Source organism: Nycticebus coucang, chromosome 21, assembly GCF_027406575.1.
Source record: "Nycticebus coucang isolate mNycCou1 chromosome 21, mNycCou1.pri, whole genome shotgun sequence".
Taxonomy (NCBI): Eukaryota; Metazoa; Chordata; class Mammalia; order Primates; family Lorisidae; genus Nycticebus; species Nycticebus coucang.
In genome coordinates, this window is record NC_069800.1 from 55,678,521 (window position 1) to 55,810,911 (window position 132,391).

At 45.7% G+C, this 132,391-nt stretch overlaps 2 protein-coding genes and 2 pseudogenes across 4 annotated transcripts; 1 reads left to right on the plus strand and 3 right to left on the minus strand.

Annotated features, from left to right (window-relative positions):
- Window positions 1-14,960: 14,960 nt before the first annotated feature.
- Window positions 14,961-95,125, plus strand: SLC9A8 (solute carrier family 9 member A8). Of its 3 annotated transcripts, none has more exons than XM_053574282.1 (16): window positions 14,961-15,164; window positions 16,913-17,094; window positions 27,611-27,691; window positions 35,769-35,827; window positions 43,386-43,469; window positions 48,953-49,054; window positions 50,143-50,177; window positions 56,301-56,444; window positions 63,865-64,003; window positions 66,098-66,203; window positions 72,233-72,349; window positions 77,814-77,896; window positions 81,745-81,856; window positions 85,947-86,167; window positions 88,834-88,980; window positions 89,849-95,125. In XM_053574282.1, exons 1-16 carry the CDS (start codon window positions 15,139-15,141, stop codon window positions 89,954-89,956), a joined length of 1,746 nt encoding a protein of 581 aa, XP_053430257.1. In that variant the 5' UTR covers window positions 14,961-15,138; the 3' UTR covers window positions 89,957-95,125. The 3 variants fall into 3 exon arrangements, with proteins under 3 accessions (XP_053430257.1, XP_053430258.1, XP_053430259.1); XM_053574283.1 differs by having other exon boundaries at window positions 15,059-15,164; window positions 16,916-17,094; XM_053574284.1 differs by lacking the exon at window positions 16,913-17,094 and having other exon boundaries at window positions 15,108-15,164.
- Window positions 25,769-25,947, minus strand: LOC128574418 (uncharacterized; annotated as a pseudogene).
- LOC128573832 (40S ribosomal protein S2-like) lies at window positions 75,155-76,245 on the minus strand (annotated as a pseudogene).
- Window positions 95,126-101,471: 6,346 nt separating the features above from the next.
- On the minus strand, window positions 101,472-114,043 carry SPATA2 (spermatogenesis associated 2). Its single transcript, XM_053574285.1, has 4 exons — window positions 113,694-114,043; window positions 108,797-108,895; window positions 105,793-106,226; window positions 101,472-104,842 (listed from the first exon to the last, which is right to left on the minus strand). The coding sequence occupies exons 3-4, from the start codon at window positions 106,126-106,128 to the stop codon at window positions 103,616-103,618; spliced, it is 1,563 nt and encodes a 520-aa protein (XP_053430260.1). The 5' UTR covers window positions 106,129-106,226; window positions 108,797-108,895; window positions 113,694-114,043; the 3' UTR covers window positions 101,472-103,615.
- Between the last annotated feature and the right edge of the window lie 18,348 nt (window positions 114,044-132,391).

Genomic DNA, 132,391 nt, shown 5'->3' on the forward strand with positions numbered 1-132,391 from the left:
TCACTGGTCACAGAGTTCATGCATTTCAATTGCCAAATAGCAGTACATGAGAATTTTTGTTTCCTCACTTCCTTACCAATGAGAATAATGTCACCACTCCATATGACACTTATTATGTGCCAGCCAGGTACCTTTCTAAACATCTGATGTGGAATAACTCATTTAACCTCCCAAGAAACTTTGAGACGAGGAGTATCATCATCCCCACCAAACAGATGGAGAAATGAAGAAACAGAGAGATGAAATAACTAGCAAGGTCACCTAGTTAGGAATGGCAGAGCATAGCATGAACCCAGAGAGGCCAGTTCCAGCGCCTGGGCTGTTAATCAGTCTTCTGTTCTTTGTTATTTTCTGGTTTTTGAATTGCTACCAGCCCATGGCTGTGAAATGTCTTTAAGTGTTTTAACTTGCATTGCCTGGTCAAGAGGGACCTTGAGGCTTTTTCCATCCATTTGTTGGCCAAGCAGGCATCCTCTTCAGGAAAATGCCTCTTTATAGACTTGGCTGCCCTTGAATTTCTAATCTTCAAAGCGAATGCTCTTGGAGGCCAGGACTTGGGGCAGAGCCTGGCACAGAGCGGGCACTTGTTGAAAACATACCAAACTGACTGGCAGTGTCTCTCTGTCTCTCACCCTCCCTTCCACCCAGAAGTCTTATGGCCTATGCCTGTGCTGGGCACATGCAGTGACTCCCTGGCCCCAGATTCATTTCCCCCTTTGTGATCTGACCTCATCTTCCCCAGGCTCCCCATCCCTGTTTCTCTGTCCCTTCAGTTGGCCAAGCTCGTTCCCCCCTTAGGACTTTTGCACATGTAGTTCCCTCTGTCTAGAACGTTCTCCCGATGGGGGCTCCAACTCATTTTTCAGGTCTCAGCTCAAATGCCACCTCCTCAGAGAGGCTTTCCTGATCACCCTATTTAAGGAAACAGAGGCATGAAGAGACGTGAAATGTTTGAATTGTGTGATCTGATTATGTGCCTATATTTCCAATTCTTTTTTTTTTTTTTTTTTGAGACAGAGTCTTACTCAGTTGCCCTGGGATCAGAATTGAGTGTCTTGGCATCATAGCTCATAGCAACCTCAAACTCTTGGGCTCAAGTGATTCTCTTGCCTAAGCTTCCTGAGTAGCTGAGACTACAGGTGGCCCCCTCAACACCTGGCTATTTTTTTATTTTCTGTAGAGACAAAGTTTCAATTTATCGCCCTTGGTAGAGTGCGGTGGCATCACACAGCTCGCAGCAGCCTCCAGCTCTTGGGCTTAGGTGATTCTCTTGCCTCAGCCTCCCGCAGCTGGGACCACAGGTGCCCACCACAACGCCCAGCTATTTTTTTTTTTTGCTTCAGTTTGGCTGGGGCCGGGTTTGAACCTGCCACCCTCGGTATATGGGGCCAGCGCCCCACCCACTGAGCCACAGGCGCCACCCTACCAGACTATTTTTAGAGACAGGGTCTCACTCTTGCTCAGGCTGGTCTCTAACCCTGAGCTCAAGCAATCTGCCCATCTTAGCCTCCCAGAGTGCTGGGATTACAGGTGTGAACCACCTCTTCTGGCCTATATTTCAATTCTTTCTAAAATGGCGATTTCCTATGTGATTTTGTTTTTTAAACCCAAATTTAACATTAATTAAGAGCCAACCCTGAGAAAGTACAAATGAGTTTTGTTTTGTTTTTTTTTTTGCTTTAAATGGTTCATACTACTATCTACTTATTACCCTTTTTTTTGTTTTATTTATTTATTTATTTATTTATTTTTTTACCGTAAAGTCATAGCTGTGTACATTAGTGCAATCAAGGGGTACAATGTGCTGGTTTCATATACAATCTGAAATATTCTCATCAAACTGTTCAACGTAGCCTTCAAGGCTACAAATGAGTTTTGGGGGCTGTGTTTCCTAATCCTCTGGGGTCAGAATCAGATCCTAGCATTGTGGGACCTCCAGGATTTCTGACATCCCCTTACCCCGACTTCCTGGCCCTCCCCTCCCATCTGATGACTATCTGCTGTCTGCTCTAAATCAGAAGCCTGAAAGCAGAAAGCCAGGATCCAGGAGCCCTCTCTGGTTAACAGCCTCCCCGCCCCCACAGATGTTTCTCATCTGCAAAACAGGATGATAAAAGACTTCACTGGGATTCAGCATCAAGGGGCTTAAAAACATTTGGTGAAGGGAAGGCTATTGCTCTGTGAGAACCATCCTGTGTGGTGAGTTTGGAGTTAGATGAACTCTGGATCAAAGCCTGGCTCACTGTGTGACCTCAGGCAATTCACTTAATCTCTCTGAGCCTTGATCTCGCTGTTTGTGAAATAAGAATAATAAAAATACCTACTAATGCTTTAGAATGTCTTTTGCTAGAAAGAAGGTAATACGACCCAAATGTGCTTAACCAGGAACAGGAGATCCATTGCGGGACATTTCTAGGACTGACTATTGGCACATCCAGCAGCCCAGTGATGTCATCAGGGACCAGAGTCTTTCTATCCGTCTGTCCACAGTGTTGGTTCAATCCTCAGGCTGATGGAATCCTCATGATCACAGGATGACCGCCAGGAGCCATTGGGGCCATCGGCATTCTCTTTCATGTCCAGTGGGGAAATAGATTCACTTCCAGACCATTTCCGAGAAGGGTGAGAAAGAACTTTCCAAGATTCTTCTGGCAAACTTCCCCCACATCTCATTGGCCAAGGGTGGGTTTTATTCCTAAACAAGTCTCTGGCAAGGGGATGCAAGTCTCATGACTGGCTTACAATATTCACACTTTATTTATTGTCTGAAAAAGGTTTACAATAAACCTTTTTCTGAGGGTAGTTTTGATTTGCATTTTTTTGATGACTAGGGACCATGAGCATTTTTTCATGTTTGTTAGCCATTCGTCTGTCTTCTGTAGAGAAGGTTCTATTCGTGTCACTTGCCCAGTGATATATGGGACTGTTGGGTCTTTTTTTGTTGATCAATTTGAGTTCTCTATAGATCTTAGTTATCAAGCTTTTGTCCAATTCATGATATGCAAATATCCTTTTCCATTCTGAAAGTTGTTTGCTTTGGTTGTTTCCTTAGCTGTGCAGAAGCTTTTTAGTTTAATTAAGTCCCATTTGTTTATTTTTAAAAAAATCTTTGACTTTTATTTATTTATTTGCAGTTTTTGGCTGGGGGTGGGTTTGAACCCACCACCTCTGACATATGGGGCCTGCGCCCTATTTCTTTGAGCCACAGGCGCCACCCTCCATTTGTTTATTTATTTATTTATTTTATTTATTTATTTATTTTTGTAGAGACAGAGTCTCACTGTACCGCCCTCGGTAGAGTGCCGTGGCGTTACACGGCTCACAGCAACCTCTAACTCTTGGGCTTACGCGATTCTCTTGCCTCAGCCTCCCGAGCAGCTGGGACTACAGGCGCCCGCCACAACGCCCAGCTATTTTTTTGTTGCAGTTTGGCTGGGGCTGGGTTTGAACCCGCCACCCTCGGCATATGGGGCTGGCGCCCTACTCACTGAGCCACAGGCACCGCCCCATTTGTTTATTTTTATTGTTGTTGCAATTGCCATATTTTAATATCCGCATCTAATATTAATTATTACTTATTGATAATTAACTAATATTAATGTTTAATATTTAATATCTACTTTACTTTAATATTTACTTTATTTCTGGTTAAAAATATGGATTTTGGTGGCATCTAACCACAGTTGTCTTACCAGTAATAATTTCTATTTTCTTTTTTTTAGAGACAGAGTCTCACTTTGTTGCCCACGGTAGAGTGCTGTGGCATCACAGCTCACAGCAACCTCCAGCTCTTGGACTTAGGTGATTCTCTTGCCTCAGCCTCCCAAATAGCTGCCCGCAACAATGCCCAGCTATTTTTGTTGTTGTTGTTGTTGTAATTTGACCGGGGCCAGGTTTGAACCCGCCACCCTTGGTATATGGGGCCAGCGCCCTACTCACTGAGCCACAGGTGACGCCCCATTTCTCTCTATTTTCTAATAGGTGAAAATTATAAAAACCCCAATTGTCTATTAACATAAGAATAAATTAGATGCTAAAAACAATGACTCATATCTGTGAATATTAACTTGAGCAGAGGCCTCTGCTCTGTCTTGACAATGTAGTATGGTCATTAAGGTCATAGGCCTCAAAGCCAGATTGCTTGTGTCTGAATCCAAGGTTGGCCATCTACAGCTGTGTGATTTTGGGTAAATCACTTAACCTTTCTGTGTCTCAGTTTCCACATCTATAAAATGGGCTTAAGAATGGTATCTCTCACAAGACTACTGTGAGCATAAAATGGATTAATACACAGAGAGCAACTAGTATATGTTAAGTACTAAATAAATCTTAGGTATTTCTTTTTTTTTTTTTTTTTTTTTTTAGAGACAGAGTCTCACTTTATCACCCTTGGTAGAGTGCCATGACATCACAGCTCACAGCAACCTCCAACTCCTGGGTTTAGGTGATTCTCTTGCCTCAGCCTCCCCAGTAGAGCTGGGTCTACAGGCACCTGCCACAACGCCTGGCTATTTTTTTTTGTTGTTGTTGTTGTTGCAGCTTGGCCGAGGCTGGGTTTGAACCCACCACCATGGGTATATGGGGCCGGCGCCCTGCTCACTGAGCCACAGGCGCTGCCCAATCTTAGGTATTTCTGTTAATAAAAAGATAGCACAAATTCACTTTGGAGTTTAAAGATACCTCCCTCCATTTAAAAACATCTATGAAATTGTTTAGATAATGCTCTAAAATTATGACTGTTTTTTACTCTCTTCTTCACACTTTATTGTCTGAAAAAGGTTTACAGTAATTAGCCAATACTACTTTTTTTTTTTTTTGTAGAGACAGAGTCTCACTTTATGGCCCTCAGTAGAGTGCCGTGGCATCACACAGCTCACAGCAACCTCCAACTCCTGGACTTAAGCGATTCTCTTGCCTCAGCCTCCCAAGTAGCTGGGACTACAGGCGCCTGCCACAATGCCCGGCTATTTTTTGGTTGCAGTTTGGCCGGGGCCGGGTTTGAACCCGCCACCCTCAGTATATGGGGCTGGCGCCTTACCGACTGAGCCACAGGCGCCGCCCATCCAATACTACTTTTATAATCAGAGAATTTTAAGTACTTCCCTTGGTGGAAGGCTTAATAAACAACCCGGCCCTCCAGGGTTGAAGCAATGCCTGAGTTACCTTCCTGCCCCAGTCCCTAGTCTTTCTTTGTATGTTTGAGGACTATTTTTGCCTGGGAAATTCTTGTTTGAGCACAAAGTCAAGTCTTCTCCCTGTGAATCAGAATGAACCTGTACAAGGCTGGGTGGGTCCTCCTTCCCCCTTCCCTGTTCCGTGTTTTGGGGAGGAGGAACTGACTCGCCCATCTCTTGGTTGCTTTGGCCATTTATCTTACCCCAGTTGTTCAACAGGGTTTGAAAAACAAACATGATCCAGACAATCAATAGATTTCCATGCACTCATCGCAAAGATCCGTATTATAGGCCAGATGCTGTGGCTGGAGCCTGTAATCCCAGCACTCTGGCAGGCTGTGATGGTGCGAGACTCCATCTCTACTAACAGTAGAATAATTAGCCTGGTGTAGTGGCGCACACCTGTAGTCCTAGCTACTCAGGAAGCTGAGGCAAGAAGCTCAAGCCCAAAAGTTTGCTATGAGCTATGATAATGCCACGACACTACCCAGGGCGACAGAGCGAGACTCTGTCTCAAAAAAACCCAAAAAACAAAAAAACCCCAGAAATATAAAAATACCCATAGCTTTAACTTCCTGTATTTAAATAAATATGGCAAACAGGCATACCTCTAGTCTATGAAAGATGACTGGCAGTTACTGAGCGTTGCTAGCCATAGGCACAGTGTCAAAGGGCTTTACTTACATTTTTTGCTTCTAGTTTCTCCTGCCTACCCTAGGGCAGAAACTCCAGGTCCCAGGCTGCCCTTGGACTTACCTTTCTCTTTATCCCTTTAAAAAAGATCTGATTTTTTTCTTATTTAAAACCATATGTCGGGCAGCGCCTGTGGCTCAGTCCATAAGGCGCCGGCCCCATATACCGAGGGTGGCAGGTTCAAACCCGGCCCCAGCTGAGCTGCAAACCAAAAAATAGCTGGGTGTTGTGGCGGGTGCCTGTAGTCCCAGCTACTCGGGAGGCTGAGGCAAGAGAATCACTTCAGCCCAGGAGTTGGAGGTTGCTGTGAGCTGTGTGAGGCCACGGCATTCTACCAAGGGCGATAAAGTGACACTCTGTCTCTACAAAAAAAAAGAAAAAAAAAATATGTCATTTTGTAGGAAAAAATGATAAAAAATACAAATAATCACAATTAAAAAAAATCCATGATCCACTATGCAAAGATGATTATCAAAACAACATTTTAATTTATGGCATTTCTTCTTTTTTTTTTTTGCAGTTTTTAGCTGGGGCTGGGTTTGAACCCACCACCTCCGGCATACGGGGCTGGCGCCCTACCCCTTTGAGCCACAGGTGCCGCCCCAATTTATGGCATTTCTATCCTTTTTATTTTGGGGTTTGGAATTTATTTGTATCAAGGTCATAAATGCACAGAAATTGATGAGTCAAATTTCCTAAAAATGGAAATCTTCACTTCACTCCCTCCTTTCAGCTTTGGGTTATTTCTGAAGTCCCCTTAGCCAAGAGGGAGTCCATTCAATCCGCTGGAGAAAGGAGGGTATTTAATATTTTATTTTATTTCACACTTATTATATCTTCCGCTCCACTAGCCCCCCCCCATTTCGATTTTACTTTCAGAGGCACTGGGTGCCACCAATTCCCGAGCCTTCAGAATTTGGGGGAGTAAATCACGTCGGTTTTGGCTTTCCCCAGTGTTGGCCAAAGATTCAGTTTTCCTACCTTCTATCCTACAAAATTATCTGAGTATTGGCTCAGCACCTGTGGCTCAAGAGGGCACCAGCCACATACACTTGATGCTGGCGGGTTGGAATCCAGCCTGGACTCCCAAACAACAATGATGGCTGCAACCAAAAAATAGCTGGACATGGTGGCGGGCACCTGTGGTCCCAGCTACTTGGGAGGCGGAGGCAGGAGAATTGCGTCAGCTCGGAAGTTGGAGGTTGCTGTGAGCCCAGAAGTTGAAGATTGCCGTGAGCTGTGATGCCACAGCACTCTACCCAAGGTGACAGCTTGAGGCTCTGTCTCAAAAAAAAAAAAGTCATCTGAGTATTGTCTCTTTTCCTATTCTCCAGGATTGGAAATAGGAGCATCCTGGAGAACAGGAAGGGGTTTATTGTTTAAAGGCATAAACAATTATTGTCAATCTGGTGGGGCTTATGGGTACACCAAAACTAGAAGCACATATTTGTTCTGCCATCTTTCCCCCCAAATTTCACTGACTAATCTTAAAATGGTACTCTCCACCTCTGCTGAAATTCCACTTCCTCTTCCCCTGAAGGACTTGCCTGACTCACCTCTCCTTTCCCCATGCCGACAATGGGAACTGCCACACGGTAAGCACAGGGATATTTATGAACAGGATCATCCTCAGTGGTAGTACCAAATGTGATCACCCTGAGAAAATTCTTGAAGGGAGTGTCCTAGTTTGCTTTGCCCAGATACAAAAGTGGAGAATTAAGACAGGGAAGTGAAAGAAGTCAATATAGGTGTGTTGTCAAGCAGGTCACCACTGTGGGCAGTTGGAGCTTAATTCCACTGGGGAGTTCCAGGAAACAGTTTAGACCATGCACCCCCGCCCCCTATTCCAACTGAGGGTGGGGGAGAAAGGGGTATTTATCCTCCAGTTGGCTTGTGCTGCACTTACAGGAAGCCTGTCTTAGCCCAATTTTGCTGTTATAATAGAATGACTGAGACAGTAATTTATAAAGAAATTTATTTTTTCATAGTTCTTGAAGCTGGGAAGTCCAAAATTGAGAGGCCCCTGTCTAGCAAGGGCCTTCTCATTGTGTTATCCCATGATGGAAGAACAAAGAAAGAGTGAGAGAGGCAAAGGAGAACACAACGCATCCTTTTATAAGGAGCTCACTCTCAAGATGAGCCCACTCCCACTGTAATGGCATTAACCCATTCATGAGGTCAGAGCCCTCATAGCCTAATCGCCTCTTAAAGGTCTCTCCTCTTAATATTGTTTCCCCAGCGATTACATTTCCAACATGCTTTTAGGGGGACATTCAAATCATACATAGCAAGCCCTTAGGCAGAGTGTCATAGGTATTAGCAGTAGGACCTTGCAAGAGTTATGAGCAGGTGCTAGAGTCTGCTATGGTGGTGGAGAGGTAAATAGAAATTCAGATTCCCAGCCCTGCATTTGAGATCCAGTAGGTCTGTGGAGGGACTGGAATCTGTATTTTTTTACAAAGTCCCTCAAGTATACCTGACTCCACTGAATTCTACAAGCCCAACTTTTTCTTTCTTTCTTTTTTTCTTTCTGAGACAGAGCCTCAAGCTGTCACCCTGGGTAGAGTCTGTGGCATCACAGCTCACAGCAATCTCCAACTCCTGGGCTCAAGCAATTCTCCCGTCTCAGCCTCCCAAGTAGCTGGGACTACAGGCACCCACCACAATGCCCGGCTATTTTTTAGTTGCAGGCGTCATTGTTGTTTGGCAGGCCTGGGCTGGATTTGAACCCACCAGCTCAGGTGTATGTGGCTGGCACCTTAGCTGCTTGAGCCACTTTTTTTTTTTTTTTGAGATGGAGTCTCACTTTGTCATCCTCGGTAGAGTGCCATGGCGTCATAACTCCCAACAACCTCAAACTCCTGGGCTCAAGTGATTCTTTTGCCTCAGCCTCCCTAGTAGCTGGGACTACAGGTGCCCGCCACAATGCCTGGTTATTTGTGTGTGTGTGTGTGTGTGTGTTTAGCAGGCCTGAGCCAGGTTCAACCCACCAGCCCCACAGCATGTGGCCAGCGCCCTAACCACTGAGCTACATGCGCCCCCACCAACTTTTTCATTTCTGCCTAGAAATTCTACTATCCGTTATCTGCTAAGTGGCCAGGGCTAGATTAATACCATAGGCATTAAGGAAATCATGCCCAATTCTCTCCCATGTGTAAATCAATATGAAAGAATACTAAATGGCAAAAATAATGAAAGGAAGTCTAAAAGATCTTATTTTTCCTATGATGTAGCAGGTAGGATAATGACCCCCGAAAGATGTCCACGTGCTAATCACTGAATATGTTACACGGCAAGGACGGATTGAGGTTGCAGATGGAATCAGGCTACTAATCAGCTGACTTTGAGATGAGGAGATTATTCTAATTATCTAGATGATTAAGTGGATCCAACAGTAATCACAAGGGTCCTTATAAAGCAAAGAGGCAGGCAAGAGAGTCAGGAATGCAGGCAGCCTGTAGAAGCTGGAACAGGCAAGAGAAGGATTTTCTCATAGGGCTTCCAGAAGGAATGCAGTGCTGCCAACATCTTGATCTTGATTCTAGCGCAGTGATGCTTCTAACCTACAGAACTAGAAGTAATAAATTTGTGTTGTTTTAGGCCATACATCTTTTTTTTTTTTGAGACAGAGTCTCATTCTCTTGCCTCAGTACAGTGCCATGGCGTCATAGCTCACAGCAACCTCAAACTACTGGGTTCAAGTGATCCTCTTGCCTCAGCCTCCCAAGTAGCTGGGGCTACAGGCACCCACCACAATGCCTGCCTGTTTTTAGAGACAGGGTCTCGTTCTTGCTCAGGCTGGTCTCAAACTCTTGAGCTCAGGCAATCCACCCACCTTAGCCTCCCAGAGTGCTAGGATTACAGGTGTGAGCCACCCCGCCTGGCCCCATACATCTCTCTCTTTTTTTTTTTTTGAGACAGAGCTTCAAGCTGTCATCCTGGGTAGAGTGCCATGGCATCACAGCTCACAGCAACCTCCAACTCCTGGGCTCAAGTGATTCTCCTGCCTCCACCTCCCAAGTAGCTGGGAATTTTTTGGTTGCAGCCGTCATTGTTGTTTGGCGAGACCAGGCTGGATTCGAACCCACCAGCTCAGGTGTATGTGGCTGGCGCCTTAGCCACTTGAGCCATAGGCGCCGAGCCAACATCTCTTAATACATATTCCCTACTCTGATTGAAACCTGACTGATATACATGGTGATCATTTTCATTCTCTATTTAATAAAAGTATGAAATATCCTGAGATTTAAAAAAAGTCTGAAATATTACATTCTTTTTTTTTTTTTTTTTGGCCGGGGCTGGGTTTGAACCCACCACCTCTGGCATATGGGACCAGCGCCCTACTCCTTGAGCCACAGGCGCCACCCAGTATTACATTCTTTTAAAAGTTTTAGTTCATGCCCATTTTACTGACAGCTTTAGCATTTTCTCTGAGCTCTGGGAAAACAGTGGTAAATAAGACTTCAAGTTTCCATAAAACTGGGCTAAAAGAAGTACTTGCCTCATAGGGTTACTATAAGGATTCAGTAAGTAACTGAACAGAATGCACTTGGAATAATGCCGAGTATAAAGTAAGTGTTCAAGAAACAGAAGAAGAAATAAAGGACTCAAGAAAGAGACAAGATCCTTGCTTTCAGGGAGCTCATATGCTAAATATGAATGGGTGATAAACTCAGGGAAGAAGGAAAGAAGAAAGGAAAGGAGGGAGGAGAGGAAGAGGGAAAAAATAAATGAAAGTGACAAGCGCCTCAGATGTCTCTTACTTATGTTTAAGACTTTATATTGCATTGGCAACCAGTGGGCCAAATCCAGTCTGCCACCTGTTTTCATATGGCCCATGAGCTAAGAATAGTTTTACATTTTTAAATGGTTGAACGTAATCCAAAGAAGAGTAATATTTCATGATGTGTGAAAATAATATGAAGCTGGGAGGGCTGCAAGGGCCTGTAGTCCCAGCTACTCAGGAAGCCGAGGAGGGAGGATCGTTTGAGCACAGGAGTTCAAGGTTGCCGTGTATTATGATTGGGCTTGTGAATAGCCACTGTACTCTACCCTTGGCCACCAGGTTAAACCTTCTCTGTAAACAAGAACAGAACAAAACAGAACAGAACAGAACCTGAAATTCTAATTTCCTGTCTATAGAGTTTTACTGGCACACAGCTATGCTTCTTTGTATTGGCTCTGCTGCTTTGCACACTGCAGAGTTGTGTTGTTGCTACACAGATCCTAAGGCCCACGGAATCTTATCTGACTCTTTACAGGAAAAGGTTGCCCTGGCTCAGCACCAGTAGCACAGTACTTATGGCACCAGCCACATACAACGAAGCTGGCGGGTTAGAACCCAGCCTGGGCCAGCTAAACAACAATGACAATTGCAACAAAAAATAGCTGGGCCTTGGCGGCGCCTGTGGCTCAGTGAGTAGGGCGCCGGCCCCATATGCTGAGGGTGGTGGGTTCAAACCCAGCCCCGGCCAAACTGCAACCAAAAAATAGCCGGGCGTTGTGGCGGGCGCCTGTAGTCCCAGCTGCTCGGGAGGCTGAGGCAAGAGAATCGCGTAAGCCCAAGAGTTAGAGGTTGCTGTGAGCCGTGTGACGCCACGGCACTCTACCTGAGGGCGGTACAGTGAGACTCTGTCTCTACAAAAAAAAAAAAATAGCTGGGCCTTGTGGCAGGCACCTGTAGTCCCAGCTACTTGGGAGGCTGAGGCAAGAGAATCACTTAAGCCCAAGTGTTTGAGATTGCTGGGAGCTGTGACATCACAGTACGCTACTGAGGGCGACATAGTGAGACTCTATCTTTTTTTTGTAGAGACAGAGTCTCACTTTATGGCCCTCGGCAGAGTGCCGTGGCGTCACACAGCTCACAGCAACCTCCAACTCTTGGGTCCAAGCGATTCTCCTGCCTCAGACTCCCGAGCAGCTGGGACTACAGGGGCCCGCCACAATGCCCGGCTATTTTCTGGTTGCAGTTTGGCCGGGGCCGGATTTCAACCCGCCACCCTCGGTATATGGGGCCGGCGCCCTACCGACTGAGCCACAGGCGCCGCCCGAGACTCTATCTTTAAAAAAAAAAAAAAAAGAAAGAAAGAAAAAGAAAAAGGTTGCCCATCCGTGTTTTAGACAGCATGGTTGGGGGGCTTCCCTAAGGAGGTGACATTTAAGCTGAGACCTGAATATAAAGAAGGAGGAAGGCTGGAGGTAGGAAGGCAGAGATGCCCAGGCAGAGGCAACAGAGAACAAAGGCAGGAGCTTTTTTTCTAATCCTTCTAAAAAGAGGCTCTGTCTGAAGATGTGATTGGGGTCCTGACACTCTAAGAGTGCAGCAGCCTCTCAGGATCACAGAACCTACAGGTCCTGAGCAGGGCTCGGGCGCCGGGACTGCCTGGCTCCAGAACTTGCTGTGCTTTATGCTGGCCCCTTCTCAGCTTGGCACACCATAAGCACCGAGGAACTACATGTTCAGTGACTTTATTTACTTTCTTGGACAATGACTGGGAATTTTAGATTCACTCTCAGGAACAGGTGAGAAGAACCAGACTCACCCAGGGGCCTGAGAGCAAATGTTCTCTAGAAACCCCAGAGGAGGCCAAGGCGGGAGCCCCATGTCCAACACAAAGTCCTCACCTGACCTTGATGGGAGAATTGTGGGAAAGGCAGTGGGCAGGACACAGGTAGAGAGGCATAGCCCTCTGTGAATCTAGCCAGGGGAGATTGCTTTACTGGTAAAGTGTTAACAAGTATGGCCAGAGAGAACGCAGATCTCAGGAGAGGAGGCCATTAGCTCCCTTTTAGAGCCAGAGAGGCAAAGGCAGTGGAGAGCAACAGCTCTTCTGGTGAAAAACAGAGACACTGTTTGAATCGTTTCCTAGTTGTGTGGCTGCAGGTAGGTGGGTTGACTTCTTTGTGTTTCAGTCTGTGGATAATGACAGCATCTGCCTCAAAGATATGTGAGGAATTAAGGAAATGATAACCCAATACCACATTTCCAGGAAGGACACGATAAACATTGGCAGATCCTAATGACATTCTCTCAGTTAGCTTTGACAGCAGTCCTAAGAGGTCTTAGAGGGTGAAGAATTTAAAAGTTTGAGCCAGGGCTTGGCGCCTGTGGCTCAAGCTGCTAAGGCGCCAGCCACATACACCTGAACTGGCGAGTTCGAATCCAGCCCGGATCCGCCAAACAACAATGACGATTGCAACCAAAAAATAGCCAGGCGTTGTGGCGGGCGCCTGTGGTCCCAGCTACTTGGGGAGGCTGAGGCAGAGAATCGCTTAAGCCCAAGAGTTGGAAGTTGCTGTGAGCTGTGATGCCACAGTACTCTACCCAGGGCGACAGTTTGAGGCTCTGTCTCAAAAAAACAAAACAAAACCAGGGCGGTGCCTGTGGCTCAAGGAGTACGGTGCCAGTCCCATATGCCGGAGGTGGCGGGTTCAAACCCAGAAATCACACACACACACAAAAAAAAAAAACAGTTTGAGCCAGATCTCTTCTTCACCCAATTTTTCAGAGCCAAAGCTATGACATCATCTGTGACCCTTCTCTTGCATGCCATAATCCAGCAGCAAATCCTATTTTTAATAAGCACCGAGTCCAACCCTTCCTTTTACTTCTATGACATTACCTGCATCCAACTGCCACCAGCTCTTGCCTAGATTATTGCAAAGACCTCCTAGCTGGTCTTGGGGCTTTCATCATCACACTCCCACCCCCAGACAACTCTCCACAAGTAACAGAGCTTACGTCGCTCCTCAATCCAAAACCTTTCTATGAACACCCAGCATGAACAAACTCATTTAGTTATTTATGCGGTGACTTTTTTATTATTGAGTGACTACTATGTGCCAGGTGCCATTCTCGGCATTGCAGATAAAATGGAGAACAATTCAAAAATCTCTGCATTTATGGAGTTTCCATTCTCATGGAGGGAGTAGGCAACAAACAAATATATTGTCATGTGCCATGTGGAAAAATAACTCAGAGAAGGTTGGGGTCTTGGATTTTAAGTAGGGTGGTGAAGGAGGCCTGGACACACAAGGTAAAGTTAAACAGAAGCCTGAAAGTGGGAGAAAGATGGGAGCCAAAGTGCTACCTATGAACAGAATATTCTAGATAAAAAAACGACAAATGTAAAGGTGGAAGGGTGCCTGATGTGTTTGGGGCACAACAGGAAGCCACTGTAACTTTGTTGGAAAGTGTGTTGTGGGAAAGGGGAAGGCTCTTCATTCAGACAAGGAAAGTGGACAGGGGCGGCGCCTGTGGCTCAAGGAGTAGGGCGCCGGTCCCATATGCCAGAGGTGGTGGGTTCAAACCCAGCCCCGGCCAAAAAAAAAAAAAAAAAACTGGACAGGAGTGAATCCTGCAGGTTCTCCAGGAGACTGGAAGCCACTGGAGGTTCTGAGCAGAGATGTGACCGGAATTCTAAAGGATCACACATGCTGGGTGTAGAAGACCATCAGGAACAAGGGCAGAGTCGTTTCAACTACTCAGGTGAGATACAGGGGCTTGGATCAGGAAGGCAGATAGCAGCAGAGGAGGTCTGTCAGACCCAAAGGCCTTTCAGTAGGGTGCCGGTTCTCCTGGTGGGGTCCCACCTAGCCCTCCAAACTCACCTTGTTCCCTCTGGTATCCCCACTGCTTGGCACATAGAAGACATCTATTAAGTAGTCCTTGAATCAATCAATGAGCAAATTACAAGAGGAATGATCTATCCCTGGGTCACCATTTATTTTAACCTAGGTATAGTCAGATCTCCGTAAATGTTTACAGATGGAATATTGAACAATCTTGCAAAGTCCATGCGATTATTCCTTTCTACAACTGAAGGAAGTAAGGCTCAGACTGAGGAAGTGTCCCCCTTGGGTCCCTCTGCACAGCAGAGCATCCGTCCTTCCCAAGCGAAGTCCAGGGAACTGGGTACGGGGCACTTTTCCTCAGTGTGAGTCACAGTGACCTCACAGGACTTTTCCCCAAAACGTTCCCGCCCTATGGTGGGGAAAACCCAGAATCTCTTGGGGCCAAGGTGGTCAAGTGACTAAAGCCGGACACACATGCTAGCAGAGCCCCGGGGGTGGAGGTGGGTGCTCCCACGCGCTTCCTCCCACCCCGGAGCCAGAGAGACTCAGGGACAGAGACCCGCCCCCGCGCGGGCGTGGCCCCGCCCCCCGATCTCCCGGTGGCCCGCGCGCCCGCCCCTCCAGCGGAAGCCGGAAGCAAAAGCGGGCTCTGCTAGCCCCGCGGCTTCGAACTCGGTGGTCTTGGAGGCTCCGCAGGATGGGGGAGAAAATGGCGGAAGAGGAGTGAGTGGGCTTTTCCGGGGCGGCGGAGGCGGCGGGGCTGGGCCCCGGCGGGTGACAGCGAGCGCCTCAGGCCGCCCTCCGACCCCGGAAGGCGGAGCTCCTAGTGCCAGTTGGCCGGGACTGAGAGTGCCTGTGCCTATGTGGAGGGCGGGATGGGCGGGATGGACGGGCCTGGGCCCAGGCAGGCCCTTTATTCTCCTAAAGGTCGTTCCCCTCGTACTGGGGCTCGGCAGTCCAGCGCAGGACCCAAAAGAAGTCTTGCGGAAACTGCAGCCTATATTTCATTGTGTCAGTCTTCGGTCATTGGTCATCTGATGGTTACTGAGCGCTTCCCCGCCTATTCCAGGATGTCGCCCGCCCCCTCCTTACCCACCAGCCAGTTGCCTCCTGCTTTGTAACGATCAGTTTTCATGTCTCTCCATTACATTTCATTTAACTTTGGTCCATATATTCAATCCCAGGCCCTTAACACATGATAGCAAAGGGGGCCAGCCAGGATCTGCCCTCAGGGAGCTTCCATTCCAGTGGGAAAAGTAGACCGTAAATAGACTGGTTTCGGATTGTGCTCTGAAGGCGATGGAATAGTGTTAGAGTGGGGAAGGCAACTCAGGAAAAAGTGACAGTTGAAATTTGAATGACAAAGAGGGCCAGGAACCGTATAACGTCAAAAGGCCTGAATCTGGAAAGGGTTTAGTGCTTTTGAGTGACGAAAAGGCAGTATTGCTGTAGTAAGCTTGCGGTCTGTGTGTGTCCCCAAGGCACTCTGGGCAAAGTCAAGTGTTATGTCTCTTTCCATTTCACTGGAATCAGTATTTACAAGGAACCTTTTGGTTGATACTGGGCTCCCTCACCTGGTAACATTACTTGGCCAGGTTGAGGGGGAGGGGGTCATTTCATGTAGTCACCTTATTTATTGAGCATCTGCCTTGTCCCACACACTAAACTGGGCATCAGCAACACAAAGCAATAGAGATGGTGTAGTTCAGTGATTGGGTTTGAAGCTTGGTTCTGCCACTGACTTGAGATGTTAGCCAAATTATGCATCCTTTCTGCACTTTGAATTGTTATAGGTTAAAAAACAGTAATAGTACCCACCTCCCGTATGTTAAGCTTGCTAAATAAGTGCTGCATTAACCTAGTCCCTGCAGTGAAGCAGTATTCAATAAATATTAACTGTTAGAATCATAGTTACAATTATGAGGAGAGAGCTGTGGGAAGGAAGCTGTAAGGTGGGGTATTACAGAGGAGATAATATTCAAACCTTTTGAAATTTGAGGAGGATTTTGTAGGATGGGGCATTCTGACCCGATCAACAATTGGGCAAATTCCAGTGATTTCTGGACTTGAGAAAATAATCCAAGGGAAAGAATGTAAATGGAAAAATAAAGGTGCTAAGTAAACAGTGGTGGGCCCTGGAATATGATGACACTTCAATTTTCTTTCCTTTCAATCTCCTTTCAATTTTCTTTCCTTTCAAGTGCCAGAAAACAGGCAATATATTGTTTCTACACCAGCTCTGATTTCCTCTTGTTCTTGTTTTCTAAGTGGCTGTATTCAGGAGCATCAGAGGCCACTGGTAGCCCTGTGCTGTGCAGGCAGTGATTTTCTTAATCAGTTTCCCTCTGAGGCCTGCCTTTCAGTTGCTAGACTTGTGAATCCCATAAAGCTCTTTGCCAGCTTCTCTTTCTGGTTTGTGGTGTATATATTGATACTCTGATATATCTAATTCCGCTTTTTGTGTCCTCCAGTAGGTTTCCCAATACAACTCAGGAGGGTTTCAATGTCACCCTCCATACCACCCTGGTTGTCACCACAAAATTGGTGCTCCCGACCCCTGCCAAGCCCATCCTCCCAGTGCAGACAGGGGAGCAGGCTCAGCAAGAGGAGCAGTCAAGCGGCATGACCATCTTCTTCAGCCTCCTTGTCCTAGGTGAATATGAGAAGCTGCTGGCTGCCATCCTCTGCCATCTCGAGTGTCTGTGTGTGCCTGTGTGGTTAACTCCTTGGCTTTGTCTGTCTTCCTCCTCATTTGGTTTTCACTTCATGAGATTTTTTTTTTTTTTCTTTTTTGTGGTTTTTGGCCGGGGCTGGGTTTGAACCCGCCACCTCCAGCATATGGGACAGGCGCCCTACTCCTTGAACCACAGGCGCCACCCTTGGTTTTCACTTCAAACACTGAGGGAAAATGGTCAGATCATAACATCCCAGCAGAGTACTCCCTTCTCTTTGTAAAATCATGGAGCTTGGCAATTCTGGAAGGTCCCTTAATGTAATATCTTAGGCACCTTTGAAAGAAAGAATTAAAGAATTTTTGTCAGAGAAAGAGTCTTGATCCGGTGGATCAAGATTAGTGGATTTCAAATTCTTATAGAAGGGAGTATGTGTGTGTGTAGGTGGTGGTGGTGGTGGTCCAGTAAGAGGGTGTCCAACCTCCTGATGCTAGCTTCAACCAGAGCAGGTTTTTTGTTTTTTGTTTTTTTTTTAAAGACAGAGTCTCAAGCTGTTGCTCTGGGTAGAATGCCATGGTGTCATAGCTCACAGCAACTTCCAGCTCTTGGGCTCAAGTGATCCTCTTGCCTCAGTTTTTCTATTTTTAGTAGAGACAGGGTCTCACTTTTTGCTTAGGCTGGTCTGGAACTCCTGAGCTCAAGCTATCCACCCTCCTCCGCCTTCCAGAGTTCCAGGATTACGGGTGTGAGCTACCGCGCCCTACCAAATTTTTTTTTTTTTTAATTTAAGATAAGGTCTTACTCTGTTGCGTAGGATGGAATGTGGCCTTTGCTATCATGCCCAGCTAATTCTTCTATTATTTTTATAGAGCTAGGGTCTCGCTCTTGGTCAATCTGGTTTGGAGCTCCTGGCCTCAAGCAATCCTCCTACCTCAGCCTCAGTGCTGGGATTAGAGGCGTGAGCCACTGTGCCTGGCCTGGAGCAGCATTTTGTCTATTATATTTATTAGGCTTGCATGTAAAATTTTATTTAATTAAAGGTTTTGCTGCTGAGTAAAAGAGCAGAAACTCATTACCCAGTTCTGTTCACTCTCTATCCTTCTCCTTAACTGTGGTCATGAATTTTGCCATATCTGTGTATCATCTGTACTGTGATTATGTATTAATGATATTTTTACTTAAATAGATTAACTCTTAAAATCTCATTTTATTCACTCTAATGGGGGAGGCAGTTTAGACCTAGAGAGGTCACGTGATTGACATACCTAGTAGTGGGAGACTAGAGAGAGATACCCAGGTTTCCAAAACGTATCAATCAAGAGGTTAGATAATAGACAAAAACTGAAGTGCTTCCCAGAGGCAGTAGACAGTAGACAACTGTTTTAGACAAAAGAAATCCAGTTGGAACTACACAACAACTTTTGATTAGCTGCCTAAGGAGGAAATAGCTTAAGAGTTTGACCTAAGTCCAAACAAACTCTTGTTTGAAGGTGAAGTTGGGATGTTTACATTTTCTGCTTTTATTTAATGATAACAAAGTCATATTTCATATGAGATTAGGCCTTTTCAGAAGGTTGAAAGGAACTGGTTTTTATTATTTCTCTGATGTCTGTTAGGACTGTTCTTTGAGGAAAAAAATAACTTCTTTCACCTTTATATTCAGACTATGGTAAGTGGTTAAAGACTTAATATAGTGATTTTGTTTGAAATCCTAGGATACATCCTTGCCTTTCATAGAGTTTTAGAAACCTTTAAACTGAAATGTTGAAAAAGTACACTAATCAGAGGTGTATTAAATCCCATATAGATTTAATATATCCTGGTAATGTTTTACTCTATAATACAGTTGAACTCTATTTCTGGAGTATTACTTCAGTGATCAAGGATTCTTTTTTGCTTTTCTTTCTTTTTCTTTTGTTATAGTAGTTGAACACAAAGAAGAAAAGCAGTTTTTGATTAAGTAATCTTTAGTAGCTGAAGTCTTTCCTTCAGGGTTGGGGCATATTATTAGTCTGTTTATGTTGTTGTCAGCTTGGTATGTTAAAGAATGTAAAAGGCAGGCCTGGAAAAAGCTTTTGTGATCAACCTTTTAAAGGAAGGTTGGAAAGTATTGTAAGTAAGACTTTCAAAGTAACTTTCAGATTGTGGAGCATTTAAGATTAAGATTAGCTGTGTGCCAAAGACCACAAAGTAGGTTTGTATAATGTGCTTTTTAAACCAGACAGAATCCTGCCCAGTGTTAATATCTCTTTGGGGCCAAAAAAAGCTGAACTGTATTTAATAGCTCTGTGTATTTCTCTTGGATTGTCTTCTCTTCAAACAGTTTACAAACCTAGACTCTGGAGAGTTACACTAATGTTAGGTGGGTTTCGTTTTTAGCTAATCAAGATTCTTTTTTTTTTTTTTTTTTTGGCTGGGGCCAGGTTTGAACCTGCCACCTCCGGTATATGGGGCTGGCGCCCTACTCCTTTGAGCCACAGGCACAGCCCATCAAGATTATATTTTATCTTTTTTTGAGACAGAGTCTCAGTCACCATTGGTAGAGTGCTGTGGCATCATTGCTCACAGTAACCTCAAACTCTTGGGCTCAAGTGATCCTCTTGTCTCAGCCTCCTGGGTAGCTGGGACTACAGGCACCTGCCACAACTCTCAGGTATTTTTTTAGAGATGGGGCTTTCACTTTTGCTCAGGCTGGTTTCAAACTTCTGAGTTCAAGCAGTCTACCTGCCTTGGCCTCCCAGAGTGCTGGGATTATAGGTGTGAGCCACCTCACCTGGCCACTAATCAAATTCTTAATAGTTTATGAGTTGGTGTCTCTTCTTATACGGGGTCAGCATGCATTAGCAGAATGCAATGATTTTTTTATAAGTAAATTTTGAGGAATTTTTTTCTCTGTTCTTGTATGTTGTCATTTATTTCTGATTAGATGTCCAAACAATGTAAATCTAATAAAATAAAATAAAAATTACTATTAATAGGTAACTTGCTAGCTCCTAAGAATATAAACTATAGTGAGTTGACAGAAATTAGTCCATAGTTGGCTCAGCGCCTGTGGCTCAAGCTGCTAAGGCGCCAGCCACATACACCTGAGCTGGTAGGTTCCAATCCAGCTCTGCCCGCCAAACAACAATGATGGCTACAACCAAAAAATAGCCAGGCATTGTGGTGGGTGCCTATAATCCCAGCTGCTTGGGATTAGGAGGCAGGAGAATCACTGGAGCCCAGGAGTTGGAGGTTGCTGTGAGCTGTGATGCTACAGCACTCTCTACCCAGTGTGACAAATTGAGGCTCTGTCTCAAGAAAAAAAAAAGAAAGAAAGAAATTAGTCCATAGTTTGTTTCAGACCTCAGGAACTCTTGACCTGGAGCTTTTTTTTTTCTGGCCAGAGTCTTGCTCTTGTCCGGGCTAGAGCACAGTGGCATCATCATAAGACACACTGCAGCCTCTAGCTCCTGGGCTCAGGTGATCCTCCTGCTTCAGCTTCCTGAGTACCTGGGACTACAGAAACTTGCCACCATGCCTGGTTAATTTTTATTTTTATTTATTTATTTATTTATTTTGTTGCCCTCGGTAGAGTGCTATGGTGTCACAGCTCACAGCAGCCTCCAGCCCCTGAACTTAGGCGATTCTTTTGCCTCAGCCTCCTGAGTAGCTGGGACTACAGGAGTCTGCCACAACGCCTGGCTATTTTTTGTTGCAGTTTGGCTGAGGCCGGGTTTGAATCCGCCACCCTCAGTATATGAGGCCAGTGCCCTACTCACTGAGCCGCAGGTGGCCGCCCAAGTTTTAAATTTTTTTTTTTTTTTTTTTTTTGTAGAGACAGAGTCTCACTTTATGGCCCTCCGTAGGGTGCCATGGCCTCACCCAGCTCACAGCAACCTCTAACTCCTGGGCCCAAGTGATTCTCTTGCCTCAGCCTCCCAAGTAGCTGGGACTACAGGCACCCGCCACAACGCCCGGCTATTTTTTGGTTGCAGTTTGGCCGGGGCTGGGTTTGAACCCGCCACCTTTGGTATATGGGGCCGGCGCCCTACCGACTGAGCTACAGGCGCCGCCCAGTTTTAAATATTTTTGTAGCGATAGTCTTGCTGTGTTGCACAGGTTGGTCTTGAATTCCTGGGCTCAAGTGATTCTTGAGTGATCATCCCAACTTGACCTCCCAAAGGCTGGGATTACAGGCATGAGCCACTGTTCCTGGCCCTGACCTGGAACTTATTTGATACTTTTATTTACTATTTTAGTTAATTCAAGTGAAATTGTAACTTTTGTGTCTTGTAAGCATTTCACAGGATTACAGTATGTTCCCCTTTGTGGAAAAGGGGTGCCAACACTTGCCTAGTTACTTTTCAAGCTTGAAATCAATTGACTTGCATTTAACCCTTACTAATCTTTGGTTCCACAAAAAATAATTGTTGTTATTGTTATTGACTTATATTAGAGTTAACACTATTATTTCACACATAATTTTATAGACCATTAAGCTTAATAGAGTTACTAAAATTGATATGTCTGTGTTTAATATCTTTTTTTGGGGGGGGATACTGAGTCTCATTGTGTCACCCTGGGTACAGTACCATGGCATCACAGCTCACAGCAACCTCAAACTGCTGGGCTTAAGCGATTCTCTTGCCTCAGCCTCCCAAGTAGCTGGGACTACAGGCACCCATGACAACACCCGGCTGTTTTTTGGTTGTAGTTGTCATTGTTGTTTGGCAGGCCTGGGCTGGATTTGAACCCGCCAGCTCCGGTGTATGTGGCTGGCTCCCTAGCCATTGAGCTACAAGTGCTGAACCTTAATATCTTTTATTTTCTTCTTCTTTTTTTTTTTTTTTTGTTTGAGACAGAGTCTCACTATGTCACCCTGGGTAGAGTGCTGTGGCATCACAGCTCACAGAAACCTCAAACTCTTGGGTTTAAGCGCTTTTCTTACCTCAGCCTCCTTAGTAGCTGGGACTACAGGTGCCCACCACAATGCCTGGCTATTTTTTGGTTGCAGTTGTGATTGTTGTTTAACTGGCCTGGGCTGGGTTCGAACCTGCCACCCTCAGTTCATGTGGCTGGCGGCATAACCACTGAGCTATGGGTGCCGAGCCTGCCTCATTGCTCTTACTGTAGGAAGATGCACATAGCAAAAGTTACCATTTTAACCATTTTGAAGTGTACAACTCAGCGGCATTTAGCACATTCACAGTGTTGTGCAACCCATTGCCCCTATCCACTATCACCCCCAGAAGGAAAGCATCAAAAGCAGTCATGTCCTCAATGACCTTGAACTGTAAAATAACAACAACAAAAAGCAATTACTCATTACCCTCCCTCCAGTCCCCAGCCATTAAGTCACCTCTATCTTGCATTGCATTCTGTTTCTAAGAATTTGCCTATTTAGAAATTTCATCAAAATGAAATCATATAATATGTGGCCTTTTGTGTCTGGCTTCTTACACTTCCCATTATGTCTTCAAGGTTCATTCCTGTTATAGTATGTGTTAGAATTATACTCCTTTTGTGGCTGAATAATATCCCACATGGACATACCACATTAGGTTTATTCATTCATCAGTTAGTGGACATTTGGGTTGTTTCCACCTTTTGGCTATTGTGAATTCCTGGTGCTACAAATATTTTGTGCATAGGTTTATTTTATTTTTTTGTAGAGACAGAGTCTCACTTTATTGCCCTTGGTAGAGTGTCGTGGCATCACAGCTCACAGTAACCTCCAGCTCCTGGGCTTAGGTGATTCTCTTGCCTCAGCCTACCCAGTAGCTGGGACTACCGGCACCTGCCACAACACCCGGCTATTTTTTGTTGCAGTTTGGCTGGGGCCGGGTTTGAACCCGCCACCCTTGGTATATGGGGTTGGCGCCTTACTCACTGAGCCACAGGTGCTGCCCGGTTTGTTTTTTTTAGAGACTCAATGGTAGAGTGCTGTGGCATCACACCGCTCACAGCAACCTCCAATTCCTGGGTTTAGGTAATTCTCTTGCCTCAGCCTTCTGAGTCACTGGAACTACAAGTGCCCACCACAACGCCTGGCTATTTTTTTGTTGCCGTTTGGTTGGGGCTGGGTTTGAACCCGCCACCCTTGGTATATGGGGCTGGCGTCCTACCCACTGAGCCACAGGTGCTGCCCGGTTTGTTTTTTTTTAAGAGTCTCACTTTATGAGACTCTATGGTAGAGTGCTGTGGCATCACACCACTCACAGCAACTTCCAATTCCTGGGTTTAGGTGATTCTCTTGCCTCAGCCTCCTGAGTCACTGGGACTACAAGTGCCCACCATAAGGTTGGCAATTTTTTTGTTGCCCTTTGGTTGGGGCTGGGTTTGAACCCGCCACCCTTGGTATATGGGGCTGGCGTCCTACCCACTGAGTCACAGGTGCCGTCCTTTGTGTACAGGTTTTTGTGTGGATAAATATTTCTATTTCTCTGAGATGTATACCTAGGAGTGGAATTGCTAGATTAAATATTACTTTATGTTTAATTTTCTCAAGAACTGCTAAACTGTTTTCTGTAGAGGCTGCACCATTTTATAAGAGTTCTGTTTTCTCCATATCCTTGTTAACACTATGTTTTGTTTTTTTAGCCATGTTGGTGGGTATGAAGTTGTATCTCATTGTATTTTGTTTTGTTTTGCTTTTTAAGACAGAGTTTCATGGCTTGGTGCCTGTAGCTCAGTGGTTAGGGCACTGGGCACATGCACTGGGGCTGGTGGATTCGAACCTGGCCCAGGCCTGGTGAACAACAACAACAAAATAGCTGGGCTTTGTGGCAGGCACCTACAGTCCCAGCTACTTGGGAGAATTGCTTAAGCCCAAGAGTTTGAGGTTGCTGTGAGTTGTGACACCACGGCACTCTACCAAGGTGATGTAGTGAGGCTCTGTCTCAAAAATAAATAAATAAATAAATAAATAAATAAAGACAGAGTCTCACTTTGTTGCCAAAAAGATAGAGTCTCACTTCGTCACCCTGGGTAGAATGCCATGGTGTCATAGCACACAGCAACCTCAAACTCTTGGGCTCAGGTGATCCTTTTGCCTCAGCTTCCCAACTAGCCAGGACTATAGGCGCCCACCGCAACATTGGCTAGTTTTGTTTGTTTTGTTTTGTTTTGAGACAGAGTCTTACTAAGTTGCCCTGAGTGGAGTGCCATGGCGTTACAGCTCACAGCAACCTCAAACTCTTGGGCTCAGGTGATCCTTTTGCCTCAGCTTCCCAACTAGCCAGGACTACAGGCGCCCACCACAACATTGGCTAGTTTTGTTTGTTTTGTTTTGTTTTGAGACAGAGTCTCACTATGTTGCCCTGGGTGGAATGCCATGGTGTTACAGCTCACAGCAACCTCAAACTCTTGGACTCAAGCAATTCTCTGCCTCAGCCTCCCAAGTAACTAAGGCACCAAGTAACAGGTGCCTGCCACAAGCCCTGTTTTTGTCGTAGTTGTTGTTGTTTAGCAGGCCCTGACCAGGTTTGAACCTACCACCCTTGGTGTATGTGGCCAGTGCCATAACCACTGATCTACAGACACCAAGCCCAACCTTGGCTGGTTTTGCTATTTTTAGTAGAGACAGGGTCTCACTCTTGCTCAAGCTGGTCTTGAACCCATGAGCCCAGGCAAGCCACCTGCCTTGGCCTCCCAGGTGGGATTACAGGCATAAGCTAACTCACTCAGCTATCTCATTGTATTTTGACTTGTATTTCTTCAGTGATTATTGATATAGAGCATTTTTTCATTATTTATTGGTCATTTGTATATCTCTTTTGGAGAAATGTCTATTCAGATTCTATGCTTATTTTTGAATTATTTTGTTTATCTCTTTGTTGTTACACTTTAAGGATTATTTTTGTATCTCCAGATACTAGACCCTGATCAGATATATGATTTGCAAATATGTTCTTCCATTCTGGGGGTTGTCTTTTCAGACTTTATTCTTTTTTTTTTTTTGCAGTTTTGTCTGGGGCTGGGTTTGAACCCACCACCTCCGGCATATGGGGCCAGCACCCTACTACTTTGAGCCACAGGAGCTGCCCCAGACTTTATTCTTTTTAATGCTCTTCACCTGACATTGATGAACTTTATATTTAACTCTTCCTATTAATGGACAGCTTTCTCTTTTGCTCTTAAAGCTACAAATAGTTGTTTATGTATGAGAATCAACTTTTTACATTAATTTTTAAAAAATTTAGTTTGGTGCAAGGAAAGAGCACCAACTGGTTCAATTTCCTTGGTCTATTTTCTGTTCACTTACATGCTCATTTGCCTGCTTTTTTTTTGTTTGTTTTTTTCTAGGCATTGTGGCAGGTGTCTGTAGTCCCAGCTACTTGGGAGGCTGAGGCAAGAGAATCACTTAAGCCCAAGAGTTTGAGGTTGCTGTAAGCTGTGACACTACAGCATTCTACCGAGAGTGACAAAGTGAGACTGTCTCAAAAAAAAAAAAAAAAAGAGTTTAAGACCAGCCTGAGCAAGAGTGAGAAGAGTGAGACCCTGTCTCTAGGTGTTGTGGTGAGCACCTATAGTCATAGCTACTCGGGAGGGTGGGACAGAAGGATCCCTTGAGTCCAAGAGTTTGAGGTTGCTGTGAGCTCTGATGCCACAGGCACTCTACCCAGGATGACAAGAGTGAGACTCTGTCTCAAAAAAAAAATTAATTTTAGTACTATTAAATAGTACTATGATTGATGAGATAGTATATCACCCAGGTACTTAATAAAAGAAAGAGGCCTGCACATTGACATTTAAATTATGAATTACATTCAGGAATAATTTATATAAAAGTGTGCTGTTTGGGGGAGGGGAGGGTTCTACACTTGATCTTAGCCAAAAGGCTGAGAAGCAGTTGTGTGTGGGTGGGTGGGTGGGGGTGTTCCAGAAACACTTTCACATTCTCTCCTTTCACGAGGCACCCTGTGAGGAAAGCTGGCCATCATTCATATTTTGGAGGTTGGGGAATGAAGACAGCCACTGAGGTAGTGGCTGAGGTAGCGGTTAAGAGAACAGTCGGATTGTGACTCAGTGCTGCAGAACCTACAGGAGTGTGATGTCTCGATGCCTCCGTTTTCTCATCTATGATCAGTGCAACTAATGGTAGTAACAACTAGTTCATAGGGGTTAAATGGACAGCATTTGGGACATGCTTAGCCATCCAGCAGTGGGCACAGCAGAACACCTCTATACCCAGCTAGGGAGCACCACTCGTCTCATATCCAGATCTCTTTGATGTTCAGGTCACCAAGGTATTTACTTTCACACTCACTTCCTTCTGTGTTAAAAGAGAGCCATTCATACACGTGGTGACAAAGTACTTTGTGTCAACATAATCTTTTATAGTTCTAGTTACATAAAAGTGATTGATTTCATTGACTTCCTCCTCACCATTTAGACTAGAGTTTTTCAGTTGGTGATTACTTCAAAAAAGTTGAGGCGCCTGTGGCTCATATACCGAGGGTGGTGGGTTCAGAACCGGCCCTGGCTGAACTGCAACCAAAAAATAGCTGGGCGTTGTGGCGTGTGCCTGTAGTCCCAGCTACTCGGGAGGCTGAGGCAAGAGAATCACTTAAGCCCAGGAGTTGGAGGTTGCTGTGAGCTGTGTGATGCCATGGCACTCTACCGAGGGCCATAAAGTAAGACTCTGTCTCTACAAAAAAAAAAAAAAGGTGAGGCAATCTCAGAATCAGGAAAATTTGAATAATTTTAAATGGTTGTGTAAAATTTGAATAGCAATTGCTTTTTCAGTAACTGCTGGAAAATGAACTAGTTCAAGCATATGTAAACATATAGGGAAAATATAATAAACACTGAAAGTCTATCTCCAGGATGAAAAATAAGACATCACAAATATAACTGAAGGCTAGATAAGTGGCTCACACCTGTAATCCTAGCACTGGGGGAGACTAGTGGGGAAGTGATAGCTTGAGATCAGGAATTCAAGACCAGCCTGACCAAGAACAAGACCCCTTCTCTACTAAAAATAGAAAAAAATGGGCCAGGCTCGGTGGCTCATACCTATAATCCTACCACTCTGGGAGGCCAAGTCTGCTGGATTGCTTGAGCTTAGGAGTTCAAGACCAGCCTGAGAAAGAGTGAGACCTCATCCCTACAAAGTAGCTGTGTGAGCTATGATGCCATGGTACTCTATCAAGGGTAACAACGTGAAACTCTTGTCTCCAAAAATAAAAGTAAAAATAGAAAAATCTGCCTGGGTTTGGTGGTGAGGATCTGTAGTTTCATCTACTTGGGAGGTAGAGTCAGGAGGATTGCCTGAGCCCAGGAGTGTGAGGTTGTAGTGAGCTGTAACTATGGCCCTGTACTCTAGGTGGGACAACAGAGTAGACTGTAGACTGTGTCTCTAAATAAATAAATAAATCATACAACTGAAGTTCACTGTGTCACTGCCAATTGTCCACTTTCCTGACGGCCCCCAATAATAGCCAGTGCCTCGAACTTGGTGTTTATCATTCAAAACTGGGCTTTTCTTTAACAATGTCTTATTTTTTCTCACAGCTATTTGCATCATATTGGTGCATTTACTGATTCGATACAGATTACATTTCTTGCCAGAGAGCGTTGCTGTTGTTTCTTTAGGTAAGTACTTACTAGTGATCTCATAATAATAAAAGCAGAACAATAACTACCAGTTCTTGAGTGCCCCTTTAGTGCCAGGAACCTGCTGTAAGGATGTTATGATCCCATTTTACAGATGAGAACACTAAAGATGCCGAGAAGGGTAGTGACTCCTAAAAGTCAGGTAAAAGTCCATGTATATAGCTCGAAGGCACTTTGTGGGGCCTTCTACTTCTGGTACAGTTACCCTTGGGGCACACTGACCTCTGTCTGCTATGAGGTTCTGCTGACATCCAGTGCAACTAAGGCAAGTAATTGACACTTAATTCACAGAATCACTAAATTTTATAGGCGGAAGGGACTCGGACTTTATACTTGAGGAAGGAGAAATGGCTCACTTAATATCAGAGTCAGATCTAAAGTCTTCAGAGAACATCCTATTCTACCCCACTTAGATTTATATTTTTCTTTTGTTTGTTGTGGCAATTATCCGTTAAGATAATTAGCTTCTAGTTGGGGTGCTGGAGTCAGTGTAATAATAGGTGTGAATGCCCAAGCAAGTTCATTGAAGGGGTTAGCAAAAAAAAGAAGCAAGGATATTTCAGTAAGTATCAAATTCAAAGCTAAAATGTGGGTGGGATGCTTAAGACACAGTAAATAAAGTCTTACTAAATAAATCGGTCAAAGCTTTAATCAGTTTATTATAGTGTAGTTACTTTTGCTAGTTTCCATTTGCCTGTTTTAATTTTTTCCTGATGATCACTGATGCTTTTCAACAGCGGTTGTCAACCTGTGGGTTGTGACCCACAGGAACTGTATTAAAGGGCCACAGCATTAGGAAAGTTGAGAACCACTGCTTTACAAGTTAATTTTCTTTGCCTTGTAGATGTTGTTTAGTGATGTAGTAACTCTTTCCCAATACAGCTGTGGTTTAGGTTAGCTCTGGAAATGAACATCCAGACTCTGTTCCCTAGCCTTCCCTTTCCCCGTCACCATCTACATTCCTATGTTTCCCTGTACTTCATAGAACTACTCAGTGCCAGATTCTATCCTATGAATTTTCACACTGCCAACTCATTTCAGCCTCACAACCTCCTAGGTGATGCCTTGTTTTGAGTAGGCACTGCTGGATATTACTGATCTTCGGTACATAGTTGGAAACCAGTTTTACTCAGAGTTCCTGTTCACTTTTTAGTAGGTTCTTTAGCTAAATATCTTGGCAGATTCTAACAACCTTAACTAACAAGATAGTCTTAGAGCTCTAAGAATGGGAGGCTCGCTCATTAACATTCCTTTCTGCTGTTGGACATAAAAATAACCTACATATATCGGGAGGCTGAGGCAGGAGAATCGCTTAACCCCAGGGGTTGGAGGTTGCTGTGAGCTGTGTGAGGCCACGGCACTCTACCGAGGGCCATAAAGTGAGACTCTGTCTCTACAAAAAAAAAAAAAAAAACCTACATATAGCTAATACTCATTATTCTGGGACATTTAGTAAAGGCTTTGAAAAACCACTCCAGTGCATGGCCGTTCTTAGTTGGTGGAGCGATTTGTCTGGTTAATTCCGATAACGAACGAGACTCTGGCATGCTAACTAGTTACGCGACCCCCGAGCGGTCGGCGTCCCCCAACTTCTTAGAGGGACAAGTGGCGTTCAGCCACCCGAGATTGAGCAATAACAGGTCTGTGATGCCCTTAGATGTCCGGGGCTGCACGCGCGCTACACTGACTGGCTCAGCGTGTGCCTACCCTACGCCGGCAGGCGCGGGTAACCCGTTGAACCCCATTCGTGATGGGGATCGGGGATTGCAATTATTCCCCATGAACGAGGAATTCCCAGTAAGTGCGGGTCATAAGCTTGCGTTGATTAAGTCCCTGCCCTTTGTACACACCGCCCGTCGCTACTACCGATTGGATGGTTTAGTGAGGCCCTCGGATCGGCCCCGCCGGGGTCGGCCCACGGCCCTGGCGGAGCGCTGAGAAGACGGTCGAACTTGACTATCTAGAGGAAGTAAAAGTCGTAACAAGGTTTCCGTAGGTGAACCTGCGGAAGGATCATTAACGCTGACGGAGCCCGCGGGCCGGGTCTCGGCTTCGCGCGCGTCCCTTCTGCCTTGCTCTTTTTTTCCCCCCCGCCGTGCGGAGCGGGCGGGGCCGGTGCCGCGCCGGCCCCGCCGGCCGCGAGGGCGCGATCCCGCAGCGAGTCTCGGGGTGGTGGTGGGCGGGGAGGAGGCGGAAGGGCCGGTGGGAGGAGAAGGGGGGGGCGGTGGTGGACAAAAAAAAAAAAAGAAAAACCACTCCAAGGAATTTGAAGTTTCATGGTTTCTTAAGAATGAAAATTATAATTGGTGTGTATTTAGGTATTGTACACATGAAAATGACCTATTTGATTTCTTTCTTTCTTTTTTTTTTTTTGCGATAGAGCCTCAAGCTGTCTCCCTGGGTAGAGTGCTGTGGTATCACAGCTCACAGCAACCTCAAACTCCTGGAGTTAAGCAATTCTCCTGCCTCCGCCTCCCGAGTAGCTGGGACTTCAGGCGTCTGCCACAATGCCTAGCTATTTTTTGGTTGCATCTGTCATTGTTTGGCTGGCCAGGCTGGATTGGAACCTGCCAGCTCAGGTGTTATGTGGCTGGCGCCTTAGCTGCTTGAGCCACAGGCTTCGAGCCAAGCTATTTGATTTCTATTGTTAAGTTCTTCACTGTATCTTGAATGTTTGGGTAACTGCAGCTTACTGAACACCAGTGTTTTTATTAGGACTTACAGCCTAATACAAGCTCAGTACCCTTGGTTGCTTCCCCAAGAGTCATTTCCCTCTTTTTCCTAGGAAATAGAAACCTTATTTTGATCAGGTGTCTTGCCACAGTGCCCTCAATGAAGTCCTTCCAAGTTAAGGTTGTCCTTGCCATCATGTAATTGCGCTCTCTTTTGCCCATGATTGGTTGAGAAGGGTGGGGTGGTGTCTGGCCAGTGACACCAAGGGGAAGTGTGCTAGGGCAATGGGTCCCAGAAAATGTTTTCCTCTATGATAGAAACAAAAGAAATTTCTTCTTTCTCCTTTTGATGCTACTGGATGAGGTTGTGATGCTTGGTGCACTGATAGCTATCTTGCAACCACTAAGGCTGAAAGACAAAAGCTGGAATGCTAAAGATTGCCAAGGGGAACAATGGGAGGCCCAGATTCTTTTTTTTTTTTTCGTAGAAACAGAGTCTCACTGTACCGCCCTTGGGTAGAGTGCCGTGGTGTCACACGGCTCACAGCAACCTCCAACTCCTGGGCTTAGGCGATTCTCTTGCCTCAGCCTCCCGAGCAGCTGGGACTACAGGCGCCCGCCACAACGCCCGGCTATTTTTTTTGTTGCAGTTTGGCCGGGGCAGGGTCCGAACCCGCCACCCTCGGCATATGGGGCCGGCGCCCTACTTACTGAGCCACAGGCGCCGCCCCGGCCCAGATTCTTAATTGCATTAGGTTGAAGGGATGGTCCTGGAGCTGTCTTTCTCAGTGCTGCTTCTTATATAAGAAAATAAACATCTGTTGAAGGTAGTGCAAGCTTTGGCCTTAGCTGTATCAAGTCTCCTGGACTCAGTTCTTCTCCATTTCTCAACAGTGCTTCCCCTTTTCCTGGCTTCACTCTTAGGCAGGCTCTCCATGTGTGGTAAGCCCTTAGAGCAGCAGTTGCAGAGGGAAAGAGGCCCTCCTCTCTTTGGCGCCAGAAGTTGTAGCATGAACTCTGACCACGTGGCCTTGTCAGAATTGGGGATGGGTGGAATGGTGCTGGAGGCCAGCCAGAGTGTAGCCTGTACAGCCAGGTCTTGGGAGAGGTGATGGAAAATGACTCTTGCTTTTAATACTTAATTGATTGGAAAGCTGAGAGCACTTCCAGGGAAAGAGTGCTGGTTAGAGGACATTTGGTTAGAATTTGCAAATGCTAACAAAGCTATTGAAATAATTCTGTATTTCATAAAGCTATAGAATTGAAGGAAAACTTTTTTCTCCAGCAGGAGCAAAGTGTTGCAAAATATTGGGATATTCACTATTTCAAGAGTTTCCAACTTTTATGCCAAAAAAGAACCCAGGTGAAGCTGTGAGAGAAAGTAGGATTTTCATTCTTTTATTTTTATTTTTATTTTTTTTTTGCAGTTTTTTGGCCAGGGCTGGGTTTGAATCCACCACCTCCCGCATATGGGGCTGGTGGCCCTGAGTCACAGGCGCCACCCCTGGATTTTCATTCTTTTAAGGGGTAAATTTTCCCAGCCTTTCTCTTTTAGCTAGAAGTTGGGCGACAGTCATTTAGAGACATTATTGGCAAGGCTGGGCGTAGTGGCTCATACCTGTGATCTTAGCACTCTGGGAGTCTGAGGCGAGTGGATAGCTTGAGCTTAGGAGTTCAAGACCAGCCAGAGCAAAGAGAGATCCCCGTCTCTACTAAAAATAGCAGAAATAGCCCGTGTCGTGACAGGTACCCATAGTTCCAGCTGGGTACAATCCCTTCCAAACATCTATTCGGAAGGCTGAGGCAAGAGGATTGCTTGAGCCCAAGAGTTTGAGATTGCTCTGAGCTATGATGCCACGGCACTCCTATAAGAGCAACAAAATGAGACTCTGTCTCGTCCCCCAAAAAACATTCTTTTTTCTTTTGGCCAGTTAAACAACTACTATAAATATGAAAAATCCTACTTATTGGCAACTCCACTGTTTTTATCATGTTTTATTCTCTTCCAAACTATGTGTAGGCATATACATATGTATTAGATTATTATTTTTTTTTTTTTGAGACAGAGCCTCAAGCTGTCACCCTGGGTAGAGTGCCATGGCATCACAGCTCATAGCAACCTCTGACTCCTGGGCCCAAGCAATTTTCCTGTGTCCCAAGTACCCTGTTTCCTCGAAAATAAGACATCCTCCGAAAATAAGACCTACTTACAGGAAAGATAAGACGTCCCCTGAAAATAAGACCTAGCGCATCTTTGGGAGCACACCTTAAAATAAGACACTCTTATTTTCGGGGAAACAGGGTAGCTGGGACTACAGGTGCCTGCCACAATGCCTGGCTATTTTTTGGTTGCAGCTGTCATTGTTTGATGGGCCCAGGCTGGATTCGAACCCACCAGCTCAGGTGTATGTGGCTGGCACCTTAGCGGCTTGAGCCACAGGCACCGAGCCGCATTAGATGATTTTATGTCTAATTTAAGTTTATGTCGCTTTTTGTTATTTCTATTTATTAGTTAAGTTCACATATTTCTTTTTATGGTTGTTTATATATTTGGGGCTAAAATTTGTAAGGTATGAAAATGAAATGCGTGCAATTGTATTGTCCATTATCTTTTGTTGTGTGTATCAAAAACAGGACCCCACCCCCAATCACACATTATTTTAGAGTGAGAAAAGGCCAAATGGGATTAAGTAGAAGGCTGGAGATTTGACTTTGAAATGCCAAAGTTTAGCCTTAATGGTGCTGTTAGAAAAACCATGTTTCAGGGCAGTGCCTGTGGCTCGGTGGGTAAGGCACCGACCCCATATACAGAGGGTGGCAGGTTCAAACCCAGCCCTGGCCAAACTGCAACAAAAAATGCCAGGCGTTGTGGCAGGTGCCTGTAGTCCCAGCTACTTGGGAGGCTGAGGCAGGAGAATCGCTTAAGCCCAGGAGTTGGAGGTTGCTGTGAGCTGTGATGCCATAGTACTCTACCAAGGGTGACAAAGTGAGACTCTGTCTCAAAAAAAAAAAAAAAGTTTCAACTTGTAAGCTAGATTCAGTTGAATCCTTGAGTAAATAGAACACAAAGGGCTCCCTTGTCATAACCTTCTTAACCATGTTTGTGCTTTTAATTATATTAATTCCTTCTTGTTTTAAGAATAGTGCTTTTGGGCGGTACCTGTGGCTCAGTGGGTAGGGTGCCAGCCCCATATACCGAGGGTGATGGATTCGAACCTGGCCCTGCCAAACTGCAACAAAAAATAGCCGGGAATTGTGGCAGGCCCCTGTAGTCCCAGCTACTTGGGAGGCTGAAGCAGGAGAATCTCCTAAGCCTAGGAGTTGAAGATTGCTGTGAGCTGTGACGCCACGGCACTCTACAAAATGAGACTCTGTCTCTAAAAAAAAAAAAAAGAAGAAGAAGAGTGCTTTTGCCAGGCATGGTGGCTCATGCCAATAATTCCATCTACTAGGAAGGCTGAGGTGAGAGGATCCCTCAAGGCCAGGAGCTCAAGACCAACCTGGGCAGCATAGGAGTCTCTCCATCTCTTGCAAACAGACAAAACGAATAGTGTTCTTGACTGGGGGTGTGGTGGCTCACACCTGTAACCTTAGCACTCTGGGAGGCCAAAGTGGAAGGATCGCTTGAGTCCAGGAGTTTGAGCTGTGAGCTAGGCTGACACCATAGCATTCTAGCCTGGGTAATGGAGTAAGACTCTGTCGCAAAAAAGAAAACCAAAAACAGAATAATGCTCTTTTTGTCAGTAAAGCTTTTGAGTAGAAGATGATGAAAAAGATCACTCTTAAGTCACTGTAGTATCTGTGGAAAGACAAGAATGAAAAATAAAGTAAAAACAAAAAAGTCATTCAGTTCCTGAGTTATTAAATTAAAATAGTAAATTAATATTAAAGTAATTCGCTTTTTTTTTTTTTTTTTTTTGCAGTTTTTGGCCAGGGCCTGGGTTTGAACCCACCACTTCTGGCATATGGGGCTGGCGCCCTACTCCTTGAGCCACAGGTGCCGCCCCAGTAATTTGCTTTTTAACATTCTGTTGGATTCAGGGTGATACCTTTAAGTCTGAGTTTTTGTAAAAAAATAAAAAACTCATAAAGTTAAAATGACCTTACCTCCTCTGTCCCCTTCAAAGTACACTTCTCCCCACTCCAGTAGAAATGAGTGTTAGAGGGCGGCACCTGTGGCTCAGTCGGTAGGGCGCCGGCCCCATATACCCAGGGTGGCGGGTTCAAACCCAGCCCCCGCCAAACTGCAACCAAAAAATAGCCAGGTGTTGTGGCGGGCGCCTGTAGTCCCAGCTACTCGGGAGGCTGAGGCAAGAGAATCGCTTAAGCCCAGGAGTTGGAGGTTGCTGTGAGCTGTGTGAGGCCACGGCACCCTACCAAGGGCCATAAAGCGAGACTCTGTCTCTACAAAAAAAAAAAAAAAGAAATTAGTGTTAGAGCAGGTCCTTTGCCTGTTAAATTTTTACGTTCTGGTGTTGTCTCCTGTCCCATCCATAAGGTGTACTTCTTCAGGCTTCTTCTTGATGGGGAAAGCTCCTTCCTCAGTAGGAAAGGGAAGTCTGTATCTTGAAACATCTGTGGCCGTGGTCTGCCAACTTGCTATATGTCACCTCCTACCGGAGAGTGTGATTTGGTAGGTCTAGAGTTCTGCTTGGGCATCTGTATTTTATAAAAAGCCCCCATGGTGATTCTGACGAACCAACAGGAATAAGAGCTGTTTACCTAGTAAGTGGCAGAGCAATCACAAATTGTCCCTGTGCTGTTTCTTTGGGAATTATTTTTGGTAGGTGCTTTATGAGAGAATGATGAGCCTGTCAGCTTTGTAGAAACATCCCTGAACTTAGATGGTCTGTTTTCTTCCAGGAATTTCACAGAACTTTTACTTTGGGTTATTTTCGGCATTTTGGTTTTATCTCTTAACTAAATATTTGACGTAGAGCTGCCATTTGAGTATGAAAAAGCAATCATGGATTCTTTTTTGGAAATGGTAGGAATAAACAGTACAGGGCAAACTTGTGTAAACTCTCTGCCATCTCACACTCAGAATGGATAGATGTAGCAAAAACACCAGGCATTAAATCTTCCATGCCAACCATAGCATTCTTGGGTCTTGCTTTGTAGAGTAAGACCTTGCTTTTCTTCCTCTCAGATTTCTGTAGACTTCATTTTGGTATGTTTGCCTGAAATTCAAGTGTGGGAAACTCATATGACTTACAAAACTTCACACTAATTCCCATTCTTATGTTTTCAGATGTAAAAAAACAGAACTCTATAAAAATCATTTATAGGCATAATGAATAGTATTCAGTTTCTATACAATAATAAACCTGAGTGAACTTTCTCATATCTTAAATTTATGTTAAACTTTATGTTTTCTCTTTTAGGAATTCTCATGGGAGCAGTTATAAAAATTATAGAGTTTAAAAAACTGGCAAATTGGAAGGTAGGTTTGCTCAACTGTTGATTTTTATCATAAACACAATTTTTGATTGTTCCTTAATTTTAGTAACATTGATGGTTATGCTGGCTTTCTTTTTTTTTTTTTCTTTTGGTTTTTGGCCGGGGCTGGGTTTGAACCCGCCACCTCTGGCATATGGGACCAGCGCCCTACTCCTTGAGCCACAGGCGTCGCCCTATGCTGGCTTTCTTATCATTAATTGACTTTCAGTAGAGTTGTTTATATTCTCCCTTTAATTTTTTAACATTCTGGGCAGCGCCTGTGGCTCAAAGGAGTATGGCACCGGCCCCATATGCCGGAGGTGGCGGGTTCAAACCCAGCCCCGGCCAAAACCACAAAAAAAAAATTAGCATTCTAATGGATTCAGGGTGATATCTTTATGTCTGAGTTTTTGCAAAAAACATAAATTTCACACCGTTTCGAGTGAACATGGAAGCACTCAGTGGGATGTTCTGTTGTTATTTGCATTTTTTTTTTTTTTTTTGAGACAGAGCCTCAAGCTGTTGCCCTGGGTAGAGTGCTGTGGCATCATAGCTCATAGCAACCTCAAACTCCTGGGCTCAAGTGAGTCTCCTGTCTCCGCCTCCCAAGTAGCTGGGACTATAGGCACCCACCACAACGCCTGGCTATTTTTTGGTTGCAGCCGTCGTTGTTTGGCGGGCCCGGTCTGGATTCGAGCCCGCCAGCTCAGGTGTATGTGGCTGGTGTCTTAGCCGCTTGAGCCACAGGCGCCGAGCCATTATTTGCATTTTTATCATCCTAGACTAACCTACTTTATTAGATGGAGTTTAAACATTAAATAATGTTATTGCTCCCAATTTTATTCTGACAGCTGAGGATAATAAAATATATTTGTTCAGTGCTATGGAGCTTATAGTTTATATACTTCAGCTCATGTTGTGCTCATGACAATCATGTGAGGGAGATTGACCAGGTATTATCACCACCCATTTTTACAGATAAAGGAAGTCATACTCAGAGAGGTTGAGGCATATCTAATGTCAGAGCTGGAAAGAAAGTGGCTGAGTTGAGTCCTGGATATTCAGTATCTCTTTCATTGTACCATGCTGTCCTCAGTTTGCGGATGTACATACCCTTGTGTCTGCACAGTGGTTATTAGGGTGTGAGATCACTTTGGGGTGTGAGGACTAATTGAAATTTGAATTTCAGCTTCAACTTGAGCATTCATATTGAGTGGAATGTTACAAAATTCACTTTGCAGAGAGAAATAATGTTCATTTCAAAACAATAAAGAATTATATGGCTGTAATTTATCACATCGGAGCCCCTCTTAATTTGATACAGCTCCTAGGTGTTAGGAGGAATTTAGCTGTGACCCATATATTGTAAAATTTGCAAAACAAGACAAGCCTTATAGTCTGACCTCAAACACAGTATGAAACTGTTATAAATAATAGTCACGGGCTCAGCTTCTATAGCACAGTGGTTACGGCGCCAGCCACATACACCAAGGCTGGCAGGTTTGAACCCGGCACAGTCCAACTAAACAACAATGACAACTGCAACAAAAAAATAGCCAGGCATTGTGGTGGTGCCTGTAGTCCCAGCTACTTGGGAGGCTGAGGCAAGAGAATTGCTTAAGCCCAAGAGTTTGAGGTTGCTGTGAGCTGTGATGGCACAGCACTCTACTCAGGGCAACACAGTGAGACTCTTGTCTCAAAAAAAAAAGTCATGAAATATTCTGTGTATTTAAATGAATTCTCAAAATGTATAATGAGCTCCTAATATTGATAGAACTCCCTCAACTGAGGAGAGAATAGAGAGAGGGGCTGGGTAGGCCCTTAGGAAGCATAGTGCACGCGGTATCTGTGCCTTCCTTCAACTTCCTTAAATTTAGCCACATGGGGCAGAGTGTGGTGGCTCACGCCTGTAATCCCAGCACTGTGAGAGGCTGAGGCAGTTGGATTGCTTGAGCTCACAAGTTCCATACCAGCCTGAGCAAGAGTGAGACCCTGGGGCGGCGCCTGTGGCTCAGTGAGTAGGGCGCCGGCCCCATATGCCGAGGGTGGTGGGTTCAAGCCCAGCCCCGGCCAAACTGCAACAAAAAAATAGCCGGGCGTTGTGGCGGGCGCCTGTAGTCCCAGCTGCTCGGGAGGCTGAGGCAAGAGAATCGCGTAAGCCCAAGAGTTAGAGGTTGCTGTGAGCCGTGTGACGCCACGGCTCTCTACCGGAGGGCAGTACAGTGAGACTCTGTCTCTACAAAAAAAAAAAAAAAAAAAAGAGTGAGACCCTGTCTCTAAAAAATAGTGTTGTGGGCACCTATAGTCCCAGGTACTTGGGAGGCTGAGGCAAGAGGATTGCTTGAACCCAAGAGTTTGAGGTTGCTCTGACCTATAACATCACAACACTCTATAGGGGGCAAGAAAGTCAGACTGTATCTCAAACAAAAAAAAATTTAACCACCCTGAAAGTGGGTTCCTATAGGGCAGGGGCCACAGACTGGTCACAGACCCTCTCTCTATTCTAGGCTGGATGTGTACATATTTTGTTTGATTTAACTTAAAATCAATCAAAATTTGTATTGACTTTAAAACAATTAAAAATTGGGTGGTGCCTGTGACTCAAAGGAGTAGGGCGCCAGCCCCATATGCCGGAGGTGGTGGGTTCAAACCCAGCCCTGGCCAAAAACTGCAAAAAAAAAACACAATTAAAAATTGTTAGTTTGATTTTAAAATATTATATCTATCTATATAAAATTCTGTAAATTTTACATATAAATATGAACTTCTAGCTTCTCTTTAAAAAGCAGAAGCTCAGGCTGGGCACAGAGGCTCAAGCCTGTAATCCTAGCACTCTGGGAGGCCAAGGTAGTTGATTACTTGAGCTCAGGAGTTAAAGACTAGCCTGAGCCAAGAGCAAGACCCCCTCTCTATTAAAAATAGAAAAACTAGCGGGGCAGGATAGCAGCACCTGTAGTCCCAGCTACTTAGGAGGCTGAGGCAGGAGGATTGCTTGAGCCCAAGAGTTTAAGGTTGCTTTGAGCTATGATGACACCATGGCACTCTACCCAGGGCAACAGAGTGAGACTCTATCTCAAAAAAGAAAAAGTACACAAGCTCTTTTAGCCCAAGGCCCAACTGTGATAAGAGGCCCCAACCAGTGGCGACCCTCCCAGATCATGCGATATGGCCTGGAAGGAACCTTTTCTCGTGACCTTTGGTCTAAGTAGTGGGAGTAGGAGATGGAAGGTTATTAAAGGTGAGTGATGGATGTGATTCATTGCCTAAAAAGCCATGTAGGCAGCTAGTGCTTGACCTCAGAAAAAGGTAACCTTTCCAGCCGGGGATAGATAGAGCAGGTTTCTTGGAGGAGCAGGCATTTGTGGAAAGTAAAAGCAGGAAACAAGACCCCATCTGGAAACCAGATGTGCAGGGAGTAATGGGTGAAAAGAAAAATAGTGAAGTAATGTGATATTTTCTTTCCATGAAGATCTGTTTCCATACTGTCCTGCTGGGTCTGCTTTCTACCTGTATTGTCATATGCTGAATATTTTTCTTTATATCAACTTGTTTTTTTATTTATGTGCATTTTTAGCAGTGATTAAAAATATTTTATTATAAAACATACATAACAAAATTTACCATTTTGGCCACTATTAAGTGTGTGATTAAGTGGCATTAAATACATTCACGCTGTTGTATACCGATCACCATAATCTACTTACAAGACTTTTTCATCATCACAAGCAAAAACTCAGTACCCATTAAATAACAACTCCCTAACCTCTAGCCCTCAGTAACCTCTAATGTACTTTCTGTGAATTTGATTACTCTAGACCAGGCATCCTCAAACTTTTTAAACAGGGGACCATTTCACTGTCCCTCAGACTGTTGGAGGGCCGGACTACTTAAAAAACAACTATGAACAAATTCCTATACACACTGCACATATCTTATTTTGAAGTAAAAAAACAAAACGAGAACAAATACAATCACACCGCCTCATGTGGCCCGCGGGCTGCAGTTTGAGGACCCCTGCCGAGACACGTGTAAGTGGAAGTACGCAGTATTTGTCCTTGTATCTGACTCATTTTAATTGGCATAATGTTTTCAAGGTTCACTCATGTTACAGCATGTGTCAGAATTTCATTTCATTTACAATACTCATTTGTACATATATGCCACATTTTATTTATCCATCATTCATCTATTGTGGATGCTTTCCGTTGTTAGACCTTTTGGCTATTTTGAATAATGCTACTATAAATACTGGTATGTGATATACATTTATTTTAAAAGCAACACTATAATACTGTTTTTGTTTTTTTGTTTTGTTTTGTTTTTAGAGACAGAGTCTCATTTCATCACCCTCCATAGAGTGGCATGGCAACACAGCTCACAACCTCCAATTCCTGGGCTTAGGCGATTCTCTCAGCCTCCCGAGTAGCTGGGCCTACTCGGGAGGCTGAGGTAAGAGAATCACTTAAGCCTAATAGTTTGAGGTTGCTGGGAGCTGTGGTGCCACAGCACTCTACCCAGGGAGACAGCTTGAGACTCTGTTGCAAAAAAAAAAACCAAACAAACAAAAAAAAAAACTACGTCCCTTAAAGATTATGTCTGCATTCATACCCAAGGGTGCTATAACAAATTACCATTAACCGTGTGGCTTATTATAACAGAGATCGATTCCCTCAGTTCTGGAAGACAGCAGTCAAAATCAAACTCACACCAGGGTCAGGTTTCCTCCAAGGGCTCTGGAAAGGAATCTCTGCTAGACTCTTTCAGGTTTCACTGCTCCCCGGGCATTCCTTGGCTTGTGGCAGCATCATTTCTACCTGTCCACATCTTCACATGGCCTTCTCCACGAAAAGTGTACTTCTGTTGCATTTAGAGTCCACCCTCGTCCAGTGTGATTCTCATCTCGATACTTACCTTAATTATGTCTGAATATGAACTGGGGTGGGCTGGGTTGGGGTACACCATGCAACCCTACTATGGGTGGGTTCTCCCTTTGCAGGGGTTTAGTTTTCAAAACTCTAACGAAACTTCTAAAAGGATCTATATAGTGGTCCCTCTGCACAGATCCTGAGACTAGGTTGTCCCACAAAACATGGGGCGCAGCCCATTTCTTTCCACATAGTCCCAGTCTGAGTCATGAGCTTGTTGTGCATGCTGTTATTTTAAGACTTAATAAGGCATTTCAGAAGTCATCATTTGCTTCTATTCTCGGCCTTGTTTGAATGTTATTTTAGTCTTAATGGTAACAGCTGTACATTTATAAGGCATTCTTTTGAATAGGGATTTTGGTAAGAAACTGAACTGTCAAGATGGGGACATGGAAATGTTCACATGAAATCGGGGCTGCTTTTGCAGTTTTAAATAGACCATGTGTTACATGAAGCCATATTAGGCTTAAGGACCAGTATATATTTCTTCCAAATTCTGTCAGCAGCTAAAGAGATATGTTAATACAGAAAATGACATTCTCATTGTTTCATCCCCCCAAAGATGTCTGTATTCTAGGAGTACCTTTCACAGTGGCACTTCACATTCAAATCTGAAATCATGGTATAGATGTTTTTCTCTTACAAACTTCACTTTGAAATTTGAGCCCAGTGTTGGAGGTGGGGCCTAATGGGAGATGTTTGACTCCTAGGAGCAGCTCCCTCATGAACAGATTAATGCTGTCCCTTAGGAGTAAGTGCTCACTCTTATTAGTTCACTTGAGAGCTGGTTGTTAAAAATATCCGGACACCTCCCTGCCTTTTCCTCTCTCTCCTGCTACCTCTCTCACTGTGTTGTCTTTCCACCGTGAATGGAAGCAGCCTGAGGTCCTCACCAGATACCCAGTTTGGAACTTCAGCAGCCAGATCGTGAGCCAAACAAACCTTTTTCCCTTGTAAATTCCCCAGCATCAGATATTCCTTAATGGTAACATAAAACAGACTAAGATGGGCGGTGCCTGTGGCTCAGTGGGTAGCGCACTGGCCCCATATACTGAAGGTGGCAGGTTCGAACCTGGCCCCACCCAAACTGCAACAAAAAATAGCCGGGCATTGTGACAGGTGCCTGTAGTCCCAGCTCCTCGGGAGGCTGAGGCAAGAGAATCATCTAAGCCCAGGAATTGGAGGTTGCTGTGAGCTGTGACCCCATGGCACTTGACCGAGGGCGATAAAAAGAGACTCTGTCTCTTAAAAAAAAAAAAAAAAAAAAGACTAAGACACATGGTAAGGGGCTCTCTTTATAGCCACATCCCAATTTGCGAGGGTATCACAGTCAGACTTAGGAAAATGGCAGAGCTGTGACAAGTAGAAAAAGGGTAGAGCTATTTTAACCATGTGTATGGTTTACTTTTACTTTGAGAGGATTTTTTTTTTTTAGGGATTATTACTGTATAACCTTTTTTTTGGGTGGTATTCAGTGTGTGGACTTGTTTTTGAAGATGTCCTATCTGGGCTCGGCACCTGTGGCTCAAGCGGCTAAGGCGCCAGCCACATACACCTGAGCTGGTGGGTTTGAATCCAGCCCTGGCCTGCCAAACAACAATGATGGCTGCAACCAAAAAAATAGACGGGTGTTGTGGCGGGCACCTGTAGTCCCAGCTCCTTGGGAGGTAGAGGCAGGAGAATCGCTTGAGCCCCGGAGTTGGAGGTTGCTGTGAGCTGTGATGCCATGGCACTCTATCCAGGGCAACGGCTTGAGGCTCTGTCTCAAAAAAAAAAAAAGAAAGAAAGAAAATGTCCTATCCTGAATTGAAATTTTCTATATTAGAATCAATTTTCCTGGCTCTGTGCCTGTAGGTCAGGGGCTAGGGCGCCAGCCACATACACCAGAGCTGGCGGCTTTGAACCCAGCCAGGGCCTGCCAAACAACAACCAAAAAAAACAAAAAAATAGCCGGGTGTTGTGGCAGGCACCTGTAGTCTCAGCTACTTGGGAGGCTGAAACAAGAGAATCTCTTAAGCCTAAGAATTTGAGGTTGCTGAGAGCTGTGACACCTTGGCACTCTACTGAGGGAGACATAATGAGACTGTCTCAAAAAAGAAAAAAATGTCTTGTCAATGCAGTTTTATTTTGTGTATGTGTGCGTGTCTTTCCTTCTGCTTGGTTTTAGTCATTTAAATATTGTACAGCCAGGAGCGGTGGCTCATGCCTGTAATCCTAGTGCTCTGGGAGGCTAAGGCAGGTGCATAGCTTGAGCTCACAGGTTCTCTACTAAAAACAGAAAAAACTGAGGCCTTAAGAGGATCACTTGAGGGTGGCACCTGTGGCTCAAAAGAGTAGGGCGCTGGCCCCATATGCCAGAGGTGGTGGGTTCAAGCCCAGCCCTGGCCAAAAACTGAAAAAAAAAAAAAAGAGGATCACTTGAACCCGAGTTGGAGGTTGCTGCGAGCTATGATGCCACCGCACTTTACCCAGGGCGACCGCTTGAAACTCTGTCTTAATAAATAAATAAATAAATAAACCTTGTACCTTTCCCCTGGGCCAATCCCTGAGAGGATAACCATTTTGACTCTTCATTGATGAATTTATCTCTTAACTACGCAAATTCCATGTCTCTGAAAACCCAATTTTTATTTATAGGAAGAAGAAATGTTTCGTCCCAATATGTTTTTCCTCCTCTTGCTTCCACCTATTATCTTCGAGTCTGGATATTCATTACACAAGGTAAGACTCGGGGACTTACCTGCGTCTCTAATGCTTCTCTAATGTTTCTCAACGTTTGTCAGGTAAGTCGTTATAAGCCTCGGCGTTAGTTTGGTAGAAGTGGCTCTGTTCCTTCCTGGACCTGCACGGTAGAACTGGACGGCAGCGCCTGACTTTTGGAGCAGACGTGGTCCACTGGCTGCGTTAGTGGTTTGAGCATTTTGGCTGACTGACTTGGTGTTTTCCACAGAGGGCTGCTTTGCCTAGCAAGACAGCCAGAGTGATTTAAAGTGACACATGGAAAATGCATTGACTCCTCTTGTTGGACACAGACTGACACATGTTAAGAAGACAGACTATGGGCTCGACGCTCGTAGCACAGTGTTACAGCGCTAGCCACGTGCACCAAGGTTGGTGGGTTCCAACCCAGCTCCAGTCAGCTGAACAACAATGACAACTGCAACAAAAAATAGCCGGCGTTGAGGCGGGTGCCTGTAGTCCCAGCTACTTGGGAGGCTGAGGCAAGAGAATCATTAAAGCCCAAGAGTTTGAGCTTGCTGTGAGCTGTGGCAGCACGGCACTCCACCGAGGGTGACATAGTAAGACTCTGTCTCAAAAAAAGAAAGAGGACAGACTCTGTCCTGGAATGATAGGAAATGTGCCCTAGGCTATTTGCTTCTCAGCTCACCCTGTGGAGCCTCTCTCCTTCGTTGGGCCCATCCACCCTTCCCTGGGCCTCAGCCTCCATCCCTGGTCCCATTCCTCCTTCCCAGGCTGGAGCCCCATCCTTCCACATATGGCACATGTGATCCCACAGTTACTCCACCCATTCTTGGCCACCCTGGCTCTCTCGGTATCACTATGGTGTCACTCTGCCCATTTCTTGTTTTTTTTTTTTTTTTTTTTTTTTGATACAGAGTCCCACAATGTCTCCCTCAGTAGAGTGCTATTGCAGTTGTCGTTGTTTAGCTGGCCCTGGCCAGGTTTGAACCCACCAGCCTTGGTGCATGTGGCTGGCGCCGCAACCACTGTGCTAAGGGTACCAAGCCCCTCTGCCCACTTCTGTGCTTTGTCTTGGCCTTGCTGGCTTCTGCCCTCTGACCCCCCCACCCCATGTGACCCTTTCTGCCTCAGCAGGAGCTTCTCACTTTAAGCTTGTGTGTATGTACATGGGTTTTTTCCTTGTCCGTGAGTTTTCTTAAAATATAAATGTATTTAAGTGTTAAAATCAGGTGGTTCAACTTAAAATATTAGTAATACAACAGTTATTTTGTGACTGATTTAAAAAAAAATTGTGAAGGTTGGAAGAACAAAAGTTAGGCCAGCCATTGGGAGAGAGGAAAGAGCCTGGATGTCGAAGCCAGAGGCACAGGTCTGATCATGTGCTGCCCCCTACAGTTTCCTTTTTGGTAGAGTAGAAATTAGAAATAAAATCCACCAAAACCCCAAAAACCCTACCTCACAGGTTGCTTTGAGATTTACACTAGATGAAAAAATGTAGGCAAGGCACCTCCCACCATGCTAAATAAATGGAGCGTTGCTGTTTGTCACTACTACTGACATTCTTTGTTATTAATTAGATTAATACTGCTAATCATAATAATAATAACTGTTAAACATAAGAGTTAAATTTAGTTTTGATAAAAATATGCTTACTAAATCTTTCATTTTCTATCTGGATACTAAAACAAAAAATTCTAAGGTGTTAAATACAGATTTTTTTAATAAGTGATTATTTTTTATTGGGCACCTATCCAAAAAAAAGGTGAAAAAGATGCTTAACATAAAAGGTGAAAAAGATGCTAAGTTTTACATACTGTTACTGACATAACTGTTAAAAAGGAAACAAACAAAAATAAATTGAAGATCAATATCTTTTACTCTTTCATTTTGTAAACAAAATATTAAAAACTATGAGCAGATTATGAAAATATTTCAGAGCAGTGCTGAGGAAATTTATTTTGATATTGAATATATATTAGATCATGTAAAGTTTTTATTTTCTAATTTTTAGGGGAGGAGATATAAACTTGTTAAAAATTTGAGGAAAATAATAGTTTCTTAGAAAAACTAAGAAAAACCTTGGCTTGACAATTTCTGAGTGAAAGATGAGATTTTTTTTCTTTTTTAAATTAGTATGGATGCATAATATTGTATGTCTTTTTTTTTTTTTTTTGAGACAGAGTCTCACTATGTCACCCTCAGTGGAGTGCCATGGCTTCACAGCTCACAGCAACCTCAAATTCTTGGGCTTAAGTGATTCTCTTGCCTCAGCCTTCCAAGTAGCTGAGACTACAGAATAGTTATATGTCTTTATAGGGTACATGTAATGTTTTGATACAGACATACAATACGAATTTCTTTGAAGTGATATTTCAGCAGAAAATGTGGCAATTTATGAGAAAAAGATTGATGGGGATTAAAAATGCCAAATCAGAAGCTCTGGTCCACTTCCTGCCCTCCCCCAAGAAAGATAGAAAATCAACTTTGAATGTTTTATTTTAATGTTCCTGTATTTACTCATGTACATTTGGACTTGGAATACAAGTTTCAGTAAGATTATTATCAGTCGATGTGCCTTAAGTGTCAGCTACTGTAGATATATAAAGAATAGGATATTAGTTATGTCAGAGAGAAAGAAAGAAATTTGCTTTATATAGCAGATGGTAACTTATAATGTGGTAATTTGAATTTGGGTAAATTTGCAGTCCACATAATTTTTTTTTTTTTTTTTTGAGACAGAGTCTCACTTTGTCATCCCCGATAGAATGCCATGGCATCATAGCTCCACAGCAACCTCAAACTCTTGAGCTCAAGCAATTCTCTTGCTTCAGCCTCCCAAGTCTGAGACTACAAGTGCCCGCCACAACACCCGGCTATTTTTTTTAGAGACAAAAGGTCTTGCTCTGGCTCAGGCTGGTCTTGAACCTGTGAGCTCAGGCAATCCACCCGTCTCAACCTCCCAAGTGCTAGGATTATAGGCGTGAGCCACTGCGCCTGGCTAGGCACATAATTTATATCAGAATTAGATCCATGTAAACAGACTAAGACTGATTAATCTATTTTTAAATAACAAAATGAAGCAGCTATTTTGCAAAGAAGCTCATAGATGAAAGCCCTTTGTTTAGGAAAAACAAATCAGTGTGTAGGCCTTGAGTTATTTTAAAATTCTTTGTACACTAAAGATTGATATGCCAAACAAAGGAATTGAATGTCAGACTATAGGCAGCCAAATCAAAATTGCAAAGAAATTTCCTGAAGGAGAAAGGCTTATTAGAGCAGTCAGTGTTGAGCTGAGGATACTCTTTTGAAGTGAGCTTTAAAATAGCAGGTCCTGATGTCCCTGGCTTGGCAATTTCTTTCTTTCTTTTTTTTGGACACAGTGTCTCACTTCATCACCCTCGGTAGAGTGGTGTGGCGGCACAGCTCACAACCTCCAATTCCTAGGCTTAGGCAATTCTCTTGCCTCAGCCTCCCGAGGAGCTGGGACTACAGGTGCCCGCCACAACACCTGGCTGTTTATAGAGGCAAGGTCTCACTCTTGCTCAGGCTGGTCTCAAACCTGTGAGCTCAGGCAGTCCACCTGCCTCAGCCTCCCAGAGTGTTAGGATTACAGGTGTGAGCCACTGCACCCAGCCATCATTTGTTTAATCTTCTTACGACAAATATCTGTTCAGATCCTTTGCCCTTTTTTTTCTTTTTAATTGAGACAGAGTCTAAAGCTGTGGCCCTGGGTAGAGTGCCACAGTAATCGCCAACTCAGGCTCAAGCAATCCTCTTGCGTCAGTTTTTCTGTTTTTTTAGTAGAGACAGGGTGTCGCTTTTGCTCAGGCTGGTCTCAAACTTGTGAGCTCAGGCAATCCACCCACCTCTGGGATTATATGCGTGAGCCACCGCGCCTGGCCCCCTTTGCCCATTTTTTAATCAGATTAGTTAACTTTTTTTCCTATTGAGTTGTCGGAGCTCCTTATATATTCTGTGGCTTGTCTCATCACTTTATTGTTTCCCTTGTAGTATAAAAGCTTTTTAGTTTGATATGATCCCATTTAGAAAGATGGGATTCTTATCCACACCCACAATCAAGGATGATCAAAGCCTCTTGGTGGTGGTTCCTCAATGGAGTTCTAATTTATTAAGGTTCTACTTTTTTTTTTGAGACAGAGCCTTAAGCTATCGCCCTGGGTAGAGTGCTGTGGCATCACATCTCACAGCAACCTCCAGCTCCTGGGCTCAAGTGATTCTCCTGCCTCTGCCTTCCAAGTAGCTGGGACTGCAGGCGCCTGTCACACGCCCAGCTATTTTTTTGGTTGCACCCGTCATTGTTGTTTGGCGGGCCCGGGCTGGATTCGAACCCGCCAGCTCAGGTGTATGTGGCTGGCGCCTTAGCCGCTTGAGCCACAGGCGCCGAGCCTTTATTAACGTTCTAATTAACAGCTTAATTTCTTTAATTTTATGGAAATTTGAAAGATGTTACCCTACTGCTTGAACTTGGATATTTTCTCTTAAATGTTATGATATATAGATAGAAACATATTTTATCTGTCATATTTAATGATGGTGCTAATAGAGCGAAATAAAACTGTTGAAAAGACTTCGACAGCAAAATGGAGATTCTGATAGTATAACCTGTTATCTTGGTATTCTTTGTAATAATACACCTTTTCTTGATTAAAGGAAAACTATAATTGTATAGACTTTGGACTTTGAGCAGACACGAAGCACAGTTAATTTCTTCAGTGCGTGTTTGTCGAGCATTTGCCATCTGACAGGCGTGTGGCATTGCCTGGGCACAGGCGTGTGCTCATTGCCCCCACTGAGCTTGCAGCCTTGTGGGAAATACAGACATCTGTTAAATGGTTACATAAGTAAATGTGAAATTACAGCCACGTCAAGAGCTACAAGAGAGGATCATTGTGCATTGAGAGCATAGTCAAGGATCAGAGCTGGGCACTGGCTAAGGGATCAGGGAAGGCTTCCCTCAGGAAGAGTCTGAATGTCCTGAGATGTTAGGATCATTAAAGTACACCAAGCAAAGAGGGAGCACAAGCTGCTCAAAGCTGCCAGTGTGACTGGAACCAGGGAACCAAGGGGAGCCAGATGAGGTTAGAGGCCTTCCCATGGGTAGAACCAACTGGAGTGGGTGTCAGTTGCATTTTGAGGGGAAGTAGGGGTAGGGGGAAGACAGCACAATCAGATTCGTCCTTTGCAAAAATCATTCTGGAAGCATTTGGAGAGTGAAGGGAAAAGGGCCAAGAAGGGCTGAGGAGACTTGTGAGAAGCTTGCAGTGGTACAGGTGAGAGATTATGTGAGTGACAGGGACACCGAAGTAGGTGGGGGTGCAGGAAGACTCCCAGGTTTCCAGCTGGTCAAGCAAGACCCGTGGCAGTGCACTTTACCGGGCATCAAGCCTCTCCAAGGGTGGGTATGCGGGCCACACCTTCACATCTTCACCAACAGGACGGGCTTTTCTAATCAGTTCTTTGATTTCTACTCTTTCAAACAGGGTAACTTCTTTCAAAATATTGGTTCCATCACCCTGTTTGCTGTTTTTGGCACAGCCATCTCCGCTTTTGTAGTAGGTGGAGGAATTTATTTTCTGGGTCAGGTAAGAAAAACGTCTTTGAAAACCTTTGAAAATCGTATATTCTTGGAGCTAGTGCAGGGAGGTGGGGAAGGAACATCTGCTGGGGCCTGAGTTTCCCTTTGAGGGTAAAGGCCTCTGGGAAAGAAGGCCCAGCTGCACGTGGGGCACAGTAAAGGCGTGTTAGATGGTTTCTAAGTGCCCTCCAAGAATGTTGGTATCTGGAATTGAGTGAATCTTTTCCATAATCCCCAAAAGTATTTTTTCTTATTTCCAACCAATACTGTCTTAAATTGGAATACCTAAAAATAGAGTAGAGTATATGGCATCAAGACCTTCAGATTATAATGCTATCAGCTGTGTTAGGTAGGCTGAATCAGGATCAAACAGTTTCTTAATACAAATTTTCATTTTTAAATCAAGGATTCTGACTCTGTTCACTCAATTCTATCTACCTGTAGAATTATATACTCTGGATTTTCTCCCACTGCTAAACCACTTCCCACTGGCATCAACTGGGCGTTCTGCACTTTGGCCTTTAATTTGAATTAATGTAGACCAGACATCCCTGGGAAGGTGGTCTCTGTAGTTTTACATTGTGCATGTCCATGCATGTCACAGTTTTTGTCCTTTACTGCCAGTTGCAGAAAGTTTGCCTGTCCCACTTCTGCAAACTAAAGTAAAGGTCCGGCATCCGGACCACTGGACGTGTCTCTTACATGTGTCAGCTGCTTTCTTCTCTTGATAGCTAAAGCCCATTCCATCTGATTTTCACCTTTATTGCTGCTTCAGTAGCACTAGCATAAATCCATCATGGAACTTTGTTCATTGCTCAGCTTCTAGTAACAAATAGAAATAAACTCTAGAGAAGAAAACTGCCATTAATTGGGCTTGAAAAATGTAGCATTCTTTTCCATACTTCTGTTGTATGATGATGGAATGCATGCTTAAACTAGAACTTAGAGGAGTTTTCTTTATTTTTCAAGTGGTTCTGGGGCTGAAGATCAATGTCCTTATTAGTTTTAATGAAGCACTAATGGACATTTTAATCTTCTTGGCTGTTCTCCAGGGGTTTTTTTTGTGTCTGTGTGTTTGTGTGTTTTATTTTACAGGCTGATGTAATCTCTAAACTCAACATGACAGACAGGTAAATCCTTCATACTGTAACACCCATGTGACTGCTTTTCAGGCTGGGGAAAATTTTCTCCACATTGCTTCCTGGGTGTGGTACTTTGTTATTTCTTTCTCTCTCTCTCATATATATATTTTCTTTTGCTAAGGATTTCTGCTGTAGAATCTATTTTGAATTAATTTATGTCTCGGAAATGAATCAGAACTAGATTGAAGATTTTGAAGATCCTTAGTAAGAGCATTGTTGATTGAAATGATTGATTTAGTTTAAACTCTGGTCTCTTAACTCCCCTGTTATACTGCATACCCCCTGCACTATCGGCCTTTTGTCATTTCTAAGTCTTTTCAGTGGCCATAATAAAAACTGTCTTCTTGAGAGATTAGGAATGGGGAGAGGGAAGGGGGAACCTTTACTCTGAGATTCCCACCAAGTCAGAGATGGGCTTGGGGTGGGGGCAGAAGGCAGGGGGCCCAGGGCTGTATTTTGAGTACCCCCTCAATCTGCAGCTACTCCTGTGAGCCCGCTCTGGTGAGCTGCTGTCTAGGAGACCCACCCAGCAATTCTTACAACAGCTTAGTGAGAAGCTGCCTAGGCAGCTGCCTCTCAGAAAGAACTAGAGCTAGTGCTGAAAAAGTGCCTGAGCAGAGCGCAGCCTGGTTAGCCACACGGAGAATATGCAGCCTTACTCCATGTCTGTGTCCAGCATCAGTGCTTGGTTTGGTCTGGTGGCATGGCTGGGGAGCTGGGCAGTGCGGTCAGGTGGTGAGCCCCACCCAGGTCCTTGCCATGGGGCCAGAGATTTTTGGCTTTAGGAGCAATTTAGCAATTTGGGACTAGAATTTTAGACTCCTTTCCATGGGAAATGGGCCTCTGGCAATAAGTCTAATCCCATTCCCATCTCTACTCGCCACCCTCCCCCGCCTGGCACATAAATTTTAGAGCTTTTGTGGTAAGATAGTTTTGATACATAAAAGCCACATACCTCTTCATAGGAGCTAAAAATAAAGCAGAATGATGTAATGTGTTTTGCAGGTATTTGCAAGCAAAAAGAATGCCCTAAGCCCAGTTGACCCATAGGAAGGTGTCATAGCATTCAAACTGGTTTAGGAAGCAACTGGTTAGAGATACAGTCAATGTTGGATAGATGTTTGTGAATTGAATCAGAGGTTGGGGTGGTCAAGTGGAGAAGAAGGAAAAATTGCCCATAGACAAGCCACCTAAGGGTTGGGTAGGGTTTCTCTCTCCACATGCAGATGTTTTTTGTGGGCTGCTCTAGGGCGGCAAACCCACACAAACTGCAAGGCTTGGCAAAGCACTCAACAGGGAAGCCAGTCAGGTCTGAGTCTAGAAGTGGGACAGTGGCCAGCAGGAGAGCACACCCTGTCATAAGGGAACAGCTACATCTCAGCTCCACCTAATAATCGCCATGTAAAAATACAAGCACAGAATTACTAACGTTTAAAGTAATTTTTTTCAAAAGAGGCCAAGTTTCTAAAGTTTTGTAGGGATTTTCCAGTTTTTAAATGTTGGTAATTTACTCCATTTTTCTTTTTTTCTTTTTATTTTATTATTTATTTATTTATTTATTTATTTGCAGTTTTTGGCTGGGGTCAGGCTCGAACCCACCACCTCTGGTATATGGGGCCGGCGCCCTACTCCTTGAGCCACAGGTGCTGCCCTATTACTTTATTTTTTTTAGGGACAGAGTCTTACTTTGTCACCCTTGGTAGAGTGCTGTGGCATCACAGCTCACAGCAACCTTCAACTCTTGGGCTTAGGCAATTCTCTTGCCTCAGCCTCCCAAGTAGCTGGGACTACAGGTGTCCGCCACAACGCCCAGCTATTTTTTGTGGCAATTTGGTCGGGGCTGGGTTTGAACTTGCCACACTTGGTATATGGGGCTGGTGCCCCATTCACTGGATCACAGGTGAGCCAACTTACTCCATTTTTCAAAAATATCACGCAGGCTCAACATGAGCACCACAGGCCACCTTTTGCAATCTCTGTATTATCATAAAAATGGGCCAGGTATGATGGCTGCCTGTAATCCTAACACTCTGAGAGGCCAAGGTAGGTGGATTCCTTGAGCTCAGGAGTTCGAGACCAGCCTGAGCAAGAGCAAGACCTCGTCTCTAAAAATGTAGCTGGGCATTGTGGCATGTGCCTGCAGTCCCAGCTACTTGGGAGTCTTGAGGCAGGAGGATCGCTTGAACCCAAGAGTTTTGTTTTCTTTTTTAAGACAGAGCCTCAAGCTGTAGCCCTAGGTAGAGTGCTGTGGCATCAAAGCTTACAGCAACCTCCAACTCCTGGGCTCAAGCGATTCTCCTGCCTCTGCCTCCCAGGTAGCTGGGACTTACACGGGCACCCCCCACAATGCCCGGCTATTCTTTGGTTGCAGCCATCATTGTTGTTTGGTGGGCCCGGGCTGGATTTGAACCCACCAGCTCAGGTGTATGTGGCTGGCGCCTTAGCTGCTTGAGCCACAACTACCAAGCCTGAACCCAAGAGTTTAAGGTTGCTGTGAGCTCAGCTGAGGCCACAGCATACTAGTGTGGCCAACAGAGTACTCTGTCTGAAAGAAAGAGAAAAAGAAAATGTAAAAATGACTTTGTCGTATAGATTTTATTTTAGTGATATTTCTGCCAGAGAGATTTCACTCTTACGTACCTTGAATTGTTTCACTAGTCCAATCTATTTCATTTTTGTTTTGTTGATGTTGATATCTTTTGAGATGACAGAATAAAGAAAACACATTTTTAAGTTGCAATTCTGTCTTTCAGCCTTTCTTTCTTTCTTTTAGACAGAGTCTCACTATGTCACCCTCAGTAGAGTGCTGTAGCGTCACAGCTCACAGCAACCTCAAACTCTTGGGCTTAAGCGATTCTCTTGCCTCAGCCTCCTGAGTAGCTGGGACTACAGGCGCCCGCCACAATACCAGCTATTTTTTGTTGCAGTTGTCATTGTTGTTTAACTGGTCCAGGCTGGATTTGAACCCGCCACCCTCAGTTTATGTGGCTGGCGCCATAAACACTGTGCTACAGGTGCCAAGTCTATCTTTCAGCCTTTCAAAGAACTGACTGGGTCATGAAGGTATGGCCAGGTTAAGTAACTCCTTAGAGTTACTTAGATATAGACCTCTCAATTCAGTTTATATTTCAGAGATTTTATATTCACTGTCAGGAATACTCTGCCTCAATTTAGATTCCCAATGAAAGTTAAATATGTTATGTGATTTATACAAAGCATTTCTCCCCAACTTTTTATTTTGAAAAAAAAATTTTTTCTAGACAGAGTCTCACTATCTTGCCTTCTGTAGAGTGCGGTGATATCGCAGCTCATAGCAACTTCAAACTCTTTTTGGATAAAGCGATTCTTCTGCCTCAGCCTCCCAAGTAGCTAGGTCTTGGGAGGTGCCCACCACAACGCCCAGCAAGTTTTTGGCTTTAGTTGTCACTGCTGTTTGGCAGGCCCGGGCTGGGCTCGAACCTGCCACCTCTAGTGTATGTGGCTGGCGCCCTAGCTGCTCGAGCTACAGGTGTCAAGTCTATTTTGAAATTTTTCAAACATGCAGAAAGATATAGCCTTCCATAGTGAACACCTATATATCCACCACTGAGATGCTGTACTTACCCTTAACTATATTTGCCTTCACACATATCCTTCCATCTGTCCATCCCTCTCCCCATTCATAAGTTCACCTGCTAGCTCCTGCTATCTCATCTCTAGTTCAGGATGTCAGAAGATTGCAATGAAGGATATCAGCAAGGCCTCCTCTTTCGCTGCAGCTTAAACCCAATACAAAGTAGTTTAAGCAAAAAAGGGGGGGAAAGGAGATGTTTATTGGCTTATAGAACTGAAGCGTCCCCAGAATGATGGCTGCTGGCATGACAGCCTCTAGTGGCCACAATGTTGGGAATCTCTTCTCTAGCTGGGTCTCAGCTCAGCTCCCCCTTTAGAGGCTTCATCTACCCAACAAGGCACCACAAATGGTACCAGTCTCACATTACCCTCACTTCAGACATCTCTGCCTAAAGGGCCACCCTGTTCCCTAAGCTGGTAACATGCCTGGCAGTGACCCTCGTTGATCAAGTTCCGGCCCCATGCCCACGCCTAGAACTCCGTGTGGCTACAAGGTTTGAGAGTGGGAGGAGGTGTGGCTTTCCAGAGGAAATTCAGTGCTGTTACCAGGACCAAGCATGTGGGTACTGAGCAGAGAGAGCTGTGGCTGTCCACCCTCCTGTGCTGTGCATGGATGAAAGTGGAGAGAGCCCACTTCAGGATATGCTTTGCAGGCATCCTTCATCAGTCTTGGCCTCTTGTAATACTGTTGTGGTTGATGAGAGTGCGAATAAAAGAGAGACAAGACACTGTGTGTCTAGGCTGCAATTCCAGGACCTTAGGACCAGCCCTAACAAAATAGGGCCTCCCAGGTTGGCAGTTTTTTGGTGGCGCTACCTTCCTGTCTTACCTCTCCCCCACCCGCTTCCTGCCTGCCTTCTGCTAGGATCTCTGGGCCATGCTCAGTACAGATCCTGGGAACACACCCATGATGACAACACAGCATCCGCCCCCTTGGAGCCCACATTTATGAGATAATCTCTGTGAGGACAGGTGAAGTCCAGGAACTGAGGTCTATGGGAGACCATCTCAGCCTAGGCTCCCGAGGCCCTCCCAGATGAATTCACATTTATTACACTCACAGGGAGTTACCATGGAAACCAGAAGCCAAATTTCAGGTTTATAAAGAGAGCCATAACTGGCAAGGCAGCCAGGGGTTTCCTGTGGTCAGCACTCTCTCCCTGACCCTGGGGGAAGACATCATTCATCAAAGGCTACCTGGTGCCCTCTTCCCTCTCACACCTGAGGTGGGTGAGGTTGGGAAGCATAAGGCAAGTGGTCTCTGGTTTATGACTGGTACAGACTGTGCCCTAAGGGCTCCTTGTTTTTTCTGGTGTTGTAGAAGGGGACAGCCCCACCGATCTGTCTACACTAGAAAGAAAGCAGCGCCCAGCATAGCAGTTTGAGGGAATAGAAGCTTGCAAGAATAGCCAGGCCCCTCCTGGGAGCTGGGCCTACCACTCATCCCCCTACTAACACCCCTGCTGCCACAGGCATGTTCTTCCTGTTTCTCTGGCAGCCAGACTTGCTCCCACCTCAGGGCTTACTTGCTGTCACCTCTGCCCCCAGGTCTTGGCCTGGCTGGCTGGCTGCTGCTTGTCACCTAGGTTCTTGCACAAATGTGTCACCTCTTCAGAGGCTTTTCCTGACTCCCCAATCTGAGTATCCCACACACTCCCCCATCAGGTTACTCTTTTTCACATCACCCTGATTTATTTCCTGTGTCACAATGGTTGTTTTCTAAATTTGTCTTAGTCTGTGGATTTTGCTGTTCCCAGCGTCCTGCTGAGGGGTGCCGACTCCTGGCTGTACACTTGTTAACTGACCGACTGGGGCAGGTCACTTGATCTCATTGTCCCTCAGTTGCTTCTGTGTCCCTGGGGCAGTATTAGTCCTCTCCCATATAGTTGCTGTGTGCCGCATTGAGTTACTGTATGTGAAGTGCTTAGAACAGTGCCTGGGCTGTGGGAAAGGTGGCTCAATCTCCGTAGGTGCTGTCAGTGAGATCTGCTGGCCTGCCTAGGAGAGGCATCAGCACCAGCCCACACCACCATCCCCTGCAGCATGTTGGCGGTGCTGCTAGTTTTTGGCAGTTTCTTAGGTGTTACAAAGGCAGAGGCTGGTTGTAGATGGCACTCCAATGGCCTGGTGGCAAGGGGCAGAGTAGAGGTCAGACCTAGGAGCTCATGGATTGTTTGGCTCCAGCTGCTCTGACCAAGAGGGCTGAGCGGTGTGTAATGTATCCAAGGAAAAGACTTCCGTCCGTCACTGGTCAAAATAAGGTCTCAGTATTGACAGTGGAAACCCAGGCCAGTCCTAGTGACTTGTTTTAGAGAGGGCCTTTCACTACTCCTTTAGCAGAGAAGTGGGAAAAAGATACCATACCATCTGCTGTAGCTGCTTCCGCGCCAGCGTGTACTGTTGTGTTATGTTAAATACAGTCTTTGACTCTGATGCTTTGAATCATGGACCAAGTGTGCTACACACTTCAGAATCTCCCCACTTCCTTTTCTCTTCCAGTTTTGCATTTGGCTCCCTGATATCCGCTGTGGATCCCGTGGCCACTATTGCTATTTTCAACGCACTTCATGTGGACCCCGTGCTCAACATGCTAGTTTTTGGAGAAAGTATCCTCAATGACGCAGTCTCTATTGTCCTGACCAAGTAAGTGTGGAGAGAACAAACTGCTTTCTCTGGGTGACGGAATTAAAGATCCTTGTAACAAAAGGTCAGCTATTTCCACACAGCTGCGTGTACAGTCACTTGTTGTCTGGGTGGCTGGCCCACCTGTTGTCTTTCTTTCCCCACCACCGTTCCCCCTCTCCCCACCCCACCCCTATTTCTTTCTTATCCCTCTGCCCTGACAAGGCTTCATGTGCCACAGGAATATTGCCAGGGTCCACAGGTGATTAGGAGAAGAGAGTCCCCCCCACCTTTTTTTTTATTGTTAAATCATAGCTGTGTACGTTAGTGCAATCAAGGGGTACAATGTGCTGGAGTCCCCCTTTTTTGACCCATCTTTTAGTGGTGGTTTCTGAGCCCAGCTTCTCGTCAGCATCACTATGCTGTTTATTAAATGTGACCTTCCCGGGCCCCCCCCTCAGAGCTTGTGATTCATTTGGTCAGGGGTGAGTCCCGAGTTCCCCAGGTGATGATGAAGCAGTCATTGGGGGATCAGTGTTTGGGCAGCATCATTTGAGACAAAAGTGGTGGACACTTGCTGGTTCATGTCACCTTCGTTTTCACAGCTATAAAATAAGATAGTAATAATAATAGGTGTCCCGCCTTAAGATGCTATTATGTAAAAGCTACTTTGGAAACTGCAAATTTTTTCCAAATGTTTATTGGTATTACAGCCTTGGTTCTTGGGATCTGGGAAATTAAAGATGAATCATAAAATGTTTAGAAATCATTGGGGAAAGGAATCCATTTAAAATAATCTCAACAGCTTGGCACCCATAGCTCAGTGATTAGGGCGCCAGCCACATACACCGGAGCTGGTGGGTTCAAACCCAGCCCGGGCCTGCTAAATAACAATGACAACTACAACAAAAAAATTGATGGACATTGTGGCAGGCGCCTGTAGTCCCAGCTGCTTGGGAGGCTGAGGCAAGAGAATCCTTAAGCCCAAGAGTTTGAGGTTGCTGTGAGCTATGACGCCATAGCACTCTACTGAGGGTGACGTAGTGAGACTCTGTCTCAAAAAAATAAATAAATAGTAAATAATAAAAATACAATAAAATAGGGCAGCACGTGTGGCTCAATGGAATAGGGCACTGGCCCCATATGCTGGAGGTGGCGGGTTCAAACCCAGCCCTGGCCAAAAACTGCAAAAAAATAAATAAAATAATCTCAAATGGGCGGTGCTTGTGGCTCAGTGAGTAGGGCGCCGGTCCCATATGCCGGAGGTGGCAGGTTCAAACCCAGCCCCGGCCAAAAACCACAAAAAAAAAAAAAAAAAAATCTCAAATGCATTTATCTGATGCAGTTCTCTATGCCTGAACTCTGCATTTTATGATGGTCATTCACACATGTGGGCAAGAGACCCAAAGATTTTTGCCAAAACACAGAGAAGGCACAGACTACCAAAGCAGTTAGAGAAAGCCAGGAGCACCTTGTAGCCCCAACCACTCTAGAGACTGAGGCTGGACAATCACTTGAACCCAGGAGTTGGAGACGCACCTGGATAACGAGTATGAGACTCCTCCCCTCCAACACTAGAGAAACAGTTTTTGGAGAAAAGAACCCTGGATAGTGTATCAGAATGAACAAAGGGAATTTTAGAAGCCAATCTTATGTTCTGTTAGAGAATAGAATTTTCATTTATTTGAATACTGACTTATTTCTTTTGTTGTGGGATTTCTTGCTAAGTTTAACCACTCTGTGCTAGTTAGCATTTTTTTTTTTAGACAGTCTCATATTGTTGCCCTTGGTAGAATGCCATGGTGACGTAGCTTACAGCAACTTCAAACTTTTGGGCTTGAGCTATTCTCTTGCCTCAGCCTTCCAAGTAGCTGGGACTACAGGTGCCCACCACCACCCGGCTGTTTTTAGAGACGAGGTCTTGTTCTGGCTCAGGCTGGTCTTGAAACTGTGAGCTCAGGCAATCCACCTGCCTCAGCCTCCCAGAGTGCTGGGATAACAGGTGTGAGCCACCTCGCCCAGCAAAGTTTTATTAGAGATTATGTTCGGAAGGATTAGGTTTAAGGAGTGAACCGTTTAATAGGTATTATGTGACATGTGACATCAGTTAATGTGCCGTCCTTCTTCTACCCCTGCTTCTGGTTATTGTTTTACCATGTGTGCCCCATCTTATCCTTGTTTTTGCCTGGCATTTGCAGAAAAGCTTACCAAATACTGCCTGGTTGCAAGAGGTGCTCAACAGACCTTAGGAAAAAAGCAAACTTTAAAATATTTTTGGTATTCAAAAAGCAATACACATATTCTTCATAAAAAATTAAGAAACCACACAGGCAAGAAAGAAAGTAAGAAAAATCAGACTTATTGCTACATAAATAATTATGATTAATAATTTGGTGTAAGTATATGTCTATATTTTGTTTAAATGGGTTTATACCTCAAATATAGTGTTGTGATTTTTCCATTGAACAGAGTTGATAAAACAATCTTCTGTAACATCATTTATTGGTTACAGAGCATTCCTTTCTGTGGATTTATCATGATCTATTTAAGCAGTTCCCTTTTTCATGTTTCTCTTGGCAGAAATTTCTGTAGCTTTCTTAGAAAATTACCATACATCATACTGCAAGACCTTTAAACAATCTTATGGCAATATCTTTTCTTATTTAAGATCTATTCTGAAAGCTGCTTCGCTTTCTGGTTTTTACTTTTATCTTGTATCCTGGCTACACATATTGAACATTTGTGATAACAAAGTTTGCCCAACTTGAAGGTGACATCACAAGTTATTTTTATACGTTGGGAGTTAAACTCAATTGCTTTGTCTCTTATTTATTTAAAGAAAAAAAAATCTGTCGGAGGTAGGACCTTTTCTGAGCTTCTCTGGGTCCCTTTGCTACATAAAGGCCAGGGGTTAGGAGATATTTTCTATTTAAGAAGGTAAATGATGAAGTTATTGTAAATAGCCAAAGGTTCTTACTGAAAAAGTGCTTTTGAAGGCCAAGATCTCCTGGGATGACAGTTTCCACAGTTGCATCTGTGGATCACTTGCATGTCTAGTTTCCAGCCTCTTCTTTTGCCACAAGCCTACTCCTCTGAGCTACAGGCTGGCTTAGAATCAGCCTTACTGAGTTTCCTGACCAAGGTTGGTCACCTGCCATCAGCATTTGGTGTGGGACTTCTGTGTGCCATATGCTGCTCAGAGACCAGTTGCATTTGCTGAACTTGGGACATGGTGGGTGAAAGATAACAGAGAAGTGAACACAGTGCCTTGAGTATGAGGGGGCACAACAACCATGAGGGGTTTGAGGAGGCTTCTCAGATGAGATGCCGCTTGAGCTAGGCCTGGAAGGCCAGCAGGAATTTTCAAAAGAAGAAAGAGAGAAAAGGGGCATGGAGGGCTTGTTTTGTTTTTGTTTTTTGTTTTTTGTTTTTTTTTAATTGCAATTATATTTATTAATTAAATTGGAATTCTTTGGTATCCCTTTTTAATATAGGAGTTAAATATTTACTTTTTTTTTTTTTTTTTATTGTTGGGGTTTCATTGAGGGTACAATAAGCCAGGTTACACTGATTGCAATTGTTAGGTAAAGTCCCTCTTGCAATCATGTCTCGTTTGTTTTTGTTTTTGCTTAGTATTAGTATATTAAAAAAAAAAAAAAACCCACAACCCAGCTCCTTGGAGCTGTCATCACCTATCTTTGGTTATGAAGTAGAATCATTTTTTTTTTTTTTTTTTTTTTTTAGAGACAGAGTCTCACTTTATGGCCCTCGGTAGAGTGCCGTGGCCTCACACAGCTCACAGCAACCTCCACCTCCTGGGCTTACGCGATTCTCCTGCCTCAGCCTCCCAAGTAGCTGGGACTACAGGCGCCTGCCAAAACGCCCGGCTATTTTTTTGTTGCAGTTTGGCCGGGGCTGGGTTTGAACCCACCACCCTCTGTATATGGGGCCGGCACCCTGCTCACTGAGCCACAGGCGCCACCTGAATCATATTTTTTTAAGAGTTGTGCTTTATTGCCTCCATGCCTGTAGTTCAGTGGCTAGAGTGTCAGCCACATACACTGGGGCTGGTGGGTTCGAACTCAGCCCAGGCCTGCCAAACAACAATGACAACTACAACCGAAAAATAGCTGGGTGTTGTGGCAGGTGCCTGTAACCCCAAGCTAGTTGGGAGGCTGAGGCAAGAGAATCGCTTAAGCCCAAGAATTTAAGGTTGCTGTGAGCTGTAACGCCACAGCACTCTACTGAGGGTGACATAGTGAGACTCTGTCTCAAAAAAAAAAGAGAAAGTTGGGCGGCACCTGTGGCTCAGTGAGTAGGGCACCGGCCCCATATACCGAGGGTGGCGGGTTCAAACGCGGCCCCGGCCAAATTGCAACCAAAAAATAGCCGGGCGTTATGGCGGGCGCCTGTAGTCCCAGCTACTCGGGAGGCTGAGGCAAGAGAATCGCTTAAGCCCAGGAGCTGGAGGTTGCTGTGAGCTGTGTGATGCCACGGCACTCTACCGAGGGCCATAAAGTGAGACTCTGTCTCTACAAAAAAAATAAAAAAAAAAAAGAAAGTTATGGGGTCTTTTTATTTTTTTGAGACAGAGCCTCAAGCTGTCGCCCTGGGTAAAGTGCTGTGGCATCACAGCTCACAGCAACCTCCAACTCCTGGGCTCAAGCGATTCTCCTGCCTCTGCTTCCCAAGTAGCTGGGACTACAGGTGCCTGCCACGATGCCCAGCAATTTTTTGGTTGCAGCTGTCATTGTTGTTTGGCGGGACCAGGCTGGATTCGAACCCACTAGCTCAGGTGTATGTGGTTGGCATTTTGGCCACTTGAGCCACAGCAGCCGAGCCAAAGTTGTGTTTCATAAATAGTAATCTCCAAAGTGATCTGACACGTTTATCTTTGCAACTGAAAATGTTCATGAATTGCCCCTTTTTATTGGTGTTACCTTCATAAGCGCTAGAAAGCAAAATGTTTTCTGTTTCCTCATTAATTTTTAATTAAATCATGTTTTGCTTTGATTTGTTACTGTGACAGGGTTTTTTTTGTTTTGTTTTGTTTTGTAGAGACACAGTTTCACTTTATGGCCCTCGGTAGAGTGCCGTGGCCTCACACAGCTCACAGCAACCTCCAACTCCTGGGCTTAAGCGATTCTCTTGCCTCAGCCTCCCGAGCAGCTGGGACTACAGGCGCCCGCCACAACGCCCGGCTATTTTTTGGTTGTAATTTGGCTGGGGCCAGGTTTGAACCCGTCACCCTCGGTATATGGGGCCGGCGCCTTACCGACTGAGCCACGGGCGCCGCCCCAATGACAGGGTATTTTTAATCGAGGAAACTACTTGTTCTCTCCAGTACTGTTAAAGCTCATGAGATAGACCCCGGAACAGCACTGCCTTTTGTTCTTTAAGGTGTGAAACATGACCTTAGGCTGCGTGCGGTGGCTCACACCTATAATCCCAGCACCCTGGGAGGCAGAGGAGGGTGGATTGCTTGAGCTCAGGAGTTTGAGATCAGCCTGAGCAAGAGTGAGATCCCGTCTCTAAAAATAGCCAGGCAATGGCTCAGTGCCATAGCTCAGTGGTTAAGGCACTGGCCACATACATCAGGGTTGGTAGGTTCAAACCCAGCCCAGGCCAGCTAAAATAACAATGCCAATTGCAATAAAAAAATAGCCAGGCATTATGGTGGGCACCTGAGGTCCCAGCTACTTGGGAGGCTGAGGCAGGAAAATTGCTTAAGCCCAGGAGTTAGAAGTTGCTGTGAGCTGTGATGTCACAGCACTCTACCCAGGGCGACAAAGTGAACTCTGTCTCAAAAAGAAAAAAAAAAGTAGCTAGGTGATGTGGCAGGTGCCTGTAATTGCAGCTACTTGGGAGGCTGAGGCAAGAGAATTGTTGAGCCCAAGAGTTTGCGGTTCCCGTGAGTTATGACATCATGGCACTCTACCAAGGGTGACAGAGTAAGACTCTGTCTCAATAAAAAAAAAAAAATTAGTATCAATTCATGAAATGCTGATGAATGAGGCTAAATATTGCTCTTGACTAGTCTTTATTTAATTTACCAATTTATCAAAAATATATTGAGTATCTTGTGTGCTAGGATCTGCTTTAGGCTCTGGGCATGAACAAGATGGACACAGCTTGGACATGAAGCTTGATCTTCATGAAATAACAGACCGGGTTTCACATGCTGTGAAGGGGAAGTCAGGCACCACGAGAACCTAGAGATGGTCTGGTCTGTATGAAGGGCAGGGAGTTAGCTGAGGCCAGAGAAGGGTGAGAGATGACCTACTGGGAGGTACCAGTTCATCCCCATCCTGAACGAGGAGGAGATGAGGTCAGAGAGGTACTAGGGCAGGAGCCAGGTCATGCTAGGAAGACTGGTAGTCTTCCACCTAGTAACCCTGGAGGAGTTTCGAATGGGCTGATAATGTGATTAGATATGCATTTGAAAGAGATCATTTAGGCATCTGAGTATAGAACAGAATTGGTCTGTAGGAAGACCCAAGGATGTCTAAAGAGAGGTGAGTGAGGTCTATCCATGGGAGGACAGGGCTGCGCAGGAAGGAGAGAGGTGAATGGATGTGAGAGCAGGTTATTTCCTGAGAACGGCTCAAAGCTAAGGGCAGGAATTGAATTTAATGGCCTCTGACATTTTACTTTGCTCTATTACAGTGAGAGGAATTTCTTTCAATTCTTAATGCCTCCTAAATCCTCCCTCTAGGCCTAAAACCTCTGACATTTCTTCTTAGGGCGGCTCCATTCTGGTCTGACTTCTTGCCCTTGCCTTAGCCTCAGTTTCAGGTTCTAACGCAGGATTCCTGTGCTGACTAGGAGTGGACCCAGCCTGAGGTTGAAATGCCAGCACCTTCCTCAGCTGCTTCCCCGCCTCTGCCCCTGCCTGCTGCTCTCTCCTGGTCTGCCAGCCCCCACCACCTGCTCCCTGTGTTTTTGTCCTACTCATCTAGGTACCTGAGTGTTTCCACAATGTGCTCCACAGGCTTGGGCTCCCTGTCTCGCCTTTGCACACGCTGTTCCCTTGGGGTGCTTTCCCTCATTTCTTCGCCTGGGCCACTTGTCTTTGTCCTAGAGCTAAACCCAGCCCACATATTCTCAAGCACTTTTGTGGGCCTCCACCAGTCTGAGTTAGATTCCCAGTCTGTGTTTCTATAGCCCTCTGTCCTTCATCCAGATTGTCATCAGTTCTCATCTTGTTTTTCTCCCCATTAGCCTGGGGGAGCTCCTTGAGGGCAAGGACTCTGCTCTCACCCCTGAACCCCAGAAACTAAGGCAACACCTGGGACAAAGTAGGTGAACAAACCTGTGATTGCCAGTTGAACTATAGGATGAATGAGGGAATGAGCAGGAACTAAGTTTTAAGTTCTAAGTTAATTTCTAAGAACTTTGTGTATAACATTTTAACTTCTTTCTGTTTTCTTTTATTTCCTAGCACAGCTGAAGGTTTAACAAGAAAAAATATGTCAGATGTCAGTGGGTGGCAAACATTTTTACAAGCCCTTGACTACTTCCTCAAAATGTTCTTTGGCTCAGCAGCGCTCGGCACTCTCACTGGCTTAATTTCTGCATTAATATCCTTTTAATGTGATGAACACACAGGGCTGAGGGGATTATTCTCGATTATATCCATCTCTAGCCAATTTCTCCTGTTCCTCAGTGGGGCCAATTTTGGACTAAGGTTTTGTTCAAAGGAGCATTTCTGTGCTTAGTTTTGGTGTAAGAAACACTCCAATTTAAACTCAAGAATTTTTAAGTTTAACATGTGAAATTTAGGATGTCACTTTTCAAAGTATAAAAACCTAAACACAGTGGGATATCATAAATGATTTGGGGGGCTTCTCAGTTCCCAGAGTATGCTAGCCACATTCAGATGATTTTCATTTTCCACTGTCTCACTTTTCATATTCAGAAAATTGGAAATTAGTTTTCTTTGAAAATGTCAAATTGAGAAAATCTGTACCCCACTGAAAATGTTTTTTTGGAAGGATTAGAAAAGGGATTTTGAAAGCTTGCGTCATCTAAGTTATTTGCACTGATTTTGTTGTTTAACAACTGAGAAGCTTTCCAGCCAAAGAAGGAAAGAGGTTTGTTAAAGCCAGTGGCACCTTTATTGCCATAGAAAATGCATTACGTTTAAAATAGAAACAGACAACAGACCATTTCTGTGTGCGCCTAAGCCTACGTCTCAGGGAGAGAGGGCCACCTGGCCCTCCTCCACGAGCAGTTTGTTTCACAGATGGCCGGAAAAGACTCTTTTGCCTGGTTAAAAGTGTGTTTTTCTGCCATCTTGTTGAATTTTCCCATCAACTCCTTTGTCTAGAAGTCTAAAGGCTCTATTGAGTTGGCTGACATCTTCTCATATTGTACCAATAAACAGAATGGAAAAGAAAACTTTTTCCAGTTCAGTGATTTCCTCCATATTTATCCTTTTTTCTTTTTTTCTTCAAGAGATGGAGTCCTGGCTCAGTGCCTGTAGCTCAGTGGGTAGGGCACTGGCCCGGCCTATTAAACAACAATGACAACTGCAATCAAAAAATAGCCAGGCATTGTGGCGACACCTCTAGTCCCAGCTACTCAGGAGGCTGAGGCAAGAGAATCACTTAAGCCCAAGAGTTTGAGGTTGCTGTGAGCTGTGACGCATGGCACTCTACTGAGGGTGACGTAGTGAGACTCTGTCTCAAAAAAAAAAGAGAGATGGGGTCCTCTTTTGTTACCCAGTGTGGTCTCTAACTCCAGCCTTCCAAGTAGTTAGGACTATAGGTGTGTGCCACCACACCTGGATAATTTTTTTTAATATATATTTTAGAGACAGGGTCTCACTATGTCACCTAGGCTGGTCTTGAGCCCTCTGTCTCAAGCAGGCCTCCTGCCTCAGACTCCAAAGTAGCTGGGACTACATGCTCGAGCTACCACACTCAGCTATCATATTTATTTTTTTCTTTAAAAAAAAAAAGCATCTATTCTAATGAAATGGAGTAAATGGGTACTAAGAGCTCAATATTTGAATACATAGAGGACTCTCTTCTTTCACAAGGGCATGAGTCTAGATATCTCCACGAATAGGAAAGACTATTCTTCAATAGGGCATTGAACCACAGAGTTCTGGAAAGCAAGGTGGGAACCCTTTAGTGATCTCATCTGATGTTGACAGAGGAGGTCAGAGGGTGACAGTCTTAGGAGAGACCTGGCAGTGTGGGCTGTCCTGGGTCTGTCTGCAACCCCACTTTTGTCCCACGTCCCTGGCACATTCCCAGCCCTCTAAGCCACTGACTTAGGTTGATTTTAATTTTCTCCCACCATTTGTCTCTGGAATTTATGTTTCTTAGTCTTTTGTCAGATTCTTTTTCTTTTAACAGCAGTCTCCCTACAAAGACAAAGTTCTATCATGACAGCTTTCCAGTTTTGATCTTGGGATATTCCAAAATTTTTTGTTATCTGTTGTTTATATATATGGAAGGCAGCAGTTTTTGTTGTTATTATTGTTTTTTAAAATGCAGTCTTGCCACATTGCCCAGGCTGGCCTTGGAACTCCTGGGCTTAAGCGATCCTCCTGCCTCAGCCTCCCGAATAGCTTGGATGACAGGTGCATGCCACCATGCCTAGCAGGCCGCAGTTTTGTGACTTCAACTATTCCCTAACTCTTTTTCCTTGATGCTGTCATTTACGTGTTAAAGCATATTGACCTGAGGAAAACGCCCTCCCTGGAGTTTGGCATGATGATCATTTTTGCTTATCTGCCTTACGGACTTGCAGAAGGAATCTCACTCTCGGGTAAGTGACAAAGGAGTGGAAATGCTGTAATGATGGCACATCGTCCTACCTGGTAAAAGTTTTTGTTAGTTACATCACTTTCAGTCATAAGAGACAGTCACCAACCCAGAAAAGCTTAAGCTATAACGGGGATTTATTGACTCCCTAGAGATAAATCTGGATTTAGGCCTACCTGGATCCAGAAGCTAGTCTCATTGGTGTCATGGTCATGTTTTCTCTTTACTCACTTCCTCTCATTTATTTCCCATCATTCTTATGAAGCTCCCTCATAAATATGTAGCCAGTGGGAGGGAGGTTCCTGTTTTACTGATAAGAAAATAGAGGTTGAGAGAGATTAAATAAATTGCCCAAGGTCATAGCTGAATTGATGAAATAGCCATTAAAACGAGTTATCTTTGACTCAAGAAATGATGCTTAAAACCCCCTCCTCTAATGCACCTCCCTCCAAAACAGATGATCATAAAACCATGTACTAAGTTCTACACAGAAGGACGAGCATAGTGTAGCCGTGGCGTGATGTAGGAGCAGGGTTTTACTGAGTACACTTTACCTATGTTCAGAGTGTTCATGCTCCCACCACTCCTGTGGGGTAGGTACTAAGAGGTTAAGTCATTAGCTTAAGGCTGCACAGATAGTTAAGTGGCTGCAGTGAGATTCAAACCCAGCCCATTGAGCCTCAGAGCCTCCTCCCTGTTCCCCAGTGGAGGAGGGCATGCAGGTCCCAGTGGCAGACAGGGTCTGGAAGATGGGCTCACCACTCACTGGAAGGGGAATGGCCAGTCACAGAGTAGCAGTTTTGTTTTGTTTGTTTTTTTTTTTTTTGGCCAGGGCTGGGTTTGACCCCACAACCTCCGGCATATGGGGCTGGCGCCCTACCCTTTGAGCCACAGGCACTGCCCTAGAGTAGCAGTTCTTAGAGCGCTCACTTCCTTGAAATCAATCAGTAGGTGCTATTTGTGAGGCTTACTTAGTTGGTTTTTCTGCCTCCAAATTGAGGCTACGTCCCTAGTTTGTTAAATGTAAAGATGCTGACTTAGAAATGGAGGTCATAGCTCGGCGCCTGTGGCTCAAGCGGCTAAGGTGCCAGCCACATACATCTGAGCTGGCGGGTTTGAATCCAGCCCAGGCCCGCCAAACAACAATGACAACTACAACCAAAAAATAGCCAGGCTTTGTGGCAGGCACCTATAATCCTAGCTACTTGGGAGGCAGAGGCAGGAGAATCACTTGAGCCCAGGAGTTGGAGGTTGCTGTGAGCTGTGATGCGACAGCACTCTACCCAGGGCGACAGCTTGAGGCTCTGTCTCAAAAAAAAAAAAGAAAGAAAGAAATGGAGGTCACATACCAGGGAGCATGACTCACCCCTGTACCTGTATGAGGGGTGCAGCTGCGTGAGAAGGGCTCTGCCCCCTGCAGTTGACCCCATCCTTTGAGTGAAGGGTCTTCAGAGACTTGTTCTGGAAACGAGGCACATTGTGGAGGATATTTTGATCTCTGCCCACAGAATGGTTTTTCTTTTTTTATTAACTTTGTTGCGGTATAATTTACATACAATAAATGCCCCTATTCCAAATGTTTTCACAAATACAATACACTCAGGCTGGCTGCAGTGGCTCATGCCTGTAATCCTAGCACACTGGGAGGCTAAGGTGGGTGGATTGCCTGAGCTCATAGGTTCAGAGACCAGCCTAAACCAGAGAGAGACCCTGTCTCTAAAAATAGCTGGGCATTGTGGCGGCCCCCCATAGTCCCAGCTATTTGGGAATCTGAGGCAAGAGAATCGCTTGAACTTAAGAGTTGGAGGTTGCTGTGAGCTATGATGCCATAGCACTTTACCAAGGGGTACAGTACAAAGTGAGACTTTGTCTCAAAAAAGGAAAAAAAAAAGTTTAGACATCCTGATAGGTGGGTAGCAGTTGGATTCAAAGGACCTTGGTGTGGTTCTCTTCATATTCTACTTGGGGTTCTTCTTGCGTTTATGTGAGTTTATACTTTTTGTCGAATTTCAGTAAATTCTTACCTCTTTCTTTAAGCAATTTTTTCTGTCTCCTCTCCCATTCCCAGAGACACTCTAGTTAATCCAATTATGACAGTGTGCTATTGGCCCACAATATGCTTTGCCCCCTTTTTCAGTCTTTTTTTTCCTCCCGTATGTTTTATTTTGGTCAGTTTCTACTGCTGTGTCTTCAAGGCCACTGATCTTTTATTCTGCTGTGGAATCTCCTGTTAATCCCATCCGTTTTACTTCTCATTTTAGATACTTGTATAATTCATCTAAAGTTCCCTTTGGGTTATTTTTATATCTTCTCTCTCTCTTCATTATGTTCCTGTTTTTCTCTATATTCTTGAGCATATGAAACATATTTATAATAGCTATTTTCATGTTCTTCTTAGCTAATTCCTTCATCTCTGTCAATTCCAGGTCTGATTTATCAACTTTTTTTCTGCCCATGGATCACATTTTCCTGCTCTTTGCTATTAATTTTTTATTGGACGCCAGTCATTGTGAACTTTAGTTGTTGAACACAAGATTTTATTGTATTCCTTTATAGAGTTTTGGACTTTCCTTCCATCATGCATCTCAGTCTCTGAGAATCAGTTCAGACCTTTTTTGAGGCTTAGTTATAGTTAAATTCAGAGCAGGTCCAGAGGAGCAGTGCCCTAATTTAGGCAATGCCCTGCTGAGGCCTCTACCTCACACTTTACGTACTATGAGGTCATTCCATTCTGGCTGATGGGAACGCAAACTATTCCAAACTGTGTCAGCTTTGGGAATTGTTCGGCTTTTTTTAGTGGTTCTTTCCTCTGTCTCTTGGATTTTATTCCATACATGTGTAGACAGTCTGTGTCAGTCAAACATTTGCAGGGACTTTATTGTGGATCACCTGAGCTCTTTTTTTGTGTAGTTGCCTCATCTCAGTGAGACAGACCAGTTGGTGAAAAGTGGCTACCATGTTTGTTTCCCGTCTGGCTAGAATCATAGACCTATGCTGCCTTTTATCCAATGTCAGAAAACAGTTTTGTTTTATCTGTTATCAGATTTTCTAGTTATTTATATCAGGGCAGTGATTTGCGTAGCAACTCTTCCTCCATGGGCAAAGTGGAAATCTTCATGGGTAGAGTGCCCTGGCATCATAGCTCACAGTAACCTGAAACTCGAGCTCAAGCTATTCTTTTGCCTCAGCCTCACCAGTAGCTGGGGCTACGCGTACCTGCCACAACGCCCAGTTAGTCTTTCTATTTTTAGTAGAGATGGGGTCTCAGTCTTGCTCAGGCGATCCACCTGCCTCAGCCTCCAGAGTGCTGGGGCTACAAGCATGAGCCACCGCACCCAGCCTCTTCAGTGGTTTTTAATGATTTGGATGAACAGAATTCTCTTTCCCATAGCTTACTATTTGGAGTCACACATGGCTACTTTCTGAGCAGATCTTACCAAGGAGGAAGCAGAAAGGACTCTGGCCTCATTGGAGAACTGTGTAAACCTGGGGCAGTGGGGTGTTTTTTTTGTTTTATTTTTCTTGGAGATGAGGTTCGCTGTTTTGCCCAGGTTAGACTCAGATTCCTGGGCTCAAGCAATCCTCCCAGCTTAGCCCCATTGAGTTCCTGGGATTAAGATAGGCAACCAACCAGACTTGGTTTTGTTTGTTTTTAATCCCAAACCAGTTTACCAGGATAATTTTATCCAGGTATCTACCATAGTTCCCTCCCTTATCTTTTTTTTTTTTAAATGTGACTTTGTTAATATATATATATTTATATATATACATATACTTTTTTTTTTTTGCAGTTTTTGGCTGGGGCTGGGTTTGAACCTGTCACCTCTGGCATATGGGGCCGGCGCCCCACTCCTTTGAGCCACAGGCGCCACCCCCCTCCCTTATCTTTATTGAATGTTGGCACTTACGTAAACATTGCCTGTGAGTCATTTGGCTCCAGTGTAGCTATTTTTATTTCTGTTTTTCTAAATTGTTCCTCTACCCCCTTTGAGATTATCACTGAGTACCTATTGGCAAAGATGTATTTTATCCATCTGGAATTTCTGATTAAACCAAGAGAATGTTTTTCTGGTCTTTTCTTCAGAGTGGCAGTGTTTTCTGTTTATAGGGGTTTTGTTTCCTTAGGGACCTTGCTCCATGCACTGATGGGGCCAGACAGGGCAATGCAGGCTGGAAACAGGCCACCTGCCTCTGGATGAGGAGACTAGCTCTGTCTGCACTTTTGCCTTTAAGTTAGGGTGTCCAACCTGCCCACCGCTGGTCACATGCTGATTTTATGAGGACTTTTTTTTTTTTTTGCTCATCTGTGGTGTCAGAAAGTATACACAGACCTTTTTTGTGCTAATCAGCTTTCATTAGTGTTTGTATGTTAATGTGTGGCCCAAGGCAACTCTTATTCTTCTAACAAAAGGTTGGACAACCCTGTGTAGGGTATTGTGTATACAGTAAGCTCAGCAGTTGAAATGTCTGTAGTGTAATGCCATGATTTTCAGCTTTTGTAAATGGAAAGTTGGCCAATTAAGTCCTATTTCTACAAAATGGCAGAAGTGAGTTAAAATTTTGTTTATAAAGTTTGGCTTACAATTAGTATATTTTGGCTGCTTATTTGATGACTTTTTAAAAATACCAACTTCCTTACATGAAAGAGAGACTTACCTAGCTAGACAGGGATTTACTGAGAAGAAACCTGTATAATGTGACTTAGGGACAGAGGACAGATGTTGAGACTGAGATCCTGAGTAAGCAAAGAAAGTTTTAGTCTCTCATGGAGGGCTGAAAAGACACATTGCCTTTTTAAATAATTTCTTTGTAGTATAACAGTAATACATGAAAATTATGGGAAAGTTCAACATTAAGGAAAAGTATTTTAAAAGTTGATCAGAATCCACCCATTCTTCACTCCCAGATCCTTAGGCTCCCTTTCTGCACCTTCCCCACCAGAGGCTCACCTGCCCCCTTATATAGTCGTCTCTTAGCATCCACAGAGGATCAGCTGTAGAACCCTACATAGGTGCCTCATCCATGGGGGCTCAAGTCCTTCATATGAAATGGTGCAGGCAGCACCTGTGGCTCAGTGGGTAGGGTGCCAACCCCATATACTGAGGGTGGCAGGTTCAAACCTGGCCCCGGCCAAACTGCAACAAAAATAGCTGGGTGTTGTGGCAGGCACCTCTAGTCCCAGCTACTTGGGAGGCTGAGATAAGAGAATCACCTAAGCCCAGGAGTTGGAGGCTGCTGTGAGCTGTGACACCACTGCACTATACCGAGTGCAACAAAGTGAGACTCTGGGCTCAGCGCCTGTGGCTCAAGCGGCTAAGGTGCCAGCCTCATACACCTGAGCTGGCCGGTTCAAATCCAGCCCAGGCCCACCAAACAACAATGACGGCTGCAACCAAAAAATAGCCGGGCATTGTGGCGGGCGCCTATAGTCCCAGCTACTTGGGAGGTGGAGGCAGGAGAATCTCTTGGGCCCAAGAGTTGGAGGTTGCTGTGAGCTGTGATGCCATGGCACTCTACCCAGGGTGACAGCTTGAGGCTCTGTCTCAAAAAAAAAAAAAGTGAGATTCTGTCTCTATAAAAAAAAAAAAAAAAAGAAATGATGCAGTGTAATCAGCCCTCCATATCAGCAGGTTCTGCATCTGCAGATATGCGTGCAGCTCTGTCCCTAGACAATGATGCTCACACCATTTAAGCCCTGGTGCTATGATAGGCACTTTACACGGCTTGTTTTCATCACCCTCCTAACGGTTCTGTGAGTGGGTACTATTAGAACAGAAGAGAAAACTCAGACTCTGGCAGCGGAAGTCACTTAGCCCAAAGTCACTCAGTTAATAATGAATCTGCTAGAGAAGGGGTTGGCATTTCCCTGAAGCCTCTGGGAATCTTCAGGTATTATTTCCTTTTCCTTTTTCTTAAAGCTTCTAATGCTCTAGGCTCCAGGGACTCATAGGAAGTGTGAGATCTGATTTGGGTTTCACGTGGAGGTGCTTCTCTGTTGATGTCTATGCACTTTGACCCTTCCTCCCTCTCTAGGCATCATGGCCATCTTGTTCTCAGGCATCGTGATGTCACACTACACCCACCACAACCTCTCCCCGGTCACCCAGATCCTCATGCAGCAAACTCTTCGGACCGTGGCCTTCTTATGCGGTGAGTTCCGCCTCTGCAGCTGTGTGCAGCCTACCCAAAGCTAATCCTTCTCCGTTTCCACATTTTAGGAGGCAGTTGAAATTTTCCCTGGCAGCAGGGCAATAGTTCTCAGAGCCAGATACTGTGCTCCTGTTTCTTTTATTTGTTCCTCTGGCTTTGAAATTTTAGAAAGTAAACCAAACACCTAATGAATGGAACATTTGATGCCTACAATCCTAAGACCTAAAATTATGAGAACTACTAATTATGAATATTTAAGATATGTACTTTTAATAAAGTGACATTACTAAAAATGTAGCCCTGGGAAATGCTAATGACAGATGAAAAAGGCTCCATAATAAAAAAAAGAGTTTAGGAAATCCTGGCTTAAATAACATATAACAAGTTTTTTAACTGGAAGTTTTGAACTGGAAGACTTTTCAGCTAGTGTGCATTATAAATATCTAAGTGGAGAATATAGTTATAGCCTTTCCCAAACTTGTCCTTAGAGCCCTGTGTTCACAAGAGCATAAGTTGGGGAGATTCTGCAGTGGAGATGTCATTTTGTGTGTGTGTGCGCGTGTGTGTGTTTTGAGACAGAGTCTCACTATGTCACCCTCGGTAGAGTGCCTTGGCGTCACAGCTCACAGCAACCTCAAATTCTCGGGCTTAAGCGATTCTCTTGCCTCAGCCTCCCAAGTAGCTGGGATGGAAGATGTCATTTGTTGAGCTGGGATAGACCATGATGCCTTTTTCTTTTTTCTTTAGAGACAGGGTATCACTTTGTTGCCCAGGATGGTCTCCAACTCATGGGCTCATGGGATCCTCCCACCTCAGCCTACTGAGTAGTTGGAATGCAAGCATGAGCACCATTCCCAGCTTGCTTTCTTCTAAGCAGTTTCTTTTCTTTCTTTCTTTCTTTTTTTTAGAGACAGACTTTCACTTTGTCATCCCCGGTAGAGTGCTGTGGCATCATAGCTCACAGAAACCTCAAACTCTTGGGCTCAGGCGATTCTTTTTGGTTCAGCCTCCCGAATAGCTGGAACTACAGGTGCCCGCCACAATGCCTGGCTATTTTTAGAGAGGGTTTCTCACTCTGGCTCAGGTTGGTCTCGAACCTGTGAGCTTAGGCACTCCACTTGCCTCCAGCCTCCCAGAGTGCTAGGATTACAGGTGTGAGATACCAACCGTGCCTGGCCCTTTTAAGCAGTTTCGATTAAGCTCTTGTTCATCCCAGGTTCAGACATACTATGTGTCCTCCCTACCTTACATTTTACCTGGGAATAAAGGAACATTCTTACTCTGTCCCTTTAAGCAACTCCCAAGAGGCTGAGCCTTAGGTGTCACCAGCCTCCCCACTAGTGGTTTGGGGGTGGGAGGCTTGTCATTTTGTTTGCTGTTTGCATTCTTTTTTTTTTTTTTTGGAGACGGGAGTCTCACTGTGTCACCCTCCGTAGAGTGTCGGGGCATCACACCTCACAGCAACCTCTAACTGTGGGTTTAAGCGATTCTCTTGCCCTCAGTCTCCCAAGTAGCTAGGACTGCAGGCTCCTGCCACAACGCCCAGCTATTTTTTTGTTGCAGTTATCATTGTTTAACTGGCCCAGGCTGGATTCGAACCTGCCGGCCTTAATGTATGTGGCCGGTGCCATAACCACTGTGCTATGGGTACTGAGTCTGTTTTTTGCTTTCTTAAAAAATTGGGACAAGGTCTTTCTCTGTTGCCTAAGCTGGAGGGCAGTGGTTTCATCATAGCTCACTGCAACCTCAAACTCCTGGGCTCAAGTGATCCTCTTGCTTAGCCTTCTGAGTAGCAGGGAGTACAGATGCACACACCCTGGGATTATTTTTTTTGTTTTGCCCATAATTAAAACTTTATTGAAAAACTGACATCAAAATAGGAGATCACTGTTACATACTTTACAAAATCAAATATAATTTTCTTAGCAGATTATTAAAATTACTAACCTTATTGAGGCTTTCTGTGAGATAAAACAAATTCAGGAAGTTGTGGAGATCCTTAGTGTTGCTTTCTTCTAAATGAATGCGGTCTGTGACCTTTTCTCATATAGGCTGGCCCACTGCTGAACAACCCACAAAAAGAACCACTGTCTAAGCGTGGCTGACACCTGTGGTCTTATAGTAACCTGGACATTTTACATCCATAAAATAAGAGTTTGGACTTTGAACTAGCCATTTCTTTTTATGTTTTATCTTTTCCTCTTCCAAGGATGGATGTAGTAAATCTCTAGCCAAAGGCATCTTGATCCTTTCACAAGGCCAGCTCATCCAGACTTCTCAGATGACGCTCCTGGCTAGCAGCACACAATCAGGTGCTTGGCATCACCTTCCAGGATAGATGCTAATTTTTTTTTTTTTTTAATTTTTTTGTAGAAATTATGTCTCACTGTGTTGCCCAGGTTAGTCTCAAACTCCTGGGCTCGCGCGATTCCAAAGCACTAGGATTACAGGTGTGAGCCACAGCAGCCAGCCGGGCTTGTCATTTTTTTTTTTTTTTTTATAGACTCAATTCGCTTTATTATTATTGTATAAAACCCCTATGTTGGGCGGCGCCTGTGGCTCAGTCGGTAAGGCGCCGGCCCCATATACCAAGGGTGGCGGGTTCAAACCCGGCCCTGGCTGAACTGCAACCAAAAAATAGCCAGGCGATGTGGCGGGCGCCTGTAGTCCCAGCTACTTGGGAGGCTGAGGCAAGAGAATCGCCTAAGCCCAGGAGTTGGAGGTTGCTGTGAGCTGTGTGAGGCCACGGCACTCTACCGAGGGCCATAAAGTGAGACTCTGTCTCTAAAAAAAAAAAAAAAAAAACCCCTATGTTGTAGCCACAGCTGGAGCCTGGGTCCTCTGCACAGAGACTCTGGTGTGGGTCTTGACAAGATGGTCAGTGAACTCTTAGAGACTTAAGGAGACTTGGTGAACACTATCTCTTTCCAGAGATCAGGAGTGAGATAGCTATAGGTCTTGGAAATGGCATCAAAAGTGGCCTTGGCAAAGGTGCCCAGGGTGGCAGTGCAGCCCCTGGCTGAGGTGTAGCAGTCATCAATCCCAGCCATCATTAGCAGCTTCTTAGGCACAGGCGCTGAGACAATGCCAGTTCCTGAAGGAGCAGGGATGAGACGCACCAGCACAGAGCCACAGCGGCCTGTCACCTTGCAAGGAACAGTGTGAGGCTTGCCGATCTTATTGCCCCAGTAGCCTCTCCGCACTGGGACAATAGAGAGCTTGGCCAGGATGATGGCACCTTGGATGGCAGTGGCTACTTCCTTGGAACACTTAACACCTAGACCAACGTGGCCATTGTAGTCCCCAGTGGCAACAAATGCCTTGAACCTGGTCTGCTGGCCAGCATGGGTCTGTTTTTGCACTGGCATAATCTTCAAAACTTCATCCTTGAGAGATGCCCCCAAGAAAAAAATCAAGGATCTCAGATTCCTTAATGGGCAGAGAGAAAAGATAGATCTCCTCTAGGAATTTGATTCATGTCCTTGACCAGGCAGCCCAGCTTGGTGATGGGCATCCACTCTTTGTCCTTGGCCTTGCCTCCGTGAACTCCGCGGCCTCGGCCCCAGCCCTGGCCGTGACCCTAGCTCTGGATGCCGCTGCCAAAGCCTCCATGGAAACCACCACGGCCTCCCATTCCAGGGCCCCCGGGGCCTCCAGGCCCTCCTGCTGCACCGGCATCATCCGCCATTTGGTGTTTTCGTCGGAAAAGAAGCCGGGCTTGTCATTTTGAAATGCTGGTTTCATGCTGTTCCACACTTGGAGGCAAGGGCAGGCCATGCAGAGACACATGAAGAAGGAGACTCCCATGAGGAGTGGTCAGGTGACATGCTTGTGGTCTCATGGCCAACAAGCAGGTCTGGAAGGCAGGTTTCTTTATTCCTGGGCCAGTGGGTAATTTTTCCATAGCAACTTTCTCTGAAATCCAGGGCTATAGATTCTGACCCTGACCCTCCCATTTAAAGGAATATAAAGCACGGCGGCGCCTGTGGCTCAGTGAGTAGGGTGCTGGCCCCATATACCGAGGGTGGCGGGTTCAAACCCGGCCCCGGCCAAACTGCAGCAAAAAAATAGCCGGGCGTTGTGGCGGGCGCCTGTAGTCCCAGCTGCTCGGGAGGCTGAGGCAAGAGAATCGCGTGAGCCCAAGAGTTAGAGGTTGCTGTGAGCTGTGTGACGCCACGGCACTCTACCCGAGGGCGGTATAGTGAGGCTCTGTCTCTACAAAAAAAAAAAAAAAAAAGGAATATAAAGCAAACACCCATCAAATTTTATTTTTTACCCATTAGATAGACAAATTTTAAGTTTGATAATACCGACTTCTGGCTTGAGTGTGTGGAAAACAGGCACTGCGGATGGGCATGTACTTTGCTGCTGTCTTTTTTAGAGAGTCATTTGCAGCATCTCTCCAAATTTAAAAGGCACAAGTTCTTTGGCCCAATGATTCAACCATCTGGAATTTAGCTTATGTATTAGAGTGTTTATTGTAACTATCAGAAATACAAACAGTCTAAATATCTGTCAGTAGAGGATTGACTAAATTAACCATGATATATCCATTTACTAGAATTTATGCTGCCAGGGAAAAACATAAAGTAGATCTGAATGTGTTATAAATGTGCTGATTGGAAAGATCACAAAATATTGAATAGGTAAGAAAAAATTTTGAGGAGGAGAAGGGTGAGTATACTGTCTAACATGTGGACTTGTTTTAAGCGGATACACATTTGAAGAAAAAACATCGCTGAAATGTTTCAGAACAGCTTCACTGTTTTGTGATGTTCAACTATTTTAAATATAGTCTTTGTCTCTCCAGCTATTAGGCTATTCTGTAGGACATTACAGGCTAAGCAGGGAACTTGGTGTTAGAAATAAGTGCTTTTCTTTAAAATGAACATGTTTATACAACAGAGAATAAAAGTTGGGCTTTTCTTGATTTGCAGAATAAAGCAGAATTGGAAATGTATCTCATTCTGCAAATCCTGCTGGATGTAAGCCATGTTTTAAACCTTGTGGTAGCATTAAATCTGTTAAGTCGATCATTGGCCTTAATCTGTTTTGGCAAGAAGGTTAACAAAGGGCCCTTTCACTTTCACGGCTGTCATGTGGTATCTACAGTCATTTGTTCTGAATTTTTGCCCTTTGCCGCTGTTGGGATCCTTGCTAATGATAGTGTTCAGCAAATGGACACATTTATATTTTTATCATTTTCTTCATGTGGGATAGTGGTTAACAGTTAACTCATTACATTAGGAGACTTCTAAACAGCAGGGGCATGTTGCTTGTGTGATAGAAAAGAATGAGAGAGAATCTAAGTACAAGTTTGACCAAGATATTGGTAGCAGGATTTTCCAGAAAATAAGGAAAGTATTATATGGATTCTGACTTAATATTTGGTTGCTTAACATTTTAATACTATATTGGAAGACAATAGTTGGGGCTAAATAACTCATTCTTTGGTTTGTTTCAGAAACATGTGTGTTTGCATTTCTTGGCCTGTCCATTTTTAGTTTCCCTCACAAGTTTGAAATTTCCTTTGTCATCTGGTGCATAGTAAGTATTTTCCTTGTTTTTTTTTTTTATTTAATTACTTGTTTGTAGATCAATAACTATATGTTCTGGATTCCTTTATGTAACTGTTAACGGTTCAAAGTGAACAGCTACATAGACATTCTTCTGTTTAAAGTTTCTTTTGTTGAAAAATCGCAAACCAGCTTGGCGCCTGTAGCTCAGCGGCTAGGGCGCTGGCCACGTATGCCAGGGCTGGCGGATTTGAAGCTACAGCCAAAAAATAGCCAGGTATTGTGGTGGGGGCACCTGTAGTCCCAGCTACTCTGGAGGCTGAGGCAAGAGAATCGCTTAAGCCCAAGAGTTTGAGGTTGCTGTGATCTGGACACCATGGCATTCTACCCAGGGTGACATAGTGAGACTCTGTCTAAAAAAAAAAAAAAAATCACAAACATACAAAAAGGGGGAAAGTGTGGAATTAAGTGAGTGAATATTCCTGGCAAAGGACTTTTGCTTGTTTAAAAATTTTTAATGGCCTTGAATATTATAGTCTCCTTTATAAAGTACAAGTTATATGGTCATTTGTGTTTCTTTTTTTTATTATTAGATGGTAAAAGCAGGTTTTTAAATTGAATATGTAATTGATCATAATTATATAAAAAATTATGTATAGAGAAAGAAAAATATGTAAAGAAAATACAGCCAGATATTCACAGTGGTTATAAGAACTGGGGATAATTTCTTTTTTTTCTACTTTCTTTGGATAATTTATAATGTACTTTTTAATGCATTTTTTTCAGATTTGTCTGTTTATAAGCATGACCTTGAACACACAATTAAAGTAAAGAGTACCAGGCTTTGGCCACATGAGGTGGCTCACACCTGTAATCCTAGCACTCTGAGAGGCCAAGCCAGGTAGATTGCTTAAGCTCAGGAGTGTGAGACCAGCCTGAGCCAGAACAAGACCCCTATCTCTATAGAAAAAGTAGCCAGATGTTGTAGTAGGTGGCTATAGTCCCGGTTACTTGGAAGGCTGAGACAAGAGGATTGCTTAAGCCTGAGGGTGTGAGGTTGCTGTGAGCTATGATACCAAGGCACTCTACCAAGGGCTACAGAGTGACACTTTGTCTCAAAGAAAAAAAAAAAAAAGATTACCAGGCTCTTAACCTTCTCTAGAGAGTCAGCCAGAGGAATTATTCCAAGTAATGCTTATGATCAGGATGTTTTGGGAAACTGGCCAGGCATGGTGGTGTATGCCTGCGGTCCCAGCTACTTGGAGGCTGAGGCTTGAGTACAGGAATTTAAGGCTGTAATGAGCCATGAGTGTGCCTGTGAATAGTCACTGCACTCCAACCTGGGCAACAGCATGACCCTGTCTCTAGGTTTCTCACACCTCTGCTGCTTCACGAGAGGTACCACTTCCAACTCTTTTTGGAAATGCTCTAAACTTTCTCTTAAAAAAGGCGGCAGGGGGACACCCATAGCTCAGTGGTTAGTGCGCTGGCCATGTGCTCTGGGTCTGGTCGCTTCTTCTTAAAAAAAGATTTAGGAAAGAGTGTTATAATTGGACTGGGAGTGGCAGTAAGAGACAAATTAAAAATATACCTCTAAAACAGTAAAAGAGAAGTTTAATCATTTACAGCAGAATCAAATCCTTTTGGGAAATGGAATGGAAGAAAATAAATATTTAGCATTTAAAAGAAAGGTCCAGGCTCAGCGCCTGTGGCTCAAGTGGCTAAGGCGCCAGCCACATACACCTGAGGTGGTGGGTTCAAATCCAGCCCGGGCCCACCAAACCACAATGACGGCTGCAACCAAAAAATAGCCAGGTGTTATGGTGGGCACCTGTAGTCCCAGCTACTTGGGAGGCGGAGGCAGGAGAACCGCTTGAGCCTGGGAGTTGGAGGTTGCTGTGAACTGTGATGCCACGGCACTCTACCCAGAGCAACAGCTTGAGGCTCTGTCTCCAAAAAATAAAATAAAATAATAAAAGAAAGGTCCAGCTCCCTCAGTCATCTGATCAGAGTGACATTCGCGGCTTCTAATACTGAGGCATTTCACCAGATGTTCCCACGTCCATTCTCTGTTCTTCCTCTGGTCTTTATCCTTCAGCGTGAGCTCATCTCCCGTAGGTCTTGCTGCTGATTCGTACTCTGATCCCTGATATCATTTCTTTGATGTTATTTTAGATCTTCTGTTAATATAACACACTTAAGAAAGAAGTACACCTTATTGTTGTTGAATTATCATAATTCATTTTCAGTTATCTTTTACATAACAAAACCTAACTATCAAAAGGCAAACTTTTGCTGGCAGCAATTGCTCGTACCTGTAGTCCTCAGCTACACAGGAGGCTGAGGCAGGAGGATTGCTGGAGGCCAGGAATTCAAGACCAGCCTGGGCAACTTAGTGAAATCCTGTCTCTTAATAAGGGAAGGCAAACTTTTATTTTAGCACTGTCACCTATAGTGTGCAAACTGGTAATGCCTACCTGTTTGGCATCTGGGGAAACTAAGACACAGAAAAGATAAGGAACTCTAAGGGAAAAAGTATTCTTATAATCTGAGTGTTTCCAACTCTCAGTCAGCAAGAGTTCGTTGCAGTTTGTCACTGTTATCTGTCCACCAAACTCAGGTTTCAGGACAAGAAAGAGAACAGCAGCAAATGTCTTTTAGAGAAAGTATAACAGTGTTTAGTGTAGTCACTGGGGAAAAGGGGCCACATTTGGTCGAGCCTGACACTCAAGTGTAGGAATGGAAGATTAGTTTTCAGTGGGTGAAACAGGAGGTGACTGTCTGAGCTGGGGGTTGGGAGGGAAATAAGAAGATGCCCTGAGCTGAAAACTTAGTTTCCTCTGAGCACAAAAGCCGGACCTACAACTGGTGGAGGTAGCCTGTGCTACTCAGATGGATTACAGTTCCCACCCTGTAGACTTGGATTAGTGATCAAGAACATGGACTTTGGGGTCTGGAGACATGGATCCACCACTTCCTGCCTGGTCAACTTGGACCAGTTACTTAACCTTTCTGTGCCTCAGTTTCTTTGTCTGTAAAATGGAGATAGTGATACCTACTTAAGATTTTTGCAAGGATTTAAATTTAGAAGATAGTGCCTGTAAAATGCTTAACATATTGTCTGGCATAGAAACGTTTGATGATTGGGGCAATAATTGCTAACTTGAACATCCGGAGATACTACCCAAAGCACTCCACTCCCGTTAAAAGAATAAATGTAAACCTAAAGAATGTGTTGTACATGTGGACATCACCCTTTTCAAGTTAGTTATGATCAGAACCAAGACAAAGAAAATGAAAGTAATAGATACTTCTAAGAATCCACTCAGATAAGATTTAAAGGTTATCTAAAGGTAAATTTTGTTCAGACTGACACTCATGCCTTGGGATGGTTAGGAACCAAAAGCCATGATGACAGCTGGCTGGGCCGGCCTCCTATCGACCCCCGAGTTCCTGGTTCAGCGAGGCCCTATGTAGCCTGCCATCCTTTTCCTGAGGAGCGGGGCAGCCACAGGAGAGGCAGAAACACCTTGCCTGTCCCTCCAGAGCTAGCCTGGTGGGAATGATTAGCACAGACCTGTCCCACGGTGGGGCATCTCCAGAGTCAGATTGCCCTTAAATTAATCTCTGGATGCTTCTGCATGGCCTTTTGGCATTCAGTTTTGTTCTGTCATTACCAAAGCCCTTGCTGATACCCCCTTAGTCCTCTCTTTTCCACAGATACCACGTCTCTGCCAAGCACTGAGGCACTCATTTCTTATGACTGAGGGTAATGCCACATTTACAATGGATGTGTCACTGGGTCTGCATTAGCTTCGACAAGCTGCAATTTGAAGAACAGACGTTTCCACCTAAGATGTAGTTTGTTGCTGTTAACAGGTGCTTGTACTATTTGGCAGAGCGGTAAACATTTTCCCGCTTTCTTACCTCCTGAATTTCTTCCGTGATCATAAAATTACACCGAAGATGATGTTCATCATGTGGTTTAGTGGTAAGTCAAATCTTGAATAGACAGGTGAGAAAATGCCTTTTGTAAAGGTGCACACCTGGCAGAGAGATCATGTGGGTATCTGTTTCAAATAACTTTGAAAACTTATTTGCCTCCTGAACCAAAAATAATAAAATCTACCATTTAACAGGCACTCACTGTCATCAAGATGGTGCCTCTCTACACAGTGGCATGACATGGGTGAAGCTGAGGTTTCAAGGGGCAAAGGACGTGTTTAGGATCATGTGACCACTGGAGGTAGGGTGGATTCACCCTTCCTTCTGGTCACACTTCCCTTGGCAGGACAGTGTCAGCCAGGGCAAGCTGTGTGTGGTTTAGCTCTGTGTGTTTTCTAGGCTGAAGTAAGAGAGGGCTCAAAACTAAAAGGGTAAAAGTTGAAACATTTTTGCACTATGTTTGTTCTGGATGTTCTCCTCCTTAGTCACAAAGTTCTTGTGGTTAATCTGAATGTTTCAGCCACTATTCAGTCACTTTTTCAAGGATGGAAATGACTTCATAAATCTTTAGCTCAAATTTATTCTTGAGCAATACATATAGTTCTTTCGGCTTTCTTGTTTAAATATAATTAAAATATTTTCTGTGTGGGTTAGGATATAGCAACTTGCTTTACAATGTTCTCTATGCAAGCATGTTTGTAAATCTCTCTCAGATTTCTCTTCTTTCAAAAAACCATGTTTAAGGCTCAGCGCCCGTGGCTCAAGCAGCTAAGGCGCCAACCACATACACCTGAGCTGGCGGGTTAGCATCCAGCCCGGCCCGCCAAACAGCAATGACGGTTGCAACCAAAAAATAGCCAGGCGTTGTGGCAGTTGCCTATAGTCCCAATTACTTGGGAGGCGGAGGTAGGAGAATCACTTGAGCCCAGGAGTTAGAAGTTGCTGTGAGCTGTGATGCCATGGCACTCTACCCAGGGCAACAGCTTGAGGCTCTGTCTCAAAAAAAAAAAAAAAAAAGACAATGTTTAAAAATGTATGTGTCTGTAGCCGGGTGCTGTGGCGGGCGCCTGTAGTCCCAGCTACTCGGGAGGCTGAGGCAAGAGAATCGCTTAAGCCCAGGAGCTGGAGGTTGCTGTGAGCTGTGTGATGCCACGGCACTCTACCAAGGGCTATAAAGTGAGACTCTGTCTCTACCAAAAAAAAAAAAAATGTATGTGTTTGGGCAACGCCCATAGCTCAGTGGGTCAGACACCAGCCATATACACCCAGGCTGGCGGGTTTGAACCTGGCCCAGGCCAGCTAAACAACAATGACAACTGCAACAACAACAAAAAAAAGGCAGGCGTTGTGGCAGGCGCATATAGTCCCAGCTACTTGGGAGTCTGAGGCAAGAGAATCACTTGAGCCCAAGAATTTGAGGTTGCTGGCTTGGTACCTGTGGCTCAAGCAGTTAAGGTGCCAGCCACATACACCTGATCTGGCGGGTTCGAATCCAGCCTGGGCCCGCTGAACACCGATGATGGCTGCAACAAAAAATAGCCAGGCATTGTGGCAGGCACCTGTAGTACCAGCTACTTGGGAGGCGGAGGCAGGAGAATCGCTTGAGCCCAGGAGTTGGAGGTTGCTATGAGCTGTGATGCCACAGCACTCTACCCAGAGTGACAACTTGAGGCTCTGTCTCAAAAAAAAAAGTTTGAGGTTGCTATGAGCTGTGATGCCACATAACTCTACCCAGGGCAACAAAGTGAGACTCTGTCTCCAAAAAAAAAAAAAAAAAAGAAAGAAAGAAAATGTATTTAAAATGTGTATGACTTTATGGGGGCAAGACATGATTGCAAGAGGGACTTACCTAACAATTGCAATCAGTGTAACCTGGCTTATTGTACCCTCAATGAATCCCCAACAATAAAAAATAAATAAATAAAATGTGTATGCAGAATAAGAGACAGTCATTATTTTAAATCATTTTACCAGTGAGGCAAACTACTGTACAAAGTAGTTGATCCAAGGTCTTGAAAATCTAAGAAAGGTATCAGATATTTTGTAAAGTTATGTGAGGTATTTGAGAGACAGGGTACAACGCTAGGCTTTTATGGGGTCTATGGGGACGTAAAGAGTCAGGGCCATTGCCTGCCCCATGTGGATTTCCATTCTGTCCTTTGGGTCCTCAACCTTTGCCTCTACTGCCAGCTCCTCCCATCATCATTAAAAACAGAGATTAGGGGGCGGTGCCTGTGGCTGAAGGAATAGGGCACTAACCCATATACTAGGGGTGGTGGGTTCAAGCCCGGCCCTCGCCAAAACTGCAAAAAAAACCCAAAAAACAGAGATTAGGAATTCTGTTTCCCAGCAAAACATGTAAAGCTTCAACCAAAATCCCAGCCCCACATCCCCTCCAGCTGCTCTGCGCGTCCTTCTGTCATGGCCCGACCTCTTTGAGTGGTCTGTCCTCCCTCATTCTCTCTTCTTCACCTCCCACCCACTAGGCTGGAACTGGCCTTGCCACGGTCACCAGAGACGTGCAGCCAGACCTGAAGGATATGTCTGCCCTGATCCCAGCCATCTTCTCTCCACCACAGCCACTTTCAGACCACTGACCTTCACCCCTCCCCCGGCCTCCAGGCCACACCTCCTGTTTCCCTTCTTTCGCTCTGGGGTCTCCTCAGGCTCCCACGTACTCTCCCTCCTCTTCCTCTTTTACTGACCCCTCAAATGGTGGCTTCCTGCAGACCTGGCCCCAACCCCTTTTCTGTACTTATGTTCCACACTTCACTGAGTGAACTCAGCTGTCCTCTGGCCTTGACTTCCATTTAGTTCCCTCAGTCCCAACAGACTCCTGTGTGGATGTGGTGGAGACATCACAAGTTCATCGTCTGAGATTCACCCTCTGCTCCAGCAGATACTGATGGGAATACATCACAGGCAGGGCTACCTTGACAAAGTGTTCGCTCGGGCACACAGTGTCCTATGCACAGTACATGTGCCAAGTCACTTAATCCTCTAGCCCTTGTGGGCGGTTTGGAGATGTTGAGTTGTCACTCACCATGTCCCTCTGAATTCCATCCCCTTCACTTTCCCTGCTGTCTCCATCTTGGGTCCTGCTGCTGCAGCAGCCTCAATGTCAGGGTCAGGTCCTATTGCTATCTGCCCTGCCCGGCCCCTTCCTTTTCTCTATGGCACCATCACATAATTTTTTTTTTTTTGAAACAGTTTTATTTTGTCGCCATTGGTAGAGTACTGTGGCATCACAGCTCACAGCAACTTCAAACTCTTGGGCTTAAAAGATTCTCTTGCCTCAGCCTCTCAAGTAGCTGGGACTACAGGTGCCCACCACAACATCCAGCTATATTTTTATTGCAGTTGTTGTTTACCTGGCCCGGGCCGGGTTCAAACCCACCAGCTTCGGTGTATGTGGCCGGTGCCGCAACCACTGTGCTACAGGCGTCGGCCCCCCATCACATACGTTCTTGTTTGCTCACTCTCCTCCAAGCTGCTTGGGGAGCTCCCAAGGCCAAGGCCAGGACTGCTTGTCCCCTTCATATGGCACCAGGGAAACCAGAATGTTTCTGACAGAGGACAGGGCTATTTCCCAGTTTGGTCTGTGCCCCTCAGTCATGCCTCAGCAGCGTCGCAGCACCACCAGAGCAGCCCACAACACTGTCAGTGCCACCAGGGGACCGCACAGGGGTAGCACCTTCAGATATGGGGGTGGGGAGCAGACCACACCCTGTGCTGTTGGCTGTGTCAGCTGTGTGTTGTAGAGGATGGTAGCAGCTGCCTTATAGGCCTGCGTGTGAAGGTGCGGTGAGGCCTCAGCACAGGGCCTAGCACCCACACAGGGAGGACTGGGCCCACAGCAATTGTCATGTGATTCCTTAGACACAGTGTCAGGCTTGATAATCCCCCTCACAAACACACCCACCCCTGCAGCTTTGCAGCCAGGACGGGCCATCTCCTCTGATGTGCTCAGCGGGGCTTGGAGTTGTCCATGAGAGAGTCTACCTGCTCCCCACTCCTGCAGCCAATCTGCTCACCCCCAGAGCCTCACAGAGTACCCACCCAGTGTCCCTGGAGGACCCAGCCCATGAAGGCACTGCCTCCTGCCTGTCTCTTCTTACTCCCTTCACTGTCCCCAGGCCTTCGAGGGGCCATCCCTTATGCCCTGAGCCTGCACCTGGACCTGGAGCCCATGGAGAAGCGGCAGCTCATCGGCACCACCACCATCATCATCGTGCTGTTCACCATCCTGCTCCTGGGCGGCAGCACCATGCCCCTCATCCGCCTCGTTGACATAGAGGACGCCAAGGCACGCCGCAGGAACAAGAAGGACGTCAACCTCAGCAAGACAGAGAAGATGGTTAGTGCTGGGCGCACGGTGGGGAGGCAGAGGCTGGTCCCTGCACCTCCACATGCACACACACTATGCACGCACTAGCTGCCTGAACTGAGGAGGTGACAGAACTTGAGTTCTAAAGCACAGCCTCTCAGGGGAGGGGTGTCTGCCAGCCTTGTGACCTGCTGAAGCCACAGAGGCTGTGGGCTGGCACCGTTAACTCTCCTCTCTAAAGTTTCATGAGGCGCTGGAGGAGCCTGGGCCAACATCAGACTCTCCTACCCCTGCCCTGCCAGTAGCCAATCAGAGCCAGGATTGGAAGGTGTCAAAATCCCAGCACATTCCCCGGTCCAAATCTCCTACTGGGGCCTCTGACGTGGCCCACTCTGCCTCCTCCAGCCCCCACAGGTCCCTGTGCTAGGCCAGGCTACCTGACAGAAGCAGAGGCTGCTCTGGGCTCTTACCCCCATGCCCAAGCATTTCTGGAAATGCATTTTGTTCAGGCTGGGTTCAGTGGCTCATGCCTTTACTCCTAGCACTCTGGGAGGCTGAGGTGGAAGGATTGCTTTAGATCAGGAGTTCAAGACTAGCCTGACCAAAGGGAGACCTTGTCCGTTTTAATTTATTTTTATTTATTTATTTATTTTTCCAGTTTTTGGCCAGGGCTGAGTTTGAACCTGCCACCTCCGGCATATGGGGCCGGCGCCCTACTCCTTTGAGCCACAGGCGCCACCCCCTTGTCCCTTCTAAATAGAAAAATTAGCTGGGCATTGTGGCAGGTGCCTGTAGTCCCAGGTACCCAAGAGTCTGAGGCAGAAGGATTGCTAGAACTCAAGAGTTTAAAGTTTCTGTGAGCTAGGCTGAGGCAATGGCACTCTAGCCTGGGCAACAGGCTCAAAAACAAATAAAAAAAAAAGAAATGCATCTTTTTCTAGTTCCCTTAGTCAAGACCATCAGTGACTTGAGTCATGTGGCTGCCCACTACCAATACCGAAAGTTCAAGGCTGTGCAGACCTCAGCCTCCAGCCAGGGCAGTGCTGCTGGGAGGAAAGTTCTAAATGGCCTTCAGGCCTGGGCTTGGCACAACTTTTCTCACACTTAGAGGCCCTTCTCCCTTCACCCCTAACCTAACAGCTTTCTTGTTTGTTTTTAGCAAGAGCTCTAGCATTAGGATTTTTTGTTGTTGTTTTTTTTTTTTTTTTTTTTTTTTTAGAGACAGAGTCTCACTTTATCGCCCTTGGTAGAGTGCCGTGACATCACAGCTCACAGCAACCTCCAACTCCTGGGCTTAGGCGATTCTCTTGCCTCAGCCTCCCGAGTAGCTGGGACTACAGGTAACCACCACAATGCCCTGCTATTTTTTGTTGCAGTTTGGCTGGGGCTGGGTTTGAACCCGCCACCCTCAGTATATGGGGCCGGCGCCCTACTCACTGAGCCACAGGTGCCGCCCTAGCATTAGGTTCTTAAGCCTTTTAGTGGGTACCACAATCCTTGGAAGGCTTGTCACACACAGGCTGAGGGCCTCACCAGTAGTGTCCTGTAGGTGTGGGTGGGGCCCAGAAGAATTAACATTTCTAACAAGTTGCCAGATGCTGCTATCATGTCAATACTGATCCTGCAAACACGCTTGGGGAACCACAGCTTTAGGCAAACTAGGATGTCTCCTCAGAGGAAAAAGAGCTGTTTCTGGAATGTTTTCTGTGGCCAAGTCAGGGCACTCCATCTTCCTTAGACTAGTTCAGATTGCCCTGATAACCTGCAGGAATCAGGTGCTTTCATTTAGCCCATTTTGCACATGAGAATGTTGAGGCACAGAGATACTTCACATCACACAGATGCCCTCATACAGACTTCAGACTACACTCCTCACCACCACATGCCCCCAGACCAGCAGCATCTCAGAGAACCTGTTCACTTGTTGGACATGCTAATTCCTGGGCCTCACCCCAGACTTAACTAGATCTGCACATGGGTCTGGCAGACCCAGCTACTTTTGCAGCTTCAGAGCCCTCCAGGTCATTGTGATGCAGGCCAGTTTGAGAACCTGGTTCCATAGCAGATCTTCCCTCCCTCTGTCCTTCCCCTTACCTGTACCAGTACCACTACGCTGGGGGGTCCAGCTGGCTGCGGCAGAACAGCTTCACTGTGGCTTCGCTGAGGTTCCCTCAGCACAGTAGCAAACACCCTTCCCCTTCATTCCAGTCCTGTCTGCCTTTGATCCTCCTGGCAGAGTGGCAGTGATCCTGTGGCCTGAGCCCTCACACTTCATGTGGAGTCCTATCCCTCTTCTATACTCTTGACTGGCAAAAACCACCTACTGTGTAACAACAGCTAGTGGGGCCACAGATGAGAGAAAAAAGGAGCCTCCCGGTCCAAATATTTTGGTACAGTCCAGGACAGCAGCTCCCAGTCCTGGCTGTATGTTAGAATCACCTGAAGAGCTTAAAAACAAAGCCCCAGTTCTGTCCCAAACCTTCTGGTTTAGCTGTCCTAGAGGGGTCCCTGGCATCCCTCGTGTTCTTACAAATCTTCCTGTCCCCCCCATGGGCTTCCCTGTGTCACCCTACACTGATGTAAGGTGGAATTAGGAGTGGGGACACTGGTGGCCTGGGTTGTATGGGGGCTTCCAGGAAGAGGCCAGCCTGCTGGTGCCAGCTGACAGCCATCTGGTTACCCCTCCTTCTGCCCAGGGCAATACCATCGAGTCGGAGCACTTGTCGGAGCTTACCGAGGAGGAGTACGAGGCCCACTACATTAGGCGGCAGGACCTCAAAGGCTTCGTGTGGCTGGACGCTAAGTACCTTAACCCCTTCTTCACACGGAGGCTGACACAGGAGGTGGGACATGGGCTGGCACCACATTCTGAGGGGCCCCATGCCTTCCTTGCTCAGGACCTGCAATGGCCAAGGGTGGGGAACAGGAAGAGTGGGAGGCAGGAAGGCTCACGTGGGACCACAGGCCACCACCTTCACTCCTGGGGCTGGATGTGCTTGTGGAACTCAGCATCTGTTTTTTTCCCACTGCCATATTTAGTGCTAGTTTAATAATAGACTTGTTGACACAGTGTGGTTTTCCTGGATAGTAGACTCAGGACATTGATCAGCTTCTGAAACAGAGGATTTGAGGCATTACCAGGGCCTCAAGCAGCGGCCCAGGGCTCCCAGGTCTCTCATTCCATCCCTCCAGGCCCTGTGGCTCTGTGTATAGGTGTGGGCTCCGATTCCTGCCCTTGTTTCTGAGCCCTTCTTCTGTCATGATGGCTGGCAGGGTGTGAGCTCTCACTGGGGGCCAGGCACTGTACCAGATGCTTCCTTCATTCTCCAACCAATGCAGTAGCTGCAGCTGTCATCTCACTTGACAGCTGAGGGGACTGGGCCAGGGAGGTGAAGGAACTCCCTGAGGTTCCATAGCCAATACTGGCCAAGTGGGTCTGATTCCAGAGGCCATGACTTTTACTGTTGCTTCACTCCACTCCCTCCTTCTATTTCTGAATGACACCCTGTTATCTCCACTCTTCAAATGAAAGTCCCAGCTTGAGTCAGTTAACACTTTGAAATTCACCTGCCTTCCATTACTCCCCCGACCCTCCTCCCCGGCCCCCCTGCAGCTACACACACAACATACAGCATAGCTTCACCTCCCTGCCTCAGCATTGACCCTGACCCTGGCCCACTGACGAGGGCTTGGTTGTGTCTCTCGCCCTAGGACCTTCACCATGGGCGCATCCAGATGAAAACACTCACCAACAAGTGGTACGAGGAGGTGCGCCAGGGCCCCTCTGGCTCTGAAGATGATGAACAGGAGCTGCTGTGACAGGCACCCAAGCTTCAGGCAGGCAGGATCCAGGATGGGGCCTCCCAGAGGCACAACCATTTGGCAGCCTCCTCAGGATTTAAGAGAGGGTGAAGTGGAGATGACAGAGACTTCTTAACCCAGAACTTTCCAGGCCTTTGGAGCCAGTTGGCTTCTGAAACACGTGTGTCATCTCCCCACTCCTCACTGAGCCAGCCTCTCTGCTCTCGGTGTTGCATCTTGGCTCCCAGATTGGAGTGACCACTTGTCCCAGATGAACACTTCCCTCTGCCCCTGCAGCCAGGTGAACAGTCCCCTGTCAAGCAGGGTTCTCCCAGTCTGCTGAGGAGCACTTGGCAGTTTGTGCCATTCACAAGCCCCTGCCTTTGTCACAGCCCCTGCTGGGATGGGCCTTTGTGCTGGCAGGTGGGAGTCGTCAAGGTGCCTGGACATCAGCAGCAGCAGTTCTGACCTAAGTGGTAAGGCCCAGAAATCTTGACAACCTCACATTCCCCTTTGCAATAGTTCCTGTATTTCCTGAGGAAGAAAAACTGAGTGACCTTTTTTCCTTAACCTCTCGTTGGCACTTCACTGCTTCTTTCCCTGGGGTGCAGGCAGCTGCTGCCTTTCTTGGGGTGTATTGTGACTGTTTACACTGGTACCCTCTAGTATCTTCTCTAGAGATAGCCCCAATGGAAGGTGCAACCCCGGGTTTTGAGGGTGGGAGAGCGAGCCTAGTCTGTGGGGTCAGAGCGCCCTCTAGAGAGAGAAGCTAGAGGCACAGGGTTTGTGGCACTTGGCACATGCAGTCTTGATTCAGTTTAAATTCTTGCATTTCTACAATGAAGAGAGCTACTAGTGGCCTCCTGCCATCTGATCTTCTGACCATGACTCTCCCACTTGGTGGTTCTTTTTTGTTTTGTTTTTATATAAAGCAGGGTAGCCTCCATCCTGCAAAATAGAATGAAAACTCCCCACTGGTGGTTCTTATTTGTCCAACTGAGGTCCTTTTCCTGGGCTCTGCAGTGTGCAATCACTGGTTACCTGCTGCCACCTTCGCTGCTAATCAGGGCTCTGTCCTCTTTCTCCTCTCCCAGTTCCCTACCATGTTGCATTCCTTCTGTCACCCATGCCAGGGTATCAGCTTCCCAGAGCACTGGGGAAGGAGCCAGAGCAGCAACCTGTAGTCCTCCTCCCCATCCACCCCAACCTAGGACCCCAGTGGCCTGGAGCTAGATGTGCACACACACACTCAGCCAGCACCGTCCCTCAGCTTGGACTTTTCAGCTGTCTTGGGATGAGGAGCTGCCAATCACTCCAGATGAAATGGGGTTGACTCATCTTCTCCTCACCTGCTCTTTAACAAGCCTCATAACTGCTCAACTCTACCCATCTAAGGGCCATTGACAACTTTTTGTATGTGGCTCTGGGTCTCAGTTGGATTCTTGGAACTCAGCACCCTTAGGTGATTTAGTCATCATTTACATGTCCTTGTTTCTCTGAGGACACAGTGGGCCTGTGGGCCAGCACGAACACTGGGCTGGTAGCAGGTACATTTCCATCTCTTCTGTCTCAGGCACGATGGCCCCGGATGTTAGGAAGGACTGACCACAGGACCCTCCAGGACTCATGCCAGGCATGAGAGGCCAGACCCCAACCCTAGCATCTTGTCTGGCCCCCCACAGTAGTCGGAGCAGGGCAGGAGACAGGTGGTTTACGCTTAATGCATGAAGAGTAAATTTATACTCGAGAGAGCTAAAATATGATCTTTTTGTAATCTCTCATCTTAACCCTATAATTTGAGCCAATGCCTGCTTAAATTTTGGTCTCCATCATTTCCTTGCAGAGAAGAGGTCAAAGAGTAGCCTCTGAGTGAGAGGCCAGATGAGGGCAGGGATTTGAGACCAGATTTTTCTCTTACCAGAGCTCAGAGCTAATTTACTTTTTCTCCTGAATTTCAGGATCTCATCTCACAGATACAAGTTACTTTGCAAACTCAATGACTTATCAGGATTTTATTTTTATTTTTCTTCCAATCTTAAATTCACAAGTTAAGCAATGAAAAGTCAGATCATCTCAGTTCATATTGCCCTTTGTCACCAGGTCCAATGTCTTTAGGGATAGGAGCCACATCACACGACTTTTAGCTGACACCTGCCACACCTCGCTGATAGCACTATAGCAGAGCACTGGGAGCTTGGGGGAGGGAGCCTTTCCTGAAGGCTGCACCTCTCATGAGCCTCCTCTGCCCCCTGCTGGCTAAGTGAAGGTTTGGCAGCTTGGGAGAGCCACCCTGAGAGCAAGGGTAACTAACTGTTCCTCAGCAGTCACAGTTGGCCTCTGTAATAAGCAAAAAGCCATGGAAGTCTATTTCTCTAGCAGATTTGCTTCTAATGTCTTTGCCCGAGAATCAAAATTTTCAGGCTCAGCGCAAGTGGCTAAGACGCCAGCCATATACACCTGAGCTGGTGGGTTCGAATCCAGCCCTGGCCCGCCAAACAACAGTGACGGCTCCAACCAAAAAATAGCCGGGTGTTGTGGCGGGCACCTGTAATCCCAGCTGCTTGGGAGGCAGAGGCAGGAGAATCGCTTGAGCCAGGAGTTGGAGGTTGCTGTGAGCTGTGATGCCACGAGCTGTGATGCCACAGCACTCTACCCAGGGTGACAGCTTGAGGCTCTGTCTCAAAAAAGAAAAAAAAATTTTTTTTCTGGTGTCTACCTTTAACATACCCAATAATTATTTTGGGCAGTAAATGCATAGAACACATAAAAATATGCAGTCTATACCTTCCTGCATGTATATTTTCTTTTAGGTGTAAGCCACAGGACAGGAGAGCTACAGTGAGTAGGAGGAAGCGCTTAGAGTGAAAAGATGCTGTGGGGGCTCCCTGCGGCCCTCCACAGCTGGCTGTGCTATCTGTGGTGGTAGGACTCCTCAGAACAAACACCTGCTGTAACTCAGGGTGTGAGGACTTTGGGGAAAGGTTGGCTATTCCTAGGGCAACAGAGATTGTTCTGCAGTGGTCTGGGCCCAGGCCAAGCTGAAGGTAGTTCAGTTCCATTATCTGGTGTTCAGACACTCAGTAGAACAAAACCAAAGCCCTCCTGCCCCAGGCCAGCCACCCTTTCACAGTAGGAATGCTGGCTGGGCCTGGCAAGCGTGAGGCCAGGGGGCAGCCCTGAGCCAACCCAGAGAGGTCTGGATTTGCATGCAGTTTCCTTTGTGTGCCATGGAACACCAAAAGATGAGTGGAGATCTCAATACTCTTGTCAAAGGTGCCATCAGCAAGGTGTGGGCTCATGAAGTCTCCAGTCATGTTCCCACAGGAACCCTTACACTTCACTAAAACCAGGACCCTACTTCTTTGGAGGGAGGTAGGCTGGGAGCTGGCAGAGGTGCAGGTGGGGCCTGGGGTTGGCTCCGGGCTCAAGCCTGCTCTCTGACTCCAGTATGAGAAAGAATCTCAGCTGCTTTGGTTGGGATTTTAAATGCAAACAAGAAAAGTGTTCCTCCCTCCTCTTCAAAATGCTGGCAGATGTCTCTCCTGCTGGTTGGTGGGCAGGAAACCAAATCTGGACTGCTCCTGATACAGAAGCCAGAATCACTGAGCAGTTCTTCTGGAGAATACAATCTCCAGAGCCCCAGGGAGGTGTTTTAAATGAAAACACCACAGTCAGAAGTAAAGGCTTCAGGAGAAGGAGACATATCCCCTTTGAGTAAGGCTCCTGCCAATTATCAGACATGCAGTTAGATGTCAAAGGACTTTGCATCATCAGCCATGTAAAAGAAGGAAGACTTTCTAACATGCCCTGCCCCCCATCCCACTGTCCCACCCCAGCTGACACCTATCCCAGAGGAAGCTGCTTTCCCAGTGCTTGACTGGCTTCAGGGTATCATGGCTGGTGGCCCTGTGCCCTGGCGGCCAGAAGAAAAGTCACCTGCTAGCCCTACTGGTCCCGTATGGTCCCATACCCCCTGCGAGGTTGCATATAGAATGGGGAAGGCTATGGCTGCCACCAAAGGCTGTCATGTTTTCTTCAAGTTGGACTTCTGCAAAGCTTGATATTTTCTCAAGATTTAGCAAAATCTTTTATTCTTCATTTTCTTTGTAAAAATGGAGGTTTTTTTAAAGTACTATGTTTTGTCTTCAAGACGGTTAGGAAGGCCAGGCCCAGGCTTCTTATTTTGTCTCCAAGTGAGCTGTGAGAGGCACAGTTAGGGCTCTGGCTCCTGAGAAGTGATTGGCTGCTCTTCTTGGGGAGCTGTAGCTGGGAAGGGAAAGTGGGTCAGAGATGTGTCCCTGTAGCTGTAATGCTGGAGCCCCTGCAGTATCTCACAGGACTCAGACGATTCCAAAATGGATAGAAAACAGTCATGTCACTGGATGCTTGTTTAGAAATAAAAGTGGATGCTGCTGAATTAAAGCTGGTTTCTGTGTTCCTGTTCAGGTGGCTTTGCAAAGGTCACACACTCCAGCCTCAACTTTGTCACATGTCTACTGAGCCTCTCTGGGCCAGCCACCTGTGGAGCGCAGTAGTTAGGAGCAGGGCTTTGGGTCAGACAGGCCTGGGTTGGGTCCTGCCTGTGGCCCTCAGTGAGAAGCACAGGAGGCTGAGCAGGTGGGGCTCCTCACTGAGGGCCAGAGGCAGGACCCAACCCAGGGTCCTGCCAGGACCTATAGCATTTCCTCACAGGTGCTGGTTCTATTCTCTTAGGCCAGTTGGCAGGGCTACCTGGGATCACAGATGGGTCCCTGGCAAGACTCTGGTAGTAAAAGGGGGAATTTTTTTTTTTTTTTTGGAGACAGAATATCCCTGTATTGCCCAGGCTAGAATATAGTGGTGTCATCACAGCTTACTACAGCCTTGAACTTCTGGGCTCAAGTGATCCTCATGCCTCAGTCTCCTGAGTAGTAGTTCTCCTAGTAGGACTACAGGCATGCACCACCACTCCCAGCTAATTTATTTTATTGCATAGACAGGGTCTCGATATGTTGCCCAAGAAGTCTTGAACTCCTGGCCTCAAGCATCCTTCAGTCTCAGCCTCCTTAAGTGCTGGGATTATAGGCATGACCACTGCACCTGGCTGAGAACTTTCATTGAACCGGTACTGCCACAGAAGCTGGGGCTCATCCACACCCTTTGATCAGAGGTGGTGACATTATGTGTGGGAAGTCTGGGGCATGAGTTTATTTTTACTCCCAACATACTTCCATAAGGCATCCAAAGCTGCTTATGGTAACAGACACAAATAAAAAGTGCACATGCCGGGCACGTTGGCTCACACCTGTAATCCTAGCACTTTGAGGCTGAGGTAGGTGGATTGCCTGAGCTCATGGGTTCGAGACCAGCCTGAGTCAGAGCAAGACCTCATCTCAAAACAATAGCCGGGTGTTGTGGTGGGCACCTGTAGTCCCAGCTACTCGGGAGGCTGAGGCAAGAGAATCGCTTAAGCCCGAGAGTTTGAGGTTGCTGTGAGCTGTGATGCTGAAGGACTCTACCAAGGGTAGAAAAAGAAAAAATTGGATGGGTGGCGCCTGTGGCTCAAGGAGTAGAGTGCTGGCCCCATATACCAGAGATGGTGGGTGCAAACTCAGCCCTGGCCAAAAACTGGGAAAAAAAAAAAGAAAGAAAGAAAAAATTGGAACAGAGGGAGCACAACTACCAATTTTTAGCAGATGGAGAAAAAGGAACATGCTAAACAACTAATAAGCTAAATAAGGAAAATTTAGACCCTAGCAAACTCTAAGGACAATTTCTTCAACAAATACATCTCAAGGAAAAAAGGAAAGATGGGACACCAATACTCAAAAGGGGAAGCCTACAGAGAAAAGGTGATTTAAAGTCCTATCAATCGGCGGCCCCCGTAGCTCAGTGGATAGGGCACTCGCCACATACACCAAGGCTGGCGGGTTCGATCCCAGCCCAGGCCTGCTAAAACAATGACAACTGCAACAATAAGAAAATAGCCAGGCGGGCGGCGCCTGTGGCTCAGTTGGTAGGGCGCCGGCCCCATATACCGAGGGTGGTGGGTTCAAACCCAGCCCCGGCCAAACTGCAACCAAAAAATAGCCGGGCGTTGTGGCGGGCGCCTGTAGTCCCAGCTACTCGGGAGGCTGAGGCAAGAGAATTGCTTAAGCCCAGGAGTTGGAGGTTGCTGTGAGCTGTGTGAGGCCACGGCACTCTACCGAGGGCCATAGAGTGAGACTCTGTCTCTACAAAAAAAAAAGAAAATAGCCAGGCATTGTGGTGGGTGCGTGTAGTACCAGCTACTTGGGAGGCTGAGGCAAGAGAATCGCTTAAGCCCAAGAGTTTGAGGTTGCTGTCAGCTGTGATGCTATGGCACTCTTACTGAGGCAACAACTTGAAACCCTGTCTCAAATAAAAATAAAAAGTCCTATCAATCAATCATTATGTGGGTAACTTATTTGAGCCCTGATGCAAATAAACAGGCAAATCCATATTTTAAAAATATGAATGTTGAGCAGTGCCTGTGGCTCAAAGGAGTAGGGCGCCGGCCCCATATGTCAGAGGTGGTGGGTTCAAACCCAGCCCTGGCCAAAAAAAAAAAACTATATATATATATGTATGAATTTGTAAGACAACAAACATCACCTGGATATTTGTTAATATTAAGGAACTGTTCTAAAAAGCAAGATGTTGGCTGGGCATGGTGGCTCATGCCTGTAATCCCAATACTCTGGGAGGCTAAGGCAGGTGGATTGCTTGAGCTCAGGAGTTTGAGACCAGCCTGAACAAGAGTGAAACCCTATCTCTACTAAAAATAGAAAAATTCGGCTCAGTGCCTGTAGCTCAAGCAGCTAAGGCTCCAGTCACATACACCAGAGCTGGCAGGTTCAAATCCAGGCTGGGCCTGCCAAACGACAATGATAACTACAACCAAAAAATAGCTGGCCCTTGTGGCAGGTGCCTGTAGTCCCAGTTACTTGGGAGGCTGAGGCAAGAGAATCGCTTAAGCCCGAGAGTTGGAGGTTGCTGTGAGCTGTGATGCCACCGCACTCTACCCAGGGAGATAGCTTGAGGCTCTGTCTCAAAAAAATAAATAAATAAAAATAAAAATAGAAAAATTAGCCAGGTATTGTGGCGGGACCTGTAGTCCCAGCTACTTGGGAGGCTGAAGCAAGAGGATCTCCTGAGCCCAGGAGTGTGAGGTTGTTGTAAGCTATGACACCATGGCACTCTCTACCCAGAGCGACAGAGACTCTGTCCCCCTCCCCGAAAAAATAAACAGTAAGATGTTATACTAATAGTTATTGTCTTAGTCTGTTCAGGCTGCAAAATACCATATATTTTTTTTTTTTTTTTTTTGGCTGGGGCTGGGTTTGAACCCACCACCTCTGGCATATGGGACCAGTGCCCTACTCCTTGAGCCACAGGCACCGCCCAATACCATATACTTTTATACAATTATAATCCCTCACAGTTCTGGAAGCTAGTAAGTCCAAGATAAAGGTATGCAGATTCAGTGTCTGATGAGGGCCCACTTCCTGATTCACAAATAATGGTCTACTCACTTGGTCTGTATACAGTGGAAGGGAAGACCTCTGTTCTCTCTAACCCCATATGGGCACTAATCCCTTTTATGAAAGTTGCACCCTCATGACCTAATCACCTCCCAAAGGCCCTACCTCCTAATACCAGCACACTAGGGATTAGGTTTCAACATATGGATTGGGGGGGCCATAAAATACTCAGTCCATGGCAAGTATCATGTTTTTTTTTTTTTTGTAGAGACAGAGTCTCACTTTATGGCCCTCGGTAGAGTGCTGTGGCCTCACACAGCTCACAGCAACCTCCAACTCCTGGGCTTAAGCGATTCTCTTGCCTCAGCCTCCCGAGTAGCTGGGACTACAGGCGGCCTCCACAAAGCCCGGCTATTTTTTTGTTTTTGGTTGCAGTTTGGCCGGGGCCGGGTTTGAACCCGCCACCCTCTGTATATGGAGCCAAAGCCTTAGTAACTGAGCCACAGGCGCCGCCCGGCAAGTATCATGTTTTAAAAGCTCTTATCTTGGGGCAGTGCCTATGGCTCAAAGGAGTAGGGTGCCGGCCCCATATACCAGAGATGGCGGGTTCAAACCCGCCCCCAGCCCAAAACTGCACAAAAAAAAGGAAGAAAAAGCTCTTATCTTTTAGATACACACACTGGAATATTTACACTGAAATGAGATGTCTGGAATTTGCTTCGCAGGAATGCGAGAATGAGGGAGTAGATGGCCAGAACAGAGGAAAACCAAAGTGGCCACAATTTGGTAACTGTTGAATTGCTGAAGCTGGGTTCAATGTACATAAGAATTCACTGTTCTTAATCTCACTTCTATTGTAAATAAAAGGGTGGTTTTTGTTTTTGTTATTCAGACAGAGTCTCACTTTGTCACCCTTGGTAGAATGTCATGGCATCATAGCTTACAGCAACCTCAAACTCTTGGGCTCAAGTGATTCTCTTGCCTCAGCCTTAATGCCCGGCTATTTTTGTTGTGGTTTAGCAGGCCCAGGCCAGGTTTGAACCCACCAGCCCCACAGCATGTGGCCAGCACCCTAACCACTAAGCTATGGGTAACCAGCCTGAGGTGGTATTTTTATTTTTTGAGATGGGGTCTTGCTATGTTGCCCAGCCTGGTTTTGAATCCTGGGCTCAAGGAAGCTCCTGAGCTCCTGCCCCATCCTCCTAAGTAGCTGGGATTACAAGTACCATCTCACTTGGCAAAAAAAGCTTTCATTTTTTATTTTTTGAGACAAAGTCTCACTATGTCACTCAGGGTAGAATGCCATGGCGTCACAGCTCACAGCAACCTGACCCTCTTGGGCTTAAGTGATTCTCTTGCCTAAGCCTCCAGGAAGCTGGGACTATAGGCGCCCGCCATAACGCCTAGCTATTTTTTGGTTGTAGTTGTTGTTTGGCAGGCCTGGACTCTGGGCTAAATTTGAACCCACTAAGCTACAGGTGCTGAGCTACAAAAAAAGCTGTTTTTTTTTTTTTTTGTAGAGACAGAGTCTCATTTTATCACCCTCGGTAGAGTGCTGTGGCGTCACAGCTCACAGTAACCTCCAGTTCCTGGGCTTAGGCAATTCTCTTGCCTCAGCCTCCCCAGTAGCTGGGACTACAGGCACCCGCCACAACACCTGGCTATTTTTTTGTTTCAGTTCAGCCGGGGCCAGGTTTGAACCCACCACTCTCGGTATATGGTGCCCTACTCACTGAGCCACAGGCCCTGCCCACAAAAAAAGCTTTTAAAGGGTGGCGCCTGTGGCTCAAGGAGTAGGGCGCCGGTCCCATATGCCAGAGGTGGCGGGTTCAAACCCAGCCCTGGCCAAAAACAAAACAAAAAAAAAGCTTTTAAAATAGACAAATGGGAAAAAATGTGGCTTAAACAAGCAACAGTTCACTTCTCACATAACAGACCTGGAGGCAGGTGGAGCAAGCAGACCACTGCTCCAGCTCTCTGGGTATCAGGCCAACCCTGTCCAGCCACTGCTCACTCCCTTCTTCATTTGGTTCCCCTCAGTCTCAGCCTCTCTACCCCCAGCCATCACAGCATTCCAGCTAGGAGGAAAGGGCAGGGTGGGAAGGGCAACCTCCCTTCTTTGAAGGACAAGTCCTAGAAGCCAGACAAAGCACCTTTCCATCCAGGGACCAGACACAAAACCATGGCTGACTACAGGAGAGGCAGAGAAATGCAGTCTTTATTCTGGGTGACCACAGATCTAATCCCAAAGGAGAAGCGGTAAATGAAGATTGGGGTATGATTCAGTGTCTATCACCAGAGTTCTCATCCCTCTGAGATTGGCATGATGGGTGCCACAGATTGGTGCTTGGCATCAGAGCTAAGGCTGTACAACTGGCAGATCTGATGAGGTTTCAATATGCTTGTCAGTTACATTTATAAATTAACCAATCTGCTCTGAAGTTGCTGCTCCCCTTTGGATGCGGGAGCAAACATCTGGCTCCCTCTACCCTCCCAGGAGAGATGTACATCTCCAGAAAGCTACTGCTCCTGACAGCCAGGGCGATGATGCCATTTCCTAAGCTGTAGCTAAATGCAGTCCTAGCCAATGCATGAAATGAAGAAACCTATTCAGGCTTTGCCCCAACAGCTAAGCTGCCTCCTGGGGGCCAGCACAGCAGAGTGGGCAGCAGGCTGGGCTCAGGCCTTGCTGGTGCTAAAAGCCAGGGCTAAACAAGTGCAGCTGCTCTTCTCCCCTCTGTGAGACTTGTGCCATGTATGAAGTATTTTGCTTTCATGTCCTATGCATTTTTAAAAATGCCTTAAATTGATTTTTAAAAGAAATCTATCCCGGGCGGCGCCTGTGGCTCAGTGAGCAGGGCGCTGGCCCCATATACCGAGGGTGGCAGGTTCAAACCCGGCCCAAACTGCAACAAAAAAATAGCTGGGCGTTGTGGCAGGCGCCTGTAGTCGCAGCTACTCGGGAGGCTGAGGCAGGAGAATGGCCTAAGCCCAGGAGTTGGAGGTTGCTGTGAGCTGTGTGACGCCACGGCACTCTACCGAGGGCGATAAAGTGAAACTCTGTCTCTACAAAAGAAAAAAGAAATCTATCCGTACTGTAAATGGTAAAGTAGCATACTTCACCTAGGCATACTACCTGGAAGGTAACTGAAACCCTGGCTAAGATCTTGACAAAGGCTCTGAGCCTGATGGCTGTTTTCTCTTTGTTAAAGACAAAGTAGCATTAAACCCACTTCCTCCTTGAGACAGTTAAATGGATGGGATTAAAAATGGAAGTAAAAGGGCGGTGCCTATGGCTCAAGGAGTAGGGCGCCGGCCCCATATACCAGAGGTGGCAGATTCAAACCTGGCCCTGGCCAAAAACTGCAAAAAAAAAAAAAAAAAAAAGGAGGGGGGGCAGGCGGGGGGATTTTTTTTTTTTTTTTAGAGACAGAGTCTTACTTTATTGCCCTCGGTAGAGTGCCATGGCATCACACAGCCCCCAGCAACCTCCAACTCCTGGGCTTAAGCAATTCTCTTGCCTCAGTCTCCCGAGTAGCTGGGACTAGAGGCATCCACCACAACGCCCAGCTATTTTTTGTTGTAGTTTGGCCAGGGCCAGGTTTGAACCTGCCACCCTCGGTATATGGGGCCAGTGCCCTACCCACTGAGCCACAGGCACCGCCCAGAATTAACTTTTTATAACATCCTTCAGTGTCATTTAACACCTCTCAGTCATGACCAATAATCGTTTCTCCTGAATACGCAGTCGCACTCCTAGGAACTCTGTGCACCTCGGTTCCTCATCTGTAAGATGGGCATCATAACAGTACCTTTCTTCTAGGATCACTGAGACTATTACATGAGGTCACGCAGGCAAAGTCTCATATATAAACTGCCTGGCTTACACTATAGCACTCAAGTGCTGCCTATTATTTCTCAAGCAAAAATTTGAATCCTGTCATTAAGGAACTAAATATGGTTGCTTGTTTCTCAACAAAAACAAAAACCAAGCAACCAAACCTCAAAGATGTTTGAAGGAGGATGAGGGACATAAAACCCCAAACACTTCATTTAACAATGGAAGACATTTTATTATTAATATTTGTAATCATCTCTCAACATTTCAACTCTTCGTAGAAATCAAATGCAAAACATCTGCATTTTTAAATTAGCATATATTTAACTATCTCAATCACAGCAACCTCATACAATAAGATAACACACCAAAGAGAATGGTTGTAGTATTTCCTATTCCAGTCTATGAACACAGTACTTCCGTGATGATAGGTACATTGGACTTTTTCCTCTTAGGATGAGTTTAGTCATTCCTGCTTTTGCTCACTGTGTAAGGTACGTGGCATCACGGTTTGTTAAAAGGGTTATTTATTGTAATACTGGAGCGATCTGGAAATGGAAAACTAGAAAACTAGAGCTCTCAGGAATGGGCCAGGCATTGCTGGTTCTGAAATGTGAAAAGAACATCAAAGATGAATGCCCCAGATAGACTAGTCTTAATAATAAAGTTGGTTGAAATTCAGCTTAACATACACATTGTAAATCTACATATGATCTACCAGATATATCAAAAAAAGAGCCATAGAAGATCTGGAAAAACCTTAAAATCATTCAACTGAGTTGGAAGAACATCAGCAAATTCACAGTGGCTTCAGGATTCAGCCAGATTTAAACTTGCTCAAGAGCCAGTATTTTTCTCCTGGAAAAACCCACTGTACGTACATGTCTTAACATGGTGTATATCACAAACATTTATGGCTAAAATATATTATTAGTTCACAAGGAAGCGGCTTTACTTTTAAACTTTTGCCCCACTCCTGCTGTGCCCCTAAAAGAAAAATCCAGGGGTTGCTAATTCACATGAGGAGTTGAATGGGCCTCCAGTTTGGAAGTGCTTAGGCTTAGCTGAGTATCTGAGGAGCCATCTGCCTCATGGGCAACGTGCTGGCTCCTGCCCAATTTTAGTGCAAAAAAAAAATCGCAAACGTTGCTGCAGATGAGTCCTGGAAACTGGTGAAGAAAAGAGGACTGAGATGGAGGGCTGGTGGGAATCCCAAAGGCTTTTCCTTCTGAAATAAGACTCAAGAAGTTCGGAGTATAAGGTTCACACTCAGCAAGTGCCAAAGGCCAGGGCAACAGATCTGAAGGGTGAGGTCCCTGAATCATCACTAGGTATCAGTCTGTAGGCATCCAGACCTCAACACCTGCTCTAACCCCGTAAGTGCACACTGGAGGTAGGCGTCTGGGTATTTATTGTAGGGAAGACAGTGGCTTTCCACCAACTCAAGGGTGGGACTTCACCTCTATTCCTCTCCTGCCCCCAACTCTCCACTCTACCTTCAGGCTGCAGGGAGTGGAGGACACAACAGGAAAGGGCATGAGGCCCTCCCTTGGAAGACTAAAGAACCCAGGGCATTTTCATAAATAGCTACATAATTAATTTTTTAACCAATTTGAAATACACAGCAAGTTGAATATTTATTTAAAAATAAATCTCAAAAATATCTATTTACAATACAGTAAGAGGAACATGTGCAAACAACAGAAAGGGGAAAAAGTGAGTCTTGCTGTGGAAAGTTCACACTGCAATGTATTGGAACCAAGTTCACAAACACCACTGGCTGAGCGAGCTGTGGTGGCAACAAGATGAAATTCAGCTAACACTCGACTTGGTTTACCTATGACACCTGGAGAGGCAGGAAAGTCAGGGCATGGGGAGTCCAGCTGGGAAGGGGGGGGCAACCAAGGGATAAACCATTGGAAGAGGCCCAGTGTGGCAGGAGGGCTCATTTCACAAGCCAACAGGCCTCCAGCTCGCCACTCCAGACAGGTGTTCGACCCGAAGGCCCCTTCCCAGTCCACGGTGGCTTCGCGGTGGGAAGAATATGTGCAGTGAGAATCCCAGAGATAACAACCTTCTTCAAAGGAAAAAACTCAACTGAACAGGGAGTGATTTGCAAAAATGAATCTGAACGGAAGTGTGACTCTCTCCCTTGTCAGACAACAAAGCAGCCATCATTTGAAATATCTTGAGTCATTAAGTGAACTCTCACGTGGATGCAGCTGGCCCACAATCCCCACCACCTACATGGTCAAGTGCAGGTCTCTGCTTCTGAGATCAATGTATTAATACTACTTCACCAGGAAACCAGAAAGGTCGGTGGTATAGCCCTTGTAGCGGGGAGATGCAAGGTCAAATCTATCTGTACACAAGATGGGAGAACTGGGTGGACTTGTAGTTCAGCTGGTTGTTGGGCATGAACTTGTGCAGCTCACTCTTTTTGCAGCAGGGGTCGTAATGGTAGGCGCTGAGGCAGGTGTCGCAGGAAACTTTTGAACACTGGGTGCAGGTGTTGGTGGCGCCTGGGCGGTTGCAGAAGCCACAGCGGGAGGTGGCTGTGGCAGAGGGCTTGGGTTTTGAGTGGAGGTGTGGCAACCGGTCAAGGCCCTGAGTCTGGCCTGAGTATTTTTCCCGCAGAGATGCCCCATGGGCCAGGCTATCATGGGCAGAGGCCTTGCTGGGGAAAGCACTGGGCTTGGAAGCTGAAGGACAGGTAAGCAGGCTGTCACAGCGCTGGCAGAGGGAGGAGCTGCAGAACAGGCCGCAGTTTTGGCACTTGGATAGAGCAGACTCTTTGGCAGGGGGTGAGCGCTTGTGGTAAACAGGGTGGGCATCATTTCTGACCAGCCACACATCTGACCTCAGAGCATCCTGCCTACGGTAGCTAGCTCTGGGTTCAGAGTCTGTGTACAGATCCACGTCATCCTGAGCAGAGTAGTACGTGCTGCGCAGCAGGGCGAGCCCATTGTTAGGGGAAGCAGGTGGAAGGTCATCTGAAGTGCCATGGGGGGAGCTAGACACGGTCAAGAGCGAGGGGGACGGGCGGATGATCTCATCCTGGAGGTCATCCCCCAAGTCTGCTGCCACGGGCTCCTTCCGAAGGCTTAGCGAGGCTTTCAGGGGAGGCTTCCTGCTCTCCCAGTAGCTGTCGTAGGCATCCACCGACCTCGAGGGCTTGGTCACACGGGGCTTGTAGTAGTCCTTGGCTGCCCGCTCACTAGCTGACTTCTGGAGTGCAACACGGGACATTGATGCTGTCAGGTGCTCCCTGCCCTCGGCCCGCCTTCGCAGTGCGTCTGAGCAGCCGCGCACGTCCTCTGTGCTGCTCTTGCGCTCGCTCACGATGTCCAGCTCTGAGTACCCCTTGTCCTTCACTTGTGAGTGGATTTCTAGCATCTGCTCACACTCAACTTTGGCCAAAAAAAGCTCAAAGGAAACCATCTTCACCTGGACAGTCTCCACCAGCTCTTTGAGCTTATACGCAGTTCCCAACTCAGGCACGTAGCCCATATAATTCAGGATGGCTCGGATGTCCTCTTCCAGTAATGTTGACTTGACATAATAAACAAAAGGGCCAGTGTAGGTCTAGGAGAAGGGAGGGAGTAAAAGAAAAGGTGGGATTTTCTCTTGGAGACCCGCACCAGAGACTGTTCAAAGCAAAGGGCATCCGAGCCTGAAATGGAGCATGCAGGGGGAGGAAAGGGAAAGGAAGGATCTTAGGAGCTTCTCATTGCAGAAGGCGGAAGCTTATGCTGACCACAAACTGAATAAGGTGCCAGAGAATTATCCATTCGCTCCTTTCTTAAACGTAGGGAACAAAACTACTTCTATGTGGGGTGCAAAGGCTCTGCTATATGTGAAGAGGAAGCCAGGGCAAAGAGAGATGAATAAAGGGCTCAGATTATGAGCAGTAAAAATATTCCTTTCAGGGACTCCTATGAAGGGCTGAATATGTCTGACTTAAGAGCCTAACTTGGGAGAAACTCTCCTGTGCATCCCTGCCATAGGATGATTCAGAATCCACTCTGCTCCTCCTGTCTGCTGTTACCACTTAGTCCAAACCACCTCTCAGCTGGCTTGAACATCTGAGAAGCCTCCTGATTGCTATCCCAAACCCACTCAAGCTCTTCTACAGTCCACAAGTATTTGTCATACAACAGCCAGAAAGATCCTTTTCAAATGTAAACCCCGGCACCACCTTCACCCTAGCCCACTTAGGACAAATGCAGGTCCTTTGCCATGGGCTATGGGGCCCTGCACAACCTGGCCCCTGCCTTCCCAACCCTCTGGTTTAAGATGTAGCATCCAGGGGCAGGGACTCAGTTCAGGGATAACGCTGGAGAGACAAGCAAGGTGGGAAACCATGGGGGTTACTCTGCTTGTTGTCCCAAAGGCAGTGGGGAACCTGGAAGGTCTAAGAGCAGAGGAGGGATGTGACTGGACTAGCTCAAGCCCTCTCAGCATCAACTGGAAACAACAAGAAGGGAGAAGGAAGACTAGTATGGAGGCTACTACCTGCACTACCTCCACCTCACCTTGATGCTCCTGAATTCCTTCTTCCACGGGTAGAGGAAGAGGTTGATGCCCACAGTTTCCAGTGTGCTGAAAGCACAGTGCAGAGCCTGCAGGCTGGAGGAGCGCAGCGAGCGCAGGGAGCTCTCCACCACCTCATAGAACTGGATCAGCCGGAATCGATAAAAAGGATCCACCTTGTGCAGGCTGAGCAAGGTCGAGGCTGCCACCCGCAGGTATTCATCACTGCTAGGTCGCTGCTTGCTGGGGGTGGGATCCACTTTGCCCTCATGGAACTGCACATACTTCCGAAATAAGTCATCCTTATATTTTGCATCCATTGAACTGGGCTTCCCCATCCAATCAAGGGGGCAACCTTATCTCCTCCATGGCTCCTGGTTTAGAGATGGAGACATCGCTAAAAGTACTAACATGTTACCTGCACCAACGGAGTGCTCTAGAAGGAAAGGAAAAAGAAGCACATCATTCCTCAAAATGGTCCATACACCACCAGCTTCTGACCACTGAGGCAGAACTGGCCCTTCGCTACACACTGGGCACTAGCAGTCCTGGATCTCTTTCTACTCACTCATAACACATTTGTAGAACATATTCTTTTTTTTTTTTTTTTGTAGAGACAGAGTCTCACTTTATGGCCTTCAGTAGAGTGCCGTGGCCTCACACAGCTCACAGCAACCTTCAACTCCTGGGCTTAAGCAATTCTCCTGCCTCAGCCTCCCAAGTAGCTGGGACCACAGGCGCCCGCCACAACGCCCGGCTATTTTTTGGTTGCAGTTTGGCCAGGGCCAGGTTTGAACCCGCCACCCTCAGTATATGGGGCCGGAGCCTTACCGACTGAGCCACAGGTACTGCCCTGTAGAACATATTCTATGTTCAAGGTTATAGTAGAAACAAGATACGGTCCTTGACTTTGTTGAGCTCACAACTGAAAAGTATGATTAAGGCTCGGCGCCTGTGGCTCAAGTGGCTAAGGCGCCAGCTACATACACCTGAGCTGGCAGGTTCGAATCCAGCCTGGGCCCAACAAACAACGACAACTACAACCAAAAAATAGCCGGGCATTGTGGCGGGCACCTGTTGTCCCAGCACTTGGGAGGCAGAGGCAGGAGAATCACTTGAGCCCCAGAGTTAGAGGTTGCTATGAGCTGTGATGCCATGGCACTCTACCCAGGGCAAGCGCTTGAGGCTCTGTCTCAAAAAAGAAAAAGAAAAAAAAAAACAAGGAAAGAAAAGTGTGATTAATCCTTTTTTTTTTTTTTTTTTAGAGTCAGAGTCTCACTTTATTGCCCTCCACAGAATGCCATGGCACCACAGCTCACAACAACTTCCAACTCCTGGGCTTAGGCAATTCTCTTGCCTCAGCCTCCCGAGTAGCTGGGACTACAGGCGCCCGTCACAACACCCAGCTATTTCTTTGTTACAGTTTGGCCGGGGCCAGGTTCGAACCCGCCACCCTTGGTATATGGGGCTGGCGCTCTACCACTGAGCCATAGGCGCCACCCATGATTAATAACTTTAAAGAAAAAGTTCATTATGAATATAATTGGGGCACCTGTCCTGGTTTTGTGGGGAGAAGGGAGAGTTTAGCAAAGTCGCCCTCCCCCAAGATAGTAACAGTTAGACCTGAAGGATGGGAGGTTTGCCAGGCCAAGAGATAGGAGAAGAGTAACTATAAAGGCAGGTCCTAAGCTAACCTCAGACAGGCCAAGTGCTTCCATCATCTGCATTACCTCATTTAAACTTCTCAAACAACCCTAGGAGAGAAGTATTACAATTGTTCCTGATGTACCCATGTGAAAAGTGAGACACAGAGACATCAGAAACTGCCCAAGGCTACAGAACTCTGAAGAGGCAGAGCTGAGTTCCCAGCACAGGCAATCAGGCTCCAAAGTCTATGCCTTAGACAGCATCACACCTGCTGTCTAAGGCAGGAAGCCTAGCAGTGAGGGCAGGGGCAGGCTGCCCCTCCCCCAAGGCCTCTGAGAGCACATTTAGAATTTTGTATTCAGGCAGAGCTTGGTGTCTCATGCCTGTAATCCTAGCACTCTGGGAGGCCAAGGCAGGTAGACAGTTTGAGGTCCATGAGTTCAAGACCAGCCCGAGCAAAAGCGAAACCCTGTCTCTATTAAAACAGAAAAACTGGGCTCGGCTCCTGTGGCTCAAGCGGCTAAGGTGCCAGCCCCATACACCTGAGCTGGCGGGTTCAAATCCAGCCTGGGGGGTGGCACCTGTGGCTCAAAGGAGTAGAGCGCAGGCCCCATATGCTGGAGGTGGTGGGTTCAAACCCGGCCCCAGCCAAAAAACTGCAAAAAAAAATAAATAAATACAAATCCAGCCTGGGCCCACCAAATAACAATGACAGCTGCAACCAAAATATAGCTGGGCATTGTGGCGGGCGCCTATAGTCCAGGTGGAGGCAGGAGAATGGCTTGAGCCCAGGAGTTGGAGGTTGCTGTGAGCTGTGATGCCATGGGACTCTACCCAGGGCGACAGCTTGAAGCTCTGTCTCAAAAAAAAAAAAAAAAAAAAAAAAAACACAGAAAAACTGAGGCAAGAGGATCATTTGAGGCGGCTCCCATACCTCAGTGGGTAGGGCGCCAGCCACATACACCGAGGCAGGCAGGTTTGAACCCAGCCCAGGCATGCTAAACAATGACAATTGCAACCCCAAAAACAGCCGGGCATTGTGCTGGGCGCCTGTAGTCCCAGCTACTTGGGAGGCTGAGGCAAGAGAATTGCTTAAGCCCAAGAGTTTGAGCTTGCTATGAGCTATGACACCACAGCACTCTACTGAGGGCAACATAATAAGACTCTATCTTGAAAAAAAAAAATAGGATCACTTGAGCCTAAGAGTTGGAGGTTGCTCTGAGCTATGATGCCACAGCATTCTACCCAGGGTGACAGCATGAGATTCTGTCTCAAAAAAAAAAAAAATTTTGTATTCAAAGAGCTACATGAAGCCATGAAGAGTTTAAAATAAGGAGAGGATGACACAATCATACTTACAATTTAAAAAAGAGACCACACTGGCTGCTGTTCCCTGGGAGTGTTTCCGTCTGCTTTTGATGGCCAGCACTCCCCTTTACCAGAAGAAGTTCTTACAGCCTGTTGGGAAAGGATAGAATGTTCTGAGCTGGGACACGTAGGATCTATACAATCTTGTCATCAGCTTAGCTACTTGTTAGAACATGTACAGATCCAGGAATATTCTTGTTTCCACAATGCTGAGAGCAAATCTGAATTCATCAAGGGACATTCCCAAGGCAGGCCATGAGTGCAGGGTCCAAAGCCAGGCTGCCTAAGTGTGAAGCCCAGGTCCACTTTTCCAGGTTACTTGGGCAAATTACCTGAGCTCTCAAGGTGTCAGTTTTCTCATCTTTAAAAAGAGAGTTAATAATAGTGCCTGTAGCCCAGAGTTGATGTGGGAATTATATGCAGTCAGGATATAAAGCTGGCCCATGACAGCCATTCCTGATGTCAGAATTACTGTACCCTGGAGATGCCACACCTCAGTAAGATCAAGGGAGGCACATATCTCCGACTGGGTCATGAATGTGCATTTTCACATTCTCCATCTTGTTGTCCCTGCGCAGAAATCTCCCTGGGTGAGGGATCATGATCGGTAAGTGCCTCAGGAGTGCCTGGGACAGAGTTGTGTTTCTTGAATGTCTGCTGACTGGCTGTGGGAGGTGGCAAGGGGCCGAGAACGACTGCAGTGGGACTGGGACTGACCTGTGGAGGCCGCTGCAGATCTGTGCTCAGCTCAGGAGGGCTTAAAGGCCTACGAGCCTGGCAACTGTCTCAAGGAGCCACTTGTCTGGGTTCTGCAGTTTGGGGGAGACTCCTGGTGTCTCCCACCCACAGCCCAGCCAAAGATTCCCAATGCTGCAGGGGCAAATAAGCCACAGGAGCACAGGAGGCAAACACAAATCCACTTAGGAGAAAATTCAACCTCCTGCCCAAGGCCAACATCGTTACACCCCTGCTACCTCTCACAGCAGTCTTCCTTCTGAGCTTCACCCACATGGACCTTTCTGTCTATTCCTCAGACGTGTCAAGCTCATCTTAGGACCTCTGCACAGCACATGCTGTTCCTTTTGCATATTCTTCAATCTTTTTTTTTTTTTTTTTTTGTGGTTTTTGGCCGGGGCTGGGTTTGAACCCGCCACCTCCAGCATATGGGACCGGCGCCCTACTCCTTGAGCCACAGGCGCCACCCCCTTTTGCATATTCTTGCTCTGATTCTCCCTGTAGCTGGCTCACTATCATTATTCAGGCCTCAGCTGAAATGTCACCGCTCAGAGGTTCTCACTGACAACCCCATCTCAGGGAACTTGCACCTTCCTAGTCCCTCCTTGTCACTTTATCCACAATGTGAAATTATCAACTTTATTCACTTACTAGCTTCCTCTGTCTCCCCACATTACCTAGTAAGCCCCACAAAGGCAAGGACCGTGTCTATTTTGTTAGTATGATACCTAACACAGCCTGCCACACAGGAGATGTTTGATGAAGTAGGTGAAATGAATAATACAAAGAATGTGAGTACTGACCCAAATCTGGTCTCTGACACGAAACCTGCATCTCTTTTGACACTCCATGATTCCCACATCCAACAAGTATTTATGCAGGACCCACTTTCTGCTAGGTCTTGGGCCAGGAACAGTGGTTGGGTGCACATCCTGCCCTCAATTCTAGTAAGAACGACTAATTACCTAGTATCATGGTATGTATGTTCTCTTAAAAACAGAAATGTATCGCAACCCAAGAGAAGATAATCATCACTGTTCTTGCTAATAAATGCCACATGCATTTGCCCTTTTTTATTTTGGAAACAAAGTCTCACTTTGTAGTCCAAGCTAGACTGCAATGGCATCATCATAGCTCACTGTAACCACAAATTCCTGGACTCAAAATTATCCGCCTGCTTCAACCTCCCAAGCAGCTGGGACTATAGGTACATGCCACCACATCCAGCTAATTTTCCCATTTCTTATAGAGATGGGGGTCTCCCTATGTTGCTCAGGCTGTTCTTGAAGTCCTGACCTCAAATGATCCCCCTGCCTCTGCTTCCCAAAGTGCTGTTATTACAGGTATGAGACACTATACCTGGCCCATTTGCCATTGTGATAAAATTTCCTTTTTCCTCTGCTTTTTGGTCCATCTGAGAACCATTCAAACAAAGGAATATCAAACCTCCTAAATACTACTATGATTTTTCTCTAAGATGTCAGCCTTCAGCTCAAAGAGACCGATTTTTTACAAAGTCAGCCACCCTCAAGCTCAGCCCCCTCAGTGTCTGTTGCTTTGTAACTGCACCACAGTCCACACCCTTGTTTGTTTGTTGCTGGCAAACAATAAACAAGAAAAAAAGATCCAGGGCACAGTTGGTGTTCAAAATCCTAAAAATTAAAGTGGGAAGCTCAGGTAAGAAGAATCATGAACCAACTTGGGTAAGTGAAGGAAAAGGAGAAAGAAAGTAAATGCTAAAAAATAACTAAGGAAAGAGAAAGAAACTTACAATTACTGAGGTCCTTCTACTATGTGCTAAGCATTAGGCTTTCCACTTTAACTGCATCATTCCATTTAATCCTCACATCAACTCTAAGAGAAAACCAAGGCTTGGACATTAAACTCTCTGCCCAACAGAGCTTGAAAGGATCGGAGCTGAAATGTGAACTCTGGCTGGCAGGCCCTGAGGCCTAGGCTTTCTCCACTTTATCTCACTCATTTATTGCCATGATTAGTGCCATTTACCAATGATTAGTATATAGAAGCCCCCTGCTAACTCCTCTATGAAAATCAATTAAATCCACAAGGTGATCCTAAGGTTAAAGAGTAAACTGAGGGTAAGAGACCAACTCACTTGCCCTAGGGCTAAGAAGAAGTGGATCTGAAATCTGAACCTAGGTCTGATGCCAAAACGCTGATTCTCAAGCAAAGCCATCCTACTGCATCTGCTGGACAGCTCTCTTTGAAAGTATTTGGCTAAGTTAGAATGTCCCATCACAGGATGAGCAGAGTCGAGTTCTAAAAATTCCCATAGTAGCAAAATTCCCATCTTCCCACGCAGAATGGGGCTAGGGGAGCTACAAATCTCTCTATGATGTAAGCTAGGGCCAAGCAAACAGGCTAGCCAGATTGGCCAGTGGTGAAGCAGCTGACATCATCCCTGCTGAATACATTTTGTGGAGAATAGGAGAATACAAGCTGCCTTGTAGCCGGTCATAGACGATGTCTTTTCAGAGCACAGAACCAGCAATTTATTCCCAACACTCTGCAAGAACAACAAAAAACATGCTCTCTGCAAAAACAGCATGGTTACAGGAGACCAAGACAGCCCAGCAACAGAAGCTGCAACAAAAAAAAAAGCCAGGCACCTGTAGTCCCAGCTACTCGGGAGACTAAGGCAAGAGAATCACCTAAGCCCAAGAGTTGGAGGTTGCTGTGACCTGTGATGCCATGGCACTCTATCACGGGGGACAAAGTGAGACTCTGTCTCTAAAAAACAAACAACAACAACAAAAAAGCCAAGCTGAGCCAGTCTGGTGGAAAAAATGGCACTGTGAATATCCCAAACATAGAGGCAGGTGTGTGCCCTGAGCCAGTGCCCTGATCAGCAACTCCTGTACCCATAATCTGGGCCTCCTTTGAAAAGCAGCTCAATGAAGAGACAGATATTGGATAGTCAGGAAGGCAGTGGCTTTTTTAATAATTTTTTTTTTAATACCTAAAAGGAAAGCTGCATCTGTTTAAAGTCCCACTGAATGCAATTGAAAAATGATTCTGGATAGCAAAGCATTATCTTGGCTTTACCTCAGCTGGCCCATTCAGGCAGAAACGGTCCCCAAGCAGCACTTGAAGGCGCCCCTTTCCCTGCACAGGCAGAAGCTATTTTGGTCCCAACATTGTCCCTGTCCACAGGTTTACACATCCCAGGTCTAGCTTCAGCTGGTTCTGTATTCCCTCAGCCTCCAAACAGGAGAAAAGAAAGCAGTTCAACCTCCTCCATCTCCCCACCTACTCCTATGCACTCATTCCAAGCAGGAGGCTCCTGAGACACATCCAAAACACCTTCCACTGGCTGTGAAACACCATAAGGTCCCCACACCCCTACTAGATTCTAGAGAAATTCACGCTGAGGCCTTCCAAACTTCTGAAAATAACCTCAGCGGTGCTGAAAACGACTTCCCTAGTGGCAGCTGCCTCTGAGAGGCTCTGAAGAAAGCTGTTTCCTCTCCCTGCAGGGGACAGAAGCTGGTGGCTGCTATTCCCAGCTCGGTAATTCCTACAGCCTCTGAGGGCTACATCAGTTGTGAAAAACAAGCCAGTCTCCAACTCGGTCTCTCCCCACAGGGTGAAGGAAGTAACGGGAGCGTACAGGACGCCTACCGTACCCCAGACACCGTGCTTCACCTACCTGCATTATTATTAGCTCATTCCATCCCTACTCCGGCCTTTAGCAAGCAGGTTCCCTCCCACTTAAACGAATGAAGCAACTGAGGCTCCAAAGATGAAGTGACTTAACCAAGGTCACACACAGTGAGTACAAACAGGTCTGCCACCAGAGCCTGAGCCGGGAACCACCGCACGGTAAGTGCCTCACGGAGGAATCGGGGCATCCTCCCGCTTGGCTAGTCGCCGAAGGGGCGGGTGTTCCTTCAGGGCTGCCCTGAGCCATCCCTGGGCTGATCCCCGGAGCCTACACGGTAGCCCGCGAGGGAATGGGGAGCCTGAGAACAGCCTGGAGGATCCGGGGCCTCGAAAAAGCCGGCCTCGCCGTCGCCCTGCCGAACTCGAGCGGACCCCACCCCCGGGCCCACGGAGCCCGGCCGTGTCGGGTGCCCCCTCCGCCTGAGGAAGCCCCGAAGACAGTTTCCGCCCGCGACCGCCCCTCACTCACCCTGAAATGCTGCCGAGGACGTCCTGGCCGGAGGAAGCAAGCAGGGAGCACGGCCGCCGCCGGAGCCGGGCCCGCCTGGGCTCTAGTCGCTCCGGCCGGCTGCGGAGAACCGCGGCCAGAACCCGGGGGCCAACAGCGACCCGGAAACACTCGGCCCGGAAGTGCTAGCCTCTGAGGCGGGCCCAAAGGAAGGCTGGACAGCGGCTGCGCGCTGGGGCCGAGAAACGGTCGATGCCCGCGGCCAGCGGAGACAGAGGAAAAGGCGGGAAGCGAAGGAGCGAACAGAGAAGCCGCAGGACCCCAATTTGGATCCCAAAGACTGGTGCTGTGCCTGAGGCTGGGACCCGGAAATAAACTGGCAGGAAGTGACGCGTGTCACCGGCCTCAGGTTGATGGCTGGCCGGGTTGTCATGGAAACCGGTCCGGAGCCGGGAGCTCGGACCTGTGAGCGTTTCCTGGGCGAATCTTAGCCTTCACCTACCGGTCTTGCCCTTTATGAAAAAGATCTACAATTCGCTGTGTATATGGGTTAAAAAAATGAAGATCTCGAAGAATTTGCTTTAAAAATAAAAAGTTGGGCGGTGCCTGTGGCTCAGCGGGTAGGGCGCCGGTCCCATATGCCGGAGGTGGCGGGTTCAAACCCAGCCCCGGCCAAAAAAAAAAAAAAATAAAAAAAATAAAAAAATAAAAATAAAAAGTTTAGGCTCGGCGCCTGTGGCTCAAGTGGCTAAGGCGCCAGCCACATACACCTAAGCTGGCGGGTTCGAATCCAGCCCGGGGACCCGCCAAACAACAATGACGGCTGCAACCAAAAAATAGTCGGGCGTTGTGGCGGGCGCCTGTAATCCCAGCTACTTGGGAGGCGAAGACAGGAGACTCGCTTGAGCCCAGGATTTGGAGGTAGCTGTGAGTTGTGATGCTACAGCACTCTACCCAGGGCAACAGCTTGAGGCTCTGTCTCAAAAAATAAATAAATAAATAAATAAAAAGATTATCCACAAGCAGCGCTCCCGACTGTGCCCAAGTCGACGGTTGAATCCCTCTCTAGATCCCATTTTACCGATGAAAATACCGAAGTTCAAAAGAGCAAGTGAGATACCAAAATCACGAGACTGAAATCCAGCTGTCAGAGGGTTGTGATTAAGAGCGCGAGTCTCAGCTCGGCGCCCATAACATAGTGGTTACGGCACCGGCCACATGCACCGAGGCTTGCGGGTTCGAATCCGGCTGGGAGCAGCTAAACAACAATGATAACTGCAACAACAACAAAAATAACCCGGCCTTGTGGCAGGCACCTGTAGTCCCAGCTACTTGGGAGGCTGAGGCAAGAGAATAGCTTAAACCCAAGAGTTGGAGGTTGCTGTGAATTGTGAAGCAACGGCACTCTACTGAGGGCAACATAGTGAGACTCTGTCTCAAAAATAGATAAATAAAAATAAAATCAAGATGAGTAAGGTTCTGCAATGTTGCTCTTACTTAAAAAAAAAAAAAAAAACTCTCAAGTCTCGGTTTTGGTTTTGCCGTGTGACCAAGAGCAATTTACTTAACCTCTCAGCCTCAGCTTTCTCACCTGTAAAACGGAATAATCATAGTACCTGTCCCGTGAGATTATTGTGATAATTGAGTTAACATATGGAAACAACTTATTACAAGTAATTGGCACATACATTTTGTTTTGACCGCCAGGCTCAACTTGAACCTGAGTGTGACTGAGCAGCTGGCTGGCTAAGCCTGGTGGGATTTCCAGTCTGGCCAAAGGGGCAGTCACACATCATGAATGTTTTTAAAATCTGGTAAGTACCTCTGGCTTCCGGTAGGTAATTTGAGGGCAGGGAGTACCTCTCTTACCTAAATGGAAGCTGAAGATGGGGAAGGCAAACCTCCTTGTTTGTGACTTTGCACCAGACACCTGCTGAACTTGCATAGTCTACACTGGTATCAATCCGGGTGGTTTATCATCTCACAGTTGATGGGTTATACTCCTACCCACTATGTTGACCCTGAATTCCCTGAGGATTCGCTTCTTCTTGACTGAAGCTACACTACCAAGTCTTTACTGTTACAAAGTGCCTAGTACATACTGGACTTTGTTGAACATATTTGCAATTGAACCATTATATTTTTGTCTTAGTCCAGACGTTTATTGAAGGCTCACAGCCCATTCCATGCCAGGTTCTCTTCCTCCAATATGCTCTTGGCTTCCTGCACCTACCTTGTTCTTCCACCCTTCTGGGCTCTGTGCCCTCAGCCTGGATGTGGATGTCTCTCCTCTCACCTCCTCTTTTGCTTGCCTTCTTGGCTTCCAGCCCCAGCTTAGTCCTCACTTCCTTTCTGAAGCCTTTTGTGTTTTCTCTAGGCAAAATTCGTTCTTCCTTTGGTTCCCCATAACAGTCTTTTCTTAAATTTATCTCCACACACACAACAGTGGGTTAACATGACACCCCCACTAGATCCTGAGCTCCTTATCCCTTTTCCCCTGAGCCCTGCATATGTCTGTTAAGGAAATGCCCAACAGATGTTCCTTGATTGTAGAATTCTCTGTGAGCCTTGGTAACCCCAGCTAAAGCCCGTGGGAGTTTGTCTGAAAAGTCAGTGACATTTGGAGAACCAGCAAACTATGTGCTATTCGAACAGTGGCAAATTCAAATGTCCCCTAAAATGATTAGAAAGAAAAGATAAAAAGAATAAGCTGGCAATTACTGTATTCACTTGTCACTGCCTGAGCACCACTCTTTGTGTTCTAGCTCCTCTCTTAATTACCTGCAAAGTTGTGACGAATATTCACAGGAATTCCATCTGAGAAAACCTGTCTCACCTGAGTTCTGTCTGCTTATAGAGCAACTCAAAACTCTCCTTTGGTAACTGTTAGCAGGTTGCATTTTCACATGAGATGCTTTAAAAAGTCCCTTCAATCTCTGTGGTTCTGTGACAGCCAAAAGGGAAACAGATTTTTGAGAGGGGTTTTACCAGTAAGAAACCCTGGTCATTGAGATTCAGTGACACCTCCTCCCAGAAAAGACCCAAAGACTCCAAAGAGAATATTGTCATCTTAAACACAGCCTAAGGCCTGTGATTTCTCCACTTGATGATGTGGAAATTATAGAAGCATCGTTTTCAGATTTTATTATATAATGATTAGCAGATTATATAATGGTCACATGACAATGACTAGGCACCTTTACTTCCTAAGAGCCAACATTGTGAACAATCTACCTACCCCTTTCTATTTTTTATGTTTTTTTTTTTTAATCACCAAAGTAACGCAATTCTAACAATACCGAAGTGTGGCTCAGTGAGTAGGGCGCCGGCCCCATATGCCGAGGGTGGCGGGTTCAAACTCAGCCCTGGCCAAACTGCAACAAAAAAATATCTGGGTGTTGTGGTGGGCGCCCGTAGTCCCAGCTGCTTGGGAGGCTGAGGCAAGAGAATCGTATAAGCCCAAGAGTTAGCGGTTGCTGTGAGCCGTGTGAAGTCATGGCACTCTACCCAAGGATGGTACAGTGAGACTCTGTCTCTACAAAAAAAAAAGTGTGTAGAACAAAAGGTGAAAGAGAAAAGCTACCCCGTGACCTGGCAATTGCATTTCTCAGAAGCTACCAGGGAAACATACACAAGTGCACAAAGAAACTTGTTTCATGGTTGTTTTTTGTTTCTTTTTGTAGAGACAGAGTCTCACTTAGAGTGCTGTGGGGTCACACAGCTCATAGCAACCTCCAATTCCTAGGCTTAGGCAATACTCTTGCCTCAGCCTCCCAAGTAGCTGGGACTACAGGCGCCCACCACAACACCCGGTTGTTTTTTTTTTTTTTGGTAGAGACAGAGTTTCACTTTATGGCCCTCAGTAGAGGGCCATGGCCTCACACAGCTCACAGCAACCTCCAACTCCTGGGCTTAGGCGATTCTCTTGCCTGAGCCTCCCGAGTAGCTGGGTCTACAGGTGCCTGCCACAACACCCGGCTATTTTTTGTTTGCAGTTCGGCCGGGGCGGGGTTTGAACCCGCCACCCTCGGTATATGGGGCCGGCGCCTTACCGACTGAGCCACAGGTGCGGCCCCAACGCCCGTTTTTTTGTTGCAGTTTGGCTAGGGCTGGGTTTGAACCCGCGACCCTCGGTATATGGGGCCAGAGCCCTATCCTCAGCCACAGGCGCTGCCCTGCATTGTTGTTTGTAATGCAAAAACAAAAACTGGAAACATTCTAAATGTTCATAAGTAGGATAATGGTATATTCACACTCAAAAGTACTATGGATCACTTGAACAACTAAATAACCCTGTTGAGATATACTGCGGAATGAAAAATAGATGCACTATGGGATGAAAACACAAAACATCAATACATCTTCTAAGGGTTGCATATACATGTATAAAATCAGCTGGGAGTAGTAATACAGATATCTGTTTCTCCAATCACTCCACAAATACAAATTTATGTGACTTTTTTTTTAAGACAAAGTCTTACTGGGCGGCGCCTGTGGCTCAGTGAGTGGGGCGCTGGCCCCGTATGCCAAGGGTGGCGGGTTCAAACCCAGCCCTGGCCAAACTGCAACAAAAAAATAGCCGAGCGTTGTGGCGGGCGCCTGTAGTCCCAGCTGCTCTGGAGGCTGAGGCAAGAGAATCGTGTAGGCCCAAGAGTTAGAGGTTGCTGTGAGCCGTGTGACACCACGGCACTCTACCCGAGGGCGGTACAGTGAGACTCTGTCTCTACAAAAAAAAAAAAAAAAAGACAAAGTCTTACTATGTCGCCCTTGGTAGAGTACTGTAGTATCAGACCTCACAGCAACCTCCAACTCTTGGGCTTAAGCAATTTTCTTGCCTCAGCCTCTCAAGTAGCTGGAACTACAGGTGCCCACCACCCAGCTATTTTTTTGTTGAAGTTGTCATTGTTGTTTAGCAGGCCAGGCCCAGGCTCGAACCCACCAGCTTCTGTGTATGTGGCCAGTGCCCCACTCACTGAGCTACTGGAGCCAAGCCTATGTGACTTATACAATGTTAATATCTTTCTCCCCCAGGTATCAGTGAACTACAGGGGGAAGGAACTGTATCTGGTTGGTTCACAATTATATCACTACTACCTGGCGTATATACACTACCTAGCACATAAAAGGGGTTCAACAGTTCGACTGTTTTTCTTTCTTTTTCTTTCTTTTCTTTCCTTCTTTCTTTCTTTCCTTCCTTCCTTCCTTCCTTCCTCCCTTCCTTCCTTCCTTTTTTTGAGATAGATTCTCACTCTGTTGCCCTAGGCTAAAGAACTCTGGCATCACAGCTCACAGCAAGCTCAAACTCTTGGGTTTAAGCGATCCTTGTACCTTAGCCTCCTGAGTAGCTGGGACTATAGGCACCCAACTTGACACCTAGCTACTTTTTCTATTTTTAGTAGAGATGAGGTCTCTATCTTGCTCAGGCTGGTCTCAAACTCCTGAGCTCAAGGGATCCTTCCACTATGAAGTACAAGCATCAGCCATCTCACCCAGCCAACAGTTTTTATTTCTCACCAAAATTTTCACTGAATGCCTGCCATATACCAGGTTTGGTGTTAGATTTAAAAGGCATAACCGGTCAGGCACAATGACTCACACCTGTAATCCCAGTGCTTTGGAAGGCTAAGTAGGAGTATTGCTTGAGGACAGTAGTTCTAGGCCAGCCAGAGCAACATAGTGTCTCTACAAAAAAAGGTTTTTAATTCCCAGCATGAGCAAGAGCAAGACTCCCATCTCCACTAAATTTAGCCTGGCATTGTGGTGGGCGCCTGTACCCCCAGCTACTTAGGAAACTGAGGCAAGAGGATCACTTGAGCCCAGGAGTTTGAGTTTGCAGTGAGTTATGATGATGCCATTGCACTCTGGCCTGGGTTACAGAGAGAAACCCTGTCTCTAAAAACAATATTATTAGGCCTGGCACAGCAGCTCACACCTGTAATCTTAGCATTCTGGGAGGGCGGGGTGGGTGGTTACTTGAGCTCAAGAGTTTGAGACCAGCCTGAGCAAGAATGAGACCCCATCTCTACTAAAAATAGAAAAACTGGCCGGGCTTTGTGATGCATGTGTGTAGTCCCAGCTACTTCGGAAGCTGAGGAAACAAAATTGCTCAACCCCAACAGTTTGAGGTTGCTGTGAGCAATGACACCATAGCACTGTACTCAGATGACAGAGTGAACTCTGTCTCAAAAAATAATGATGGGGTGCGGTGCCTATGGCTCAAAGGAGTAGGGTGCCGGCCCCATATGCCAGAGGTGGCATGTTCAAACCCAGCCCCAGCCAAAAACTGCAAAAATAATAATAATAATGATGATGATGGGGCGGCACCTGTGGCTCAGTGAGTGGTGTGACTCAGAGCTGTGACTCTGTCTCTGAAAAAAATAATAATAATAATAAATAATGATGATGATAATAATAATAATAGATTTTTTTTTTTTTGGTAGAGACAGAGTCTCACTGTACCGCCCTCGGGTAGAGTGCCATGGCGTCACACGGCTCACAGCAACCTCTAACTCTTGGGCCTACGCGATTCTCTTGCCTCAGCCTCCAGAGCAGCTGGGACTACAGGCACCCGCCACAACGCCCGGCTATTTTTTTGTTGCAGTTTGGCCAGGGCTGGGTTTGAACCCGCCACCCTCGGCATATGGGGCCGGCGCCCTACTCACTGAGCCACAGGCGCCGCCCAATAATAATGATAGATTAACTTAAAAAGTAATAAAAGGCATAACTGTGAGCAAGCCAGACACAATACCTGCCTTTATGGAGCTTCCAGTCTCATTATCAGAAAAATAATTTTTTTCTTTTTTTAATTTTTAAAGCCCCTTTCCCCAGCTCCCACACCCAAGGTGGAGATGGCACCAACTGAGCCTGCAGGCCTGAGCTCTGGCCTTGGAATAATTTTTTTTTTTTTTTTTTTTGGAGACAATAGTCTCACTCTGTTGCCCTTGGTAGAGTACCATGGCATCATAGCTCACAGCAACTTCAAACTCTTAGGCTCAAGTAATCCTTCTGCCTCAGCCTTCCAAGTAGCTGGGACTACAGGTACCCACCACAATGCCCGGCTATTTTAAGAGATGGGGTTCTTGCTCTTGCTCAGGCTGGTCTTGAACTCCTGAGCTCAAGCAATCCGCTTGTCTCTGCCTCCCGGAGTGCTAGAATTATAGGCGTGAGCCACCACGCCCCATCCTAAAAGAGAAAATAAATAATATGGGAGTAGGATGAACTAAAAACCTATAGAAAGGGAGGTGCCTGTGGCTCAATGAGTAGGGTACCAGCCCCATATACCGAGGGTGGTGGGTTCAAACCCAGCCCTGGCCAAACTTCAGCAACAACAACAACAAAAATAGCCAGGCGTTGTGGCAGGCACCTGTAGTCCTAGCTACTCAGGAGGCTGAGGCAAGAGAATCGCCTAAGCCCAGGAGTTAGAGGTTCCTGTGAGCTGTGACGCTACGGCACTCTACTGAGGGCGATATGGTGAGACTCTGTCTCTTAAAAAATAAATAAACACAGCTCGGGACCTGTGACTCAAGCGACTAAGGCGCCAGCCCGGGCCCGCCAAACAACAGTGAAGGCTGCAACCAAAAAAACAAAAAAAATAGCTGGGCATTGTGGCGGGCTCCTATAGTCCCAGCTACTTGGGAGGCAGAGGCAGAAGAATTGCTTGAGCCCAGGAGTTGGAAGTTGCTGTGAGCTGTGATGCCACAGCACTCTACCCAGGGTGACAGCTTGAGGCTCTGTCTCAGAAATAAATAAATAAATAAACAAATAAATAAATAACCTATAGAAGGTGATAAATGTTTATACAGGCTAAATAGAGGACACCTTCAAGGAAGAGGTAGCATTTGAGCTAGACTTTAAGTGCCTGGGACACCTGAGAATATCCAGTTTCCCTTCCACCTGGGGTGGAAGCAATCAAAGGCAGGGACCTGAAGTTGAAAGCTCAGGTCCCTGCAAGCACAGAACGTGGACATTTACTAAGGACTAGAACTCTACAGCCTTGTATTGTAATAGGACTGGAAGTTAGTGGCAGTGTAGTCTAACATAGCACCTGACTCATAGTGAGCATTCATTAAATACTCCAGTGTGGTTATGGCGCCAGCCACATACACTGAGGGTGGCAGGTTCGAACCCGGCCCCAGCCATCTAAACAACTGCAACAAAAAAATATCAGAGCGCGGGGCGGCGCCTGTGGCTCAGTCCGTAGGGCGCTGGCCCCATATGCCGAGGGTGGCGGGTTCAAACCCGGCCCCGGCCAAACTGCAACCAAAAAATAGCTGGGCATTGTGGCGGGCGCCTGTAGTCCCAGCTACTCGGGAGGCTGAGGCAAGAGAATCGCTTAAGCCCAGGAGTTGGAGGTTGCTGTGAGCTGTGTGATGCCACGGCACTCTACCGAGGGCCATAAAGTGAGACTCTGTCTCTACAAAAAAAAAGAAAAAAAAAAAAATATCAGAGCGCTGTGGCAGGCGCCTATAGTCCCAGCACCTCTGGAGGCTGAGGCAAGAGAATTGCTTAAGTCCAAGAGTTTGAGGTTGCTGTGAGCTGTGATGCTACGGCACTCTACCGAGGGCAAAATAGTGAGACTCTGTCTCAAAAATAAATACTCCATTGAGAAAACAAATATTGTTGAATCTCTACCAGGCTGATTGTGGGCCAAGCTCCCAGCACATCAGGAGTGACCAGAGATAATCAGGCTTTTGGAGAGGATTTAAAACTCCAGATTTTGTTTTTTTTTTGAGGAGCATATTTATTTATTTAATTTTTTTTTGGAGGTTTCATTTTGTTAGAAACTGACAAACCAAATGGTTTTCCAAATATTTCTTATTCCCACTAGCAATGTATGAGTTGCTCCACATCCTCAACCAACATTTGGTTGTCAGTCATTTTTATTTAGTCATTCTAGTGAATGTGTAGTGCTATCCTGCTATTTTAACTTTCATAATGTGTATGTTTTCCTCTGTGAAGTGTCTGTTCAGGTCTTTTGTTCATTTTTATGGAGTTGTCTTTTTGATCTTTAGTGGAATAATGCATAGAAAAGAGGTCGCCGGGTGCCTGAAACGGTCTAAACTCACAGCAAATGTTATCCAAGATTAGGATTACTTGTTGCATGTGAATTTGCTTTGTCTGGCTCCCAAACTTCAGAATTCATTCTGACCTCCACAGGTGGAGGCAGGGTTGAGGGGCGGGTGGTGTTAAGAACTCCTGATGTGTAATCCCAAAGAAGGCATGTCTTGAATTGAAAGCTGGCACTGTCAGGCTTCTTTATAATCAGTAAGAAAGGCTTTCTTCCCCTTTTCCCCAAATAGTATAAACCTAACTGCCAATCGTTTCAAAGACTTTATGACTGCAGGAGGGGCTGCCCACAAGTCCAAAGGTAACTCAGAAGGCTGAGGGCTGTTATTAGCAGAATCCACCCAGTCCAGTTCCAGCCCAACTCCAAGGAGACACAGCTCTTGGGGTTGGATATGGGCAACCCAACATCTCTTAATTGTACCTGAAAACAGTAACCTAGAGGTTATGAGCTCCTGGTGTATCTTATACCGGTCATTTAAAGTACTGAGTTTCACTCTTTGCAGGAAGCAGAATCTCTGTCCCGCCCACTCTCTTGCAGCAAGCCAGGGAAAGTCACACCCAGGTTGTGTTTGTTACATAGCAACATCATTCTAGGCAAAACAGTAAAGTAGACTCTGGAATCAAAAGGTTTGAGAGCAGATCCCAGCTCTGCCAATTCCCATCTGTGATATCTTGGACAAGCTAACCCCTCTGGGCCTCAATTTCCTTATCAATAAAATGGGATTATGGTACATCCAAGGATAGTTACTTACTCCTACCCAGGATGGTTGAGAGAGCAAATACCTGGTGCAAAGTGCAGAGATTAAATGCCTGGTGCCAACACGGGGTAGCTATGATCATTCTTTTTTGTTTTTTTTTTTTTGAGACAGAATCTCAAGCTGTTGCCCTGGGTAGAGTGCCGTAGCATCATAGTTCAAGCAACCTCAAACTCTTGGGCTTAAGCAATTCTTTTGCCTCAGCCTCCCAAGTAGCTGGAACTACAGATGCCCACCACAACACCTAGCTATTTTTTTTGTTGTTGTTGTTGCTGTTGCAGTTGTCACTGCTGTTATAGCTGGCCTAGGCCGGGTTCAAACCGGCCAGCCATGGTGTATGTGGCCGGGGAGGCCCACTATGATCATTCTTTATTCGGTCACAGGGTTTGTCAGCCTGTGTAACAGGGGGAAAGGCCTAGAAAAAGGTAAAAATATTTTCCATCTCTCACTGTACCCCACTCTTTTTGGGAATTAACACCTACATCCCTGCCTCAGGGAAATAGTCAGGAGAGTCAGGGAAGTGTCCTTTGGTCTTTGTAGCCTAGAAGATGGCTCAAGAGAGGTCACAAGATTGTGTTAGTGAAGACAGAAGATGGAATGAATCAGAACCATCAACAGTAGTTGAACAGCAATAGCCTGAAGCTAAAATCCTCCCTTTAAAACCTCTATATTTTTTGGTTTGAAAAAAAAAAGTGCAAGTGGTGGGTAAAAGGAGAAATTAATGATGGTATAAAACAAAAATGACTAGTCGTGAATTGATAATTATTAAGGTTTTTTTTGTTTGTTTGTTTGGTTTTTTTTTTGCAGTTTTTGGCCGGGGCCAGGTTTGTTTTCTTTTTTTTTTTTTTTTTGTAGAGACAGAGTGTCACTTTATCGCCCTCAGTAGAGTGCTGTGGCATCACACCGCTCACAGCAACCTCCGTCCTGGACTTAAGCCATTCTCTTGCCTCAGCCTCCCGAGCAGCTGGGATTACAAGCACCCACCACAACGCCCGGCTATTTTTTTGTTGTTGTTGCAGTTTGGCTGGGGCTGGGTTTGAACCCGCCACCCTCGGCATATAGGGCCGGCACCCTACTCACTGAGCCGCAGGCGCTGCCCCAGTTTTTCATTTTTATAGAGATGGGGTCTTGGCCTCCCAGAGTGCTAGGATTACAGGCGTGAGCCACTGTACCCAGCCTCAGTTTGCTGTAGCCAGAGGAAGACCTTGTCTCTAAAAATAGCCAGGTGTTGAGGCTGATGCCTGTAGTCTCAGCTATTCTCCTGAGGCAGGAGAATCCCTTGAGCCCAAGAGTTTGAGGTTGTTGTGAGCTGTGATGCCATGGTACTCTACTGAGGGCGACACAGTAAGACTCTGTCTTTAAAAAGAAAAAAAAGGTTGACTCAAAGGAGTGGGACGCCAGCCCCATATGCTGGAGATGGCGGGTTCAAACCCAGACCCGGCAAAGAAAAAAAAAAAAAGCATTTAAAGCTTAAATGTGTGCTAAGCCTTTTGGGATATCCTGATAAAGAACTACCACTAAAGAACAAAAAGACAACTCCATAAAAATGAACAAAAGACCTGAACAGACACTTTGCAGAGGAAAACATGCACATTATGAAAGTTAAAATAGCAGGATAGTGCACACATTCACTAGAATGACTAAAATAAAAATGACTGACAACCAAATGTTGGTTGAGGATGTGGAGCAACTCATACATTGCTGGTGAGAATAAGAAATATTTGGAAAACCATTTGGTTTGTCAGTTTCTAACAAAAAGAAACACATTTACCAAATGATCCAGAAATTTGTCTATATGGACACTTAGCTTTTAAATGTCTTGCAAATCCTGATGACCAAGTTTCTATCCTTGTCTCAAGTCACAATAAACACATGGGGTGTGATTTATTGTTAATGATAGTTTATTGAAATCCCTATTTCAGTCTTATTGATAATCTATTTTTTGGTTATAGTTCTTGTCAAATCTTAGAAGATCATCACATGTTTAACCTCATTATGTGGCTGACTTTGGTATAACAGAAATTGTAAAATCCTGTGAGAAAGCAATGAGCTGGTGGAGTAAGCGATAAAACGCAATTTTGTGGAGGTAGTATTTTTATGTGATCCCTGTGTTTTTCTGGTTTGAGTCAGAATTATTGACAGCTGTAGTTCTTTTTTTTTTTTTTTTTTTGTGGTCTCTGGCCAGGGCTGGGTTTGAACCCGCCACCTCCAGCATATGGGACCGGCGCCCTACTCCTTGAGCCACAGGTGCCGCCCTACAGCTGTAGTTCTAATACCTAGCAATCCCGGCACTCTGAGATGCTGGGGCAGATGGATTGCCTGAGTTCACAGGTTCAATACCAGCCTGAGCAAGAGCAAGACCCCCCGCCCATCTCTAAATATAGCTGGGCGTTGTGGCAGAGGCCTGTAGTCCCAGCTACTCAGGAGGCTGAGGCAAGAGAATCACTTGAGCCCAAGAGTTTGAGGTTGCTGTGAGCTGTGATGTCACTGCACTCTATGGAGGGCGACATAGTGAGACTCGGTCTCAAAAAAATAAAAAAGTGACCTATCAGGCTGAGTATGGTGGCTCACACCTATAATCCTAGCACTAGGGAGGCTAACGTGGAAGGATTGCTTGAGGTCAGGAGTTTGAGACCAGCTTGAGCAAGAGTGAGATACCCTCCCTCCTCCCGCGTTGTCTCTACTAGAAATAGAAAAGACTGGCCAGGCGTGGTGTCTTGCACACGTAGTCCTAGCTACTGGGATGGCTGAGGCAGGAGGATCTCTTTTTGTGTGTGTGTGTGTGTACACATTTAGTTTCATTGTAACAAAGCAATTTGTACACTTTTAATGTTTAAAACTGAGCATCCTCTTTCCTTTCCAGTGAAACCAAAAGAAAATTTTAAAATAAACAGGAGCAGAGAGGCGGAGCAAGATGGCAGCCGAGTAACAGCTTCCTTGCATCTGGGCACCGTGAGTCTGGGGAGATAGGACTCCAGGCATCTCTGGCTGGTGGGATCTGCCTCTCATCACCCCTGGGAGGATACAGGGAGTCAGCGAGAGACTTCTGGACCCCAAGAGGAGGACTAAAACAGTGGAAAACCTGCAAGTGGTCGTGTATGTTCAATCCGTCTAAACCCGCCTGCAACTGTAAGTTCAGTAGCAGCGAGACTACAAACCAGAAAGGCCTTACCTGTGAACTGTTTTTGTGTCTTTGGACTTGGCACTCAGCTGAACTGCCTTGGGGAGAGCCTGAGCGGGAGTGTGGAGAACTTTGGCCTTTGTCTAGGGCCCCAGTCTGAGCCGCTGATCCAGATGGAGCTAATAGTGTTTGGCTCTGGGTCACAGGCAGCCATTGTGAGCGATCTGCCCCGGCAAGCTCCGCCCTCAGGGTCGCAGAGCTAGAATTGGGTGGGAGCTGGTAACCCAGCAACCAAGTAGCCTAAGGGTGGGGTCTGAGCCGCCTTGCAGCCCTAACCCCCGGGGGCGGAGGGAGACCAGTTTTGGCACACAGGGTAAGTGGATAGCCACTTCAGCAGTGATTCCAGCAACAAGCACTTCCCTGGGAAAGCTTCTGCTCAGCAAATGAACAAGTTCAAAGTGCCTTTTAAGTGTGCTGAAGAGAGATTTAGGGTGTCTACCTGCTGGGGTTTGAGAAACTAGCAGCCTCCAGTCGTATCAGAACTGTAATTAACATCTCATACCCCAGAAGACCACGTGTTGCCCAGACAATATTCAATAACATATACATACTGCTTTGTTTTAGGTTGTGTTTTTGTTTTTGTTTTTGGTTTGGTTGTTTTTTTTTGTTTATTTTGATGTTGTTGATTGTTGTTTTGTTTTTTAAGTTCAACCTTTTCCATACAGATCCTTTTTCTTTGTCAATTTTTCTACTTTAATTATAATTTCCCATTGCTGCCTATTTCAATAATTAGAACTTCATTTTTGTTAGTGTTTCTACCACTATTATTTGGTTTTTCCAGCCAATTTTATCCCGTAAAGTTTTCTGTTTGCTTGTTTTGGTTTGATTTATAGCATTTTTGTCTTTCCTCTCTACTTGGTGGAGGTGGGGTACTGTGTCTGATCAGGTTAGCAAAGAGCTGCTGACCTCAAGGGAACCACCCAACTGGGCACCCCCAGAAAGGTGTTTTTTTTTTTTAAGGTTGTATCAAAGTACCCTACTGGACACCTATATTGCTCTGTCTCCCTCTTTCTGTGACTCTCTTCTTTTTGTCAGTATTCCTTTTACCCACCCCCTCTCCTTTCTCTATTTTTCTTTTTTTTTTTCTTATCACTCAGTCCTCCTTTCTTTCATCCCTTTTTTGCTCTTCAACCTTTTCACCCTTCTGGTCCTGTAACCCTTAGTCCGCAGGCACAAGAACTTAAAGAGCAAGAGGAAGTGAAAGGAAAATTAGGGCAAGGAAACAGATAAAAGAAATCACTCATGAGGAAGAATCAGCAGAAAACTCCAGGCAACATGAAGAACCAGTCCATAACAACCCCGCCAAGGGACCATGAGGTAGCTACTGCAGAGGATTCCATCTATACAGAAATGTTAGGAATGACAGAAAGGGAATTTAGAATACACATGTTGAAAACAATGAAAGAAATGATGGAAACAATGAAGGAAACTGCTAATAAAGTGGAAATTAACCAAAAGCAAATTCAAAAACAGAATCAAATAAGAGATGAACGATATGAAGAATATAAAAAGGATATAGCAGAGCTGAAGGAAATGAAACAGTCAATCAGGGAACTTAAAGATGCAATGGAAAGTATCAGCAACAGGTTAGACCATGCAGAAGAAAGAATTTCAGAGGTAGAAGACAAAGTTTTTGAGATAACTCAGATAGTAAAAGAGGCAGAAAAGAAGAGAGAGAAAGCAGAATGTTCACTGTCAGAATTATGGGACTTTATGAAGCGTTCCAACATACGAGTTATAGGAATTCCAGAAGGGGAAGAAGAATGCCCCAGAGGAATGGAAGCCATACTAGAGAATATTATAAAAGAAAATTTCCCAAATATCACCAAAGATTCTGACACACTGCTTTCAGAGGGCTATCGGACCCCAGGTCGCCTCAACTCTAACTGAGCTTCTCCAAGACACATTGTGATGAACCTGTCCAAAGTCAAGACAAAAGAAAAGATTCTGCAAGCTGCCAGGAGTAAGCGCCAGTTGACCTACAGGGGCAAATCCATCAGAGTGACCGCAGACTTCTCTAATGAAACTTTCCAAGCAAGAAGACAATGGTCATCTACCTTTAATCTACTTAAACAGAACAATTTCCAGCCTAGAATTCTGTACCCTGCTAAGCTAAGTTTCAAAATTGACGGAGAAATCAAATCATTTACAGATATACAAAAATTGAGGAAATTCGCCACAACAAGACCAGCTCTACAGGAAATACTTCAACCTGTTCTGCACACTGACCACCACAATGGATCAGCAGCAAAGTAAGAACTCAGAAATTAAAGGACAGAACCTAACTTCCACACTGATGCAAAAGATAAAACTAAGCAATGGACTCTCACCAAATAAGACGAATAGAATACTACCACACTTATCAATTATCTCAATAAATGTTAATGGCTTGAATTCCCCACTGAAGAGACATAGATTGGTTGACTGGATTAAAAAACACAAGCCATCCATTTGCTGTCTGCAAGAAACACACCTGGCTTCAAAAGACAAATTAAAGCTCCGAGTCAAGGGTTGGAAGACAATTTTTTAGGCAAATGGAATTCAGAAGAAAAGAGGAGTTGCAATCTTATTTTCAGATACATGTGGATTTAAAGCAACTAAAGTCAAAAAAGACAAAGATGGTCACTTTATATTGGTCAAGGGAAAAATACAACAAGAAGACATTTCAATTCTAAATATCTATGTACCCAATTTAAATGCTCCCAGATTCTTGAAACAGACCTTACTCAGTCTGAGCAATATGATATCTGATAATACCATAATAACAGGGGACCTTAACACTCCTCTTACAGAGCTGGACAGATCCTCTAAACAGAAATTAAACAAGGATGTAAGAGATTTAAATGAGACCCTAGAACAACTGTGCTTGATATACGCATATAGAACACTCCATCCCAAAGATAAAGAATATACATTCTTCTCATCACCCCATGGAACATTCTCCAAAATTGATCATATCCTGGGACACAAAACAAATATCAACAGAATCAAAAGAATTGAAATATTACCTTGTATCTTCTCAGACCATAAGGCACTAAAGGTGGAACTCAACTCTAACAAAAATGCTCGACCCCACCCAAAGGCATGGAAATTAAACAATCTTCTGTTGAATAACAGATGGGTGCAGGAAGAAATAAAATAGGAAATCATTAACTTCCTTGAGCATAACAACAATGAAGACACGCTACCAAAACCTGTGGGATACTGCAAAAGCAGTTTTGAGAGGAAAATTCATTGCTTTAGATGCCTACATTCGAAAAACAGAAAGAGAGCACATCAACAATCTCACAAGAGATCTTATGGAATTGGAAAAAGAAGAACAATCTAAGCCTAAACTCAGTAGAAGAAAAGAAATATCCAAAATCAAATCAGAGATCAATGAAATTGAAAACAAAAGAATCATTCAGAAAATTAATGAAACAAGGAGTTGTTTTTTTTCTTTTTGGCCGGGGCTGGGTTTGAACCCGCCACCTCCTGCATATGGGACCGGCGCCCTACCCGCTGAGCCACAGGCACCGCCCAGGAGTTGGTTTTTTGAAAAAATAAATAAAATAGATAAACCATTGGCTAGACTAACGAGGAATAGAAAAGTAAAATCTCTAGTAACCTCAATCAGAAATGATAAAGGGGAAATAACAACTGATCCCACAGAGATACAAGAGATCATATCTGAATACTACCAGAAACTCTATGCCCAGAAATTTGACAATGTGAAAGAAATGGATCAGTATTTGGAATCACACCCTCTCCCTAGACTCAGCCAGGAAGAAATAGAGCTCCTGAACAGACCAATTTCAAGCACTGAGATCAAAGAAACAATAAAAAATCTTCCAACCAAAAAATGCCCTGGTCCAGATGGCTTCACTCCAGAATTCTATCAAACCTTCAAGGAAGAGCTTATTCCTGTACTGCAGAAATTATTCCAAAAAATTGAGGAAGAAGGAATCTTCCCCAACACATTCTATGAAGCAAACATCACCCTGATACCAAAACCAGAAAAAGACGCAAACAAAAAGGAGAATTTCAGACCAATCTCACTCATGAATATAGATGCAAAAATTCTCAACAAAATCCTAGCCAATAGATTACAGCTTATCATCAAAAAAGTCATTCATCATGATCAAGTAGGCTTCATCCCAGGGATGCAAGGCTGGTTTAACATACGCAAGTCTATAAACGTTATCCACCATATTAACAGAGGCAAAAATAAAGATCACATGATCCTCTCAATAGATGCAGAAAAAGCATTTGATAAAATCCAGCATCCTTTTCTAATTAGAACACTGAAGAGTATAGGCATAGGTGGCACATTTCTAAAACTGATTGAAGCTATCTATGACAAACCCACAGCCAATATTTTACTGAATGGAGTAAAACTAAAAGCTTTTCCTCTCAGAACTGGAACCAGACAAGGTTGTCCTCTATCACCTTTACTATTCAACGTAGTGCTGGAAGTTCTAGCCAATACAATTAGGCAAGACAAGGAAATAAAGGGAATCCAAATGGGAGCAGAGGAGGTCAAACTCTCCCTCTTTGCTGACGACATGATCTTATACTTGGAGAACCCCAAAGACTCAACCACAAGACTCCTAGAAGTCATCAAAAAATACAGTAATGTTTCAGGATATAAAATCAATGTCCACAAGTCAGTAGCCTTTGTGTACACCAATAACAGTCAAGATGAGAAGCTAATTAAGGACACAACTCCCTTCACCATAGTTTCAAAGAAAATGAAATACCTAGGAGTATACCTAACGAAGGAGGTGAAGGACCTCTATAAAGAAAACTATGAAATCCTCAGAAAGGAAATAGCAGAGGATATTAACAAATGGAAGAAAATACCATACTCATGGATGGGAAGAATCAACATTGTTAAAATGTCTATACTTCCCAAAGCAATCTACCTCCTATTCAATGCCATTCCTATCAAAATACCAACATCGTACTTTCAAGATTTGGAAAAAATGATTCTGCCTTTTGTATGGAACCGGAAAAAAACCCGTATAGCTAAGGCAGTTCTCTGTAACAAAAATAAAGCTGGGGGCATCAGCATACCAGATTTTAGTCTGTACTACAAAGCCATAGTGCTCAAGACAGCATGGTACTGGCACAAAAACAGAGACATAGACACTTGGAATCGAATTGAAAACCAAGAAATGAAACTAACATTTTACAACCACCTAATCTTTGATAAACCAAACAAGAACATACCTTGGGGGAAAGACTCCCTATTCAATAAATGGTGTTGGGAGAACTGGATGTCTACATGTAAAAGATTGAAACTGGACCCACACCTTTCCCCACTCAGAAAAATTGATTCAAGATGGATAAAGGGGGCGGCGCCTGTGGCTCAGTCGGTAAGGCGCCAGCCCCATATACCGAGGGTGGCGGGTTCAAACCCGGCCCTGGCCAAACTGCAACCAAAAAATAGCCGGGCGTTGTGGCGGGCGCCTTTGGTCCCAGCTACTCGGGAGGCTGAGGCAAGAGAATTGCTTAAGCCCAGGAGTTGGAGGTTGCTGTGAGCTGGGTGAGGCCACGGCACTCTACCGAGGGCCATAAAGTGAGACTCTGTCTCTACAAAAAAAAAAAAAAAAAAAAGATGGATAAAGGACTTAAACTTAAGGCATGAAACAATAAAAATCCTCCAAGAAAGTATAGGAAAAACACTGGAAGATATTGGCCTGGGGAAAGACTTCATGAAGAAGACTGCCATGGCA

Coding starts and splice junctions, on each gene's coding strand:
- SLC9A8 (XM_053574282.1), top strand. CDS start 15,139: ATGGGGGAGAAAATGGCGGAAGAGGA. Junction 27,692..35,768: donor CGTTGCTGTTGTTTCTTTAG/GTAAGTACTTAC, acceptor TTTCTCTTTTAG/GAATTCTCATGGGAGCAGTT. Junction 72,350..77,813: donor GACCGTGGCCTTCTTATGCG/GTGAGTTCCGCC, acceptor GGTTTGTTTCAG/AAACATGTGTGTTTGCATTT.
- SPATA2 (XM_053574285.1), bottom strand. CDS start 106,128: ATGGGGAAGCCCAGTTCAATGGATGCAAAATATAAGGATGACTTATTT. Junction 104,843..105,792: donor AGGAATTCAGGAGCATCAAG/GTGAGGTGGAGG, acceptor CCCTTCTCCTAG/ACCTACACTGGCCCTTTTGT.